Genomic DNA, 143,433 nt, shown 5'->3' on the forward strand with positions numbered 1-143,433 from the left:
GAGAAGTACAAAATAGCCATGAAGATGTAAAGTATAGCATAGCATAAGGAATATACTCAGTAATATTGTAATAACTATGTATGGTGTCAGATAGGTACTAGATTTATTGGGGTGATCACTTTATAAGTTATATATGATGTCTAATCACTATGTTGCACATCTGAAACAAATACAATATTATATGCCAACTATAATTGAAAAATAAAAAAATATTTTAAAAAATGATGAGGCTTATGATCTGATCATATGGTTTGACTGTATATTTCACTCTACTTCCTGTAAGATCTTTTTCATAATAGTCTTAAGGCTTGTCATGTCAATATATACCTTAAAAACAGTTGAAAAGGCACAAGTTTTAGTGAATGGGCCCAGAAAAAGTGACTCTTTCCTTGTGACCTTCCAGCTATGCTTTTGAAAAGAGGAAATTCTACTGGACCTTGAGAGTAGGCAGGAAAAGGAAAGCCTAGCTTAGGAATATTTTGAGGACAGAGTTCTGAACAGCACATATGGAAGGCTTCTTTTATTTTATTTTAATTGTACACTTAGTATAATGTATCTAGTCTTGAACAGTCTGGTCTTAAGCTACCCTCCCTGCCTTATTTCGGCCTCCCTTCCCACACCTCAGTCACATGGTGCAAGGCCTTTTCCCAGCTCTCATACGACTATCTCCTAGTTAACCCTCAAGACCCAGCGTGGCCTCTTCCAATCCTCCCGAGTAGGGATAGCTGCTCTGATTCCAGGGATCTTACAGCCCCTCATTTCTGCTTCTCTGATAGCAACTTGCCCAGTTGCCTCATGTGCCAGGATTAGGTCTTTCCCATCTTTTTGCCAATAATGTTCCCTGGGTTTGTAGAATGAATAATGATGGTCATAGCTAACATTTACTGAAATTCACTTCACGCCAGGCACAGTTCTAAGTGTTTTACGTATATTGACTCATTTACTCTTCCCAATAACCTTGAGGTAGGTATTACTGATAACCCCATTTTTACAGATGAGGAAATTAAGACATGGGAGAGGGGAGCTAAGTGTCTTGCCTGAGGTCATCCAGCTGGTGGATGTCAGAGACAGCGTTCACATTCTGCTCTCTTAATCACTCCATTATATTTTCCCTTGCTAATGCATTTATGTTGAGATGTAACTTAAAAATGTTCAATTGGTGGCTTTAACCAATTCTGCTGATATTTACTAAGCCACAACTGTGTGCTGGTGCTATCTTGGGTACAAGGGATATAGTATTGAACATGACAGGAAGGGTCCTTGTCCTCATGGATTTGACAGTCTGGTCCCAGGGAGGGTAAAGTGAACAAAGAAGTAAATAAATCGATGAACCAATATTTACAGAAATTTGGCAGGTCTGACACATCAGAAAGGAACTTTCCATGTCTGGGGAGTGAGAAATGGACAGGTCCTACCACAGGGTGCTACTATTAAAATACTGCAGATGAGGAAGGCTGAAGATGAAAGAATCATAGCAGGAAATTTCACAAAATCTACTAGGCAGAGATCAATCTTAACCATGAAAGGAAGGAAGAATGAAAGAAGGGAGAGCAAAGCAGAAAAGAGCGACAGGGGTCTGAGGACCATGCATCCAAGCTGCAGGGAGAGAAAAGGGTGGTAAAAGAAAAGCCTTAAAACACTGTTAGGGCAGAAAGAGAGCTGGTAGTAATGAAAGGGATTCTTCCAAGTGCCTGGAAATAGGCTGGCGGTGATTGTACAGGCTAAGGTTTAAAAAGATTTTGTTCTTTTGTTGGGTAAGGAAGTCATTGTAGTCCACAGGAAATAAGGAGCTCTCGAGTGTGTGTGTGTGCGGGGGGCGGAGAGAGAGAGAGAGAGAGAGAGAGAGAGAGAGAGAGAGAGAGAGAGAGAGAGAGAGAGAGAGAGAGATATTTATTGAGGGGCATTCTCTAATCCCAAATGCAGAATGATTGTCAGTGTCCATTCTGTACCTTGCACCTGCCTGAGTGGAGGAGCTGGAACTGCCCCCATGGGATGTCCATGATGAAGCTAGACCTAGGGGTAGGAAGGTAAGGATGTCATTATGTGCCTGAATCACATGTGGCACATGACTTTCTGTGAACCAGCATAAGAGCAGGGCATCGAGTCCCTACTTTGGAGTCCCAGAGCCCACCAGTGGGGATGTGAATGCAAAAGGGAGACACTGAGACTGACTGTAGCCAAGAGAACCTGCCCCAAGGGTCTCTGGGTAAGACAGAAAACAAGTGAACATGGGACCGCAGCTGCCCTGAGGGAGGCCCTTGTGACCCCCAAGACCCTGTGGGTCCTACTTCTGCCTCAAGTGAAGCCTGGGGAGTAACCTGAGGACTGTAGAGAACACCAGGCTAGGATCTTCTGCCTTTCTTGTCATCCCTGCTATTAGAGGGGTGGTGTAATAAGGTGCTAAAGAATGTGGGCCCTGGAGTCACATTCAAATCTAGCCTCCCTCCCTTTCCACAGGGTGGCTTTGAGCAAATTTTAACCTCTATTTCTGTGTCTACAAAATGGACACACTAGTGTCTCCCTCATCTAGTGGGGAGCGAAAAGCTTAAAAGGTATGTAGAACATAGTAAGCACTTAATAAATACAAAATAATAGTTATTATTATTATTATTGCCTTTGGGAGTCATTTGGCAAGGAAAGGACACACATTTTTTAGAATATACCATTTCCCCTTGTTCCTTAATTTCAAGGGCAACCAGTTTTTCAGTACAGGATGAAGTCTAAGGATGAACTTTGAAATGAAGGTTTGTCACTTCCTTCCTCCTTTGTCCTGGGTAGTAGCAGCTAGTCTCCCAGAGTGGTATAACCCTGGGTTAATAAGTGCCAGGAGGTGTGCCTGGAAACAAACAAACCTAATTTGTCAGTCTTCTCCAGAATTCTTATAGCTAAGTTACATTAATTGGGTGAGGTGGGCTTCAGCTGTTTTCCCCACCAAGGTTGTACTTTATTATGAGGAGACACTGTAATAGTTCCCCAAACTCCTGCCACAATGACATGCTGCCTTCTAGGCTCTGCCCAGGCCAGTGGAGCCCTCCTGTTTCTCTGCTCACTCCTCAGTTTCTCCCTGGTCTTGCAGAAGAGGCATAGGTAGGGGGGTTGATTTGCATAATGTTCAAAAACAGAATTTTGCCGGCTTTTGTTAAATGCACAGGCTAAAGAGGAAAAAACAAAAGGAAATATTCTGGGAATTCCCAGTTCATTCTTGGCACCAGCAGGAATCCTAATGCCCTAGGAAGTTTCTCTCTGCACCCTCATCCCCTCCACCCACCTGCCCCCTTCCTCCTCACACTTCCTGAACTTCGTGAGTGCTTGGGGGCTGATTTTAGCCTGAAGCAAGCCCTAAGAAGTCTCAATGGTTCCCTTGGGTCCACTTTAGGAGATAGCATTTATAGAGCAGGTGAGCTCAGATGGGGAGCTCAGCGTGTATCTGAATCTCTCTGGAGTGGGTTGGCAGTCAGAGCCCTTTAGGGATGAGGGATTCATTCCACTGTGGGCCTTGGCCTTGGACTTATTCTCATTGACATTCCTTGGCTTTGCCTGCTACTTCCTAAAAATGTTAAATGGAGCAATAACAGTAGCTACATCTTTAAAACATTGTGAGGATCAATGAGTATATATATAAAACAGGCTTAGAACCAGTGCCCGGTACATATAAGCACTTAATAAATATTAGTTATTTTCTGTAGCATATTATTTGTTAAAAGTAAACTGCTTCTTTTAAAAAAAACACATTCTTTCCAGTGTCCCAGGGATCGCTTTTGGAAGAACAAATCTTTCCATTTTGTCCTTTTTCAAGAATGCCTTAGTTGTTCTTGATCTTTTGCATTTCTTTATAAAATTATATTATATTAGGAATCAAAAGAAAGGGAGAAGGACAGGAAGAAGGAGAGTGGGAGGGAGCAAGGAAGAAATTACCTGTAGAAGTTTTTAACTTGAATTGTTCTGAATCTATAAATCAATTTGGGTGGAACTGATACCTTTATACTATCGAGTCTTATGATCAATAAACATACTATATCTTTGTTTTCGATCTTTTTAAGTAGCTCTAACGATGAAGTTCTTTATTTTTTCTGTACAAGCTTTGTTTTATTTGCTGCTAGGAATTTGATTTTTAGTATTCTTTTATAAGTAGTATAATTCAAAAAATAATTTTCTGCCTATTTGTTGCTAGTATATACAAGTATAATTGACTTTTAATTATAATTGACTAAAAATTTTAATTAAAAATTTTTTTATTAATAAACTTTATTTTGGATTAATTTTAGATTTACAGAAAAGCTGCAAAGGAAATACAGATAGCCGTATACTCCTCGTCCAGTTTTCCCTAATGTTAACATCTTGTATAACCATGACACATCTATCAAAACTAAGAAATAACATTGATACATTATTAATAAACAAATTCCAGATTTTATTTGGAAAATTATTTTATTATACAGTACAATATAAAAATTGTATTTATTACCACCACCATTCTCATCAGAAATGTCTTTAAGTCTTGGGAAACTATCAGGCTTGTGGTGGCAGGTACAAGTTTTCAAAAATTCTAATTTTTTATTTGAAAGCTTAAATTTTATCATTGGCTACATATATTATTATTTTTTTGTCAACTATCATTTGTCACTAGTTTTTCCTTAAGTGATAAACTTACTTTGTCCACTTTCAAGACATTACTTGCCAATGACCCACAGTTTGTAAAATCCAGCCTCATAATGAAGTAAAAGTGGTGTTTCATGAAAAAAGTGGCTGCCAGTGCAGCTTTTAACTCAATTGCACAAGTGTTCTTCTTCAAGACAATCATCATATTTCAGTTGCAGCAGAAGTGCTTCTGTATTCTTTTCATCACACAGAATATTTTAAAAATGTATTCCAGGGTTGTGGCTTAATAAAATTAATTATTTGTACAGCTTCATTAAAAACATACTTAAGTAAAACTGGATTTTATGTTTTCTGAGTTCCTGGCAGAGAAGAATACAATGATAGCTAGTACAATCACTGGTGTCACTGCCTTGATTTGGGCTACAACATCAATAACTTACCACCTCTTTTTAGAAAATATAATTAATTAATTAATTTTTAATTGAAGAAATGATTTAAATTTTTTCTGCCCTATCTCTCCCATTCCCGCTCCCCTCTACCTTCTGGTAACCACTAGTCTATTGTCCATGTCCATGAGTCTCTGGTTGTTGGTCCTGTTCATTTGTTGCTTTTAGGTTTATATCCCACATATAAGTGATAGCATGTGATTTTCAACTTTTTCTGTCTTGCTTATTTCGCTTAGCATTATTATCTCGAGGTCCATCCATGTCGTTGCAAATGGCAGTATTTCATCTCTTCTTATGGCTGAGTAATATTCCATTGTATATATGTACCACAGCTTCTTTAGCCAATCATCTATCATAGGACACCTTGGTTGCTTCCATGTCCTGGCCACTGTGAATAATGCTGCTATGAACATTGGTGTGCAAATACATTTTTTGATATGCGTTTTCAAGTCTCTGGGGTAAATACCCAGTAGAGGGATTGCTGGATCACATGGTAGATCAATTCTTAGTTTTTTGAAGAACCTCTACACTGTTTTCTTTAGTGGCTGTACCAATTTGCATTCCCACCAGCGGTGTATGAGGGTTCCCATTTCTACACATCTTCTCCAGCATTTGTTATTACTTGTCCTGTTGATTATAGCTATTCTAACAGGTGTGAGATGGTATCGCATTGTGGTTCTGATTTGCATTTCCCTAATAGCTAGTGATGTCAAGCATCTTTTCATATATTTGTTGGCCATTTGTATGTCCTCTAGGGAAAAGTGTCTGATCCTCTGCCTATTTTTTTGACTGGATCATCTGGCTTTTTGTTGTTACTGAGTCATATGAGTTCTTTGTATATTTTGGATATTAGGCCCTTATTGGAGGCATTGCTTGCAAATATGTTTTCCCATTCAGATGATTGTCAGATGTTTACCTTGTTGAAGATTTCTTTTGCTGTGCAGAAACTTTTAAGTTTGATGTAGTCCCATTCATTTATTTTAGCTTTTACTTCCCTTGCCTTAGAGGTCAAATTCATAAAATCCTCTTTAAGTCCAAGGTCCTTAGTTTAGTTCCTATGTTTTCTTCTGTGCATTTTATTGTTTCAGGTCTTATATTCATTTTGAGTTAATTTTGGCGTGTGGTGATAGATAAAGTCTAGTTTCATTCTTTTGCAGGTGGCTTTCCAGTTTTCCCAGCACCATTTATTGAAGAGGTTTTCCTTTCTCCATTGTATGTTTTTGGCTTTTTTTTGTTGAAAATTATTAGCCCAAATAAATATGGGTTTACTTCTGGACTCTCGATTCTGTTCCACTGGTCTGTGTGTCTGTTTTTCTGCCAATATCATGCTGTTTTGATTACTGTCACTTTGTAGTATAATTTGAAGTCAGGCAGAGTGATGCTTCCAGCCTCATTCTTTTCCCTCAGGATGGCTTTGGCAATTTGGGGTCTTTTGTGCTTCCATATAAATCTGATGATTTTTTGTTCAATTTCTTTAAAAAATGCTGATCGGATTTTGATGGGGATTGTATTAAATCTGTATAATGCTTCAGGTAATAAGGTCATTTTAACTCTGTTGATTTTGCCAATCCAAGAACAAGGAATATCTTTCCATTTCTTTGTATATTCTTCGATTTCTTTTAACAGGGTCTTGTAGTTTTCATTATGTAGGTCCTTCGCATGTTTCAGTAGATTTACATCTAGGTATTTTATTCTTTTTGTTGCAATTGCAAAAGGAATTATTTGTTCCATTTCTTTTTCTGTCATTTCGTTATTAGAGTCTAGAAATGCTATGGATTTTTGAACGTTGATTTCATATCCAGAGACTTTACTGTATTTGCTTATAGTAGTGTTCTTGTGCAGTCTTTATGATTTTCTATATAGAGAATCATGTCATCAGCAAATAGTGATAGTTCGACTTCTTCTTTTCCTATTTAGATGCCTTTTATATTTTTCTCTTGCCTGATTGCACTCATTAGGACCTCCAATGTTATATTCAATAACAGTGGCATTAGTGGACAGCCTTGCCTTATTCCTGATCTTAGAAAGAAGGTTTTTAATTTTTTGCCATTAAGTATAATGTTGGCTGAGAGCTTCTCATACATGGCCTTTGTTATATTAAGATATTTTCTTTCTATACCGATTTTGTTAAGTGTTTTGATCATAAATGGGTGCTGTATCTTGCTAAGGCTTTTTCTGCATCTATTGATATGATCATATGACTCTTAGTTTTTAATTTGTTTATGTGGTGTATCACATTAATAGATTTGTGTATGTTGAACTGTCCCTATGCCCCTGAGATGAAGCCCACTTGATCGTTGCATATAATATTTTTGATATGTTGCTGTATTCGCTTCGCTAGTATCTTATTTAGGATTTTTACATCTGTGTTCATGAGAGATATTGGTCTGTAGTTTTCTTTTTTTGTGTTATCTTTACCAGGTTTTGGTATCAGGATGACATTGGCCTCATAAAATGAGTTGGGAAGTATTGCCTCCTCTTCATTTTTTAGAAGAGTTTGAGGGGAATAGGTATTAAATCTTCTTTGAATATTTGGTAGCATTCACTACTGAAGTCATCTGGTCCTAGACTTTTACTTTCCAGTAGGTTTTTGATGACTGTTTCGATTTCCATACTGCTGATCGGTCTATTTAGATTTTCCAGTTCTTCTTGATTCAGTCTAGGAAGGTTGTTCTAAGTAGTTGTCCATTTCTTCTAGGTTATTAAATTTTGTGTTATATACTATTTCATAGTATTCTTGTATGAGCCTTTGTATTTCAACGGCGTCAGTCATAATTTCCCTTCTTGCATCCCTGATTTTGTTTTTTTGTGTCCTTTATCTTTTTTTCTTTAGTGAGTCTAACCAGGGGTTTGTCAATTTTATTAACCTTCTCAAAGAACCAGCTCTTTGTTGCATTTATTTTTTCTATTTTTTTTCCCCCAATTTCATTTATGTCTGCCCAATTTTGACTTCTGCTGACTTTAGGCTTCATTTGTTCTTCCTTTTCTAGTTTTTTTAAAGATGAAATGTTAGGTTGTTTATTTGGGCTCATTCTTGTTTTTGGAGATAGGCCTGTAATGATATGAACTTTCCTCTTATGACTGCTTTTGCCATGTCTCAAAAGTTTTGATATGTTGTACTATCATTATCATTCATTTCTATGTATCTCTTGATTTCTCTTTTTATTTCTTCTTTGACCCAGTTATTCTTCAGTTGTTTAACCTCCATGTATTTGTGGTTCTTCCTGATTTCTTTTTGCAGTTGATCTCCAGTTTCAAAGTATTATGACCAGAGAATATGGTTGGTATGATTTCAACCCTCTTATATTTATTGAGGCTATTGCTGTGTCCCAGTATGTGGTCAATTCTTGAGAATGTTCCATATGCACTAGAGACGAATGTATAAGCAGCTGTTTTGGGATAGAAGGCTCTGTAAATGTCAATTATGTCCAGTTGGTCTAATGTGTCTTTTAAGGATGTTATTTCCTTATTGATTTTCTGTTTGGATGATCTGTCCATATCCAACAGTGGGGTATTTAGATCCCCTGCTACGATAGTGTTTTGGTCTGTTTCTCCCTTTAGTTCTGTGTGTAACTGCTTTCCATATTTCGAGGCTCCCTGATTGGAAGCATAGATATTAGTAAGGGTTATGTCTTCTTTATCATGATGAAGTGTCCCTCAGTATCCTTCTTTACCTTTTAGATTTTGAAGTCCATTTCATCTGATATTAGTACCCCTACTCCCGCTTTTCTCTGAATGCCATTTGCTTGAAATATCATTTTCCACCCTTTCACTTTGAGACTATATTTGTCTTTGGAACTGAGATTTGTCTTCTGGAGGTAGCATACGGTTGCGTTTTGTTTTTTTTGATCCAATCTGCAACCCTGTGCCTTTTTATTGGTGAGGTCAGTCCATTTACATTTAGGGTGATTATTGAAATATGAAGTCTTCTTATAGGCATTTTATCTTTTGCTTTCTGGTAGCTCAGTGTTTCCATTGCTTTCTTGTCCTTGTGTTTCTATTTCCTTTATTTTGGTTGGCTTCGGTGGGTTTTCTCTCTGGTCCTTCTTATTTTATGTTGTATACTTTGGTTCTGAATATTTGGCATGTGGTTACCATTACGAATATGCAAAGAATAGTTATTATATATATAACTATTTATATATATATATAGTTATATATATATATATATGGATAGTTTTATATAGATATATGGATAGTTATATATATATGGATAGTTATATATATATGTGTGTGTATATATATATAAATATATATATATTTGTGTATATATATGTATATATGTGTGTGTGTATATATATATAAATATATATATATTTGTGTATATATGTATATATGTGTGTGTATATATATATAAATATATATATTTGTATATATATATAAATATATATATTTGTGTATATATATTTGTATATATATGTTATATATGTTTATATATGTGTGTGTGTATATATATACATGTATATATATGTGTATATATATACATGTATATATATGTGTGTATATATATATATTATATATATATACACACACACACACACAGTTGTCTCTTTTCTTCTGTGTGTGCCTTATCTCCATTCCTCTTTATGAATTTAGATCTTTGAATCCTCCCCTTTTCAGTCATTGTTGTCTCAATTTGTCCCTATGTATGCTGAACGTTCATTACTATCTTGCTATAGCAAATCTCTTCTTATTTTTAAGCTTATAATGCCCTGTTCTTAGTAAAGGTTGCACTCCTCTGCTTCTATCTGCCTGCTAGTCACTTTACTCTTTTTTATTTATTTATTTATTTATTTATTTATTTATTTATTTAGTTTTTTGGTCATTTTGTTTTAGGTGAGCTGACCCCTTTCAGTATTTCCTGTAGTACGGGCCTCTTAGTGGAGAATTCTCTCAATTTTTTTATGTCTGAAAAGGTCTTTATTTCTCCTTTGTACCTAAAGCAGAGCTTAGCTGTATACGTTATTCTTGGCTGGTAGTTCCTTTCATTTAATAGTTTCACTATTTGTTTCCACTTCTTTCTGGCTTGCAAGGTTTGTGCTGAGAAGTCTGAAGATAATCTAATGGGCTTTCCTTTATAGGTTAGTGTCTTCTTTTCCCTGACTGCCCTGAGAATTCTGTCTTTATTGTTGATTTTTGATAATTTTAATATAATGTGTCTTGGTGAAGGCCTTTTTGGGTTAAGATAATTGGGTGTTCTATTGACTTCTTGAATTCCCAGCTCCAGCTCATTCCTTAGATTTGGGAAATTTTTTCAACTATTTGTCTGAAAATGCTTTCTAATCCCTGCTCCTTTTCTTCCCCTTTGAGAATGCCCATTATTCTTATGTTTCCTCTCCTGATGGTATCAGCTAGTTTTGCATTTCTCTTTCATTATTTTTCATTCTTCAGTTTCTCTCTTCTTTCTTCTGATTTATTTCTAGATTTCTGTCTTTGATATCACTGATCTTTTCCTCCATTTGGTCGACTCTATTTTCCAAGCTTGCTATTTCATTTTTCAACTCTTGCAGTGTGTTTTTAATCTCTAGAAGCTCTATTCTGTTTTTTTTTTTTGAGAGTTTCAGTCTCCTTGCTAAAGAACTCATTCTGCTCATCAAGTTGTTTTTTAAATTCCTGAAATTGTTGATATGATTCATTTCAGATCTCATTGAGTTTTTTCAGAAGTACCATTCTGAATTCTCTGTCATTTAAGTCGCATATTTCTATGTCTGTAAGCTTATTTTCTGGAAATTTTTTTCTTTCTTTCTGAGATGTCTCATCACCTTGGTTGTTCGTGGTGTTTAATGGACTATTTCTCCTCCTGGGCACTAATAGAAGTGTATTCTGATTTTTTTCCAGAAAGAAAATTTATTATATTATGGTCCCTAGCCTATTGCAAAGAAGGTGTTTTTCTTTTGGTTTCCAGTAGGTGGCGTTTAAGCCTCTTGGCTCTCTGCTTTATATAAAGTCTTAATAAAGTCTTTTTTTTTTCTTCTAGATGTTTAATCATGCTTGCTACCCTCAGTCTCAGTTCCTGTCAGTGTTAGCAACAGTTCTGGTAGCATTTGCTTAGATTCCCCTTGGGCTCCATGGCTTTCTGTCTTGGAAGGTTCAGGGAGAGGTGTAGTCTGGGTTGGGGAATGGGGGCTGCAGCTCAGCCTCGATTTTGCAACCATGGTTGGTAAAAATCAACTGTTTTTCTCTGCCGACCCCACTTTCCTGCCGTCCCTGTTTCTCTGCCTTCTGCCCTGATGACTGGGTACTGCCACTGGCCACATGCAGCTTATAGCATTTCCAGGTAGGGCTGTTCAGAGAACTTGCTGCTCCTTCTCACCTCCCCCTCCTCCTATAGGGAGCTCCAGCAGCTGCAGGAGGAAGCTTTGTTTCTCCCAGTCCACCACCTGACATCCGGGTTTCTGACTTGTGGTAACTCTTATGTGCAGATCCCACACTCAGACGTGTTGGTGTGCAGTTTGGGTGTTTTTTTTAAATTGAGTTTTAGATATTCAGGGTTTTGTTGTTTCAAGGGGAGAGATTCGGGGATGTCTCTCACTCTGCCATGTTTCTGATGTCACTCTCTCTCTTTACATATGTAACTTCCTGTAGACAAATTTTTATATATCACTCGGTTCCTTGTATTCTAGTTTCTTTTTAATTTCAGTGTGAAAGGCCAAAATTGTATCTGTAATACCTGACCTGTCTTTGCCCCTAAAGTCCCACAGAAATGAGGTGGAGGAGGCTCAAGTGGAAACAGTCTCCAATAGACTAATCAAGCCATAGACAGAGGCATCAGAGCAGAGATTCACCAGCAGAAACCACTGAAGAAACTAATACTCTACCACTGCTTTTGTACCCTCAGTGTCAATATGAACACAGTGAGAAATGGAAACGACATATCGGAATTATAATGGAAATGGTTTTGACCTCACAGACCCCCTGAAAGGGACTTCGGGACTTCTAGAGGGCCATAGACCACACTTTGAGAACTGATGCACTACGACATTGACTCAACTGGGCCCAGAAATATTTGATAACTCCCAAAGGACAATAAGCCTTCAAGATGATGACGATGGTGGTGATGATAATGATGATGATAGCTGCCATTTATTGAGTGCTGGCTGTGTGTCCGGTCTTGTTTAATCATTTCATATGAACTGTCTCTTTTAATTCTCACAACAATCTATGAGATGGACTTTACTATTTTCATCTCACAGATAGGAAAACAGGTTTGCTATGCCCAAGACCATATAACTAGTAAGGTGGGGACCTGTAACCTCTGTCTTCTTGGTTCTTCTGAACAACCTGTGGGGAAATGAAGGCAGCAGGATTGGTCATAAGAGAAGCGAATTGAGTTGCAGTTGCAACTGTTCTCAGATTGATTCTGTGGAAATTGAATGATAGGGTTGGTACTTTGGAGTTGGTATGGCTTTTCAGCTTTGGGCAAGGAGAATTGTCCTTTATCCTCTTTCTGCCTGGTCATTGGAGGTAGACTTCCTGGAGCAAGAGGGCATGATCCTGGATGAGGTGGTTTTCTTGGGTTTAGGGCAATTCTTGGAGAGGGACTTAGCTGAGAGCTATCAGCTACCAATAGTCCCAATAATGGTAGTAATGAGTGGCTAGGTATCTGAAGAGGGGTCTGGGAGGAGCACCACAGCACCTTCTACAGGGTCTGAGGTTCAAGACCGTTGAAAGCCACAGGCTGGCTTTCAAAGAAGGGAGAGCTTCACCTCTGGGGAAGGAAGAGTAACTAGGATGATAGATCTCATGAGCTCTAGTGAAGCCAGCTGGTTGGAATTCATGGAAGACAAGACTCCAGTTTCTTCTAGATAGGAGGGGGTCTTAAAACCATCAGACCCAGACTCCACCCAATGCTAGAATCCCTTCAGCATCACCTGAAGGAAAGCCCCTCAGGTTCCATCTGAACCACCAGGCCATGTGGACATGTTTTGCTGTTTAACGTTGGGCAAATCAATTTCCTTGTCTTTAAAATAGAAATAGGGAATGGGGAGCACAGGAAGCATAGGGAATGCAGTTAGCGTCAATATATTGGCTAGTGGAAAACCAGAGGAGAGAAAGAGTAATTAGGGGGATGGTTTTATGAACTATATAAACATCTAACCAATGTACTGTATACTTGAAACTAATTAAAATAAAAAAATAAGATAGAAATAATAATATAACGACTTACCTCACAGGACTATTAGGAGGTCGAAGGGAGATAGGGAGAGTGAGAACATTTTGTAAATAGTGAGCTTACCTGCTTCTGTGTTAGACAGTGTTAGAACATTCTTATTTATATTAAGCAGGAATCTGGGTTCTGTAACTCTTACCCATTGGTCTGGATCCATTGGTCTTCTACTTTATAGCAGTTATTCTCATTATGTGGTCCCACGACCAGCAGCATCCACATCATCTGGGAGCTTGTTAGAGATGCAGATTCTCAGGCTCCTCCCCAAAACTAGTGAATCAGAAAATCTGGAGGTGGAGCTCAGCAGTCTGCACTTTAACAAGCCTTTCTGTTGATCCTGAGATATGCTAAAGTTTGAGAACTGCTGATCTGGAACACAGTTTTTCAAACTGTAAAGAAAGATTTTCTGCCCCCAAACCTATGTAGACTTACAAGGCAGGACTAGTACCCACTGCATGGCATAAGCCAGACTCTTGACACCAGTTCTGCAACACTGAAGATGTGTCCTGTTTAGTGGTATGGGTCCACTGACCATGAACTTGGATTCACAGCAGTGTCAAATTGTTTTAAAAGCTTCTAAACACTCTTAATTTCTGTACTTACCTATGGGAGACCATTAATAAACAGCTCAGAGGTGGGCACTGGTTCCTGGACCACAGTGTAAGTAGAATCGCTCCAGATCTGTGCTACTCAAGTGTAATATGCTGACTAATCACCTGGAGATCTTGATAAGGTGCACATTTGGATTCATAGCATCTGGGAGGGACTGACCCAGGAGTTTCTGCTGCTGTTGCCCAAGTAGAATAGAAAGGCTCTAGATTAGAGTAGTGCATAGCACGTTTTATCTCTTATCTCTTGTGCATTTACCTAAATATTCGAAGTTAGCAATGGTACTCTCATTCCCAGGCTTCTTCTCAAGGCTAAATATGACCAGTTCCATCACGTGTTCTTCAGGCAGCAATTTTACCACACTGCTACCGCCTAATCCAGCTTGCCCTTATGCATACTATCCACTCCCTGCCCCTCAGCTCACACAGTCTCTTCTCTTCATCTCTTTCACCTCCTCTTGCCATTTGGATCTATTTTTCAGTATTTCCTGGGCTGGCTCCAGTCCTTAGGGGATTTTCAGATAACTCATGCTTCTGGGAAGCTTTTCAGGCTGGAGGAAGGAAATCATGCCGGAGATGGACAGTGCCATGTCATCTGAATTCAACACCAGTAACCTGGGCTTTCCCATCTCCATCACCCCTTAAAGATGGGTCAGTTGAAGGGCTGGGAGGACAGAGAAAAGAGAAGTCCTTCCTTGGCTGGGGAGAAGGGTTTTTCTAAGCAGGCCAAGACAAAGTAGACTTTGTGACAAAGCTGACACTTTTGTGACACTCTTCACAAGGATCCCCTGTTCCTGCCACCCCAAACTCTCTCCTCTTCCATCTCTTAGGATTTCCCCAAGCCCATCCTACTCCCTCAAAGCTAGCCTTCAGCCAAGGCTTTGTTTCAGAAGATCCCTGCAAGATGTATTTGCTGGGAAGGACCAGAACTGAGCTAGTCTCACATCTTAACATCTCAGCAAGGATTCATTTATGAAATTAGAGAAAAGTTTGCCTAGGCAAAAAGGCATAAAACTCAGGGGTAGATAACTTTAAGATTATATAGAGATTTACAGGGAAATAAAGATTCAAAGAGATTAGAAATTCCATTTCATTACCCGGATCGTGGGCTTGTCTGACACATCCAAACATTTTTACATGGCTATGATCAGTGTGTATATATTAACTTAGGCATCTTTCCTTTAACTTCTTTTAGTAAACATCAATATATACATCTCGATATAGCCAACTGTCATTTATGCTTTTGCTTTTAAAGTATATATACATAACTCTCTAAATATATAAACCCTCCAAGTAATCCTAGACTAGTGAGGTGATTGCAAGCTCAAGCCCCACCACTTACTAGCTATGTGACATTAGACAAATTCTTACCCTCTCTGAGCCACACCTGTAAAATGAGGATAAAGTAAGACCTTACAGTATAGAAGTTTTGTGAGAATTAAATGAAATGATTTTGTAAAGTTCTTAAAACAGCACCTAGCACATAAGAAGTGCTCAGTTAATGTTAGCTGCTATTATCATAGTTATTACCATAAGGTATTCAGGCAGTCCTCTATTACAAAGCATTTTTGGTTATTTAAAATTATTTTATTATTACCATCAAAATGCTGTTATAAATGTTTATTCTTTCCAGAAACCTTCAGAGACTACCTCTTCTATGCTAGAGGATTCTAAGATGAAGAGTGTGTGGCCCTTGATGGAGTCGGCAGTTTAGTGGTAAAGAGAAACCAGGAAACGAGTGATATACAATGATCAAAGAACCAGCATAGGAAGTGTTGTGTGACTGCAGATGGTTAGGAGAGAGCAAGTGAGCCAGATGTGAATCAGGAACCACTCGGAGGAGCTGAAGTTTGAGATGAATTTGGAATGTCTTTAAGAGGAGGATACCACCATTTGTTGTGTATTTCACCACTGTGTTCCCAGTGCTTAGAACTGCTCCTGGTACGTCATAGGTCTTCGGTCAATTCACTGTTCAATGGATGAGTTGTCTGCTTGCTCTCCAAAAGGAGCAACACCTCAGCAGTGCCACCAGACAGCTGTGAGCCAGCCTTGGGTTTGAATCCCAGCCATGTTCTGATTTGGGCCCAGATGTTTTGTCTGGCCCCACCCAGATCTCTTCTTCCTGACTCATGGGACAGGAAACTCCTGACTGTGGAGTATGCCTCTGAGCAATGATCTTTCCCTGCTCCTGTCAGCAATGAGAGGCCCTACACCGAATCTGGGTCATTGGTAGGGGAGGAAGTGATGTTATATTATGAGACATTAGACTCTTAGGGAGTGGTGAAGGATGAGAGGTATTTGCAGGGTCTGAGTGCCAACTGATTCAACAGTGAGTGAAGAAAGATATCCCATACATATCTTGTATCTTAGAATCTTTTATTGGTAGTGGTGTTTCTTTTATGGGAAAGAGATCAAGTGAGGATAAGTATGGAAGAAAAGAAAATGCCCATTGGCATTCTAGCCCGCTTTGTGCCAGGGGGTTACAGACGTTGTATGGCTTTGTCCACACGATGACTGTGAGAAGGCATGGCCAGCCCAGTTCCAAAAGTGAAAAGTCGACTCAGCAAGCCCACATCAATGAGTTAGTGAGCCCTCACAACGAACAGTTGGTGCTCCCCAACCCCCAAGTGCCTCATCTGGAGATAGAAACTTGACGTGAGGGGAGGAAGTAGAAACACCCCTCTTAATTCTCGGCACCTGAGGTTTGGGTGGAGTTGGTCTCCTGTGACCCAGACCTGACCTATCAAAGCTCCAAACCCTCCTACTATCTCCTGACCAGGAGCTCAACCATCCTGAGGAATCAGAGCCAATGAAAGCTAGCCCGGGGCTTTTGCTGGAACTCCTACGAAAGAGAAGCTTTTTGTTTAGGCTGCTTAGGCTGCTAGCATAAGACTTTAAGATATAGGATATAAGTTGGCCATTTTATAATCCTAAAGTGGCAGGCTTTGTGGGAATAAAGTTAATTTAGAGAAAGCAGAACCGAGCTGAGGAAAGAAAGAGAGTAAAAAAGAAATCATCTGAAAACGTAGATCCAACCATGTATTTGTGAATTCAGTCAGTCTGAAGATTGACTACCTTTGGAATTTTCGTTTGAGTGAACCAATAAATCGTCTTTTATTCCTAGACACTTGAAAGTGACTTTCTGTCACGGCTAAATGAGTTCTTATGACCAGGGTATAGCAGTGGAATTGGGACTTGGACGGCATTTTCCTTCCTGTCCTTCCCACTTCCCCACACTCTGCAGGATGTAAATACCCAGTCCTGAGAAGTTCTCTCAACTTGTTGCCTTCAGTAAGTTGATCTAGCAGGACTGGTGGGAGGTTGGGGGATGGGCTGGGCCCTGCATGTCTCAATATCTTTATGTACAGAATTGCAGATTTGTTTTTACTTGAATTTCTTTGGTTCTACTTAGCGGTATGCTGGTAAATGTTTAACAAGCAAACAAATGAAGAGCCCTGTTTCACAGTGTTTGTCAATTTCTGCAGTGTGAATATTTTCACCATGGCCTATTTCAAGCTACCAATAGATTATCACTGGATGCACAAATGAGATGAGATGTGAGCAGCACACTATTAGATGGTATTTCCACCATGCAGATTTATTAGCTGTAAATAACCTCAAGAGCAGAGATAATAATAAAATGTAGTACATAATTAGGAAGTTATAGTATTGAATTATTATTACCTTGGTTTTTTAACATAATTTATCTCATTGTAAGTTCATATAATTTGACTTTTTAAAATTCTTTTTTTTTCTTTTTGTTGTTCTGATTGGGTGTTTTCTGCTACCTTGTCTTCCAGTTCGCTGATTTGATCTTCTGCTTTGTTCAATCTACTGTTGAATCCTTCTAGTGTATTCTTCGTTTCCATTATTGTATTCTTCATTTCTGTCTGGTTCTTTTTTATGGTTTCTATGTCCTTTTTTATGCTTACTATCTCTTTGTTGAGGTTCTCATTGTGCTCACCATTCTCCCCCTACGTTTGCTGAGCATTCCTATAACCATTATTTTGAACTGTCTCTGGTTGGTTGCTTGTCTCCATTTCATTTAGCTTATTATCAGGAGTTTTCTCTTGTTCTTTCATTTGTGGCATGTTTCATTGTTTTCTCATTTTATTAGTCTCTCTGTATTCATTTCTATGTGCTAGGAATATTTGTTTCATCTCTTAGCCTTGGCCACATGGCCTTATGTGTGGCCCAGTGGTGCACTCTCCCTGATCCCCTTTTCGGGGGGCCCTGGATGTGATCTTTGTGTGGGTTGTGTGTGATCTTCTGTTGTAGCCAAGCCTTTATTGATGTTAGTACATCAGGGATGGGATTAACACTTGGGCTGACTAACTATGAGAACTGGCTGTGCCCACAGGGTATGAGTTGCTGTGTAGGGGCCGACCCTACTGAGTGGGATTTGCCCTAGCAGGCTTGTGTACTTGTTGAGACCACCCTTTGTGTGTACCACTTATGGGACTAGTCAGGAGTTGCTTTGCTGTGGTTTAGCGCCAGCCTCTGGGTGCATTGGTTTTGTGGCCCCTTGGGAGGGGCTCCCCAGTAGGTCAAGGTCAGCTGTTGCCTTTGATTGCTCAGGGCTACCTGGTGGGAGCTATGAAGCGATCTGCAGATGATTGTTGCCCATGTTGGATTTATAGGTAAGTGGAAGAGACAACGCTGTAGGCCATGGTCAAGTTATTCCTTATATCTGGCCTAGGGCTGTTTAGCAGAAGGACCAGTGCTCCTCAAAGCCTGATACTGCCTGTCAGTTGCCCGTAAATCTCTGAAACTTGAAGAGTCTCTGGGTGATATGTGTGTTGAGTGGCTCAGGGATCCCGGGAGTCTCCTGGACCTATTGAGCAAATTTCCCCCTGCCACTGCAGTGTCAGTTTACATGCCAGTGCTGTCTCAGTGGCTCCCTGTACAAGTTTCCAATTGTAGCAAGGCCAGCTGCTGCCCACCTCAGGCTTGCAAACACCCGAGCTTTGTTTAAAAATTGTTGAAGCTCAAGGGCATGCGTTTGTAGCCTACCACCAAAAGCTTCCCCAATGAATGGAGTGCTGATGTTTGCTGTTGAATTTGTATCCCAAGGAATGCACAGGAGCGGACTAGGTTGCCTGGGAGCAGGCTTGTCACAGGTGATTTGTGGGTTAGGTAGGGTGTCATCTCAGTGAGGCATGGGGCTGTCAGGCTTACACAGCACCAGATTTGCTGCCAGCTCTGGGACTGCAGGCTCCCACCAAAGTCACATATCACTGTATGACCTACGGCCATCTGTGATGGGCTCACAAGACTCCTGAGATCTGCCTAAGTGATATTGTATCTCGTACTGGCAGCAGTGATCTTCCTGTCACTGTATTCCCTGAACTTTGCTCACTTTGCTGGTTGAGGTCTGCTGACTATGCGGAATGCACCACCCCAGAGAAGGGCAGGGCAGGGGAGGCTACCTGTCAATGGGCTGCAGACACTTTGTGGCTTGAGTGAAGCTGGATCTTAGAGAGACAAGGGCCATCAGGCCAATACTGTCTCAGTTTTGCTGCAACTTCTGTGCCCGCATGTTCCCGCTGTAGTCATAGATCATAGTGAGACCAGCTGCCGTCTGGGATGGTCCCACAGACCCCTGTGATTCCCTGACATGATATTGCAGACCTCTGCCTGCAACTGATTTCTCTGCAATGCCAGCACTGTGCTAGCCAAAGTTTGTTGCCTGTGAAGATTGTGAGACGCGGGCAAGGGGCAGGATGGTGGCTGCTATCTATCAACAAGCAGCCTGAGTCAATTTGTGGATTGGGTGGGGTGGGCCTCAGGGAGATAATGGCCATCATATCGATACAGTCTCAGTCTTACTTCAACTTCAGTAACTGTTCACGCATTCCCACAAAAGTCACAGATCATAGCAAGACTGACTGCTATCTGGGATTGGCTCACAGATCCCAGAGATCAGCCCAATTTCATGCTGGCAGTGGTGATCTGCCTGAAACTGTTTCCAAAATGCGGACTCAGAATGCTGGCTGCCAGCTGCGAATGTTTGGTCCTGAAAGGGTGCAGAGCAGGGCAGCCACCCAGCAACTAAAGCCCCAGGCAATCTGCAGTTTGCGGGAGGTGTGCTGATCTCCTCTGACCAGTGCTTCCTAATGACTCTGTGGGAGGGGTCTGCACAGTCAAGCTAGGGTCTATGGATTGCTCCCTACGGAGCCTGACTAAAGCACAATGGTGGCTGTCTGGCTAGTCCTCGTTCTGGAACCAGGTAATGCAGTCTTTCCCTGTATGAATCTTGTGTGAGCCTCTGACTCACCACTGGTGCCCTGGGTGAGTGTCCATGGTGAAAGAGCCTGTGCGTGGGCTGTTTAAAGGGGCGTGCAGGGTTTCAGTCTCTTTCTGTCTTACCCAGATGGCCAGAATCCCCTCTGATTTTTATAGTCAGAGTTTTTGGGAACTCCTCTTCCCTGGGCAGAGACCCTGGGCTGGGGACCCCCTGAATGAGGCTAGGACCCCTCTCTCCTTTAGGGGGCCACTGCAGCCTTGCTATCCCTCCCAGTGTTCCTCTACCACCCATGGGTGCAGGACGAGCCCAATTCATGACTTTGCCCCTCTTACCGGCTTTGATGTGGCTACTTCTTTATATTATCAGAGGTATGTGTTATGATCAGCTGGACTTCAGGTGATTCTCCACGTTGATTATTTTACAGTTTGGTTTAATTTTAATGTGAACCTGAGAGGAGGTGAACCCTGTTTTTACCCAGTCCATCTTCCTTTCCATTCTCTAATTTGGCTTTTAATAATGTCTGTGCATAACAACTGGCTCAAAGAATTTCTTAAAAGTTATAATTAGCACTTGTGAACTGATATGAGCTGCTTCTAGTATACCACTGATGCCACTTAGATCTCAGAGGAAATAACTGCTTCTTTATGGGTTCAAGAGCTATAAGTCTGAGCTCTGGTTTAAATAAAATAAGGGACCTGGAAGCAATCCTAAAAGTTTGATTTTGGTGAAGGTCTATGCCAAATTGAAATGTGCAATGAAACTGAATGCATCATTAACTATCTGAATGGGATTTATGATCTGTAGATGTTCACACTCTGCAGGGAGGTAGCAATATTACTTTGCATGGTCAGCTGGTCCTGCTCCATAGGAGGGGACATGGAACAGTGAAATAAATGTGCCAGACAGGGGTTCTGTATAAGTTAAAACTCCAGCAGGAAATAGATGGCACACCCAGATTAGCATAATGTAAGAAGTATTTGAAGAAGAAACTCTTTACAAAGGTGTGGGCAGAGTATAAAGGGATCAGTTACTGGAGATGGAGACAGAGAGGGCTGGGGAGGTGGGATAGGAAATAGGACCTTTGACCGAAGGGAGGGACACAAGGAATAAATACCCTTTACCTCATTCTCCTTCTCTCCGGTCTTCTCAACCAAAAGCTAGAGAGCAAGTAGGGAGGCCCATTGTTGTCAATTTCTTGGGGCACTGGAAAAAGGTGGACTGAAAGGTACAATGGCACAGGCCCTGACCTTGGGTATCTTGCTGTGGGGTAGACACCCTAATCCTTTGTCTTGGGTCTTTTGTCTTGAGCCTATTGGAACTGCCATGGGCTATCTTCACCTCAGAGACATTCAGGTCTGGTCACCTGCCCTTGCTAGAGGTAGGGGGCTGTTTGTGGGGGTGCACTGCCTTCTCTTCTATCCTGGCAGAAGTCCCTGGGACCAGGAGAAAGAGGTCTGGGGAACAGACTCTTGGCCATGGTCCCACACTCCACTGCCAGGGCCATCACCAGGACCGCTCTCTTCCTGACCGGTCAATTCTAGCCCTCCATCTCAAGATTCTGCAGAGTCCTCTTCAATGGACACTCAGTTAGGCAAGCCATGGTCTAGGAGCCAGGAGACCTGGGTGTCTTGTTCTGACACTGTATCCTGAGGGGTTACCCAATCTTATCACTAATCTGAATTTTTAAAGTAACTTTTTAATTTTTTAATTATAGTTGCATACAATATTATATTAGTTTTAGGTATACAATATAGTGATTGGACATTTATATAGCTTGCGAGTGATTACCCTCATAAATCTAATACCCATCTGGCATCATTCATAGTTATTATAATATTATTGACTATATTCCCTATGCAGTGCTTTATATCCCCATGACTATTGTGTAACTACTAATTTGTACCCTATTTTAATCCCTTCCCCTTTTTCATTCAGCCCTCAATTCCCCTCCTATCCGGAAACCATAAAAATGTTCTCTGTATCTGAGTTTGCTTCTGTTTTGTTTGTTAGTTTGTTCTTTTAGATTCCACATGTAAGTGATATCATTTGGTATTTATCTTTCTCCGTCTAACTTATTTCACTTAGCATAATACTCTCTAGGTTCATCCATTATTGTAAATAATGTTGCAATGAACACATAGATACATATGTCCCTTCGAAGTAATGCTCTGGGTTTGTTTGAATAAATACCCAGAAGTGGGATTAATGGCTATTTCTTTTCTCTTGTTGTAGGCTTTGTTTAAAGTCTATTTTGTTTGGTATAAGTATCGCTACCCCAAATTTTTGTTTGTTTGTTTCTATTTTCATGAAATATCTTTTTCCATCCCTTTACTCTCAGTCTGTGTGAGTCTTTTGATCTGAAGAGAGTTTCTTATAGGCAGCATATGTAAAGGTCTTATTTTCTTATCCATTCAGCCACCCTATCTTTTGACTGGAGCATTTAATCCATTTACATTTACATTTATTGTTGATAGATATGTAGTTAGTGCCTTTTTATAACTCATATTTTTAATCCTTTTTGCCCTTCTTAAAGAAGTCCCTCTAACATTTCTTGTAATACTGGTTTAATATTGATGAACTCCTTTAGCTTTTTTTTTTTTTTCTAGAAAGCTCTCTATCTGTCCTTCAATTCTAAGTGATAAGCTTTGCTGGGTAGAGTAATCTTAGTTGTAGGTTCTTATTTTTCATTACTTTGAATATTTCTTGCCAGTCTCATCTGGCTTGCAAAGTTTCTGTAGAAGAATTAGCTGACAGTCTTATGGGATCCCTCTCGTAGGTAATTAATTGCTTTTTTCTCGCTGCTTTGAAGATCCTCTCTTTGTCTTCAACCTTTGGCATTTTACTTATGTGTCTTGGTGTGGGCCTCTTTGGGTTCATCTTGTTTGGAACTCTCTGTGCTTCCTGGGCTTGTATGTCTATTTCTTTTGCCAGGTTAGGGAAATTTTTGTCATTATTTCTTCAAATAGGTTTTCGATTTCTTGCTCTCTCTCTTCTCCTTCTGGTACCATTAACTAGCATCATCCTAGTGAACTCATCCCTGGTTATCATATTCCATGACACATATTATGAAGTAGAACATTTTCACTATGTTCTATCAATAGGAGCAATATTCGCTATTATAGGTGGATTCATACACTGATTTCTATATTCTCAGGCTACATATTAAACATGACATGGGCAAAAATCCACATCCTGATTATACTTGTAAATGTCAATATGACTTTTTTTTTTCTCAGAACATTTCCTTGGTCTATTGGGTATGCCACAATGCTATTCCAACTATCTAGATGCTTATACAATATGAAACACAGTATCATCTATAGGTTCATTTATCTCGATAACAACAGTCATCTTAATAGTCTTTAAAATCTGAGAAGCATTCATGTCTAAACGAGGAGTTTCAACAGTGGAACTGCCAACCACCAACCTATAATAACTGCACCAATGCCCTCCACTATATCATACATTTGAGGAGCCTACCTACGTAAAATCAAAATAAGAAAAGAATCAAACCCCCTTTGATTGATTTCAAGCCAATATAAGAACCATTATGTCTTTCTCCATGAGCGAGGTATTAGTAAAATTTACATAACATTGTCATAGTTAAATTATAGGTTACAATCCTTTATATCTCTATGGCATATCCCTTCTAACCAGGCTTTCAAGATGCAACATCACCTAAAATGGAAGAACTTCTACACTGTCCCAACCACACACTAATAATTATTTTCCTAATCAGCTCTCTCCTACTTCACATTATTTCACCTACATTAATGATAAGCCTAACCTATACAAACACAATAGATATACAAGAAGTGGAAACAACCTGAAATATCCTACTGTTATTATTTTAATCATAATTGCCTTATCATCACTACAAATCCTTTACATAATAGATGAGATTAACAATCCATCTCTGATTGTCAAAACTATAGGCCACCATTGATACTGAAATTATGAGTATATAGACTACAAAGACTTAAATTTCAATTCCTATATAATTCCCACATCAGACCTGAAACCAGGAGAATTACATCTCCTAGAAGTCGACAACTAAGTGGTATTGCCCATAGAAATAACATTCTGAATACTAATCTCATTCAAAAATGTCCTACACTCATCAGCTATACTTTCTCTAGGCTTAAAAACAGATGCTATTCCAGGATAGGGATTGTTGCTTGCCCAGTCTGACATTTGTGGATGTCATCCTCAGATGCGGCCCTGGGTGGTGCTCCGGCTAGGTCTGAAGCTGGCCATCAGGTGTGCCAGCACTGGGGGCTCCTGAGAGGGGCCCGCTGTAGGCCAAGTTTAGCCTCAGCCTGTGACCTGCTCCAGGCCACATGGCATGAGCCACCAAGCAATCTGCAGATGGTCACCACATGTGTTGGGCTTGGAGGTGCCTCAAGAGGCCAGGCTGTGAACTGATACCAGCTGCTGCTAGTGCCCAGCTTTGGGCTGCTCAGCAAGAAGTATGGGGTATGCTGAGGCTGGATGCTGCTTGTTTGGGTTTTGTGAACCTTCGAGAGATTTTAAGAAAGTTTGCAGCATGAGCCAAGATAGACCATTTGTATGGAAAAGCCACTGGAAGTGGCTTGGATGAGTTCACAAGTTGGGTGGGGTGGGGTCTCAGAGAATCTTCAGGGCAGTGTTAGCCAGGTTGACGAAGACTCAGATATGTTGGCTACCTGAGTGTGCACTTGGGAGGCACAAAGAAAGAATGGATTCTGCCAGCACTTCTGTCTGGGAGAAAACGGCCACTCCAGCCCTTGCCCTGAAGCCAGACAACTCAGTTCCTCCCCTGCCAAGATGTCCCTGGCATCTTTCAAGGTACCACCCCAGTACTGGAGCTCAGAGCAAGTGAGTCTTTCAGCCAATGGTTAAGTCCATGTGTGCTGGCTCCTAAAGAGGAATGCCTGGTATTTTAACCACCCTCCGTCTAACTCAGTCACAATCTCCTCTGGTTTTCAGAGCCAGAAGTTGTGGGGACTTCTCTTTCTGGCACTGGAATCCTGGGCTGGGGAGCCTGGTGTGGAGCTGGGACCCGTTACTTCTCTGGGGGGACCTCCACAGCCGAGATATCCCTCTTGAGTTTTAACAACCCCATGTGGGTATGGGGACCAGCCCATTCTGCATCTTTGCCCCTCCTACCAGTCTCAAGGTGGCTTCTTCTATATGTCTTTAGTTGTATGACTTCTATTCAACTAGACTTCAGGTGACTCACAATGATGGTTGTTCTGTAGTTTAGTTGAAATTTTGATGTGGTCATGAGAGGAGGCAAACACAATGTTTACATACTCTGCCATCTTGACTGAAAACTTAATCTGAGTTTTCTCACCTGCAAAACCAGGGGCCTAGACCAGATTCCCCAAGGACTCTTCTGTCTAATTGCAAGACTTTAGTAGTGTAATCTTTAGGTCATTTGCATAATGAAAAATGTATCTTTCCACAGCCAGGAGGTGGCAGCAAAGCTCTGTTTTGAAGGGGCCTGGAGGCTCGGGTAGGCTCTGCTCTCCAAGGCCTCAGAACTCATCCAGGCTTAGTGGCTAGGTTTTGCTGTTGAATAATAATAATAATAATAATAATAATAATAATAATAATAACGACGACGACGACATAATCATCATCTTTCTTATTATCACTATTGTTAGTAAAACAACCACAATGCCATCTCCAATTTGAGCAGTACTGCATAGTTGAGGAAACCTTCTATACAATATCACATAGAAATCTTTCAATAACCCAATAGTGTAGATAGGTGGTGCTCAGACTTTCAGCCCCATGTTGAGGCTCAGAGACATTCTTTGACTTACACAAGGTTTCCTGGAAAGTATGATGTGCCAAGATAGGAACTCCAGCTCTGGTCCTGTGCACTCTCTGTCTCACAGTGTGAGAGACCCAAAGCAAGGTTCCCTATATCTCCTTCTTCATTTTAAAAGGGACAGGGGTGCCCAACCAAAAAGCTCAAGAGCTTGAATTTGGTTTCCTGCTGCGAGCTAGAATTTGACATGCAGATACCGGGGAAGAACACTCAGTATAGGAACCTCATCTTCACTCCCATCTCTTTTTCCGGTCCTCAGACACAAATCTTTATTTTATTCTCATCAGAGCATACTTGGTATCTAGGTATGAAAGATTCTCATTCATTCATTCATTCATTCATTCATTCATCTCTCCATTCAATAATTGGGATTCTGATGTGGTATAAGAATTTGAGCAGTACTGCATAGTTGAGGAAACCTTCTATACAATATCACATAGAAATCTTTCAATAACCCAATTGTGTAGATAGGTGGTGCTATGCACTGTGAAGGATACAGGAATGTTCTTTCCCTTCTAACTCAGAGATCTGGGGACTCAGGGCTGGGATGTGGGGGACCAGGCAAGTACAGAGATACTTGGGGATAGCTTCTTTCTAAGGATCCCCAAATTAACTGGGGAGTACTTGAAAAGATGGAATTCAGATCTGCTTTTGTTGGGATGTCAGAGAGGACTGATATCACAGGAATTTTATTTTATGACCTCCAACTGCATGGTTTATTATCTCCTTAAACCAGAGGAAGCCCCTTAGAGACACAGCTAAAGCTCTAGACAGTTCTCTATCTGGACTCCTGTCTTACACTCTACCCTATGTCCTGAGGTCATGTCTCCTTCTCCCAATGATGATAACAGGTTACCAGAGTGCTAACTATATGTCAGGCTCTAGATCAAAGGCACTTCTTGCATATTCTTATTTACTTCCCAAAATGTTTCTATAAAGTACTTTGTTATACTCCATTTTACATACGAGAAAGCTGAGACTTAAAGTCATGAAGTAATTTGCCCAAATCATAAAGTTTGTGAGTGGTGGGCAGGACTGGGACCCAGGCGGGTTCCACCCAGGGCTTTTACCACTTAAGCACATGCCAGGCAGAGGGAAATCTCACCTTTATGAGACTCTGTGCTATATGGCAAGTCTAAAGAGCAGTCCTCTCATTTCCTTCTCAACATTGGGCAAGCTTTACCTTGTCTGCAACACCTCTAGAAAATGAGGGCATTAATATCTGCTTGATCTCCTGATGAGTTTGTTGGGAGACTGGAATGAAAAGGAGAAAAACAGGCATGTGAACACTTAGCACGACGCCAAATTGTTCTGTATATTTGAAATGGTATTATCATTCTTATTGGGGAGGCAATGTGATGAGGTTGCAGGAGGGCTGGACTAAGGACTAGTATCTGAGGACTTTGAGAATGACCTCAAAGTTTCCTTGTCTGCAGAATTGAGGGGAATGAACATTGTTAATAGACTCCTTCATCTTAAAGTTTAACAATGCTGCTGCTGATGGTGGTGGTGAACATGGTGATGATGGTGAGGACGAAGGTGATGATAGTGATAGTGGTGATGATGATAATGGTGATGGTAATGACAGTAGTGAGGATGGTGATGATTGTAATGATGACAGTGATGATGGTGATAATGGTGATGTCAGATATCTGAGATCACCTGACCTCAGCATCATTTCTTGCCAGCCTTCCTCAACTTACGGCCCCACTGTGTCAAAGGCACGTGAGGTGGGCTGGTGATGAGATGGAGGAGAAGACCTAAAAGGCTAGAGAGAAGGAATGATTCAAGATGTTAGAGGATAGTGCACTTGTTGCAACCAGTTAATGGTCTTATTAAGATATAATTCACATATCATACAATTAGATGGCTTTTAGTTTATTAACAGAGTTATACATTGATCACCTCCATAAATTTTAGAACATTTTTATTACCCTCCCCCCCCAAAAAAAACCCTGCACTCTGTTACCCAATGCCCCATCTGTCCCTGTGAAGCTATAATTTTTAGTTACCTCTGCCTTACAGAATGAGAAAGTTGGGGTTTGGAGAGGAGACTAACTTGCCCAAGGCCATGCAGTTGGTATGTGACAATATCAGAATTTTATCCAGGTGTGTTGGAACCCGAAGCCTATCTCCTGAACATACTGGTCAGTTTGCCAGTGAGGTACCTCAGGTTCAGAGAATACATGTAAGCACTCCAAGGCCAAACAGCTATGGCTCTTAAGTGGTCAGGCTTGGACTCAAATTTAGAATCAGCTCCTAATCCTGTTCTGTTCTACCCTGCTACATTCCCACCCACTCAGGGTAAGTAAAGCAACATAATTAGTATCAGTGGCATCCCTAGGGTTTGAGAGAGAGCCCTAAAACTAGCTGTGGCTTTTCTATTGGTGCCTGGTCTGAGGCTCAGCCTGGACTTTGGAAGTCAATGGCACCTGCCACCTACTCTCTTTACCTTTTGGCCCTGGGCACCATACAGCTGGAGAGGAGCGACTCCAACCAGAAGGAAGAGCAAGGCTTGCAAGATAGGAAAGCCTCTATCTAGTCTTTTCTAAAGCATCTATCTTCCCAGGAATGCATGCATTTGAGAACACCTACTACCTGCTCAGATGTTTGGAAGCTGTGGGTGGGTCTGAGAGGAGTGTAGACATGCTCCCTAAGAGGGACGGGATGGAAAAGCAGAGCTGCTTGATGGAAAAGCCTTGCCTGGGAATCTGGATTTTGGGGTCTAGTCTCCACCCTGCCCTGGACAACTACAGGCAAAGTGCTTAATCTATCTGAGCCCAGTTTCCCTATCTGCAAATTTAGGGAGAAAATGGGGAACTAAATTTGAAAGAATCATGAGTTCCTAGGAAGAAAATGTGCTATAGTTACTTGACAGGGTTTTTATTTTTAAATGCCAAGGAAGTCGGTGATTTATTTGACAATGGGTTGGATTTCTACCTTTCTAACTGGGGCAAGGAGGACTCACTTGCATATTTCTTACTTTCTATATGAACAAGAGATCAGGCAAGGATCTGAAAAACACTCCATGGAAGAGGAATGGACCGTGATAATAAACACAGTAGAGCCAAGTATCTGAGTAGTTAGGAGAATTTATTTCTCACAACATCTTCTCTCCACTCTCCCGGAGGTGCCCATGGCAACGGGCACCAGAAGGACCTCATTCTTCCATCTTCTGTGGAAGAAAAAAATCATACACAGGATATGAGTCACACCTAAGGCAAGGCTGAGTATCATCTTCAAGTGGGGCAGCTAGAAAGGCTGGAACTTCAGACAAATATTAAGGAATGGTATTGTAAAAACAAAGCAAGTCAAGCCCCTGTAGAAGAGATGCATCTCCTGGTAAGCAGGAGTTTATTGGATAGGGCCTCCTGCAACAGGAAGGAACTGGGATGATAAGATGTATGGCTCTCGATCCCTCTCTACTCATTCTCCTGAGAGCCTGAAACCATGGGAATCTGGCTAAAGTAGTGGCATCTGTGAGCGCATGACCAACAGCAAAGAAGAGGAACCCACAGTCACCTTCCAAATTCTCCCTGGTGCTCCCTTGGTCCTGGGGCTCAGAATCTCTGGGGAAGAAATCTGCTCTCACCTGGCCCCCCATATCTCTCCTCTTGGCCCTCAGCTTGTTGACCTGGGACTCGGCGATGTCAGCTCGCTCCTCGGCCTCCTCCAGTTCGTGCTGGACCCTCCGGCACCTGGACAGCTGTGTGTTGGCCTGCTCTTCCTGAATGGAAGACAGAGGGGTAGGAGGCTGAGGAAGACCCCCACTCAGGCTCTGAGGCCCCCAGTCCTTGCAGGCCTCTGGGGAATTGGGGAACTAGGAGAGCTTGGGCTCCAGATTCCCTGTCTACAGAGGACAGAAAGCTGAGCTCTCCAGGGGTGATGATCCACCTGTACCCCTCTTCCCCCACACCCCTCCTCTATGCCATCTATCCCACTGAAGCATTTTGAATAATACCCAAGTCCAGAGTCCTCCCAAGGCATCTAGAGGTATCAGAGACCAATGGCCTAAGTCCCTTTTGCCCTGTTCCTGCACCCAGCACAATCTGCCTGTGACCAGGCCATTGTATGGGCCTATTTCAGAATGAGCCAAGGGTTCCTGACAAAGGTGACCTCCTGGGCACCCTCCAGGCTGGCCAGTCCTGCTGCGACTGTACTAATGTGATGGGCATGAAACTCTCCCCCCATGTAACCAGTTCAGATCTACTTCCCTGAGGTCGGGATGGAACTGACCAGCCTCATGGGCAGGGAAGAAAAGGGACAAGGAAAGAAACCACATGTCCCTTATTAATCTAGGGCAGGGTCTTCCAAATTTTGTTTCTCAGAATGCTAGTCCTGTGGGATGGGATGCTCTGCACATAATAAGAAGGTTCCTAGGTCCATTAGGGTGAGAAATGTTGCATTCTAGAAGGTCTCTTCCACTTTGAAGAGTCAATTACATATAATCTGCAAAATCTGAGAAATCCTTGAAGTAAAGCAACCAGTTCAACTTTTTTAACCCAGCGTTTCCCAGACTATTTCTTTTCTGTAAAAGAACCCCACATCCCCCACAACCCCCAGCCCTGGCTTCCTGCTATTAACATCCCTCAGACCTAGTGTCTCCAGAAGATACTTTGGGAATTTTTGGTTTCAGCCCATTCCACTTCCTCCCTTTTGGTTTCCCCTATTTGATCAAGGGCAGATGAATAAGGATGGACTGGAGCGGTGGGAGTTAGGGAGGGCTGGGTCAGGACTGGGTGGTGGGACTAGGGGTAGGGTGGGTGGGACGTGACGTGAACTAGGGTGAGGTGTCTAAGGTCAGCCATGGGCAAAGAGGGCTGGTGGTCGTGATGAGGTGGTTAGGGAGTCACGATGAAGCAAGTCTTGCAGGTGGACTAAGATGCTCTGAGGTCTTGGGGTGGGGTTGTGTGGGGTGGGCTGAGGCAGAGTGAAGGGAGGGACAGGGCTGGGCCATGTGAGGTGAGGCAAGAGGCACAGAGGAAGTGGAGGTGGAGTGGGATTGTGTAACACGGACCAAGGGAGGGAGGAGGGCAAGAGTCCCTGTGTTTATAGCCCATGAAAACTCAGGCCTCAGGCTCTGCAGACTCTAAGAAACAGCAACACACTCCCTCTCAGGGCTGGGGGACACCCAGGCTGTCATGAGCTCCCTGGACCTCCAATACTCACGGCCTCCTCAGCCTGCCTCTTGTAAGTCTTCACTTTGGCCTGCAGCTTGTCCACTAGGTCCTGGAGCCTGAGGATATTCTTGCGGTCTTCCTCAGCCTGCAAAAGAGCATCTATGTTAGGGGGCCCCAAAGGCACTGCTGTTCTGATGGGATCTGATCGATAAAACATTCACTGAGGTTTTGAGACCTCTACCTGGTAAGTCATTTCCTTGACTTTTCGCTCATATTTGTGGGCCCCCTTCAGAGCTTCAGCTCCCCTCTTCTGTTCAGCATCAAGTTCATTTTCCAACTCCCGCACCTAGGTGTGGTGAAGAGAACGCAGAATTCAAGTTAGATCTCCCGGGCTTCTCTCCTGGACTCATGTGTCCATCATTTTAGAGTGAACTTAATATCCTCTAATTATATTTTGCAAAAATGTCTCCTCTTAGGGTTCAGAAACCACATTTTATTCACAAGGCTGCCACTACTGCATGCAGTGGCTTTGTGCAAATGAAAACAAGATGCTCTCTTTGGGCAGGGGCAACCCAGGTGCATACAGCTTAGCTATTGGGTTGGGCTTTGCAAAAGACATCCCTTCTTCTCGGGCCATGCAGCTTGGTGAGGCTGTGCTTCAGCTCTGACTTGTCCTTGCAGGTGAAACCTGCTTGACTGTTCATGGTGGCCCTGATTCCAGATCAAGTAAGACAGCAGGGGGCATGGAGAGAACTTGCACCAGGAATAGCCCAAGGTGTGCTCAAGTTCCAGGTCCAGCTGAATGATCCAAAGCAAGACAGCTGCCCTCACTGGGAATGAGGTTTTTTTTTTTTGTATTTAGGATGGAGATTACAATTCCCATGCAAGCTAACTCCAATGTTGGGATCAAATTAGACAAAGGATATGGAAATATTTTTTAAATGATAAAGTGCTACATGGGTGTTCATTTCATAGCTGCTTCCACCTTTCCTGAAGTCTTGAGGGGAGAGGACAGCCATCAACAACTCAGGTCACCAACTGTGGCCCCAAATCTATAATCCAGAGAGAGCCAAGAAGTGGGGGTGGCGGCCAGCCACTGAGAATCCCAGCCACCACAGATGGAACGCAGCTCTGGGCTTGCAGACTCACTAGATCAACTGTGAAATTTACTAGTAGAACTGGCTAACTCTGGGCACTGTTCCAAAAGAGACCTCCAACCTCCACCCTCTACCCTACTGGTCCTGTGAAACTGTCTCCCATCAGGTTCTACAAAACATTTATTTCCCTAGGAGTGCTCTCTGGGTCTCTGTAAAGTTTATGAGACCAAGATAACTGAGGAGCTGGAAACTGGAGGACTTTCAAGGCTCCTCATCATGCAAGGGAAAGGCTGGCTGAGGGCTCCCTGCCAACCTAGGCATCAAAGAATTCTGGAGGGTGGCATGGGTTCTGGTCCCTCCCTTGGGGGAGGGATCCATGAGAAGGACAAGCCTAAGCTCATTTTAATAGATAGAATAAGGAAAAATAAGCATTTAAAGAATTTTTTAAGCATTTAAAGAGAATAAGGAAATATAAGCATTTAAAGAATTTTTTTGGAAGCTCTAACTTTCATGGTGTTTACTTTTGTTACTCATGCCTTGTAGTTTTTAGCCAAAAAAAAAAAAAAATCTTTTCACATTTAAAGTGTATAAGTGCTGGTGACCACTTCCTTGGGAGGCTGACATAAAGAATGACTTCATTTGAGTCTTTCCTGCTGGGAGAAGTAGTTCCCTTCTTTTTGCCTCCTCCTCCTCTTCTTTCCCTCCCACTCTCATTTCCTTTCTCCCGGTGACAACAGAGACATTTTGACAACCTCCCCCACAGAGTCCTTCTCCAAAATGTTAGCTGGTAGTGGAGTCCATTTTAAAAACAAATGAAATAAACCATTATGGGACTAAAGGGGGGAAAAACCCAAGAGAAACAGAAAACAAAGGGAACAATCAACAAAGAAACTAAACAACTATAAAATATGTTCCCAGATGGAGAAAAAGCAGACTGTCCTATGTGGGGCATTGGCGTTCCTGGTGCATTAGCCTGGAGGAAGTGCCCATCATCTTTCATTTAGGATGCAGTGAAAAATATACCAGAACTGCAGATTGTGTTTAGAGGTTAGGAAATCTGGGAAAGGACTGAGACCCAGAAGTGGAACATGGAGGGAGACTACAGATATTATATAGGATAGGCCATCATTTATCAAAGAGGAGCTTGGTTCAAAATTTAAATTCCACTAAAATGTGTAATTTTATGATTGTAAAGTACACCCCTCCCCATTTATGTATATCTGAAACTATGTAATACCAGAACATTTAAAAATGTCATTACACTATATTATTGAGGCATAAACATTCTAAAGTAGATTCGTGTGTATTGGGCTGTAGGGGCTGATGAAAGAGCAATAGGTAGGAAATTTTGCAAGTAGTCCTCAAACTAAGTCTGCAGTCTACTCAATCAGTGGCCACTTTCCCAACACCTAAATTTCTGACTTGTGATTCTGCCTGGGGCTGCAGAACTGGATATCACTTTGAGAGTGAGAGCCCTCTCAAGTCACTCTACCCGGTTCTCCAGTTTCTGGATCTGCTTCTTCCCGCCCTTCAGGGCCAGCTGCTCAGCTTCATCCAGACGGTGCTGCAGGTCCTTCACCGTCTGCTCCAGGTTCTTCTTCATCCGCTCCAGGTGGGCGCTGGTGTCCTGCTCCTTCTTCAGTTCCTCAGCCATCATGGCCGCCTGGTTAAATTCACAGAAAACATAGGTGGGCTATTTGCCCATCCCTACCCAGAGCACACAGAAGATACTGTTAAGGTTGGTATTGTGCATGCCGATAAGCGCTTCCCTCACTCAGCCATCACTGAGTACGCATAGCACTTCTCCTCATTTTCCCTCTGCTCAGTTCATCTCCCCAGGAAGTCACCACTGACTGCTTGTAGGTCTTAAAAAATAAAACCTACTTGTCATGCCCTGGTTTAGAAGCACCTTTCATATATCTCCCAATGGCATCTTTGAAGAGAAAGAATGGAGCTCACATCCGTGATGGCTTTCTTGGCCTTCTCCTCTGCATTTCTGGATTCCTGGATAGAGTTCTCCACCTCCACCTGACACTGAGCTATGTCAGCTTCTAGTTTTTTCTTGATATTTATCAGGCTTGTGTTCTACAAGAAAAGTTAGATTCCAGAGGTATAGGTTGTATTTGGACAGTTAAAACAATTGGAAGGGAGAGAGTAAGTGGTGAAGGAAATAAATCATGATTATGTTCCATTTCTTATTTTTCACATGGGGATTTGCTAGATATTGCTTCATTCTTGACAAAACAGAAGGTCCTGAGACAGACTCAAGAATTGCATATAAAATAATTGAATAAATGATAAAGGTAAACTTTCAAATATTTGAGGAAGAATAGATTATTCAATAAAAGGTATTGGAATAAGGAAATGATGGATAGACATAACAATATAAAATGAAAAATAATTCTAATGATCAAAATATACCACAAATGGAATTGTAAGAGTGAAGACAAACTGAAATACATTTGCAATGTATATTATTGAAAAAATATTCCCTTCCTTAACATATAAGACAAATCAATAAAAAAAGGGGCAAAAAATACAAATAGGTAAGATACACCAGAAGAAATACAAGCGGCAAAAAAATATGATGAAATGTTCTGCTTCATTAGTAATCAAATAAATAAGAATTTTGAAAAAGATGTATTTTCAACAATAAAATTGGTGATGATTAAAAAATAATAGCTAGGGTTTTTGAGAATTTATAGGAAGGAGCTCTCACATATTTTCCAAATGGGGTTAAAAAATGAGGACAATCTAATTAAAGATTAATTTACAATATATTATAAATGTCTTTAGTATTTGGACTGTGAAGTTTTACTTCTGGGAATTTATTTAATTCTAGGAATTTAAGGAAATAATAATAATGGATATATGTGAAAACTTAGTTATAAAGAAGTTCATTATAGCAATCTTTCTAATAGCAAAGTTTTTTTTTTTTTGCAGAACAGTGTAAAACATCCAACCATAGAGGATTGATTAAATAAATATCATAATACACAACTATAATGGTCTACTTTTCTGCCATTAAAAATAGTCATAGAAGACTAAAGATGTAGAAATATGTTCATGACACATAATTAAATGAAAATAAGTTGCAAAACCAGTTTGATCACATTTTTACAAAAAATATATTTATGTATATAGACAAGGGCTTAGAATGAAAGATCTCAAATGCTAACAATATGGTTGGTATTTTTCTTCTATTCGTTTGCTTGTATTCCCTATTTTTTATAATATGGAATTAAAAAAAAACTTTTATAAAAATAATTATTTCGAAGACGATTTTAATTTTCTATGATTGTGGCTTAAATGTTTTTTCCTCTGTGAAGACTTCTCTAGCCCTTTTATGCAATAATCCACGCTTCCGTGCTCTAATTTCCCCACAACAGGAATGCACTTTTGCCTTTAGATAAAAGAAGGCTAAGAAATTCGTCCATCTAGAGTCAAAGTTATTTCAAGAACTAAACTAAATGAAACTTTGTCTTGATTGCTAGTCTGGGAGGAGAGGTGGGGGCTCCTGTCCATGGTGCTGGTCTCCGGCCTGCCTCCAGGGGGAACCTCAATTGGAGGGAGGAGGACGCACCTGGGAGTGCAGGAGCTGCACGCGGTCGCTGGCGTCCAGCAGCTCCTGCTCTGACAGCCTTCGGGTCCGCTCTGTCTGGTCCAGGGCCACCTTTATCTCCTCCAGCTCTTCCAGCAAGAGACCATTCCTTCGCTCTGTGATGGCCAGCTGCTCCTTGAGGTCCTCATTGTTCCTCAGGGCGTCATCCAGGTGCAGCTGGGAGTCCTTCAGGGAAAACCAGGAGTGAGGCCAGAGCCCAGGGCAGGCCCAGGGCCAGCCAGACCTGCCAGAGGCCACACCCTCACCTTGAGCTGGCCTTGGACTGAGCGCAGGTGTTTCTGGGTCTCTGCCAACTGGCGGCTGGAGTGGCCCAGCTGAATCTCCATCTCATTGAGATCACCCTCCATCTTCTTCTTCAGCCTCAGGGCGTCGTTCCGGCTCCTGATCTCAGCATCCAGCATGCTTTGCATGGCCTCTGCTGCCCGCTGGCTGTTTCTTTTTAGCTGCTCTATTTCTTCATCCTTCTCAGTGACCTTGCGGTCAAGTTCGGATTTTACCTGGCTCAGCTCTAGTTGCACACGCAAAATCTTGCTCTCTTCATGTTCCAAGGAACCCTAATAAAAGCAAAGGAGAGAATGGAAGTGCTGTGGGTAGCCATCTTCTTGAATGGGTATTTTCATCCCCTTTATGATAAAATGAGTATGATAAAAATACCCATTTTACAAGTAAGTAGAACAATACTCAGAGGTCAAACAATTTTGCTCCCAAATGTCCCTACTAGTAATGAAATTGGATCTAAAATTTTGTTATTAACAGTAACGTCTTGAGAGGTACAGAGCATCTTTTTGAATTAGCGAAAATTTTATTGAGTGTGTCTATTTTAATAGGGCCATAAGTCAGGAGCCAATCTGTTCTCTAAAATGACAGGGCAATTGCTCTCCCATTACCCTGCCTTATGCAAATTTCCCTAGCAACATTTCAATCACCCACCCTACGCTAGCTATAGCTGATTATGACATCAGGACACTGCACTGTTTTGACTGCAGAATTCTCAGGAGTTAAAGAGGTTCGTGTGCAAATCCCTGTTAAAACTGAGGGATTCGGAGCCAGCTCTTGGGATGTTTGGTGAGTGATTTCTTGCTTCCTGACAGGAAGACATTGGGGACACAAAGAACAAATTTATTTATTTTCAAAAGAGGGAAATACAATGGACTAGACTGAACACCCAGGAGATGAAGCAGCAGAGCACAGCTGTCTGCCCCAGGGCAGCTGGATGTTCTTCCTGGTGGAGCCTCAGTGCCTCCTAGCAGGAAGGGGCTCCTCTCCTTTAGTGCCCTGCCTTCTTGAGCTTCTGCGTGTCACATCCAAGACACTTGCCTCCACCTCTTCTAGAGAAGCTTGGAGGTCTGACTTTTCTTGCTCCACTTGCTTCTTGTTCTTTTCCACTTCCTGAAGATTCTTTCCAGTTTCTGCAATCTGCTCCGTTAGGTCAGAAATCTCTTCTGCAAAGAACAAACTTGGTTTAGCCTGTTGCAACAGGCTCCATTTGACAGCACGAGCATTTGCCAAGCAATTTAGGGATGGGTGATTTATCCACGACGTTTATAGAGGAGAGAATACAGTGAAGTCCTTTGGGTGAGGTGTCGGCATGACACAGGTTCATTGCCTCATCTGAACCGTGCAGAGAGAGGAGTGACAAGAGCACTATACAGCTAGCCCTAAAACTTCACGAAGTATACGAAATGGTCCAGAAAGAACCGGAGGAGAGAATTGTGGAGAAAATGCACAGAATTATAGTCTTTCGGAACTAGGGGCATCAGTGCATGGCTTAATTTTGAAGGTCAGGAGTCAGAGGTCCTAAGGACTTAGTGACATGCCCATGGACACAAAGCCACATGAAGACAGAATCTTTGGAAATTTTATTCTCTAACAGTGAACTTAGAAGCCCACTGTGTCCTCCGTTCTCGAGGTTGGGACTTTGCTGCTACTATGCCTTATGTTAGGAAGGTTCAGGCCTTGGGATGGGCTGAGTAGATGTGAGGATTTTGTGGGGCAGTGGGAAGGAGGCATTTGGAGGTGGCTGTGGCCACATGGGGGAGGGGTGGCCAGAAGAGAAGGGGAATATTACACACCTGTGGTGGGGAGCGAGCTCACCTTGCAGATTTTTATTCTCCCGCCTCAGCGTCTCTAACTGATCCACCACCTCCTCGTAGGCGTTTCGCATCTTGAAGATTTCAGTACTAAGTGACCTGGACTCTTTCTGAGCTGCTTCCAACTCAGCTTGACTCTCATCTAGCTTTTGCTTCCACTCTGCAAGGACCTAAGAGTAACAAAGGCATGTGTGAGAAGCAGCAAGGGCCTAGGGACTGTTTGCAATGCCAGGGTTTTATCCTTCCATCCTTAGGGACCAGAGAAACAGGGTATATGTGTGGGGGGTAGCATTCTGGATCAGGGGCTCTAAACTGATATCTGTACAGCGATCTACTGTATTCTTGAAGATGTTTTGATCTCAAAGTAAGCCGAATTAGCTTTAACGAAAAATAAATTTCCCTTTGGAGGGACCGTCACAAAAGTAAAGAGACACTGCAAAGCCCCAAACCTCCCAAACTGGGACGTGATGCTCTGACTGAGGGCCTCCCATAATATATGTGCATCTCACACATGTGGACGCAAAAGGCTGTCACTTTCATCACCACTCTTATAAATTTGTAGGGAAGGACCTTATCGAAGTTCCTCTGCTTCTTGTCCAAGGTGGCACAAGCTGTGTTGGCCCGCTCCAAATCCAGCATCAGGTCATCCACTTCTCCCTGAAGCCTCTGCTTGGTTTTTTCCAAGGAAGCACACTTGGAGCTCACCGCCTCTGTGTTTTCTTCTGCTTCCTGGAGCCTCTGGGCCAGTTTTTTTCTAAGAGAATCAGATTTTTCTTTTCTTAGCAAAAGTAGACTGTTTCAGAAGTGTCAGATCAGAAGAAAAACAGTCTGTAAGGGATTGGAATTTGATAAGACCAACACCTAGAGTTGATGAATGGAGAGGGTTTAAGAAACATTTAAAGAATCCCAAAGCACTTGGTGGCAAAGCAGGTCACCAAGGAGGCCCCAGGGAATCAGGTGGAATAGATTATGCCACACAGGAAGGACAGGGAGACCCTATCTGAATTCTTAAGAAAACCTGAAGGCCTGGGCAGAGAGATGCTCCAGGAAGAAATCTCTGTTCTTTCACTTGTGTCCCAGGGTCATCTCTCTTACAGTAACCTAGGAGCCCATACTTGGCCTCCTCCAGCTCCTCTGTGCGCTGGATGGCGTCTGTCTCATATTTGGTCCTCCACTGGGCGACCTCGCTGTTGGCCTTGGACAGCGCCCTCTGCAGCTCAGCTTTGCCTTCCTGCTCCTCCTCATACTGTTCCCGCAGCAGGTCGCAGTCGTGGCGGGAGGACTGCAGGGCGTGGGCCAGGGCGTTCTTGGCCTGCGGAATTACGGTGGTGACATATTGTGAAAATATTTGGCTATTTTACAAGTTAAGATATTTTTATTTAAACCAGCATTTCTCAAGTTCAATCATTCCCATGCTGCCTTCACGAGAAGGAAAACTTAGCTGCTACTGTATCCTGGCTGGAGGACAGCCCCCTGCTCCTGTAATGGACCTTCTCATTACTCAGTCAGGCTCTGGTTCTCACCACTCCCCTCCCACCGACCCTGGTCCACCAAAGACCCTTACCACATGATAGAAAGATGGGAGACAAATATAGCACTTGCTCTTTTTTAGCTGGAGCATGGGAGAATTCCAAAAGATTGCTCTGTAAGTCTGAGCTGGTACATGGCAACCTCAGAATTATAATTATACACTTTCTGTGGACTCCTGGATTCTCATTCCAACACTTGAACACGTTGCCAGCATTACTAAGCACCTATGGTGAGCATGGTTCTATTGTGCACTGTACCACCTTCTACAAGTACAGTAGGGAAAAATTATTCTTGCCCTATAGGAGTTTACAGATCAGTCGGGAGACATGCACTATAAACATAAGTATCTAGATATTCACATAAGAGCATGAAGATGATATTCATGTTTATGCAGATGTCCCCAGGGTACTCCTAAACTCATACAGTCTTTTGGGAGAAAGGGAGTTTAAAATTGAGTGTTGTAGCAGATGATACACAAAGTGTGATGAAAAAAAAGAAAAGGAGGACGTTTCATGGGGCTGGGATGAATTGCTGGACAGAGTGAAAGAATTTACAGAGGCCCAGATGATCAAGCTGGCGCAGTGATGGGGAAGGGGTTCTGGAGAGGGAAGTTTACTAGACGACCCTGTGGGAGACCGAGGAGCCCAGAGGATAGAGCACCTTGAAAGAGTTTTCCAGCTCTGAGGCAGGAGATCAATGCCACGGCCCTCTAGCCTCAAACACTAGGTTCCTACCACACTCCAAGGCAGAGAGGAGAAGCATCAGATTTTGTGATGTAGCACTGCCTCCAACCAGCTTCCTGGCTCATCAGGTTGTGTCTGACTCTGCCATACCAAGAAGTATCCTTACCTTGGTTTCTTCTTCCAGTTGCCTCTTAAGCTCTTCTAGCTGCTGGGTGAGGGTCTGCTTGCCTTTCGTTAGCTGTAAAACCAGAGCCTCCTTTTCTTCCACTTGGTGGCTCAGCTCCCCTACCAAACAGACATGGTTCCCATGTCAGCCTTGCTGCCCACCCTCTCCCATGGCCCAGCTGGACCCCAGCGCCCTGCTCGTCCTCACCATTTTGGGTCTGCAGTCTTGCCTTCTGCATGTTCAGATCATGGATTAATTGTGTCTGTTGTTCGTCCTTGGCTTTGATTTCATTAAATTGGTCTTCCGCAGTCCGGCACATTCTTTCCATGTTACCCTTTAAAAAGAAAAATTCAGTGTGAATGAGAAAAATAAGTTCCTGGTGTCCAATATTGAACTGGACGATTCAATAATTTAGTTTCTTGTCAGGTAAAATAAAAATGCAGAATACATAAAGATCATTTTAAAAATGATCGTTTCAGGTTTGCTTTATTTTTACTTGTGATTGCTGCTTCATTGCCAAAAGCTTGGAACACCAGCTTTTGGTTGATAAGTATTTAATGATTTGCGGACAAACCTTTGAGAAAATTCTACCCAAAAGAGCCCTGGGATCTTTTTGTAATATAAATAATTCTATTGCCATGTCAATAGTATTACCTTCTGATGTACCTGTTTGCAAACAACATACTCAGGTGACAGCGTTGAACATTTCATTTAGTTATACAAAAGGCTCCCTGTGGTGGAGATGGCATGGAGAGATCCTCCCTCCTCCACCACCGTAGCCTCTAGTTGGCCTGTGCTTTTTAGTGAAGTTTGTTCAAAAACCTTGTATATGTTGTAGATCTCTTTCCTCCTCCACCCACCTCATATAACATAAAAAAAATATAATGAGCATATATTGGTCCTTAGACTGCAAAGTGTGAGATGGCAGCAAAAGAGGCAGGGTTATTGGGTTCCAAGAAAGTCCTCAAGGAGCTTAGGATCTCTTTGAGAAAATGACCTAGGGACATGAAACAATTAAATCAGGTGTAGCTGAAAAGGAATGGGGACTCACAAAGAGAAATATCAAATGGAACAACAACTTAAAAAGTATAAGGCAATAGAAAGCACTTCTTCCATGGGATTTAAAAAATGTGAACTGAGAGCATGAAGCAATGATGGAGCTAGGGATGTGGAAGGGAGGCTCTGGTTATAGACACAGCATGTGGGTGATGCTAGAGTCTCTTGTAACTCAGCCAACCCTACAACCTGGTTTGGCTTGTCTCACTACAGGGGAGAGAGAAGTGAGGGGCAGAGAGGGAAGAAAGGAAGGAGGGAGGGAGGGAGGGAGAGGGAGACTACATACAGACACACTTCTTAGGGGGAAGGGAAAAATAGGACAGGCAGAACAATGGGTAAACTAGAAAGAGAGAGAGAGAAGTTTTAGTTAGGGAGTAAGGATGAAATCAAAATAATGAACGAGCAGTGTAAACTCAGACGTTAAATAAAGACAGCAAGTGACACCATGTGGAGTCGCCTTAATTCTCTGACCTGTTTCTACTGCTCCTTTTCTCCACAGACACCCTGACTCCTGGGCAACCCTCTGTAGGAGGCCCGTGGCACCACATCTGGGGTCACCACTTCTACAGTCCAGCCCAGCAGTCCAAAGCACAGCTCTGAGCTCCCCAGCGGAAGGATAACACTTGAATCTAGGAGCACACAGTGCTTTGAAGTCACACACAGAGGTCAATTTACGATGAAACTGGCAAAATTTAAGCTTCTGTGCCCTCATTTGCATGGGCCCCTGATTGTGCCGGGAGCTGTAGGTTCCAAGTGGGGAGGGGAAGCCAATCATAAATGAGAATTCATATCAAGGTAGGCATTTCTGACAAATGGCCTAAAGAGATCTCCAAAAACAGGGACCACATTCTCCAAGGTGCCAGTAATTTGTGACTTATTTTTCTCAAACTAAATAAATGTTTATTTATATGCTTAATTTTGTATTCATATTTTATGTATATTTTCTTAAAGAGCCCTCTGAGCTTTGTATGCTTCAGGTGCCATAAAACCTGGATCTGCCCCCACTTTCATGCATAACTTTACATTGGCTATGCCTCGTGGGGACCAATATTGTGGGCGAAGGAGATGGCTTGTAGATAACTATACCCAGCAAGGTCTTTTAGTGTAATCCATCCACAGGTTTAGTTCTAGAAAATGCCAGATGGGTCGGAAGCTTTCTGCAAAACTCTAGAAGGATGATGAGATCTCGAGTCATAGCAGATCATTGTACCGAGCTTGACTGACTTGAAAGAATTTGAGGAATTGAGAACAGGCAGAAGTGGGGACAGAGCTTCAGGTTAGAACAAGCAGTGAGTTTGGGCATTGAATGACACATGACCCTGTCAGGCAGACGTGGTGGCCTTGCATTCACCAAGCACAGAGGGTCAGGTACCTTCGACTTGGAGATGGTCTCAATGTTGCTGGCCATGTCATCGATCTCCATCTTCAGCTCACTCTTCTCCTTCTCCAGCTTCTGCTTGACCCTCTGCAGGTTGTCTATCTGCTCCCCAAGCTCAGCCACACTGTCCGCGTGCTTCTTCCTCAGGGTGGCCGCAGTGGCTTCATGCTGCAGGGTGGCCTCCTCCAGATCCCTGCGCATTTTCTGGAACTCAGCCTCCCTCTTCTTGTTCATCTCGATCTGGGCTGAAGTCGCCCCACTTGCTTCTTCCAGCCGCTCGCTGATCTCCTCCAGTTCCCTGGCCAGATCCGAGCGCTGCTTCTCAATCTTGCCTCTGAACGTGCGTTCTGCTTCAATCTCTTCCTCCAGCTCTTCTGTGCGGGCCTGAAAGGGTCACTGTATCAGGAATATTGTGGGGCCAACATGCCGCCTGAGGTGGGCAGGGTGGCGAGGGATGGGGAATAGGCATTATAAAGTAAAGAATACATTGCGACATTAAGTTGGTGAAAAAAACTTGGCAACAATCTAAACGTCCACCAATAGGGGAATGGTCAAACCACTGCGGTGAAGCCATGCTCTCTAGGAGTCTGAGAAGCAGTTAGTCAACCCACGTCTACTGTGGACAGCTCTGCAGGATGTGTTGCTACATGAAAGGAGAAAGCTGCAGAACAGTAGTCTCATTGTGACGATATTTTAATGCATATATGTCATACATATTTTATGTATCTATACACATAGTTTTACGTACATGCTTATATATTTATATCCTTGTTCCTTTATATTTTTATGTACACATACAAACATACCTGTATGTGTATTTTATGTATATGTATTTTATGCATATATACGCCTTATATATTTTGGGCTCCTAACTGTGTACATAAATCCATAACAAAACATCCAGAAGAATGCGCATCCAACTGAAACTGGTAGCGACTTCTGAGAAGAGAGTGCGGGTGCTGGGCTTACGGGCGGTGATCAGAACACCCTTATCGATAGTATTTGGCCTTATTGGTAATATTTTAATTATTTCTAAGGAAATCTATTAATGTGTTACTTAGAAAATTAAAATATCGATTTGAAAAAAAGGGAAGAACAGGACATTATCTCCCGCCCCAGGGGAAGGGAAGAAAGAAGAAGTGAAGGCAGAGGGGCAAGGAGGTGCTGGCGAGGGGTCCCCAGGTCCGGGAGGTGCTGGCGAGGGGTCCCCAGGGGAGGAAGTTGGCTTAGGGTCCCTAGGTCCTGGGAGGTTAGTTTAGGGTCCTAGGTCCACAGTGGGAGGTGCTGGCGAGGGGGTCCCCCTAGGGTCTGGGAGGTGCTGGCGAGGGGTCCCCAGGTCCGGGAGGTGCTGGCGAGGGGGTCCCCGGGGCGGGGAGGTTCCATACTCTCACCTGCAGTTCCTTAATCGTCTTTTGTAACTGCAGACTGTGAACTTGTTCATCGTCAATTTTGGTTTGTAACTGACTGATTTCAAACTCCTTCCTGAAAATAGATATGCGTGTATTTAAGATAACATGAAATACAAGCCTTTTAAAGGGGAAAGTTGGTTTCTCGGGCTCAGACACAGAGGCGAAAATGAAAATGAAATATCTACTTCTCCAACTTCTCCTCTACTTGCTGCTTGTCATTTTCTAGATCCATAATGGATTCCTGAGACATTTTCAGGTCTCCTTCCAGCTTCCTCTTCATTCTCTCCAGGTCGGCCCGCAGTTTCTTCTCCTGCTCCAAGCAGCCCTCAAGCTGGGAAGACATGGATGGCAAGGTTGAGACCTTGCTGGAGAAACGAGCTTGCCGCTTCAGCCAGTGCAGCCACACATATGCCCGGGGCTTTCATGGGCTCCCCTAGGGTGTGACCGCATGCCTCTGGACCCAGGATGGAGCAAGTTTTCCCCCTGCCTCCTCGCTCTTCTCTCTTCCAGAAAAGGCTGCCCCAGGTTGCTGGAGCCCACAGAGGCTTCGTGGCGCCTCTTTCAGCCAGTTCCCACTTGACCTGTCCTGGGCCATGTTCCCTGTGGAAACATGGTGCCCATAGGTGCATGCTCTTGCCCAGACAGAAAAAAATGGGCTACAGCTGTGCTCATGAAGGTGCAGATGGCACACTATCACTCCTCCCCCACTCACACCATGCAGCCCTGGGGACTCCTAGGCAAAGAATGTGTGTGTGTGTGTGTGTGTGTGTATGTGTGTGTGCCCGCGCGCACGCACATGCATGGGCACACATAGGGGAGGGACCGGGGTGGAGGGGTGGAGCACACATGCTCTGGCCTCAGGAAAATTAAGGCGATCTGCTAAAGTTCTAGCCACAACTGAGAGTGAAACCTGAAAACTTTGAAACTGACTCTTACATGAAGGACGAAATGTAACGTGATGGCGGGGGGTGGGGAGGGTAATTTTCATGGTCACAAAGGGAACCCATTTTTAACAATGTTGGAACAGGATTGAAGCTTTTGGAACTGAAAAGAACCTAGAAATGGATGGTGCTGCTGCCGCAGCCGCCGAGGACATGAGCGGCTAATGGTTTTGCTAACACTTTGCATATGCTTAGCCTTCCACAGAAACCTTCCCAGGTAGAGCTCGTTGTACCCCTATTTCACAAGGTGGAAACTGAGGTTCCAGAGTTTAAGTGGCTCAGTCAGCATTCCAGATGTATTTGGAGTGGGCTGAGATCTCCACTCAGCGATTCCGATTCGAGTCCGAACACTCAGCCCCTGTGTCCTATTTGGACCCTGTCTTGCCTGAGCTTCTGCAAGCAATAAACGTTAGAGCACAGCCGTAAAATATCCTCACGTCATCTGCTTGCTGCTCCAGCTTGACATTTATTTTGATGAGACCATTGACTTTGTCCTCTTCAACCTGAAGATCATCCAGTGTTTGCTGATGGGCTTCCTGCAGAGATTTCTTCTCCTGGGTCAATTTGGAGATGTTTTCTTCAAGGGCTGTCATTTCTTCAGAAAGATTCTTTACCTAGGAAAACATCAACACAAATCGAATTTTGAAACAATTAAACCAGAAGCTTCCAGCCAAGGCTATAGATTATTTTATTGAAGGACCCTGTTAAGTGTTGTCCTTTCATTGAAGGATACTGTTAAATGCAAACATGCTGCCTCTGAAGGGTAACACATCAATCTATATTCATCATAACACCTCCACGGGAATTTGTGTGTTAGGTTGGTCGATTGGGGTTTAGAATGAGGCAGGAACGGGAAGGAGAAACATAAGGTGCTCTCCAGAAAATCCACAATGGGAATCCTGTGTTGTCAGGAAGCAGGATGAGGGCACCTAACATGGAGCTTTAAAGCATTAAACTTTTTCCCACATACAACGTCCTTCCAAATCTGAGATCGCTAACTCCTGACCCCTAGGCTAAATCCATCCACAGGCATCTTTCCCTTAGTCCTCATAGTGATTTACAACCTTCGAATAAGATATTAACATTGAAAAATATGAGATTTTACACGAAGTTGGATTTCTGGCTTCTTACAGAAAGCTGGAATCTCTGGCAATGCTGGATTCTCGTTCCCACCTGGTAGCAGTTGACTGGAACTGAGTCGTGACTGCCACTTGTGGACAGGGTAAATGCTCTCCAGTGTGCCACAGTCTCCACCCCTCCCTATTGTCTATTTCCACTACTCCCAATTGTCCATCCAACACTGTCTGAGTCATCTCACACCTAGCCAACCTCATTTCTTGCTCCACCTCACTGGCAACTATTATGAGACGAATCATGCATCATTCTTTCATGGGTAGGAAATTTTAGTCTATGTATGGTATCATGCTGTGTATTTCATTATCTTGCTTTCCTCACACTCAGCACTAGGTCTTTCATATCTATCTTGTTGCTCTGTGTGCACAAGCCTGTTGCTCTGGATGGCTGCGTAGTACTCCCTGGTGTGCGTCCTCCACATCTCACCTCTCCACTCCCCAGTGTGGATCCCGCTACTGCCTCCAGCTCTCCCCCACCACAAGCAATACTGCCACGAACATCCTTGTACATGTATGTCCCCTTATGGACAGGTGGGAAAATTCTCTGGTTTATACACCCAGGAGCAGAAACTCTGGGTCAAAGGATATGTGGATTCTTAATTTGACTAAATATTGCAGATAGCTTTCCTGTAGGCTACTTCCATCTATACCAATAATGCATGAGGCTCCATGTACCCCCACCTTCCTGCCAAGCCTTGCCATTATCTAGCTTTCTGCCTCCTTCACCACCTGCCTCCCTCATCTGCCTGGCCCCAGTAGGCATTTCTGTTTGCTCTTCCTGTGTCAAGTGTGGTGAGAAGCAACACTGCATAGGACCCAAGGGTTCCTGCTCTGTGGAGGAGGGTTGGGGCTGGAAGGTTGTGGTGCCATCAGGCAGGTTGTGGGAGGGCTGAGAAAACCTGCAGTGTAGAGAGCAAGGCAGAGGACAGAAGTCGTTGGAACTTAACCGCCCATCTGCGTGCTCTTGCCTCTCACTTCCAGGCAATGTTGGGTTAGTGGGGGTCCTGCCTTGCCTGTCTCCTCCTTACAGTGAGGGAGTCAGGATAGTTCAAGAAACCGTGAAGTCCCTGGGTTTGCCCACCTTGTTCTCAGTGGCGTGCTTCTCCTTTTCCACTTTCGTCAGCGTCAGCTCCAGGTCATCAATGTCTCTTTTGAGAGAGGAGCATTTATCTTCCAGGTTCCTCTTCTTGGCAACCAGCTCAGAATTTATTTCTTCCTCCTCTTCTAATCTCTCATTCAGCTCCTTGACTTTTGCTTCCAGTTGAATCTTGCATTTGATGAGCCCCTCACACCGTTCCTCAGCGTCCATCAGGTTTTCTGTTTCCTGAAAGATCCAGAGCATTATGTTTGATCAGCCTCTTGACAAACCTTTCCCTCCAAAAGCCCATTAATTAGACCTAAGGTATGCGTCACACGCACTTGCACTTGTATATCATCCACATAATTTTTTAACCACTAAGCACATCATCCACTTAATAAAAATTTACCTAAAATAATTTCAATCAAAGGCATTCATGAAGTTTATAAAGCCTCTGCAAATTTGCCAATTTTGGATGCCCGGCCATCTCTCTCTTCCTATTACCACCATCTGAAAAGTGACTCATCTCCTTTGTTATCGCAAACTAAATAATAGTTTCAAAACATTTCTACTTTTTAACTTTCAACAGAAGAGTGCTGCCCACATGTCCTTAGCCTGCCTCCTCCAGAAAATTCAAAGTAGACAGGAATAAGTGATTAAGTAAATGCTCGTCCCAGAACACTTTGCAATGAGTGTCTAGTTGTTAAACTTAGTCAGGCTTCTCATACAAGAGTGTCATAAGAACTGGGCACACATTGAAAGGTTATGGATGAAAAGAGACTGTCAAGAATAAGCACCTGTGTTTACTGAACATGTGCTATGTGTTAAGTATTTTACATGCATGGACTCATCTGACCCTCCAGCAACCCTATGGGTGGGTACAATTACTGTGCCTATCTTACAGGTGAGAAAAGTGAGGCACAAAGCAGGTGAGTAGCTTGCCCAAGGTTACACAGCTATCAAATGGAGGATTTGGGATCTACACTCAGTGATCTGATTCTAAAACTTGTTCTCTTGCCCACTATGCTTGGGAAAATGCTCCTAATAACCACACTTTACTGACTGGGAAAGAGAAAAGGGGAGGAAAAATGCTTTGCACACCAAGCCAAAGGTAAAGGTATTTGGAAGTTTATCGATAAAGGGCAAATGGTAAACACTTTAACTGTGAAATGGTACTATTACATGGCCAGTGTGTTACACACTGTATATATGACTTTGTTTCCCCTATAGCCTTGTTGAGAAGTGCGAATCTTCAAAGCATTTTGGACTATAAACATATTATCAAAAATCATGAATAGAAAATTACTCTTTCTACTTTGAATTATTTAATTTTAGTGGTTTATTTTTATTTACATGATTTAAAAAATATCTGGCACATTCATGGCAGCTTTTATTATGACATATACTGCTCATATCCACAGCAATATAGGTCTAACTCTGCTATGAAAGACAGGGAGAAATCAGGGCGAGCAGAATTTCACTTTTCGGACACATTTTTCAGCACGCGGGGTGGTGCTGCAATACTCTGTATGACCACTGGGTGGCACCAACATCCCTCGAATAGACACCTGATGGGCCCTCAAGGATGCTCTTCTCTTTTCTCTAGAAGAAGGTACTTACAGTTTGGACCTGCAACTGGAGGTCATTCTTTTCCTGCAGCAGGGACACCATTTTCTTCTCCAGCTCCTTTCGGCGAGCCTCAGACCTGGCCAGTTCTTCCTTGGCCTTTTCGAAGTCTTCCTTCATGGTGGCCATCTCTTTTTCAGCCTCTGCACTCTTCAGCAGGGGCTTGATTTTGAAGAACAGGTTCATCCAGGGCCAGTGCTTGACGCTCATGAAGGATCGGATGTTGTACTGGATGCAGAAGATGGAGTCCCTGTGCACCCGTTAGGGCTGAGATTAGTGACCCACAGCCGAGTCTCGTCTCCACCCCATCCATCCTGCTTGCCCCAGGACCTGCACCCTTCCGGGCTAGGTGGCAGGGAGCTATAGCCAAGCTGTGCAAATCTCAGGGACTCCAGAGTAGGTTCTACCAACGAGGGCAAAGGAAACAGCTCTTGCAAAGGTTGGAAGACGAGAGAGCACATGGGCTCTGTGTGGGTCTCCCACTCACCTGGCTTCCACTTCCACCGCCCCATTGAAAGTACTCCGCCTAAGTGCCAGTGCCTCCTAGTTACCAATGCAATGAACATCTTTCATTCCTGTTTTATTGGGTCTTTTTCTCACATTTGAATTGTTAACGCTCACTTTTTTGAAACTCTCTTCTGCCTTTGATTCTCTGACAAAGCAGTTTTTATGTTTCATGATATTTTGCCACCTGGGCTCCCTCTTCTGCGTAAGTGTTAGTGTATAGCAGGATCTGTCTTCAGTCCACTGGTCATCTCCCAGACTCTTGCCCTAGTAGAACTGATCCATTTTTCTAATTTTGACTGTTGCCTATGCCCCAGTACCAACTACGCTATTTCCTACTCGTCGTCATCCACAGCTTCATGTCACATAACTCACATGTACCTGGAAACTTACTTTTCTTTCTTTTAAACAGGCCCCTTCTTTGAGATATTTTTCATTTCTGCACTAGCTTCCATTCACTTCATCAAGCTAGATGCCTGGGAGATGTTCTTCTATTTTTTTAAATTAATTAATTAATTAATTTTATTATAGAGACATTGGTTAACAAAATCCAGTAAGTCTCAGGTATACAATTCAACAGTACTGAGAAATGTTCCTGACTAATGCATATCGGTGGCCCATTATGGCAACGACGATTTTAGAGCTATACAGCTTATGAGGGAGAATGCGTTTCCGCCCAAATTCTCTCTCCCCGAAATTCCCACACATGACCAGCCGTCAATGCTACCATTCCGTCTGCTGAATTATTGAAGGAATAAGACTCTTAAATATTTCTTCAATCCATCCCCTCCTCGCTCATCCATCGACTATTTCCTAATTCAGGTTTTTCTCATCTTTTGTTTGGACTTCCGCCACACCTGGTCTTGGCCTCTCCTGTCCTTTCAGTTCTGCTCTCCTTGTAGTTGCTAGAGTGACCTCTCTTATGCTGCAAACCTGATCCCCTCATTCATCTCCTTCCACACCTTCCACAGCTCCCCATCAAACAGATGATTCAATATAGGTTCATTAACAGGGCACATAGGGACCTTCACTGCCTGCCTCTCAATCCTTGTTCCAAATACTGTGACCTGCTTGTCGACCTCCCTCCCAGGCCACTGTATCTTAGGTCATGCAAAGTTTATTTCAGAAAGTTCTTTTTTCTTGCTGGCCCTTTCATGTCAACCCCAACCCCCGACCAGGTTGGAGACTTAAGACTTAACAGTCTCTCATTGCCTGGAATATAACTCTGACATTGTACTGGTCACAGGCATTAAAATTAGCCATGCACATGTCCAACTTATAGTGAGATCCTGGAGAGGGTAGGGTTTTTTTTTTTGGTATCCCCAGTTCCAAGCAGAGTCTCCGGCACAGAATTCCTGCTCAGTAGATGTTGGTTAAATAGATGAATGAGTATATTAATATCCCAGGACTAAAAGCAAGAAGAGATAATCGTCTCCTAAGTAGGAAGAGCAGGGTAAGGTGGAGGCAAGGGTCTGGTCACCTTCTTTCCATCATCTTCTTGAATTCCACCCGCATCAGGTATCCCCGGCACAGGGCCTGTGTGCATGTCATAAGGGTCACCAGCTTCTCATCCCTCATCTCCTCCAAAAGTCCCAGGAGTCCAGCTTTGAAAAACACCTGTGTTAAAGGAGAGACAGCCCTGCTTTGTTCTCAGCAGGTGTTCAACTCTGAGCCCTAGTGAAAGCCTGTTTCTGCCCAACATCAAACCTTGATCTTCGGGGCCTGGGGCAGGACCAGCAGCCATCTGGCTCCCAGGACCCACACAGCAGCCCCTCCTGTATTTTCTTCCAAAGCATGCTACAGGCCTTACCAGCCCGCATGGGCAGCTTCTGACAGAGCTCACATACAGGAAGCAAAGATGAGTCCAGAAAGTGACCTCAGAGCTCAACTGTGCCCAGATTAGGGGAGATCCACAGACTCCTATCTCCCCTTTCTCCTCTCCCTCTGCCCATCTGAGAAGGCTGGTCCCACCTAAGGCCCATTCACCCTCTGCCTACACCGGCAGAGCTTCCTTTGCACCCACAATGCTGCAAGGAAGCAGAAACCCTTCGTGGCAGCAGCCTCCCCTCTGGTGGGGTAAACACTTTCAGAGACGTGGAGCTTTGGGATCGGCTTTTGCCACTCACCATCCTCGTGACCACGAGCAATCTAATGAGGTCAGTGCCACCCATGTCACGTCAGGTTATTGGGAAGATCAATGCAATGAGCGCAGGGGGCATGTCACAGGGCTCCATGCACATGTGCTCAGTAAACGGTAGTTGTTTTTATGGGTTATAATCATTCTTCTCAAGTCCTCACTGTCCTTGGAATTCTGTGTTCTCCTCTCTCTTTGGCTCTTTTATCACATTTAGAGTGTCCTTCCTTTGCTCCCTCCAGGATGTTAGGGTTCCCATTGCTTTCTTCTATGGTAGGTGGGGCTCCAGCTTTCAGTTAAGCCTCTAGACTCTTAAAAACCAACATGGAGACAGAGCTCTTTGTATCCAAACATAGGCTCCCTCTACCTGGGCCACTGGGCAGGGGGTGGTCAGGTTGACCAGAGGGGGAAAGAGAAAGACCCTGTTCCTCCAGTCAGCTATCAAGCAGCCTAGGGCTGCGGTTGCACAGAGTGTGGGGTGTCCCAGCTTCACCCCGTCTCACCTTGGTGTGGCCAAACCTATATTGCTCCCGGTCCACATCGATGGAGCTCAGAAGCTTCTCAGAAGCATTTTTACTATCAATGAACTGCCCTTCTGGGATGGCGCTGGCATTGAGGATCCGGTACCTGAGGAGGGAGCATGGCGAGTCAGCTCTGGGGCCTGCTGGCACCCGGGGGCGAGGGGAACAAGGGCCTCTGGCTGCACAGCCTTTTCCCGAGGGGCGCATCCTGCTCCTTGCTGCTCAGGCCGAGGGTCTCACAGGCCTGCGAAAGCCCAGCCCCGTCATCCTGCAGTGACCCAGGGAGGAAGACCGCACCCTCCTCTTTCCCATGGGTAAGGCCTGGACAGGAGGAAGTGGTGTCACTTGTGCCTATTCCAGAGACTTCACAGACTGCAGAGAGCCAATGTGGCTTAGGTGACAAGAGTCTGCCAGCAGCTGGCACAGCACACAGGAAGCTGAGGAGACGCCTCATCCCACGAGAGCCCTGCACTGGGAGGCTGCATCGGGCCTCACATCTACTTACATTCCCCTCATCAGCCTGGCAATGTGGGATAGGGTGGTAGTTTCAGTTAAAGGAAAAGCTCCCTGAATAGATTCACCCCCCAATGAAAGACCTTGTACCTGAGACCAGGCCTTCGAGAACTTTCTCTTGCTCCAGACTTAGGAGGAAACGGAATATGTACAGCTAGTCTGGCAGAAGGGGAATTCTAGGGATCGATTCCAGACAAGCAGGTTATGGTATGAGAGGGAAAAACATAATGGAAAGAAGCCCAGCTGAGTGCACCGCTGGAATTTTGCTTTTAGAGGTAATGGTTCCTATATAACTTGGCAGAGCCTTGAAATCAGCTGTAACCTGCGGACCTCTGGCCCTCCTGCCTCTGGAGGGTCCTCTCCCCTCTTCCACTCCAGACAAGGCCTGGAATTGTGGGCCCAGATGGTAGATGGGAGGAAATTTGTTTCAATAGGGGAATAAGGGTGATTTGTTTCCCTCAGGGACATTTGACAATGTCTGAAGACATTTTTGATTTTTGCAGCTTTTAGGGGGTGTGGTTTGCTACTGAGATCTGTGGATAGAGGACAGGGATGCTGCCCAAATCCTACCATGCACAGGACAGCCCCACAATAAAGGATTATCTAGCTCCCACAGTGCCAAAATTGAGAACCTTGGTCTAGAGTCTTGGTCAGGTTAGAGGGTCTGAGCTCTGACCTTGGAGCCACTTTGGGCTGGTCCAGCACTTACTCTGGGCAGGGGATCATCTCCTGTCCCCAGCATGACACCCTGGGGGGCTTGTGAGCCCACCACACAACCAATCCAAGGAGCACCTTTGGGGAATGCAAAAGGTGTTCTCCAAAGGAGAAAGATGCAAAGATAGGTGACCTACCGCTGTTTGAAGTCAGCATAGAGGATCCGGCTGGGGAATCCTTTCCTGCAAATCCGGATGCCCTCAAGAACCCCGTTACAGCGCAGCTGGTGCATGACCAAGGAGTGGTCCATCACGCCTGGGGAGATAGTGTTTTAGGATGTGTCAGTGGCTTTTTCATTGTTCTCTTTGGTAGTCTGAGCACCATGAGACACTCTGACACACCTAGACTTGAGTGGAAAGGGTTAGTGCCAGCTCTAAGGTTGGGAGTGGCTGGAGCCTGCCTGTAGTTTCACAGTATAAATAATCACAACCTCTTAGGAAGACTCTAGTACCCCATCACCATGGGAATGAAAGCCAAAGTATTGATCTTTACTCTGTTCATGGCTTTTGACTCTGTAGCTAGACTCCAAGGGAGGCAGAATGAGTGTGGAGTACCCTTTGGGCTTCTCAGGAGATAACTTGAGATGCCCTCTGCATCTCAAAGGACAGAGATGTAAAATCTAAAGGCTGTGCCTTTAGTAGTAGAAGAGAAATGGAGAGAATGAGGAGGGCTGCAGTAGGGATAGAGGGGGTTGAATGCAGGGCAGTCATCTGCTGACTATTGAACCCCTGCTCTAGAAAGCAAGGAGGGAGCCCCAAAGCTGGGGCAGAAGAAGAGGAGCCAGAGGGACAAGCCTCCATGGAGGAGGTAACATGGTCGCTCTTGGTAACCAGTCTGGATCAGGCACACATCAAAAGGCGCCTGAGAAGGGTGAATTGGGGAGGGGATTAAGAGGTACGAACTGGTGGTTACAAAATAGTCATGGGGATATAGAGTGCAGCATGGTGAATACAGTCAGTAGTATTGTAACGATTGTGTATAGTGTCAGATGGGTACTGGATTTATCAGAGTGATCACTTCGTAAGTTACATAAATGTCTAATTACTGTGTTGTGTACACTTGAAACTAATTTAGTATTGTATGTCAACTATAATTGAAAAAAAGAGGGGATGGAGAAAATTCTGTCTTGAGGCTGGGTGAGGGGTTACAGGAGAGGTCTAAGGCTACATAATGACTTTTCATAGTGGGCTTCCTAACTTGCTAGAAGGCGCTAAAGCTGGCTTTGACTTAACCTCGTGGAAACCTCTAGAATGCTCACAAGTTCCCCCTGGCTACTGTGAGGAGAGATGATTATACATTTATGCATTTTTCAAGGTTCTGCTAGAGTTGCCCTACTGTCTGATTCAGTAGTTTTTGGCTGCGTGTTGCTATTTAAATTTAAATTCACTAAAACAAAAGGTTCACTTTCTCAGTTGCACTGGCCACGTGTCACGTAACTAGTGGCCACCATACTGGACAGTGCAGATAAGAGCATTTTCATCACTCCTGGAAGTCCTAGGAGACAGTGATTCTCTGGCGAAAGAGGTGGCTAAGAGCAAGGAGAAAATGTTTTGGAAATTCAGAGAATCTCTGATGTGAGAGAACCTAAAACCATCTAGTCCAGCCTCATTATTTCTTGAATGAGGATTCTGAGGGGTGCAGATCCCAGTTGTGCCATTTACTAGCTATGTGAACTTATACTTTCTATGCCTTAATTGCCTCATTTGTAAAGTTAGGATAATGACAGCATCTACTTCATAAGGCTGTGTGAGGATTAACTGAGTTAATATGAATGAAGAACTTAAAATAGCCCCTGACAACAGTAAGCCATGCATTAGATACTCATACTGTTTTCTCTGTTTGATATATCCGGCCTGGTTAAAGACATGGCAGAGGTTTCCATTTCCACAAAGACCAGGAGCAGAGAGAAAAAGTGTAATTAGAGAACAATTGACCCTTTTAGAGACAGAAGAAAACTTAAAGACTATCATTTTATAATGAGAAGACAAGAGCTGTCATTCTGCTTGTCAAATATGTACGCTCAGAGGGGAGATGTTTTCTAGTTCCCACAAAGCCGTCCTACAAGATGGAAGGGCGCCCAAGGAGACTGAGTCTGGAGAGGTGAAGCGCGTTGCAAGGAGTAGCAGAGCTGAGACTGGACTCCCTTCTCTCCCAGCGCCCTCCTGTTTGTGCAGGCTCAGAATTTTGGGTCGAGTTCTCTTTACAACAAAACACCTCCGTACAAGCCAACGAATTCATGTGGTGCTTAACCAAAGAAACAGCTCTGTTCCTACACTAGACGAGAAATTGGCTGTGCTGCTCACCCCCATCCCCCCGCCCCACGCCGCCTCCACCCCGGGTGGGGATGGTGCAGCCTGCCCCAGACATTGGGTGTCAAAACAGTACAGCTGGTTTTTGCCTTTAACTTAGACTTTAGAATCTAACTTCCATGGAAAATAAATTCACTAAATATAGTAAACCAGGTGGTTTAGGAAATTAAAGTTTTTGGTTTTAAGTAATAGTAATAATAATTTTCACATTATTATTATACATAATATTATTCTTATTATTAATAATATAATAATAATTATTATTATAATAACTGACAGCCGACATTTACTGAGTGTTCACAATGTGCTCGGCCCTGTTTTAAATGCTTGATATGTACTTGGTTCATTTAATTTTCACAACCCTCTATGGCAGGTTAAATGAGTTAATATTTACAAAGTGAGAAAACACTTTATAAGCACTCCTTAAGTAAATAGATGAATGAATAACTAACTTAATGAATGAATGAATGAGTACAAGTGTTCTGCTTGCTTTTGTAGAGCTGAAAGCTAAGGTACTTGGCTTAGGGACCCATGGGTAGTAATAAGTGGAGCTGGGATTTCTTCCCCGACCATCTAATTTCTCTGCTCACTAGTAATGTCGCTGAGGCAGAAGGTTTATTTACGGGCCAGAAACCCATGTCTGGGATAGAACAGTTTGGCTGAGGAGTAAGCTACCTGTAGCCACAGCTCTGTGTGGCAGTCGGTTCTTCTCTTTATGACAAATGACCCTGAAATACAGCTCTACTCTAAGAATATTTGTGAATCCAGGACTGGGTGATGGTTGAAGGTCTACTGTACTGCACAGCGTTCTCTCTGCATATGGTCTCATTCTCAGTTTTCTCTTCTATGAAGTGGAGATTATTACTCTTACCTTGCAGAGAACTGTTGTAAGCAGTAGAGATAATGTTATAAAGTGACCAATATGCAGTATAGACTCAGAAAACAGTTATTATTCATGCAGTTTTTCTTATGGAATACCTAAGATAATTATTTGCCAAATCTAGTGGGTCTTGAATTTGGGGGAAAAGAAACCACAGAGGCCTTTAAGAACCTAATGAAAGTTATGGATCTCATGTATCTATACATACTTCAGATATGATTTCATAGTAGGAGTGTGGAATAAAATATATAAGATGCACCACTGAATCTGAATTTTAGATAAATGGTGAAAAATTTTTTAGTAATAAGTTTATTCAATATATTTCATAAGTTATACTTATACTAAGAGATTTTTCATTGTTTGTTGATTTTGAATTTAATGGGGCATCCAATATTTCTATTTGCTAAATCTGGCAGCCCTATTTCACAGACTACTTAGCGAAATGATAAAGCCTATAATGCTTTCTTTGGGGAAACACATGTGCATTTCTACACACATACACACACACCTGTGTGTACGCACACCTACAGAATTTTGCATACATTTCAGGGAGTCCTGTTTGAATGGATTCTTACTCACCAGGAGTCTTGGTTTCATTGGGAATCAGACATCGTACAAAGTGAGGGTGAGTGCTCCTTAAGTTGGTCATCAATTTGTTTAAATTTTCCTGGGACAGAAATCAGGACAAGCACATTTACCTTAGCAAATGCTATTTTGTTGTGGGAGGAACTCCCCCACTCAAAAACAAACAATTTCCCCCCACCCCCAAAACAAAACTGAATGTGGAAGCTGCCAAAATACGAACCCTGAACACAGCAGACACCGTCTGGAAAGAGGAACCCTTCTTCTTCCCACCCTTCTTGCTTCCCCCGGAGTCACCTGGAGACAGACAGATGTGTCAGATGCAGCCCCAAGGACACGGTGGTGGCCTTCTTAAATCACTTCCTCCTAGCCCTGAAAGTTTTGGTTTTCTTTTGATGTAAGACACCTGAATTGATGTTGTTGTTGCTGTTGCTGTTGTTTATGTGCCTCCAAACTACTCAGATTTGGGAACACTCATGTTTGTCACTGTGGGAATGGGGTGGGGTGGGCTGTGGGTGGAATTTAATTGGGGGTATAACTTAGACTCCCAGTATCCAAGGAGACATTTTTCCTTTGGAGATCAGACATGAAGCCCAGCTGAGTAGTTGGCAAGATGGAGATATTCCTCTTGATGACTAGTTTCTCTTGAGAGATTACCTCCTTTTATGCTTGAGTCCCTATTGATCTTCTAATGAGGAAGTAACTGAAAATAATACAACTAAAGTTTCTCAAGAATATTCTACAAGTTTTTTTTTTCTCTTCTAAAAGAAACAACTCAATTTGACAACTTAATTTGGAGTCAGTGATATTGTGTCTACTTTTTCTGAATGGCTCGATTTCAGATTTGGCCACTGATATGTAATCGAGATTCAGTCCTGGGGGAAAAGTAGTGCCTCAGTTTCCCCCAATTCCTCCCACCCCACCTTCTTATCCCCAGGGTCTAGCCTGATGTGTGTTTGGATGGAGAGAAGAAAGGCAGGAAAGCCACTTCCCCAGATCCACACTGACATAGGACTTTATATTTAAAGTCGTGGTATTATATCTGAGTGAAGTTATGCAAAACAGTTACAGAGATACCTTGATTAGATTCAAAGAAGATAGTATTTACCATTTAAGGTTAAACTCGTGCCCAGTTTTCATATTCCACTGCTCAGAGTACACTAGACATTAATTTTTAAAAATTATCAAATTTAGAATGAATGATTATACTACATATATTTAAAAATTAAAGACGTAAATTTGTTAAACTTATGCATTTAAGATAGTTCACGATTTTAAACCTAATTTTGGCAATTTAAAAAATATATAGGTGAATAACCTTAAAGAGTGATACTGGCTTGTAGAGTCATCTAGGAAAACGATCTAGAAGGTCCTCAAAAAGTTAAACATAGAGTTACCATATGACTCCTAGGTATATATCCGGGAAAACTGATGACATATTTCCATATAGAAACTTGTATAAAAATGGTCACAGCTGCATTATTCACAATAGCCAAGAAGTAAAGACAACTCAAATTTTAATCAACTAATGAGTAGATGGACAAAATGTGTGCTATCCACACAATGGAATATTACTTCTCTATAAAAAGAAGTGAAGTATTGATACATACTACATACATACTATAATATGGACAAACCTTGAAAACATTAGGCTAAGTATAAGAAGCCAGACACGAAAGACCATATAGTGTATGATTTCATTTATATGAAAGTTGAAAACAGACAAATCCATAGAGACAGAAAGTAGATTGATTAGTCATTGTCAGGGGCTGGGGAAGAGAGGAGTGAGGAGTGACTGCTAATGGATTATAGGGGTGATGAAAATGTTTCTGAATTAGATAATGATGATGGTTGTACAACCCTATAAATATATTAAAAACAATTGAATTTTTAAAAGATGAATTTTATGGTATATGAATTATATCTCAATAAAAAACTATTAAAGAATGTGGTACTGGCTATCATGTCTACTGAGAAGTCTTGTTTAGCTCCAAAGAACTCAGTCTCTCAAGAAAGTGGAAGGATAGGAGAAAGAAAAATGGAGATCAGAGATAGACAAATAAATAAACTGAATCTAAAGCTCGTGTTTGACTACTGGTTCTTTATAAGCAGCATTGGAATATGAATAATTACACAGATTTCCGCAGATTAAAGGAAAAAAGAATTTCACCTGCTTCTGCACCAGCATAATTGGAAAAAAGGAAGGACAGCAGCTTCAGTGAAGACTTCTGGTATAGCCCGACCACAGTCTCATTCAGGGGGTCCTTGTTCTTGTCAAGCCAGCCAGCAATGTTGTAGTCCACGGTGCCTGCGTAGTGCACCAGCGAGAAGTGAGCCTCAGCCTTGCCTTTGGCAGGCTTGGGCTTCTGGAAGTTGTTGGACTTGCCCAGGTGCTGGTCATACAGCTTGTTCTTGAAGGAGGTGTCTGTGGCCTTGGGGAACATGCACTCCTCTTCTAGGATGGAGAAGATGCCCATAGGCTAGAAGGAAGATAATGGATTATGCCTCAGCATTTAATACTAGCACATTCCAATGACTCTATTGCAGGAACCAGAGACAACTTCCTTGGTGCTATTGCTGTTACTAGGAACATTGGAATGTAAGTGCTGTGAAGGCAAGGCTCTTAGTCTGCTTGGTGCAATGACAGGACAGTGCTAGACATGTAGCATATGCTTAATTAATATTTATTGAACAAAAGAACATGGAATGAAATTATGTATATGTGAAGGTAGCTCAGCTCACTTTTGCAATAGGTTTACAAAAAATGCAAAGTTATGCACATAGACATAAAGTAATATAAGTAATATTTTAAACAGTAATATCTGGATTTCTCAGTAGCCACCTTAGGAAGATATACTTATTCCAATATGACCAGTGCTCAAAACATTACGGGGATTCCTTTTTTAAAAGTTAGTATCATCTGCTATCTTCACAGTAACATTTCCCCAAGAACCCCACGGCTCCATGGCCCCTCCTCTCTGGATCTTTAGACAAGTCAGAAAAGTATGAAATGCCATAGTCCCTCCTGTGCTCCCATAGCATTCTTGGGGATAACTGAGCCCTGGGATCTTAACCACCTATGCATCTCTTTAGGTGTCTGAACAGATTTTGGGCACTTTCCAAACAGTTACCTTTTATGCACAAGGGGATTCAGCTATCTGAAAGCTCACAGCCTGGGGGAGTGGGGTTAGGGGCAGCAATGTATTAACAGGGAAGAGTTAAAGCAAAGAGGTGATGGTGAGATGTAGCATTATTTCTCTACCTTCTCGATGAGCTCAATGCAAGCGGCCAGATCCATCCCGAAATCAATGAACTCCCACTCGATGCCTTCCTTCTTGTACTCCTCCTGCTCCAGCACAAACATGTGGTGATTGAAAAACTGTTGCAGTTTCTCATTGGTGAAGTTGATGCACAGCTGCTCCAGGCTGTTGAACTGGTGTTTCAAATATCAAACAGTTTGAATGAGTTTGGAAAACCCAGTGGGGATTCAGCAAAGCAGAAACAAAACAGAAAGGTCTTTTTAGACTAGCCATTTCCTCAAACAACTCACGTCAAAGATCTCAAAGCCAGCGATATCCAAGACCCCGATGAAGTACTGCCTGGGCTGCTTGGTGTCCAGCTGCTGGTTGATGCGAGTGACCATCCACAGGAACATTTTCTCGTAGACGGCTTTGGCCAGCGCACCCACTGAGTTGGTCACCTGGAGGATCACCCATTCAATCCTCAAATTAGTGTTTTGATAGTTGTATTACATTGAAACATATGAAATTGATGTCCTGAAAGTTAGAAGCACTTGAAAGTTGACAATTTCATATATATTTCATATATTTTGACCTATTATGAAGTATTTCTTGAGGCTTCTGCCCAGTTCATGATGTTCCTCTTTCTCTGAGAACTATCCCATTTACAGATAGATTTCTAACAACCATGGTTTTAATGTGTGACTCTAGCCCCGGCCACACTTAATTGAACTGGTGGTGGACATTTGATCCAAGTTGAGTTAAAGTGTCTCTCCTGAGAATTTGGAATTGAGATCAAAAGTCACTGGTTTCATTCTCAGGGTGAGGCTGGAACCAAGGAGATACAACCTTGGAAACTACGGGGTGGCTGTGGGCAGGAGAGGTGGAGAAAGCTTATCTGCCTAGTGAAGATGCAACAGAGAAGAGCAATGGCATCCTATGAAACCCCAGAGAAGGAGCTGGAAAGAGGCTGGCTCCAGAGGACTCTCCAATTCCTGGCTCTAGGTCATCATGACACCCAATGGGTACTCCTTGATTTGCACCCCTTGAGTTACCCCTGAGGTTTAAGAATGAATTCCACCCTAATGCAGAAGCGAGTTTCATATGTATTTCAGATATCTGCAACCAAAAGAACTTTAAGGTAATGGGTAAAATAGCAAAATACCTGAGTCAACTGGATTCAGAGCATCCCATTACCTGCTGGACATTTTGCCCTTTAGTGACATATTCATTCCCGACCTTCACCCTCGGACAACACAGGCCTTTGAGCATTTCTGCAGAATTCAGACCCATCAGGTATCCAGCTTTGTCAGCCACTAAAGGAAGGGAAGAATGGCATCACACAAAAATAGCAGCTGCTAAAGTGTCCAGTCGGGCCTGGGTCCTCCCAGAAATGTTTTCTATAATCTTTTTGATGTTTTTATGACCTCCTATGTGCACCAGGCCTGGACTTGTCCAATGAAGCTTCAATATCATAGTCCAGGGTTTCAGATTTTCAGAAACTTTTATTTATCTTCTAGATGTAATCTTTAATCATAGGTTGATCTTGATCTACTGATATTTAAATTTTATTAAAAATACACTTAGTAATATTGTAGTCTGATTATACAACAAAATGGTGTATAAGTAAAAGAGGCATCATTTGGACAATTAGCATACGTTTAGCACCTTCCTAATTTATGTGAGACTAATTTATGCAAGTGCTAATAGCTGAGAGAGAAGTACAAAACCTTGACCCAGCCTTTGAGTATTTGGAAATGGTCAAAAGTAGTTGAATATTGGCAATTCGTGGTTCATTGGGAGTTCAGTTGACTTTGGGATGGACCTGGCTCCCTGCATTGAGCTCATTAAGAAGGTAGAGAAATGCTGCTCCCCAGGGACAGCTCCTCCTTGGTTGGGACCATCACCTCATTGCTGGTTAGGTGGACAACTTAATAAAAACCCAGGGCAGGGTTTGTTAAGTACTTAATAAGAGGGCAAATGTGCACTTTGCTCCTTGCTCAAACTATTCCTTTTTCTTGCTATGTCCATTTTGGTGGATGGTCTTCTAGTCACTGAAAGCTTGGGGTGATTACATGCTTCCTTCTCACTTCTGACCTGCCTGAATTCAGACAGGCATCAAATGCTGCTCATTCCACCTTCAAAATAGCTGGCATCATCATTGTTTCAAAGAGTTGTGGAATAATATAGTGGCAGAGAGCCTAGGCTCTAGAGTCAGACTGCCTGGATTCAAATTTTTTGGTTTCGCCTCAGTTTTGACATTTGTAAACTGGGGAATAGAGATAGTATCCCATTGGTGGGTTGTTGAGAAGTGGGTCTGGTGCACAGTGGGCACTCAGTGAATGTGGATTGGTATTATTTAGAGGAACTCAGGCCTGGATCACAGCCCTCCATTTCCCCCTTTTCCAGGCTCTTCCTGTTTCTAAACACTGAGCACAGGGACCCCACTGTGATTATATATCAATATGGTCTGCTGTTGCTGAGGAGGCTGGTACATCATTTTTCAAGGTTCCACACTCTTGGTGAGCCTTATTGCTTGCAGATCAATTCTAGATTGCTGCTCGTACTTCTCCTGCTACTTAAAGGATCTATGGTTTCTGGTGGCTACTACAGACATTTTATTTTTTATTATTTTTTTTTAATGCCTACAGCACCTGGTCTTCCTAGGTGGTCTTCCATCCAAGTACTAACCAGGCCCGACCCTGCTTAGCTTCCGAGATCAGACGAGATTGGGCACGTTCAGGGTGGCATGGCCGTAGACTTACTACAGACATTTTAAACCATTTACCTTGGCACTCAATGCCTTCTCAAACTGATGCCAAAATGATCACTTTTTATTCTCATCTCTTATAAATCCACTACACATATCCTCTTCTATAGCTAAAGTGGACCATTCTGCTCCTCAGTCCTCATCACATTTTTTCCCCTTTGCTCATGACGTTTCTTTTGACTAAACTACCTTCTTACCCACGCCTTTCAGAATCCTACCCATACATCAAAGTCTATATCAGTGCCTGCTTCCCCCAGGAAGCCTTCTCTAATTACCCCAATAAGAAGTGCTTCCTGCTCTGACACTCTGAGTTTCTCTCCTATTATGTAGGATGTACCACTGTGATAGGCAAGATTCCAAGATGGTCCCTGAGACTTGTGCCCCTCTGGTATTCCTTCCCTGCATAATCCCCTCTACTTGTGTATGTGTGCATATGTGTGTGTAACCTGTGAATGTGATAGGATATTACTCCCGTGATGAGGTCACTAATCAGTTGACTTTGAGTTAATAAAAAGAGAGATTATCCTAGGCAAAGTTAACCTAATCAGGTGAAACTTTATGGACAGTGAGAAAGTCATACATATTTTCCTGGCCTTAAATTCCTTCTATCATACGGATTTCAAGATACACTGCTTCACACAATGCGAGATGGTACAAAAAGTAAAATTATTAGGGACAAACTAATCTTTTACTCATGGAGCTGGTAAAATGCAGTGCGAAAGACATGAGGCCTGATGAACAGGGCATATGGTGGATGGATCTCGCCACTGTTAGCTCCTCCCACTGCCCTCTGCTCTATTCCCAGGCCTCTTGGGGATGAGGCAGAAGGGGATGGTGAGGTCATTCAGATGAGAGTTATGAGGAGGAAGATTTTCACACCAGTCCTTGGTTCAGGGTTAAGTTCAACAGATATCAGAGTGAAAGAGAAAGCAATGGTGAGAAGAAACTTTGCTGCTACCTTACCAAAGGCTTTGTCTTAGGTCCAGGTGATTAGAACAATATTCTGGATATTAAAATGACATGCACAGAGAGAAAGTGAGGTTTGCTTAACCATATCTTCTCATAAATGTCTATCTTAAAATAACAAGTAAACTGTGATGGTGATTATTCATTTATGAGAAATATGCTTTTTTATTTTTTAAGGATTTGCCAATATAGGATTTCTTGACTGAGTGAATAAACTTCCCCAGAGCATGTACAATGAGCTTTGGACAATCCAAATTCAGTTTGTACAATTTTCAAAGAACGGCTCTTGAGATGAATACCAGTTTATCTCACACGTGAACACAGGTGGAAAGTCAAATCCCAGTGCCCTTCCCAGATGTGGTTACCTTCAGTGCCGTCTGGCTCTGCCTGCTCCTCTCGCTGCTTCTGCTTGAACTTCATGTTCCCATAGTGCATCACGGCTCCTGTGAGCTTATAGATCCCAACTTTCTCCTCTGAACTGAAGCCCAGGATGTCAATGGCATTCTAGGAATTTAAAAAGGACAGGCATCACAGTAGGGATCCAAATATAGCTTTTTACTGGCAAAGACCACACCCTTTTTGTATAGCATGTGAGACAGCATTTACCCAAATAAGTGGATGACTGGTGGAGTATGGTAAGCTAGGGGTTAAAAATTATGTCTTTAATTTAACATGTTTGTGTGGGTGGGTAGAGATTATGAGAAAAAATGTGAATAGTCTGTTTTCTTCCACCCAATAAGAACTGATTTTAATCCTTTCCCATTGTATGTAGATTTGGGGGCTGTTTTCTGGACGAGGCCATTGGGAGCCATTGTGTGATACTGGGAGAAGGCAGTCTCATGGATAGTGTCTGAGAAATTGTGTCTAACAGCTTAAGAGCTTGGCATTGCAATCCGGAAATGTCAGTGTTGTTCAGAATTGAGACAATATGGTATCATTGAATATTAGAACTGGAAGAGAAGATTGTTGAAGAGAACACCATCATTTTTCAAATGAAAAAGGAGCAAACTTCCCTCCCCCCAGTTTTATTGAGATATAATTGCCATATAACACCGTATTCATTTTAGATGTGTAACATAACGATCTGATATATTTACATACTGTGAAGTGAGTACCATAGTAAATTTAGTTAACATCCATCATCATATGTAATTATAATATTTTCTTGTGATGAAGGCTTTTAAGATTTTACTTATGAGCTTCCTTTTTAAAAAATAATTTAAAAAATTTTCAGTTACATACAATATTATATTAGTTTCAGGTATACAACATAGTGATTAGACATTTATATAACTTATAAAGTGATCACCTTGATAGGTCTCGTACTTATCTTACACCATATATAGTTATCACAAAATTATTGACAATATTCTCTATGTTGTACTTTGCATCCCCGTGACTGTATTTATAACTGCCAATTTGTACATCTTAATCCCTTCCCCCTTTTCACCTATCTGTCTGTCTGGCAACCATCAAAATATTCTCTGTATCTATGAATTTGTTTCTGTTTTGTTTGTTTGTTTACTTTGTTTTTTAGATTCCATACATAAGTGAAATCATATTGTATTTGTCTTCTCTGTCTGATTTATTTTACTTAATATGATACCCTCTAGGTCTATCCATGTTGCAAATGGCAAGATTTTATTCTTTTTTATGGCTGAGTAATATTCTATCATATATATGTACCACATCTTCTTTATCCATTTATCTATTGATGGGCACTTAGGTTGCTTTCATATCTTAGCTATTGTAAATAATGTTGCAATGAACATAGGGGCGCATATGTCTTTTTGAATTAGCATTTTGGTTTTCTTTGCCTGGGTCATATGGTAGTTCTATTTTTAATTTTTTGAAGAATCTAAAAAGGAGCAAACTTCTGCAGAGCCCCTCTATGGTTAGGCATGGGGTAAGGCACCATCCACATGTTCTTTCATTAAATCCTTATGAAACCTTATAGGTGCATAGATTTTTCCAAATTTCCAGGTGAAGAACTTGAGATTCTAAGAGAGCACATAACCTGCCCCAAATCATATAGGCAGGATGTGACAGGACTGGGACTGGAACTAGCACCGAGTGAGTTCAAAGCTTTCAGCAGCAGTAGCTGATTTAGTTTTATAACCACTTGGCTCATCTTCTACCACAAAGATTTAAACTAGCTGGGAGAATGGGGCAAAGAGTTAAAGAAGTACAAATTAGTAGTTGATAGTTGGGCATGGGGAGCATGGCAGAGGGAATGCAGTTAGCATTAATATGATGGCTATAGGTGGAGGGCCAGGGGAGGGAGGGAGCAATTGCGGGGATTGTTTTATGAACTATATAGATGTCTAACCAATGTGCTGTATACTTGAAACTAATTTAAATAAATAAATTAAAAAAAATTATATAAACTAGAAAATCCTCATCTGGGGTATACATGTTGATTAGGTACCAAGGTTTGCAGCCTGAGCCTAAGCAATGCCCATTGGTGGAGTTGAAACATGTCTGGACAAGTCTGGTGAGCTGTTGGGAGACCCCGTAGTTCAGTGTCAGTGGGATGGTATTGAAGAGTGAAGCACTCATGGTGTGGTGCCCTCTTTTTGGGGAGGGAGAGTTCATTCCAGGAAGTGACTGAGGGCAGGAGAGATTCTGAGGCCATGATGACCTCCCTTGAATCCATATCCCACCCTAGCAGATGCATATATGTGTCCAAAGGAGGGGTTGTTGTCGGTTAAAATAGAAATAACTTTCACGAAACTGGAAAGAACCAGGCGAAAGTGTTACTACCTGGGGAGTCTTAGAGAATGCAGTCCCTTGGAGGGAGCAATCCCCTCTACTTGACCATAAGCCATTGCTCAGCAGAAACCCCATGGGAGGGAGGGAAAACAGCAGCTCCTGACAGCTGGGGATCTACCGGGAGGACCTGAGACACCTCTGAGACTTTTAGAATTACGTAGGAGGGCCTTTCGCAGGGGCTGTGGGCCTTAATCCACCCTTTCTGTACTCGTAAGCTGGTAAAGGCTGGGGAAACCTGGTTAAAATATATAATAGTTAGACTAGTGTTAACTGAAGTTTATTTGATTGTGAACATGCTCTACGTGCTTCAAAACAATTAGCATTACCTGGGAATATAACAAAGAGAAGGCCAAGAAGCTGGGTACTGGACAAGGCCAGTTTTTGTGAGGGCAGAGACAGCAGGGGTAGAGGTTAATTGCTCAGAGATGGTGTATTTTAGTTAAAAGTGCAGATTCTTGGGTTGGGCAAACATTCTCTCTGTCATTTATAAATTCTGTGTCTTCTAGCAAATTATGTACTTTTTTCTAAGATTCCATTTCCACGTTCATGAAATGAGGGCCCTGGTGGTACCTATCCTAGAAAGAGCTAAAATGAGACAACACAGTCGAAGGTGCTTATCTCAGTTCCTAGCACATGTAAGTGCTCAATGAATTGAGTTATTGTTATTATTATAGTTATAGCATTGTAGATACTATATTATTATAGTATTATAGATACTTCCCAAAGCTAAAAGCTAGAGGCCTGACAAGAGGCAGGTAGCAGGAAGAATGGAGTGGCTCCTACAGAGTGTTGTTTTTTGCTGTGTTACACTTTTCCGCATTTTCTAAATTTTCTTAAAGAATCATGCGGATGGTTTTGTAACCTGAAAACATCCAGCAAAATCTTTAAAAACCTTATACATGCAAAAACTTACTCTCAAATGCTAGAGAATGAAACTGAAAGCTTGTTTTGGATAACTTTCTGTACTCTCACTTTGGAGTCTTCTGAAGTGGAGTTGAGGGTGAAGGTACATCCTATGCCGATTTTTGAGATCTTGGGTCTAATTGCTTAGCAGCCCTGGACACCATTTTTCTTATTAGGTAGCTAAGGTGCCACTAAGTTCATAAACACAATAATTCTATGCTTATATAAATAAATAAACACTATGCTTACATCAGTTGCCAACAGTTCTTCACTGTCATCAATGCTGGCCACGGTGACCTCTCCTTGGCTTACAAATGGGAAGTCAAAGGGATTGGTTGAAATCAGAAGCAAGTCTATGAAACATAAAGATCCATTTATCATCTTATGCATAGTGTGCTCTGCTGTTTTTTTCCAATGTGACTGATTTGGAAGATGAGAACAATGTTCTAAGAACTTACCAATTAGTTCAGGCTTCTTGTTTGACATGATTTGGTAAAAAATATGATAGCTTCTCTCACTGGATAACTGAAACGTCACTCTGGATTTTTCTAAGAGATCTAAGGTAACAAAAAATAATGTGACTTCAGGTTCCCAAGAGATGCCTTTGTGACTAAATACCAAAGTGCCAAATAGAGCATTCGGACTCACAGGTTTCAATGTCTGCTGATGCCAGTTTTCCTGTAGCCCCAAAATGAATTCGAATGAACTTCCCCTGTCCAATGGCAGATTTTAAAACACCATGATTATTTTATTTACATGGTACTGTGGGTGGCCTCTGCCAGGTGCTACCACAGATAGGTGGGAAATATAGGGTTAGGGAGGAAGTAATGCTAGAAACCTGAGGACTTCCTTCCTCTCTGTTTGCTTGGCACCTAGAGTCCCCAGGCTGGGTCAGTCAAGACTCAGGAAGCTCTACCCAAAGCGCTTGGCCCTACAGCTCTGGGGAGGCATGCATGCTCCCTCTCCAGCTCTCTGCTTCGGACCACCTCATTCCAGAATCTCTCCTTGGTTTTTATTTTGCTCTCATGTGCCTATATTCTCAAACTCTTCATAACATCCTTGATAGCCTAGTTGGACCATCTGTCTGACTTTTTTTTTTAAACCTCTGAGTGTTATTTCTGAGATTTCTTGCTTCAGTTTCCTTTACTGCTTACTATAGGCAAACCTAGCTCCCAGGCTCAGGCTAGGCTCTCTAGTTCCCAAAAGACCCAATCAGAGTCTGAGTTCACCCCTTTATGGGAAGCGAAAGGTAAAATTTTATGTGTGTATGTGTGCGTGTATGTGCGTGTATGTACCTTATCTGTTTAAGTGATCTCTACCACACTGTGAGCAAATCTGAGGGCAAAAATTTTGCCTTGCTTATTCACTCACAGTCTGGCATGTAGTTGGTATTCAAAGATATACTCAATGTTTTCTGAATGAAGCTTACAAAGAGTTAGTGAAGAGTCAGTGGAGGTATATGTGCATTGTAAGTGTTGCATCTTCAGTATTTTTATCTGCTTAATGGAAGACAATGGAAATTTCAGCCTGCACATGTTTGTTTGGTGGGTGGAAAGTGGACAGAATAACCAGAACAATTGGGTCAAGGCCAAGAGGAGAGGTCTATGGACTAAATAAATGGGAGTGAAACTAGAGAGTGCCTGAAGGCTTTAAGTTGGTTTAAGATTAGTGCAATAACTAACTTGGTCCAAATATGTGTAACACATTTCTGCTGTGTGACATGCACTGAGATCTCCTACAAGGAAGAGTAGTTGTGCACTGGGAAGATAGATGTGTAATGCACAGAAGACCAAGGAAAAGAAAGAAAAATCAGGGCTTGGAGACACGGTCTTCAAATAATACATCTATTTTCTAATCAATGACTGTTTTATCTTTGAGATTACAATAAAATGTAAGCTTGAGATCATCCAGCTACTAAGATATGTGAAATTTTGATGTAATTTTGCAACTATAGGTATAAATGAAGGCTTTACCTTGGGGTTCTTGTTCACTCCACTGGACAGTGAATTAGGCAGAGGGCTGGATGTATGTTTACTTGCCAATGTGGAAGTAAATACCTCTTTGATAGAGATAATCCTAAGTGAAATGTTGAAGGATGGAACATATCCTCCAATACCTTCAATGTCAACTTTTCCCCCCAATTTTTTGAGCTTTTCTGCCTTCATCAGGTTTTTCCTACTCCCACTGCCTCTTGACTTGGAGGAGTTCAAATCTGCTAACTTAATTCACTCTAAAGTTTCCATGGCTAGTAAGTCAATAGATATTGCTTGATGGACTCTTACATTTTAAAATGTTTCCTCCTAGAGAGACCAATTTTAGCATAAAGGAATTGCTCTCTACTTATAGAATTTGAATCACTGTGACATCGGGATACTCTGAGGTGATGTTGAGTAGTTAGAGAAGGACAGCTAGATCCTCCTACTGCAAGGAACAAGCCAACACAGTCTTCAAAGTATATTGGAATATCCCCATTGGGTAGATTGATCTGAATCACTTGGATAGAATAAGGTCAAGTATATTCTAGTTTGTGTGGTAATTTTTCATAGCCAGCATTGGAGGAGAAGGTTTGGTTTTGGGGGACACTTGAATATTGGACTGGGTCTTACAAATCTTGAGGAGTTGTCATTCCTCACAGTCTTGGCATTTCCAAAGGCCTCCAGCAGGGGGTTGGCCTGGATAATCTGATCCTCCAGGGTCCCCTAATAATAAACAAGAAGAAAAAAAAAAGAGGGCATTGGATGTTTTCCTAAATAGTCCCTTGGTGACTCAAAAGTGTGAATGCTCTGTGCATGGTCCAGGGAGATATGTCATGCAGCCCAGGCTTGTGGCCAGTGCAGATGCTCAGATACCCACAGCCCCACCCCATCCTGGAAGAGTCTTCAAAGTCCCATCCTAGAGAGGGTCTTTTAGCACAGCATCAAAGTGATTTCTGCTACATCAGAGTCCAAGCTCCATCTTGACCTCTCAGACTGCCTTTCTTTAATAACATTTTATTATAAATCATAAATTTTTAGACTATATACCTTTGTTACTGCATGCTTCATAACACATCTAATATAGGTTCAGAAGTATAACTAGAACATGAGCAATGAAAGTGACCTAAGAGATTATATGATAGAAACAGTGATTCTTAAAAAATTTTTTAAGTAGCAATAATAAATATTTTAGGAGCCTGATTGCTCAGAAGTTCACTTATAGAAAAGCAGAATTTCACCCTCACTCCCCTGCATGATTCCTTATCTTGGCTTCAGAGTAGTTTGGAAACTACTGTTCAGCCCAGTGGTTCTCAAAGTGTGACTCTTGAACCAACAACATGAATAGTGGGAACATATTAGAGATGCAAAGTGTCACAATTGTGAATGTGAAATAGAAATTTCAATCAGAAATCCTAGGCCGCAGACATGGGTTGTTAATGAGCCCTCCTGGTGATTCTGACGTACACTTCAGTTTGAGAACCACTGGCCTAAACTATTCCTTCTTCAGAGGAAAATATGCAGCTGCTCAAGGCCAGTTGGCTGTTACTGATGGAGCAGGTGGTAGAGCCTGAGTTCACTAGGTGGAACCCCATAAGCACCCCTGGGGCAGGACCCTGTGCTATGCATCTCTGCTGAGAACAAAGCCTGTGTATACTTGGCACTCACCCAGCAAGCCTCTGGGTGCAGGGAGCTGCTCACCTGCATTTTGCCTAGCTGCTGCTCCTTCTTCTTGTCTCCAGTAACTGCAATTGTTGCAAAGTACTGGATGACACGCTTGGTGTTCACTGTCTTCCCAGCCCCAGATTCTCCGCTGTTGATTTAAAAGTAAGTGATATAAAGGAGATTGGAAGGGGTGGCACTGGCTTCCAAATCAACATGGTGCAAATATGAATTACTCACGTGATGAGGATAGACTGGTTGTCTCGATCTAGAAATGAAGAGGGAGCAAAACAAAATAGACAAACAATAAAAACAGAGAATATGAAAATTGGGCAATGTTGAGGTTGGTTAGGGTCCATGAATTCTAGTTCTGGCTGTGCCATTAACTAGCAGTGTGATGATTTGGGCATGTCTAATCTTTGAGACAGTTTGTTCATTTCCCATGCTGTTCATATTACACATCCTACATTTGAGAAGCATGGGAAGTGAACAGTAAATCCCACAGTGTGAAAGTTATTTGTGTTCAGAGATCTTTAACTTCTCAGTTACACTTTCTCATCTCCTTTTTTAACAAAGAAAGTAAGTCTCAGACTCAAGAGTTTGTGAGAAGCCACACCTTCTAATTAGAATTTGTAAACACTGATTCGTTGTCATTGCATTTTTCTTTTACCTTTATATTATACTTGTGGAAAGTGATGATTTTCCATTTACAATAGTGTTATGGGTTCAGTTGTGTCTCTCCCTTTCTCTCCAACTCGTATGTGGAAGTTCTAAACCTCAGTACCACAGAATGTGACCTTATTTGGAAATAAGGTCATTGTAGATGTATTTAGTTAAGATGAAGTCAGACTGTAGTAGGTAGACTCCCTAATCCAATATGACAGGTGTCCTTATAAAAGGCGGTAATTTGGAGACAGACGCATACAGGGACAACACCATGTGGAGGTGGAGGTAGAGATAAGGATGATGCTTCTACAAGTCAAGAAACACCAAAGATTGCCAGAAAACCACCAGAAGCTAAGAGAGAGTCATGGAACAGATTCTCCCTGTCAGCCTTCAGCAGGAATCTTGATCTTGGACTTCCAGCCTCCAGAACTGTGAGACAATAAATTTCTGTTGTTTTAGAAACTTGCGGTCCTTTGTTACAGCAGCCCTAGGAAATTATTATAGTGATACTAATATTCCTTTAAAAATTGATGTTAATTTTAGTCAATTTGAAGAAAAATATTAAGTATGCAGAAATGGATAGGATTATGAATGTGAGATGAGAATGATTGAAGTTTGAACAACATTATACTAGATGACTTTTAAGTGTCGTCAGATCTCAGATGCTTGTTTCTACTTATATTTGCACCAAGACATGTCAGGTGAAAGTTGAACAGACACTAGGCGTAATGGTGTGACACTATTATCACATTTGTATTTCCCGTGCCATTCTGGAAACTTAGTGAGAAGAACGAGAAGCCTGAATTTGAGGAGGAAGACAGGTATAGGGACACTGCTTTGCCCCTTTCTCCAACTTTGCATTTCTAAGTGGCTACTAACATAGTCTCCCTTCCAAGTGTGCCTGTGTTGGGGGGTTCTTTGGATCTCTTTGTGTTCCACATTCTCCTACATAAACATGTGCTTAGTGTGGCTTTAGTCATGAGTACTGGCCTATGCACCATGACTAGTAATGGAAGATATTACACCCCTGGCTTTCAATCATGAAATTTTCTGAATCTCCTAAAGTTACTTTGATCATTGCATCATTCAGATGACCAAGGCCTGTGAAAGGCTCGAACAATTAACTAAGAACCAGTCCAGTGGAACTGAATAAGTAACTGAAAACTATTTTAAAAATATGGATTGAAGAAATTACTCACCAGTCAGCATGAACTGATAGGCGTTGTCAGAGATGGAGAAGATGTGGGGCGGGGCCTCCTGGCGCTTTTTGCCTCGGTAGGCAGCCACCACCTCGGGGTTGTACACCGGCAGCCACTTGTAGGGGTTGACGGTGACACAGAAGAGGCCTGAATAGGTCTGAGAAAATCAGAAAATGTTAGCATATGGATTTTGTTTTTACTCAGAGGGGTAAATGGAATAAACAGATGTAGAAATGCACTCACATAGATCATCCAGGCTGCATAACGCTCTTTGAGGTTGTATAGCACAGCGGGCTCATGCAGGTGAGTCATCATGGCCATGTCCTCAATCTTGTCGAATTTGGGAGGGTTCATGGGGAACACCTGGTCACTGTTCAGGGTGAGTGTCTGGATTTTGAGAAGATGAGCATGTGATGAGTGGGAGAGCCCATGATCCGTACCCCACTCTACTGGTGTGGTGGAAACAGTGAGAGATTAGGTACATTTAACCCATTACTGTGGATAACGTCACGAATAATTTCCATGTCCAGAGATGATCCACAAATGACTGTCCTTGCTTAACCTAATTTTGGTCAAACTGTGTAACTAATTTGGGTCTGATGCTCCCAGTCAGCATGGCATTCTGTGTGCCAAGAGTGAATTACAGGTGTGTAGAGTGATAGAGCCCTTCAGCTCTCAGGGGGGCCAAATGTGGCTTAGGATCATCAAAGCCAGGGCAGTTTGCCTCTGCCCCATTTTCTATGAGTGCTGGGATGAGACAGGGGTTGGAAAGTTGGAAAGAACTACTCTAATGTATTCTATGTGTCTCTACCTCAGTACCTCTGCTTACGTGGGTTCCTTTGTCTAGGATATGTTCATTGAAATGATATCTAGAAATCCTCAAAGTTCAGCTCAAGCACCATCTCTTACATAACCTGTTTCCCCTCTCCCCCATCTCTTCAAGGCTTCCATAATTTTTTGCACTTCTGCTTTAGTAGTTAAAACACTTGGGCTTGCATCATAGTCTATGGTTGAAAAATATTTTGGGACTATTACTTAATTTACCCCTGTCTGTATTTTCCCCACCTTTCTCCCCACTGGCTCTGTACTCTGTTACTCAGGAGAGGTAGAAAATAGGGCAGAAAAGAGAAAGAGCCTATAGGCTTTCTGGCTTTTGTTTTCCAAAGTTAAGTCCTTAAAAATACTTTGAGTGTTTTACTGAAAAAATAAAAGGGGCTTGTTGGTACATATCAAATCTCCTAAGGGAAGGAGACTCTTCCACCCCACTGCCCTATACTGGAAAGAAATACTGAAGGTAGCACAGGGGAGGTGGAAAGCCTGTGAATCCTGATGCTTCAGTCACTGGGACTTGTTTCTTAGCAGATCCTTCAGGGAGGCAGTGAGATCCCAATGTGGTTTTGTATAAGGTTATAAAAATGTGGCACAACCATGCAAGGATGATTGAAGAAAATTCATTTTTTAAATTTGTAATTTTCTAGTGAAAAGAGGCTGAAATTATAGATTAAGTTCAATAATTAAAAAAAAAAGAGATCTGTCTTGCATGCCTGAGTTTGTGAACTGAGATTTATACCTGCCATGTGCATCTTGATTCCTACACTAGATGGTAAACGTTAGGAAAGCAAGTGCTGAGATTTGCTTATATTTGGAAAGTGGCAGACACTGTGACCTAGACGTGGTTCATGTCCAGTAAATATTGAATTGAATGGTGCACTGTAATTCTCTACATTAAACTAGGCATTGCCCCCGGAGTTTCCTCTGTAAATCGCTCTGCAGCCCAGAGAGCTATATTCACTCAGCCCACCCAATCACAATCAGCATCAAGCCCTCCCTTAAATAGTCCAAGCTCTTCTACCCTGACCTTCCCCTTTCTCCAAGGCACACATCACAAAAATCCTCAAAGCCCGAGTCCTTAGAGAAGGAAAGAAGCAGGAGCAAGGTGTGTGCAATGGTAGTTTTCACCTGCGACTTCACTACAGAATAGATAAATGTTAGTTTTGTGGTGTCTTCAGATTTCTATGGACCAGCATGCAATTTTTAATATTCTGCTCTAAAGGAAAATGAGGATGCCCTTATTATCAAGGGCATCTGAGATCAACACTTACGCGGTCATCGAGGGTCTTGACTGTGACTTTGTCATCTTCTCTGCTCTGAATCATACCTTTCACATATAATTCCTTATCATCCACTGCAAAGCAGGATCTCTTAGAATCAAATGGGCGATTTTGAGCTTCAATTCTCTCCTTCTCTGGTTTCCGCAGGTAGGGAGCTGCTTCTCCAAAAATGGCCATCTCTGCGTCAGAGCTCATGACTGCAGGGGCTGGAAAGACCAGAAGGGGACTACTGAGTCCGGGGCCTGGGTTTGTGAACTGAGATTGTGAATCTGAAGGGCGCAACTCTGTTATTTCCATTCAGACAGAGGGCCGGATTCAAAAGGTCTTGGAATTAAGCTAGAGAATCTAGGACCAGGTCTAGGAGATTAGAGTAAGCAAAGGGAATGAGCTCAAGGAGATAGTTTACTCTAAGAAAAAAGTATAAGAGGTTTTTTTTTTTTTTGATCTCTGATGTTGATTTTGGGAACGACTCTTAGTTCACCCTCATGCATGGAAATCTGAACCAATTAGAAGAAGTCAAGTTAAGTTCAATAAAGGAGGCCTTCCTTAATTACACATCATGTTTGGTGTCTTCACCAATACTTAAGGGTGTCTGAAAAGAATTACAGGAATGTTGATAATTCCTAGTAGAAATTTCAAACAGCTTTGTGAACAGTAATGAGTTGCAGATAAAGTATTGCCACATTTATTTAGCTAATTACAGGTAACAAGGTGATGGGAGGCATTATGGCCTAGTGCAGTGGTTAACATGCACCAGAATTACTTGGAGGGCTTTATGTTAAAACACAGATTACTAGGCCCCAATCTCCAAGTTTCTGATTCAGCAGGTCTGGGTTGGGGCCTGAGAATTTGCATTTCCAATAAATTCCTAGGCAATGCTGATGCTGCTGGTCCAGGGACCATACTCTGAGAACTGCAGGCATAGAGCCTTCCTACTGCAAGTGTGTGGTCTTTGAACCTGTTGTACCAGCATCATCCAGAAGTTTGTTAGAAATTCAGAATCTCAGACCCACCCAGATTACAGAGTATGAGCCTAATTCAGTGGTCTCCAAACTTTAGTTGTGTGTAGCATTGTCAGGGTGTGACAAACAGTGTTTAATAGATTAATACCTGCCTTAGAACTCATTGCTTGATGTGTGTGTGTGTGTGTGTGTGTGTGTGGTGTGTATAAGTGTCTTTCTGCCTCTCTCTCCCTTTTCTCCTGCCCTCCTTCTTATCCTTCCTGTCACTCTCTCCCCAAACCATTCCCTTTTTGTTGGTTCTTCTCTCTATATATTTTCTCTGCTTAGAAGACAGAAAATCTGGCTTAAAATCAGAGCACTGAACTTGTCAAACCAGTTAACTTCTTTGGGCCCCTATTTCCTCTTAAAAGGAAGAAGCAAACCTAGCTCATTTCTAAGGCCCCTGCAGGCTGTATGGTTTTACGATACCTTTTCCTCATCTGCATTTGTTTCTCCTGCGCATTTGGATCTCTTTTTCCACCCTTCCCGACTCCTCTATTTTTTTCCTGTCATCTCTTCTCCTCTCTCTCTCTCTCTCTCTCTCTCTTTTTTCTTTTCCATTTATTCTCCTGTAACTGACCATAAAATGAAGTTAAATTTTACACACACATATTCTCATATCTCTCTTAAGAAAAGTTTATATTTTTTGAATAAGGCTTTTTATGTTCCCTATTAAAAGTGGGAAAGTTGAACATTTTATATTTCTCCCTTGGAAGTCACCCTCTCCATCTTACCCTTTATGAAATAGCCCTTCATTCATAATTACCACTTCAATATCCCTTCCTGTGATTCTATGGGGTTCTATTCTTACAGAAAGAGAAACATCTGCTTCTTGCTGGGCTTTATTCTGGAAAGTTGTATTTTAGTTTTACTTTGGCTAGTGGCTCTGCTGAACTATCTGTGGCTCATGGTTAACTTTTCATAGTAAGAGGCTGGAATTCAATATGATACCCACAAAGAAGACCCCTGGCCTGCAACCTTCATGCAGTTTTAAATTTTCTCAGTTACTACCTGAGTGATGAGGAAGAATTCATGCATATTACTTTCCCTTTCTATGAAGTGGGTACCTAGTATTGTGGTTTAAGTGAGTTTTACTACAGTAGTGGTTCTAAAACTTGTGTTCTCAGAACCCCTTACACTCTTAAAAATGAGAATCCAACAAGCTTTGTTTTATGTTAGTCACACGTACTGATATTTACTATGTTATAAACTAAAATGGAAAAAATTTAAAAATATTTATTAATTCATTTAAAATTACTACCTAATCCATTATTTTTAACATAAATAACATGTATTTATGAAAATTACTGTATTTTCCAAAACCAAAAGAAATTAATAGTATTGTTTTTCATTTTTGACTTTCTTTAACGTCTGCTATATTAAATACAGCTGGATTTTCACGCCTGCTTCTGTATTCAGTCTGGTGCTTTAAGTTTCCTTTGTCGTTGTTAAAGCAAATCTAGAAAATCGGCCTTACACAGTTATGTCACGTGGAAAAGGAAAGAGTATTTTTATCACTTTTTCAAATAATTGTGGATATTCTTCTTAGCTATTATACCAACACTTGACAAGCTGTAGTTTCTTAAAGACAAGTTGCAATGTGGAATCTGAAACTATAATCATGAATATTTTGTATTCTATTACATTAAAATCCATTGATCTGTATTTGAACTTTGAATAAATCTTTTTCTCATGTATGAACATCATATATTAGTTATTTGGAAAATATTGGGTCACTGAGTTATATAGAACTTCCAAATGTTGACACATTTCATTATAGAATATAGAACAATCACAATCATTAATATCACCACTGATCTCATCAGAAAATTCTTTAAGTTTTATGAAGTTGTTAAGATGGTAGTGGTAGATACAAGTTTTCCAAAATTCAAATTTTTGCTTGAAATTGAAGATAACAAATATTGTTAGATTGTTTTCCTTGAAATGACAAGCATACTTCATTCTATTTTGAGAAAATATGTGCCAAATAGCCAAGCCTGAATAACCATTGTTTGTCCACTAGTCCTTATTTCAAGTAAAAATGATGCTTCATGAATACAGTGGCTAGTTCATTTTGCAACTCAAATGACTCTGCATGTGCTTTTCCTTAAGACAACCATCTAACTCTAGTGTGCAATTGGAGTGCCTTATGTGGACTTCCCATTTCATCACATAGAATATTATAAAGATGTGTATATAAGAGTTGAAACATAAAGTTGATCCTTGAACAATGAGGGGGTCAAGGGTGCAGTAAAAAATCTGCATATAACTTTTGACTCCTCCAGAACTTAACTACTAATAGACTACTATTGACCAGAAGCCTTACTGATGACATAATCAGTCTATTAACACATATTTTATATATTATGCACTGTATTCTTATAATAAAGCAAGCTCAAGAAAAGAAAATATTAAGGAAATCATAAGGAGGGGAAAATACATTTACAATATTTATTGAAAAAAATCTGCATGTAAGTGTACCTGTGCAGTTCAAACCCATTGTTGTTCAAAGGTCAACTGTAATAAAATGAATAACTTCTATTGCTTGTTGCAAACTTTAAGCCATTTTTAAATGGAGCTGTCTTTTTAAGTTAAAAAACATTTTTTTTCAGTGCTGGTATACGGCATGAAGTATACAATGGCTACTAGTACAATTTTGTGCCATGCCTTAATTTGTAATAAAGCACCAGAAGTTTTATTCATCCTTGCTTTTGACTTATGAGATCAACACAGTGGAAAAGGTGATTAGCTTCTGGGTATCATTATGAAAATTGTTTTGATTTTATGTACTTCCTGAAAAATTCTTAAGGCTTTCCAGGATCCACAGGCCACATTTTGAGAATGGTTGCACTCTAGCATGAGGGAATCTTGTCAGGTTACAGGTTTATGACATTATATTATTTATCTTGGCTTAGTGCTAAGTATGGTACCCAAAGTGTTGGAAGATAATCCACATCAAAATCATCTGCAACAGAATCTCTGTGGTTGAGACTGGGGAATCTGAATTTTTCCCAAGGGCTTTAAACACAGTGATATTTGGGAACCACTGGTTTAAAGCATTATTCTGCTTTCCTAAAGTCACTCTTTCCCAAACCATGACATAGTACCATTGGTCATACATAAAATGACTTTAGGCAAATATTTCTTAATTTTAATAATAATATGCTTATTTCAAAGTCTATTTATTTTATCAAAATCTAAGATGCTATCAATTGTAACATAGACTATTTTATATTCTAGCAATAAAAAGTACAGTTAATTACAATACTCCTTACATTGATTGCAAGATGTATCTCAAATTCAGAAATAATATTTAGTGAAAAATGTGAAGAAAATTAAAATAGATAAACTAGGGTAACATATGCTTCCCATTTAGAACTATATTTGTTTACACTAATGATATAAGGCAGTGTTTCTCAAATTTTAGTGTGCATATTCATCCAACTGGAAGTCTTGTTGAAATACATACTCTGATTGAGCAGGTCTGGGGTGAGGTTTGAGATTCTGAATATCTAACAAATGTCTCAGCAGATGCTGATGGTCCACACTTTCATGGAAAGCATAGAGAGCAACTTAAAAAAATCTAAGGGAAAAAAGGAATCAATATAAGTAAAAATATTAAATGAATTAATAGTGCTGATATTAAATGGATATTGCAAAATTTGTGATGGTAGCATAAGAATAAAACCTAAAATTAGGGAAAGACTACAGTAGTTCATGGTCAAACTAGATTTTTAGGCATTTTATAAAAGGATATAGGCAGACTTTCCATCTGGGTTTCAAGTCACTGCCAGTTTTGAAGTGGGGGTTTTTCTCTCTTTACCCACTACTTTGTAACTCAGAATCCTGCATCTCCTAATTTTACTACTTAGATGATGCAAAAGTTGTCTCAGCTACATTTTTTCAAAGCTGTTGTCCAGATTACTTGACACCTACAAGGACAATTCTTTTCATTTTGGTGCAGATTTCACAGGCCAAATATTCTTGCTTTAAACTAAAATCTGGCTTTCTGTAACTTCAAGATGACTGGTTCTCATTCCAGTTCTTGGTAACAACAGGAAGAGTTCAAACCTTCTTCCCAGAAGACACCTCTTCACCCATTCAATGACTGCTCTGTGTTCTCCTTCGCTTTATGTCCTCCATGCTAAATAGCCGCAGCCCCATCTTCATCTGCTTCCTTTGTTATGTGCTCCTGAATCCTTTTTACCATAAAGGTGAACCCACTCCTGTTAATCTCTTAAAGTGTGACACCCAAACCACATGTCATCTTCCATCAGCGTTTGCCCTCACCTCTCTTGACCTAGGTGTAATGCCCGAGGTGGTGACTGCCTTTTGGCAGCCTCATCACACTGCTGACTCACCACACTCAGTGTTGAGCAAAGCCCCTCAATCCTCTGTATGCGTGCAGTTGCTAAGTCGGAACTTCTCATATTTATGCAACTACATTGTGGAACCCAAGGGTAAACCATTTATTCTTGGCTGATAAACTTCACCTTGTCAGGTTTGATTCAACTCTCTAGGCATGATTCGTGGTGGTCCTGTATCCTACTCCAAGATAGTCCCCTAATTAGCCTCTTCTCTGTTCTGAGAGCGTTATCTACTGTTTCCAACTCTAAATAACTGTGTCCCTTCAACCATCAACTCTGCTCCTGTCTTTAGGGGTCTTCTAATTGAGAAGTCTATAACAATCCACTTATCTCTATCATCACCTTCCGAGGGCTCCCCCTTCTCTCTGCTTGCTATCAGTGCACCATGACACTGCTCTTGACTTTCATCTCTCTCCTGGGAATTTGTCAAACACTGTATCTTTTCAACAATGGTGTGGTCATGACTCCATTATACTTTGATTTTCTTGGTCCTAATTCATCAAAATTGCCTCTAATAAACACAGATTTTGCAGGGGTACAGGAGGTAGGAAGAAAGGGTTTTTATTACCACACTGGGAATAAATTTAAATAGATTTTTCTTTTTTCTCTCAGCATTACTTGTGAGTGAAGATACAGCTGGTCTGGTTCAGGGGTGCAGATTTTGCTTGAGAACAGCAAAGTTAGCCTGTGTGTGAAGATTGAATCTTGACCTTATGTTCATTGTGTTCTGGGCCAACTAACTATACTGACTTGCAGCTTGCATGTCAAAGTTCTACACTGTGTTTTATATTTATGAGAATAATGAACAAAGTTGGGGAACCATTCTTCTTTTGGTTAAATCTGAATATTTTATAATCTTCCCTTAAGAATACTTAAGTAATTGGTTTTCATTTAATCAATTTCAGCTTTTTATGAGTGCAGTAAGAATGAGAATGTATAAAACATTGGTTGCTAATTTCAATTATTTCATTCCTAGTCAAGCTGAAAGTAATTCTTACCTTCTTACTTCCCAAAGTAATGGTTAACGTTCTTCAGGAATAAAGTGTCTTCTTGGGGGTTATTTCAGAAATCAAACAAACAAAAACAAAGAACAAGTGAACTACAAAGAGTTTAAATAAATACAGAAACTGTTTCTTCCAAGTTTAGCTACATTTAAATAGGTACACAGTAGATGGTGTGGGATTAAAATAAATTTGCCATTTTCCTCTCTTGTTAATTCATCATTCTTTAAATAATTGGTGAATTACAACACTTGATTAATTTTTTTATTATCTTCTGTGTGTGCAAAGTACCATGTCAGCTCTTTAAGAGGGTAGAAAGTAGAAAAAAGACGGTCTCTACCTTACAGGAATGCAAAATTTAGTAAAGGTTGAGATAATGCTCAAATAAATCTTTGAACAAAGAAGAATAAGATAAGTTCTGTAAGAGTCTAAATGAAGTGCTGTGGGGACTTAGATGATATTTCTGGCAGAGAGTAGGGGGCTGTGAGGGATCAGAAGAAAAAGAAAGGAGGGAGGGGAATGATCCAGATTGTAACCTGGATGCTCAGAGCCAATAGTTGAATTCTTTTGAGAAAAGAAGAAAAGTTGTGAATGGTAGGCAATACTTTCTTTAAGAGGTCTAGGAAGAGTACACTCTTAAATTCTCCTAGAGAAGATGAAGATAAGTAGGGCAGCTGAAAATTCTTCTAGGACTAAGGAATCTTAGGTCTAGGAGTTTATAATCTCTGTTACGATCTCAAAAAGCCATGAGACTGTGAAAATTTTCAATATCAAGTTTAATTTAAGCAAACTTCTCATTTACTATGCAGTACTTTTACAGAACCAGGGGAACATGTCATGAAATATCATTTAAGCAGGAGGATATATTTCAACATTTGGTTTATTATTTTGGTTGCCTCCGTCTCTCTCTTTCTTTAATAAATCTCTTATAGTCCCTAGCTTTACCCTAAAATTCTCACAAATTTCTCAGGAAAGAGTGAAATGATTACATATTATATTCTAAATCCTTAGTTCAAAAGAAGTAAGACTTTGAGGCAGACCCTCAGTTTTCTAAAACCAGTTTTGTTAAGTAGCTGTTGTGATTTCTTGGGCTTTGGTTTCTTTCTGTAAACAAGACAGATGAACCAGAAAAAAATCTCCAAGATTCCTTTTAGGTCAGTTAATCTATGATGGAAAGTACTCTGGTCAATGAGGCCTGAAATCAAAGTGTCACAAGTCTTCCAAAGCTGGAGTCCCTCTGAGGGATGTTACTGCAGTGTCAGACATGACCAACCAAAATCTACAAGGCATGCCATGCAAGACCAATTTGGAAATCAGTCAATATTAATCAGACTATGATGGATAGGATGGATAACCTACTTGGGAGATGTCTTCCTGCAGTCATCTCCCAGAAATTCTGACATGGGAAAAAAATTTAAATAACCATAAAAATTTCAAATAATAGTTAAAGGCAATTACAGAAGAGATATCACAAATTAACATGTTTATTGCTAACTGCATGGTTTAACACCCACCTAAACAATTAGAGAGAGGATTATGTATCATATTCAGTTTTATTCTGCAAATTATTATTTTTTATCTCATAATTGCTTTTAGTCTTGTCTTTTCACTCCTTATAAAAGCTTCTTGAAAGGCAATTACTTGTCTTGCTGTCTTATCCCCACATTCCCCTTAACACAGGACCGTACGCTTAATAGGCCTTCAGTAAAGTCTACTGTGTTGCCTTCCCTCCTTAACTAATAACTTGACCAGGTTTAATCACAACTACGTAGAACAAAAAAGTGGACGCTTGTGAGCACTTACCTTGAGATGCTACAGTCAAAGCAGTTTCAAGAGTGTGCCCCCCCAGTGCTCTTTATATTCCCAAATCTGCTAGCCCAGCACTCTAACTTGGCAATATTTGGGGGATCACCATTTACTCATTAGATGTAGATGCGTCTTTGCCCTGATCTCTCACTCTTGTTAAGTTACTTGGATAAATGACCAGCGGAGGCTGCATAATGCCAAGTCAGCTGCGTAGGGATTTTGACGTTGGACACAGATCTTTGAGACTTAGAGAGTCCTAGGGGCTGAGTGGAACTGGGGCACAGCATGCTAAGAAGGTCATCAAAGGGCAGAACCACAGGAAGAATTGTCAAGTAATGGGCGATCAATCGCACTAACAGTAGCTTCATCTCATCTATCTAGCATTGAAATTTCTGTCCATCTCTTCTCAGAAATTTCTGGAAAATTAAAGGTTGACCATTTAACACAACCAGTGTTATTGACTGACTGATTGATTGTCAAAAAATCTATCAATGAAGGAAAGCTTTCTGAAATGTATTACATATTATCTTGTTTAATCTCATATCTTGAATAGAATTTAATTTTTTTCTTGATTACTCAGGGGTGTGGGAGGTGATGTAATGAAGTCAACAGGAATATTAGTTTTTTAATGGGCTTTGCCCTGCCCTAATTGTTCTTAGATTGCTATGAATTTTTGTGTCTACTATTTAGTTGTTATATCTTCACCTTAATGTCTAGTCCCTCAGGTATGATTTGCCTCTAGTAGATAATTTTGCTCTTTCTAATCTTATGTAGGCTGGGAAACAGATTACAAAATTAAGATCAGGCTAAAGTAAGAGTTAATGAGTTCCAAGTGAAGTTCTAGAGGGTTCTAATGAAAATTCATTGTCTTTGTGACAATTCTTATGGTTGCTCAGAGGATTTTTTTTGGTAAAACATAAATGATGTTTGATGTGGGAACAACCATACATATAGAAGTTAGAGCCACTTACAGCAATATAGTCTGACCTGTTTAAATTATATAAGATCAATGTTTGCTGAATCAAGTTCCTCTATCCAGTCCTCCAGGGGATAGTCTCATGTAGGTGAGGACATTTCCAAAAGACAGTTTGCATTGGTCAAAATGAAATGTGGGCAGAGGAGAAATAGATAGGAATAAAACGTAGAGCATTTTCCAAAGTAGATTTGCTGATTCTGAGAGAAACTGTGAAACAAATAGTCCTGCGTTTAAATGAGTTTAGGAAAGTGGTAAACTCTATTCCCTGTTGTTAGACATTTACAGTAAACATTAGCATATTAAGCAATCTGAGAAAATGTCCTTCTTTCAATAAAGAAACATGATGAAATTTTTCTACCTGGGTATTTGATGTTAGAACACCATCTTATTCAGTGCTCCAGGAAATGAGGCCTCCATATAGATGTTGTTTCTGTTTCTGGGCACCATTTGGCCTGGAAGAAAGCAACAGAGTGATATCAGGCATAAACATGACTGCTTTTATTTAAAAGCTTTTTGTATGTGGCAGGTACTCAGTAAATGTTTGTTCAGCAAATAAATGAATCAAGATGATTTATGGGAAATCTGTGTTGAAAGAGGCCTGAAGTGAGAGAAAAGAATGGAATCAGACTACGTCTCACTTAATAGTAATAGTTTATATTTATTAAGGACTCACTACAAGCCAGGCTTTATCCATACAGGCTAAATGAAGTTTTATAATAGTTCTATGAGGTAGGTGCTAATATCATTCCCATTTTAAAGTCAAAGAAATTGGGTCATTGAGAGTTTATGTAATCTGCCCAAGGCCATACAACTAGTAAGTGGAAGAAGTGGCAAACCATCTCTGGCTCTAGAGCCTATGCCTATAAGCTTTCACTTTTACAAGCACATCACTTTTGAGTGCCTACTAGGTACAGGGCTCTGTGCTGAAAATGAGGAATGGGAATATAAAATAGGGTCACTACCCCAAAGGAGCTGATAATAGATTTGTGAAGAGAGTACATAGATAAGAAAAGGATAAATCACTTTTCCAAGGCCAAGTTAAGTGCCAACATGAATGAGTGGGATACACAGTGGATTAGATATATGAACAAGATATTTGAATCTCATAAAGTATACTGTATAGAATATAGAATATTATCAGAATTTTTATTAATGATAATTATATTGCTTTGGATGAAAGAAGAGATCTGGAGATGATAATGACCATTTGTAATACTTTTCAATTTACACAGCATTTTTGCATATTTTATTATGTTTATACAAGCCTGAAGGTTTTATATTATTTATATTATTATTATTTCCATTGTCCAAAGGGGAAAACTGAGGCCTAAGTGGGTTAAGTGATTGGCCAAAGGTCTCACAGCTAGTAGGTGATAGAGCCAGAATTAAAACCTGGGGTTTCTGATTCCAAAGCCTCCCTTTTTCTTCTATCCACCACTCTCAAAGGAAGCAGACTTTTATATGGGTGAGAGGAACAGGGAGGAGTTTCTAGACTTAGGGAACTGAGGGATTGTGACTTGGAAAGAAAACTTCAGGGTGTGTTTTAGAAAGGTGGAATAGGAAAGCCTGGAGCAAAGTGTTGGGGTGGGGTAGGGGCTAATATAGAGGTGAAGGCTGAATAAATGAGCCAGGCTTGTTTGCGAGAGGCTTCCAGTGCTCAGTGAAGGAGACAGGACATTATTCTAAGATCATTGGGAAGCTTTGAGATTTTTGAGCAGAAAAGTAATATGTGTGTGTGTGTGTGTGTGTGTGTGTGTGTGTATCTAGAACTGATGACAGAGTATAATGGAGAAGGAAGAATCTGGGTGCTTAGAACCATTTATCAACTATTTAAAAAATCTTGGTGTGAAAGTTTCCAAGATGATTACACAAGCTCTGACAATGTATGGGCAGTTAGACAGTTAAAACTAATCCCTGGATACTCCTATGAATACAGATCTGTGTTAAAACTCTGCATAGCACCACAAGCTGGCTTTCACAGTGGTTGTGCCCTGGTATCTCTGAGTCTACCCTGCAGATTCAAAGAGAAGAGTGTTGTATTGTCTCAAAGTTGTCTTCCTCACTGTTCCATTTAGGCACATCAAGAAAAGAAAACTTTTAGATCTTAAGCAGTGAAAAGATCTCTGGGAGCTCTAGCCTTATTTTTTGAGGCCCTAACTCACATTATATTAATATATTAAAATCTACTCAATATATATATTAAAATCTACTTGAATTTAATATAAAAAATAATCATGGCATAAGACAAAGGAAGTCTTGATTAAGCAGGATAGAAATGAGATTTAAAAGGAATGAGAAACCCCAGTGTATAACCTGAAGGCAGGGATCCATAGGACTTTGATGCCTGCTGGGTTTGATGGGGGCAGGAACCAGAAAATTCTACCTTTATTCCAGCCCTCGTTTCAGTCTGGAAATCTATGGTCCATGAAACCAGCCCAGAGGAAATACCGAAGGAGGGAAAGACGAGTTCATATTTTAGACATGTTGAGGTTGAAAGAATGATAATATCAAACTAGGAGGGAGAGATGAGAGTTCAAAATTTAAAGCAAAAGTCAAGGCTTGACAGTTAGAATGCAGGACAGTTAGATACAAATCTGTGTTGGGGGTGGCAGTGTTGCCCATATGGAAGTAACACTTGAAATCACTAAAGAGGTAGAATTTTCAGAGGAAGGATGCATTTTTAGGAAGTGGAGGAGAAATGAAGACACAGAGTGAAAAAAAGAGGTCATTCTCTAGGTAAGTAAATACCTGCATGAGATCTTGTTAGATCCAGAAGACCCAAATAGGTCCATATTTTGCTTCTGCCATTTATTGACTATGGCAAGTCACTTGACCTCTCTCAGCAACTGAGATATTTTCTGCCTAAGCCATGAGAATGCTGTGGGAATCAAATGAGATACTATCTACACCATCTAGATGTTGCAGTTTCTGTATGCAGTCTGTTTCCAGCCCATGCCAAACAATATGTTTTGATCTTTCTCAACCTTGACACAAACCTCAGCAAATAACCCATTAGCACCAAAACATAAGTGAGCAATGTAGACTTTACTGAAGATTTTGTAGGGGAGATGTAGAAGAGGATTATATTACATACCTTAAAGTATGCAAAGTTTCCATCAGAAATGTTAGTCCCACGAAGTTTATTTTCTTTTATATGCTTTTGGTGGCTTATTTCCTTTCTTCCCCTGAGTTGTCTTACCCACTCCTACTGGTACTCAGTTGTTCCTCTTTTATGGGGAACCTTTTAGCTCTGCCATAGACCTGCATCCCTACTCATCTGGTTACACAATAAAATAAAAGTCCTCAAGTAAAGAAGACCACTTTCATCCTTAGAAAGCTTGGTAATCACCTATTTTTACTCACTTATGCCCTTTTGGGGGCTTCATCTTTATCTTACCACTATGCCCCATATTCTATACATCACAGCCTACCTACATTGTCATCCCATCTTTCTCAAACCTGAAAAGAGCTCTTTGAATGAAGATTTTCTCCATTCTTATTACAAAATAATTTTGCGAACTCTAAAGCAAAGGGAACTTTATTATTAGTGTTAAAAGAAGTCGAGGGAGGTGATATTTTCAAAAGAGAAGATATAATGAACAGCATTATGTAGAAGATAACCAAAAAGATCATGAACAAACAGGGCATTGATTGGTCAGGGAAGTGATCCTGACCTTAATGTCAGCAGGATGGTGGGGTGGAAAATTTGAAGGTGAGGAATTAAGGAGTATGCAGGTGTTAAAAAAATCAAAAAAGTTTTCCTGATTTTCCTAGGAGTGAATTTCTCCACCGATCACTCAAGCAGGTGCACTCAGAGGAAATGTAAATTGGGAAGGTACAGGAAAGAGAAGGCTGTAGCAGGTCCAAACAGAGGATTAGGAAACAAGTGTGATCAAGGTCATTCCTCAGAAGGCTACTTGAGAAGAAAGGGCAATTAATTGTGCTGATGGTGAATCATACCTTATCCCTCACAACTATCTAAAAGCTTATGTAACGGATGAAATTTCAAAGAGCAGCAGGAAGTTCCTTAGCCAGAAACAGAGATTTCTGGGTGAAAGTCATAAGACAGATGCATTAGTCAATTACATTAATTTGTATTTGAATTGAAGATTTAAGATTTAAGTGAGAATATTAGTTTCTGGAACTAGAGGAGGCCTTGAATTTTATCTAATCTAACTGTAATCTTATAGAATCAGAAACTGAGGTTCTGGAAAGGTTACCTAATTGATGCTAAAGGTAGAAATAGACCCATTCCCATTCTTTTCTCAAAGCCAAAGGAGCTAGTTCAGAACCCTTTCAAATGTAGTGCATAACTTTCTTCACTGCTGACGCTTATACACGGAAATTTGCAAAGCAAAAAGTTGATAAGAGATTATCAAGATAATTATTTAAATTGATTCTCCTTAAAACTCAATGAGGAGATAGATTTATCAGTTTTACATGTGGGAAACTGAGGCTTGGCAAGGTTCAGTGACTAGTCATACAGCTACTAAGTGGCAGAGTGAGAACTAGAACAAACACCCTTGACTCCAAGTCTGGTTTCTTTTCACTACAAGACAGCTGCTTCTGGCTTTGCAAGATCCTGTGAGACACTAATGCTCTCAGAATTATATACGCTTCTCAAAGTTACACATAAACCAGGCACCCTTCTCCAAAACAACACAGAGAAATTGTGTGGATGGCCTGGGAACATTGTGTTCGGAGAATAAATCCCATCAACTAGGTCTGCTTAGTAAACTGGATACTTCCCTGCCTGGCCTCATAACCTTGACCGATGCCTATGAAAGTTAGGGTCTTTGTCATTTGTCTTTTTCTGTCTATTAGCTGTGTTTTGGTTACTTTGGTCACTTAAAGCCCCATTAGAACTAAGAAAAACATGACCGATTACTTTTAATTACTACCATTGGAGTCTTAAATAATGTATCCAAAATATACATATATGTCCTTTACTGGATATAGCTAAAATATGCATTTATATTGTTAAAATTTGTATGATAATGTAGTAATTAAGAATGGATCTTGAGACTCAGAATGCTGAGATTCAGCTCCTGACTTCACCGTTAAAACTATGTGAATTTGGGCACGTTATTTAACTTTTCTGAGCCTCAGTTGCTTCATTGGTAAAATGGGGATCATAACAATACCTAACTCATGGGTCCTGTGGCAAATGAGTTAATGAATGCATGACAGGGTTCTGTTTGGAAGTGCCATCATAGTTTGGGAGAAGGGAGAGTAGGTGGGGCCATGTCGACAGAAAAGCCTGAGATTTAGATACCACAAACTTTCTCTAGAGAAAGCATTAATCACTGCCCTCAAAGCGTCAGAGGGCCCTCAAGGCCAGGGCAACATTTTCTATGTTGTTCTTTCATGTGTTTTATGTTGCTATTTGGTGAGGCCTGCCAGGTGACCACAGCCTGACAATTGTCCATCCAGTCTTCCCATCCTTCCAACTGCATATAACCAATATCCTGTTCAGATGGCTCAGAACACTCTTAAATCAACTCCCCCACCCCACACACAACAGTAAAACTAAACAAGGAATATGGAGCCTGGATATCTGAAAGTAGAGTGACTAACTATCTTAGTTTGCCTGGGGTTGAAGAGTTTTCTGTGGCTTTCTGTTTTAAAATCAAGAGAGTCCTGGACAAACCTAGATAAGTTCATCACTCTATCTGAAAGGTTGTTGGGAGTATGATGGCAAAATCCTCAAATCTGACCAAGATGAGGCTAGAAGGAACCAGCTTGGGATCTCTCACCAAGCCAGGATGGTGACAAAATTCGCACCTATGCCAATTTTGAAGCTGTGATGCACAGAGCCAGCAACATAGTGAGCATGCACTCATTCAATCGTTTATTCATCACACATTCATTGAGCACCTACTATGTTCTGGGAAGATTTTTAAGTGCTGGGGAACAAAAGAGGCCGTCTCTGTCTTTGTGGAAATTCTATTCTAGTGCGTGTATTTGGGACAGACAACAAATTGATATATAATGTCAATTAGTGATAAATGCTCTGAAGGAAAGGAAAAGCAGAGCAAGGACATATTGGCTATGTGGTGTCTAAATAGATTAATCAGGGAAAATTTCTCCGAAGCGGTGATATTTGAACAGACACTCCATGAAGTGAGTGAGCATGTCAATAAGAATATCAACAAGAGACAGTGTTCCAGATAGAAGAAACAAATACAAAGGTTTTGAGAGGTGAGCGTGCTTGCAAGGGAACAGAAAAAGGCCAGTAGGGCAGAGGTGAAGGGAAGTGAGGGAAACAGTAGTAGAGAATGAGGTGGCAGAGGTGGCCAGGGGCCAGGTAGCTAGAGCCTCGTGAACTAAGGTAAGGATTTCAGGTTTTAAATGTCAGCTGTTGTTATAAAGGCATCATTATTCTTTCTCGTGTGCCGTGTTAGCCTTATTAACCGCTCTTCTTCTACTCAGCTTTGATGCACTCTGCCAAAAAAAAGAAAAAAAATATTCAGTGTCTGTTCTCCATTTAACAAATGGCTTATAAAAGACAGTGTTCCAGGCATAGGGGATAAAAAGTTGGTTCTCTCAAACAGCTCAGGATTTAGTTGGGAGTGGATGGGTGGGTGGAGTACAGTGCTGACCACGCAGAAAAGACAGCAGCAGGGGGCTTTGACTACTGGAAGGAAACGAAGTTTCCATTTCCCAGAGATGGCGGGGGGAGTCACTTCGGTGCTGCCCAGGACATCATGGGAGGAGTGAGACCATAGGAAGGAAAGGCAGGAAGTGAAGCGGCTTGGTTGGGACCAGTCTGGAGGCCATGGTGGGCCTTGGCCGGTGATTGTGCTTTTCCAGTTTCTAAGTGAGGAAGGCCTTGCTCATCCTTAAGATTTTTTTCCGGCTCCGCGATTCCAGAGAGTAACTGTGTGAGGCTGTGGTGGGGAGGGTGAAATTAGACATGGAGAGGGAATTTGGATGCAGGACTATTGACGTGAGCGGGCCAGAGGAAATTTTTGAAAAATTCTTAAATTGTCAATTCCATTTCAAGTTTTTCTATGCACATATAGGCATGTTATTATATTACATATACATGTACCTATATATCATGCTAAATCCATTTTGAGTACTAAAATCTATGGGTATCAATTGAATTATTTTTTAGAATGCCAGAAAAATGTAGGATTCTTTTGCTCAAATGGTACTATCTTTCCTATCCATGCTCTTAAAAAAATTTCTCATAATTTGAGCCCTCACACTGTGTAGTACCTCAGTTTCCCCAAAAGAGAGACACGAGCCATAGCTTCTGTGAGGAGCTGAGAAAATAGTTCGCCCTCTTGCGAAGGTCAGGCTGCTTTAAGAAAAGCCCCATTTTGGGTGCTTTCCTGAAGGGGAACGTTTTTCTTCATCACTGGAGAAAGGCTTTCTTTTTCCCTGTGGGCTCTGGAAGTAGTATCTTGGTTGCCCTTGGAACCAGGAAGGAGGAATCAGGCTGGTAAATTTCAACCTTACGTAAGGTTCTTTCCATCTGCCCACAGTTGATTTTTCTGCTTCCCACTTAGGAAAATGTGACCTATAAAGTGTGCAGTGAAGATGCCTGGGGACACTAGTATGTGTAACATGCCACAGCCAAGAGGCAGAATGTAAGTTTGCTCACTGACAGCTGCTGTGTTAGCCCTGGAATGTTAATGCTTACTGAAAACTTGGATGAAAGGCAACAGCTTTTAGCAGCTGTGCTAATGGTCTCATTCATCAAATGACTCTCTCATCTTCACCTTTCTGTTGCCAGTTACATCTATGTCTTTGATGAAAAGTGGATATGAAATCTTAAGACGCAATTTACTTTTATTTATTTATTGAAAAAACATGAGCCTTAAAAAATTCCAAAACTAAAATATACATTGCAGAAAGATTAAAAAATATAATCAAACATACTGAAGGAAAAATTTAAATCACTTTAAAAATTTCAGTATAGAGGTAATCTCTACCAAAATTTTGGTTTAAGTCTTTTTACATCTTTCCCCCCAAATTTCCATAAACACATACTCAATTTTTAAAAAATCATGGTTTTAAACACATACATAATTAGGACATCAGCCTGTAAGCAAAATTTAGTGCTCTGCCTTTAAAACTTAACAAATTATGAAAAATTTCCCATGGTATTAACTCTTCTCTATTATGATTTTTAATAGTTATGTAGTGTTTCATCCTATGAATACCATCATTTATTTAACCAGGTTTCTATTGTTAGGTATTTAGGGTGCTCTAATTTTTTGTTCTTTTAAATAGTCTAGTAAACATGTGCATGTAAGTGTTAATGTATATCATTAATTATGAAATTTATAGAATAGACTTTCTGGGCAAAGTCTATGGATGTTTTAAGGTTTGCAATAGTGGAGTCCCTGTTATTGGAGTCCCATAGTAATGATATTGCATAGGAAAATATAAAGCATTCTAATAGTCAGATGTTGTAAATATAAAGTAATCTATGCAACATAAGTGCAAAATAAAATGACAAATCTTGCATTAGTTGAAAATTTAATGAAGCTGATGAAAGTAGTATTAGAAATCTGCTTGAATTTTGCAAAGCCATTGACCATTGTGGATGCAGCAGTATTGAGCTAGTAGTTAATAATTAAAGAACTGAAAATGGACAAAGGTGATGATGCAGTTTCAAGAGAATGAGTTCAGGATCAAAGGATTAGGAAAGCCCTTAAAAATATTGATGAAGCCATTATACGTATTTATTTTTTTCAAAAAGGGGCATTCTTTATGATTGCATTGCAAAAATTAAACATAAAGGATACTGTATCTTATAAGATTATGGGAGCTATGTCCCTTTCCTCCCAACTTCAATATTGATTCATTCTTTGTTCTAAGAATTAGCAGTTAGTTGCAATTATAACCTAAATCTTGTACTACATAACTGAAAATAAACTTATTTCAATACTTTGGGCTTTATTATTATCATTATCATTATCATTATTATTATTTTTATTATGGTGACATTGATTAACAAAATCCAGTATATTTCAGGTGTACGATTCAACAGTAAGGCTTATATATATATAGTGTGTTCACCGCCCATAGATTTCTTTCTGTCACCACATATTTGACCCCTTTTACCCCATCTACCCACCCTCTGGTAACCACTAGTCCATTGTCCACGTCCATGAGTATCTGTTTGTTTGTCTTGTTCATTTGTTGCTTTTAGGTTTATATCTCACATATAAGTGATATCATGTAGTTTTTGACTTTTCCTTTCTGGCTTATTTCATTTAGCATGATTATCTCAGGGTCAATCCATGTTGTCGCAAATGGCAGTATTTCATCTCTTCTTATGGCTGAGTAATATTCCATTGTATATATGTAACACGGCTTCTTTAGCCAATCATCTATCGTAGGACACTTCAGTTGCTTCCATGTCCTGGCCACCATGAATAATGCTGCTATGAACATTGGTGTGCAAATATATTTTTGGATATGGGTTTTCAAGTGTTTGAAGTGAATACCCAGTAGAGGGATTGCTGGATCATATGGTAGATCAATTCTTAGTTTTTTGAGGAACCTCCATACTGTTTTCCATAGTGGCTATACCAATTTGCAGTCCCACCAGCAGTGTATGAGGGTTCCTTTTTCTTCGCATCCTCTCTAGCATTTGTTATTTCTTGTCTTGTTGATTATAGCCATTCTAATAGGTGTGAGATGATATCTCATTATGGTTTTGATTTGCATTTCCCTAATAGCTAGCAATAATGAGCATCTTTTCATATGTTGGCCATTTGTATGTCTTCTTGGGAGAAGTGTCTGTTCGGGTCCTCTGCCCATTTTTTAATTGCATCGTTGTTGTTGTTATCGAGTTGTATGAATTTTTTGTATATTTTGGATATTAGGCCCTTATCGGAGATATTGCTTGCAAATACATTTTCCCATTCAGATGATTGTCAGATGTTTACCTTGTTGAAGATTTCTTTTGCTGTGCAGAAACTTTTAAGTTTGATGTAGTCCCATTCATTTATTTTAGCTTTTACTTCCCTTGCCTTAGAGGTCAAATTCATAAAATCCTCTTTAAGTCCAAGGTCCTTAGTTTAGTTCCTATGTTTTCTTCTATGCATTTCATTGTTTCAGGTCTTATATTCATTTTGAGTTAATTTTGGTGTGTGGTGATAGACAACAGTCTAGTTTTATTCTTTGCAGGTGGCTTTCTAGTTTTCCCAGCACTATTTATTGAAGAGGCTTTCCTTTCTCCACTGTATGTTTTTTGGCTTTTTTGTCGAAAATTATTTGCCCAAATAAATAAGGGTTTACTTCTGGACTCTTGATTCTGTTCCACTGGTTTGTGTGTCTGTTTTCTGCCAATACTATGCCGTTTTGAATATTGTTGCTTTGTAGTATAATTTGAAGTCGGGCAGAGTGATGCCTCCAGCCTCGTTCTTTTCTCTTAGGATGGCTTTGGCAATTCAACGTCTTTTATGCTTTCATATGAATTTGATGATTTTTTGTTCCCTTTCTTTAAAAAATGCTGATGGGATTTTGATGGGGATTGTATTAAATCTGTATAATGCTTCAGGTAGTAAGGTCATTTTAACTAGGTTGATTCTTCTAATCCAAGAACATGGAATATCTTTCCATTTCTTTGTATCTTCTTCGATTTCTTTTAATAGGGTCTTATAGTTTTCATTATATAGGTCCTTCACGTGTTTCGTTAAATTTATTCCTTGGTATTTTATTCTTTTTGTTGCAATTGCAAAAGGAATTATTTATTTTTTCTACTTCTTTTTCTGACATTTCATTATTAGAGTATAAGAACACTATGGATTTTTGACAATTGATTTTGTATCCAGAAACTTTACTGTATTTGCTTAGTGTTTCTAGTAGTGTTGTTGTAAAGTCTTTAGGGTTTTTCATATAGAGAATCATTGCATCAGCAAATAGTGACAGTTTGGTTCCTTCATTTTCTATTTGGATGCCTTTTATATCTTTCGCTTGCCTGACTGCACTAGCTAGGACTTCCTGTGTTATATTGAATAACACTGGCAATAGTGGACAGCCTTGCCTTGTTCTTATTTTTAGAGGAAAGGTTTTTAGTTTTTCACCATTAAGTGTAATGTTCACTAAGGGTTTGTTGTAAATGGCCTTTATTATGTTAAGATACTTTCTTTCTATGCCTATTTTGTTTAGTGTTTTGATCATAGATGGATGCTATATCTTGTTGAAGGCTTTTTCTGCATCTGTTGATATGATCATACGATTCTTATTTTTTAATTTGTTTATGTGGTGTATCACCTTAATAGATTTGTGTATGTTGAACTATCCCTGTGCCCCTGGGATGAAGCCCACTTGATTGTAGTGTATAATCTTTTTAATATGTTACTGTATTCGATTTGCTAGTATCTTATTTAGGACGTTTACAACTGTGTTCATGAGAGATATTGGTCTGTAGTTTTGTTTTTTGGTATTATCTTTACCAGGTTTTGATATCAGGATAATATTGGCCTCATAAAATGAGTTGGGAGGTATTGCTTCCTCTTTGATTTTTTGGAAGCGTTTGAGGAGAATAGGTATTAAGTCTTCTTTGAATGTTAGGTAGAATTCACTGATTAAGCCATCTGGTCTTGGACTTTTACTTTTTGGTAGGGTTTTGATGACTGTTTCAATTTTCATACTGCTGATCAGTCTACTTAGATTTTCCAGTTCTTGATTCAGTCTAGGAAGGTTGTATCTTTCTAAGTACTTGTCCATTTCTTCTAGGTTATTAAATTTGGTGTTATATACTTTTTCATAGTATTCTTGTATGATCCCTTGTATTTCAGCGACGTCAGTCATAATTTCCCCTCTTGCATCCCTGATTTTGTTTATTTGTGTCTTTTCTCTTTTTTCTTTAGTGAGTCTAGCCAGGGGTTTGTCAATTTTATTAACCTTCTCAAAGAACCAGCTCTTTGTTCCATTTATTTTTTATATATTTGTTTTGTTTTGTTTTCAATTTCATGTATTTCTGCTTTAATTTTGATTATTTCTTTCCTTCTGCTGATTTTAGGCTTCATTTGTTCTTTCTTTTCTAGTTTTTTAAGATGATGTGTTAGATAGTTTATTTGTTCTTGTTTTTGGAAGTAGGCCTGTGATGATATGAACTTTCCTCTTATGACCACTTTTGCCATGTCCCAAAAGTTTTGATATGTTGTACTATCATCATTCATTTCTATGTATCTCTTAATCTCTCTTTTTATTTCTTTTCTGACCTAGTCATTCTTCAGTAGTATGTTGCTTAATCTCCTTGTATTTTTGTTTTTTCCTGCTTTCTTTTTACAGTTGACCTCCAGCTTCAAAGCATTATGATCAGAGAACTCAGTTGGTATGATTTCAGCTCTCTTATATTTGTTGAGGCTATCTTTGTATCTCAGTATGTGGCTAATCCTTGAGATGTTCCATGTGCACTAGAGAAAAATATATATAAAAAGCTGTTTTGGGATGAAAGGCTCTGTAAATGTCAACTATGTCCAGTTGGTCTAATGTGTCATTTAAGGATGTTATTTTCTTATTGATTTTCTGTTTGTATCATCTGTCCATATCCGACGGTGGGTATATAGGTCCCCGATTATAATAGTGTTTTGGTCTATTTCTCCCTTTAGTTCTGTTAGTAATTGCTTTACTTATTTTGGGGCTCCCTGATTGGAAGCATAGATATTAATAAGTGTTATGTATTTTTGGTGCATGATTCCCGTTATCATGATGAAGTGTCTCTCGGTATCTTTCTTTACCTTTTTTATTTTGAAGTCTATTTCTTCCGATATTAGTACCACTACTCCTGCTTTTCTCTGAGTGTCATTTGCTTGAAATATCATTTTCCACCTTTTCGCTTTGAGTCTATATTTGTCTTTGGAGCTGAGATGTGTCTCCTGGAGGCAGCATATGTTTGTGTTTTGTTTTTTAATCCAATCTTCAACTCTGTGCCTTTTTATTGGTGAGTTCAGTCCATTTACATTTAGGGTGATTATTGAAATATGAGTTCTTCTTATAGCCCTTTTGTCTTTTGCTTTCCGGTAGCTCAGTGTTTCCATTGCTTCCTTGTGTTTGTGTTTCTGTTTTCTTTATTTTGGTTGACTTTTGTGGGATTTCCCTCTGGTCCTTCTTGTTTTATGTTATATACTTCAGTTCTGAATCTTTGGCATCTGGTTACCATTATGATTATATAAAGGATAGCTATGTATATACAATTGTTCTTTTTCTTCTGCACATGCCTTATCTCCATTTCCCGTTGCGAATTTGGATCTTTGAATCCTCCCCTATTCAGTCATTGTTGTCTCAATTTGTTCCTATGTGTGCTGAACATTCATTACTCCCTTGGTATGGCAAATCTCTTCTTGTCGTTTAAGCTTATAATGCCCTGTTCTTCGTAAAGATTGCACCCCTCTACTTCTATTTGCCTGATAGTCACCTTACTCCTAATTATGTTTTTTTTTTTTGTCACTTTGTTTTAGGTGAGCTGACCCCTTTCAATATTTCCTATAATGCAGGCCTTGTAGTGGAGAATTCTCTCAATTTTTGTATGTCTGAAAAGTTCTTTATTTCTCCTTCATATCTAAAGGAGAGCTTTGTTGGATACATTATTCTTGGCTGTTATTTCTTTTCACTTAATAGTTTTCATATTTGTTTCTACTCCTTTCTGGCTGTAAGGTTTGTGCTGAGAAGTCCAACGATAATCTAATGGGTTTTCCTTTATAGGTTAGTGTCTTCTTTTCCCTGGCTGCCCTGAGAATGAATTCTGTCTTTGTCTTGGATTTTTGATAATTTTAATACAATGTGTCTTGGTGAAGGCCTTTTTGGGTTGAGATAATTGGGTGTTTTGTTGATTTCTTGAATTCCAAGCTCCAGCTCATTCCTTAGATTTGGGAAATTCTTGTCAACTATTTATCTGAAAATTGCTTTCTAATCCCTGCTCCTTTTCTTCCCCTTCGATAATGCTCATTATTCTTATGTTTCCTCTTTTGATGGTATCAGCTAGTTCTTGCATTTCTCTTTCATTATTTTTCATTCTTGGTTTCTCTCTTCCTCCTTCTGATTTATTTCTAGATTTCTGTCTTCAATATCACTGATCCTTTCCTCCATTTGGTCGACTTTACTTCCCAAGCTTGCGATTTCATTTTTCAACTCTTTCAGTGTGTTTTTAACCTCCAGAAGTTCTATTCTTTTCTTTTTGAGGGTTTCAGTCTCCTTGCTAAAGAACTCATTCTGCTCATCAAGTTGTTTTTTTCAGTTTCTGAAATCGTTAATATGAATCATTTCAGATCTCACTGAGTTTTGTCAGAAGTACCATCCTGAATTCTCTGTCATTTAAGCCGCATATTTCTATGTCTTTAAGCTTATTTTCTGGAGATTTTTTTCTTTCTTTCTGAGATGCCTTGTCACGTTGGTTGTTCATGGTTGTTAATGGACTATTTCTCCATCTGGGCATTAATGGAAATGTATTCAATTTTTTTCCAGAAAGATTTATTATATAAAGGTCTCTCTTTAGCCTGTTGCTAAAAAAGTGTTTTTCTTTTGGTTTCCAGTAGGTGGTGTCTATGCCTCTTTGATCCCTGCTTTGTATAAAGTATTAATAATGCCTTTTTTTCTTTATAGATGTTTAATCATGCTCACTACTTTCAGTTTCAGTCCCTGTCAGTGTTAGTGACAGTTTTGGTAGTATTTGCTCAGATTACCCTGGGTCTCCGTGATGTTTTTCTTGGAGGTTATGGGTGGGGAGGGGCCCTCTGGGTTGGGAGACGGGGACTGCGGCTCAGCCTTGGTTTTGCAACCGCGGCTGGTAAAAATTAACTATTGTTTCTCTGCCATCCCTGCTTCTCTGCTTTCTGCCCTGATGACTTGGCCCTACTGTTGGATACATGGACCTCATAGCTTTCCCGGGCAGGGCTGTTCACGGAACTCGCTGCACCTTCTCCCCTCTCCCTTCTCCTATAGAGAGCTCTGGCTGCAAAAGGCAGCTTCTTTGTTTCTCTCATTCTACTGCCTGACACCTGGGGTTCTGACTTGTGGTAGTTCTTATGCTCAGAGCCTACACTCAGACATGCCATTGTGTAGGTTGGGTGTTTTTTTGTTGAGTTTTACATGTTCAGCTTATTGTTGTTCCAAGGGGAGAGATCTGGGGACGTCTCTCACTCCACCATGTTTCTCCAAACTCCGCAATAGTGGCAGCCAAAGCCTGATCTGGACAGCCCTGAGCCAGGTGCGAGCCAGTGTTCCTGTGCACGCCACGCTGGGGGGCTGCTCTCTTCATTTTTTAATTACAGTTGACATACAATATCATATTAATTTCAGATGCAAAACATAGTGATTAGACATTTGTTATAACTTACGAAGTGATTACTCTGATAAATCTAGTACCCATCTGACACTGTACATAGTTATTACAATATTATTAACTATATTCCCTGTGCTATACTTTACATCTCCATGACTATTTTTAACTACCAATTTGTATTTCTTAATCCCTTCCCCTTTTTCACCCATCCCTCCAACCCCTCTCCCATCTCAAAACCACCAAAATGTTCTTTGTATCTATAAATTTGTTTCTGTTTTATTTGTTTTGTTTTTTAGATTTCACATATAAGTGAAATCATATGGTATTTATCTTTCTCTGTCTGACTTATTTCACTTAGTATAATACTCTCTAGATTCATCCATGTTGTTGTGGATGGCAAGATTTTATTCTTTTTTATGGGTGAGTAATAGTCCATTGTATATATGTACTACTTCTTCTTTATCCATTCATCTATTGTTGGACACTTAGGTTGCTTCCATATCTTGGCTATTGTAAATCATGCTACTAGGAACATACGGATGCATATGTCTTTTTTGAATTAGTGTTTTGAGTTTCTTCAGATAAATACCCAGAAGTGGGATGACTGGGTCCCCCTTTGTCTCTTGTTATAGCCTTTGTTTTAAAGTCTATTTTGTTTGGTATAACTATTGTTACCCCAGGTTTTCTGTTTGTTTGTTTCCATTTTCATGAAGTATCTTTTTTCATTTCTTTACTTTCAGTCTCTGTGTTTTTCAAACTGAAGTGAGTGTCTTGTAGGCAGTATATATAAGGGTCTTGTCCATTCAGTATCCCTCTGTCTTTTGATTGGAGCATTTAATTCATTTACATTTAAAGTAATTGTTGATGGATATATAGTTATTGCCATTTTATTATTTATATTTTCGGTCTCTTTTTCCTTCCTCTTAAAGAATTCCCTTTAACATTGCTTATAATATTGGTTTGGTGGTGATGAACTTCTTTAGTTTTATCTAGTCTGGGAAGCTCTTTATCTGTCCTTTGATTCTGAATGCTAGCTTCACTGGATAGAGTAATCTTGGCTGTAAGTCCTTGCTTTTCATCACTTTGAATATTTTATTCTAATACCTTCTTGTCTTACAAGTCACAGAGACATGGAGCAGGCTGGCCCCATACCCGTGTGTGGCAGTTAAAAAATCAGGTTGGATGTCTCGGCTGTGGAGATCACTCCTGAGGAGTGAGGGGTCCTAGACCCACACCAGGCTTTCCAGCCCAGGGTTCCAGTGCCAGGAATAAAAATTTCCATAACTTCTGGCTGTGAAAACCAGCAGAGGTTATGGTGGTAGAGGTAAAAAATATTAAATGCTCTGCAAAACCATATATAATATTTTAAAAAATAGCCATGTTAGAACTATATTAGAGAATAAATAATTTTGAAAATAAAAATGTGACAGTTTGGTTTAATTTTTAAGTTTACTGTAATTTCTATTTAATGAATGGTAAGAGAAAAATAAACATCTTAAAGCAGGTGACCAAAAACAGCACATTTTGTGCATTTCTTCAGTCACTTGGCAGCATCAGACAGATGTGTTCACTCTGCACTGAATTTTGTGTGAACCTCCCGGCTCTTCACCCGCAGCTTGTTGACCTGGGACTCGGCGATGTCAGCTCGCTCCTCGGCCTCCTCCAGCTCATGCTGGATCTTGCGAAATTTAGTAAGATTAGCATTGGATTGTTCCTCCTAAGAATAGAGATAAAAATGTGAGAATTAGACTTTATGGTTCTCATTGCACTTGTCACCAAACAGGATTATTTCTTCAACTCAAATATTTCTTTCTTATAGTCAGTTTGCCACATCTGACTTCAAATCTGGACAAAACTTGTAACTTCAATTACATTTTTTATTTTAAAGAATGAGAGAAGAAACTGTTTTGTACTGGAAAGGACAATCTTATTGTGTCAAAACCATGCATGTGAAATCCATTTATGACGTATGGACTGGGTGGAAAGGAGAAAGAGACCCAGATACCTTCCTTTACAGAGTTTAAAAAGCAAATGTAAGGTCAAATTATAAGTCTGAGAAAATCCCACTTAAAAACTTTTTGCCATATATTTTGACTGGCATACAGAGAAAGGGAAAAAGTGGGCCTAGGAAGAAAGTATGCCTGTCTTGGTTGGACTTATTACCATTTGTGCCTCTCCCTTTCTTCTTTCCTTTTTTTTTACTTCCTACCTACTTCCTGCCTACTACATTGTGTCTGGAAGAATGGGAAAAAAACTAGGAAAAGTGAAGCTGGAGAATCTTCCAACATGTTCTTATTTACTATAGCAAATGAGCATCTGATGATGATACTGGTAGTGAGTGAATAAATCAATTGGGGTAAAAGATTTATGTTTGAAAATGCTTAAGTTTGTGCATTTCTAGAGTGAGAAAAATATTTATCATGGTGTTAATTAGAGTTTCTACTGTATATTCTTTGCAGCTATCAAGTAAGACATGTTATTTAGAACTTTCTTTTTTCCCTCTAAACCTAACAAATTGTTTAATAATAAAAATATCTCCTCTTGAAATCTTATTCTGTAGTTAAGATTTGGGGGTAAATTTCTATTTATAAAATCATCTTTCTTAAAATATGAGTTCTATATTTTTACTTGTGTCTCCTTCTTTCTTATTAACACATTCTCTGTATATACTTTCTACCCACAAAGAAGTTTTCTTCTTCTCCAAAAGCTTAAAGATACTTACAGCCTCCTCAGCTTGTCTCTTGTATGATTTCACCTTCGCCTGTAATTTATCTACCAAGTCCTGCAGCCTGAGAACATTCTTGCGGTCCTCCTCAGTCTGGAAGTTTGAAAAAAAAAGATCTGTACTAACCCAATGAAATAAGCCTACTCTGGGTGGTAAAATAGGTCACTTTGGTATGATGGTGGGCCTGGGGTAAACTCGGTCAACTCTGAGGCTTCTCTCCTAGTAAATACAGTTACTACTTTTGTTAAATGTCCACTATGTGGAGGCACTGTATTAGGTAATTGTACATGTCTTCTCTCGCCCTTACCTTCTTATCCTGGAGAGATGTTGTTATTCTATTTTATAGGTGATGAAACTAAGGTGTAGAGTATTAAGTAATCTACCCAAGTTTAAAAAATAAGAGAGGCCAAATTAGGGCTAATATCCAGTTTATCTGGCTTTAAAACTTGTATTCTTTTCTCTCTTATGCTGTTTTTTAAAGGACTTCCTGATTTTCTAAGCTTTGTATAGGTCTGTGATAAGCAACTGTGTCATTTGCTCCTTTTATGTACCAAATTAATGTGTATTGGTATCACATAAATTGTTCAATTTCCCATTGGGCAAGATTCTGGATAGTCTAGAAAGGCTATTTCCTTACCTGGTAGGTGAGTTCCTTTACTCTTCTCTCATGTTTCCGCAAACCTTTAACAGCCTCAACATTGCGTTTTTGTTCATTTTCAACCTCTCCTTCAAGCTCACGTACCTGCAACCAAAAAAGATGCTTATGGAATTAATCTTGGAGGATATCAATTAGCCCAGAATCTACTGAAGATAGTGGGTGATGTCTCCAGCCCCAGGACAAAGATGGGAGTCACTATGTAGGAAAAAAGAGGGATAGAAGGAGTGCCGTTTTCTCCTTCCCAGATGTGGAGAGCTTGAGATACACACTCTGGCCTCCAGTTTCTGAATCTGCTTCTTCCCGCCCTTCAGGGCCAGCTGCTCAGCCTCATCCAGACGGTGCTGCAGGTCCTTCACTGTCTGCTCCAGGTTCTTCTTCATCCGCTCCAGGTGGGCGCTGGTGTCCTGCTCCTTCTTCAGCTCCTCGGCCATCATGGCTGCCTAATTAGCAAATAAATCAAGAAAATAAGGAAACCTGGTAGTGGTGGGTGGCACACACATATCAGTAAAACAAAGGCTCATCTTGCTCACATCAGTAATGGCCTTCTTGGCTTTCTCTTCTGCATTGCGTGACTCTTGAACTACTTCTTCCACTTCACTCTGGAGTTGTGAAACATCGTTTTCCAATTTCTTTTTGGTGTTGATCAAGCTTGTATTCTGTTAAAAAAAGTCAGTGGAAATTTGCAAGATTTGCAGTTTGCTCTCTTTGGACTTTACAGATATCTTGTTGGTTCATACAAGGGACTAATGGGAACATTTCACTAAACTTTAAATATTTGTTCAGTGCAAAATAATTATTTGCAAGATTGGAACCCCCCACCATTGCCCCAAGTCCCATCTCATTTATGAATAAGGACTTCTGAGGTTTAAGAATACCTATATCAATTAATTGATGTCTCAATTATATTTCAACTGAACATCACTAATATTCTATCTTTAAAAAGGTTGGAAACATTAGGAAAGAATAGATACTTTTTGTGAAAAGGCACTAGGAGTTTTTCAATTAGAAGGAATCTATTCTCTGTGAACTTTTATGCTTTGGTTCCTTGGGGAATGCTGAATTAGTCTTATGAAAACATTTTCTTAAAATTTCAACCCAGTGATTCTTAAAGGGAATCACTACTATCTCTATGGGTATTTGGAAATGTTTGGTTGTCAAAATGACTAAGGGTTGCTCCTGCTTTTAATGTCTGGGCAAATCAGGAATGCTAACTGTCTTGCAAGGACAGTAAGCAAAACAAGGCCAAATGCTGAAGTGCCCCTGATGGGAAACACTGCATGGAACGTTTTCAGATTTTGGAGTCAACAGATAATCTTTGTTTAGGTATGGTCCAAATCATGGTTTTCAAAATAAAAAACCAATTTAATTTAAAAACCAATTTGATTTTTAAATAAAAAAGTAATACCCTCTTTTTTTGGTAGAAAAATCTAAAAAAGACAAATAGGAACACACACATAAAAACACTTATAACCCCAGATCCCAAGATAACCACAATTAATATTTTAGAGCATATCCCCTATCCTTTTTAATATACTTGTAAAAATGGAGTACTTTTATATTATAATTCTGATTCACTACTTAACAATACACAAGCATTTGTTTGATGCGAGGGTCCCACCTGGGTGTGCAGGAGCTGGACACGCTCGCTGGCATCTAGGAGCTCTTGTTCTGCGATTTTCCTGCTCCTCTCAGTTTGCTCCAGAGATGCCCGTAGCTCCTCCACCTCAGCCTGCAGCAGGTTGGCTCTGCGCTCCACCATCATCAGCTGCTCCTTCAGGTCCTCCTGGCCCCGGAGAGCATCATCCAGGTGTAGCTGGGTATCCTGTTAAGTAAAAAAAAAAGTCCTTAGACACTCTGAAAAGGATATGAACATCTCTGGAAATGAACTGGAAGAAAAGACTGGTGCCAGGAACAGGAAATGACAGGTCTGTCATTTGAAGGATCATGAAAATGGTGATGGCACCAGTTCAGGTGAGCTATATAATTTGCTAAAAGAAAAAAAATGGGTGGTTTAACAAAGAAGGTGTTTCGAGGAACGGAAAACAGGTAACTTGCCTGAATTATCTGAATGGTTAAATGTGGACTCATTTACCTTCAGGATCCCTTGGGTATTTCTGTAGTTCCTCAGGGCCTCAGCAGCCACACGGTTGGCGTGGTTCAGCTGGATTTCCATTTCATTCAGATCTCCCTCCATCTTTTTCTTGATTCTGATGGCATCATTCCTGCTCCTGATCTCAGCGTCCAGCATGGTCTGCATCGACTCCACGACTCTAATGTGGTTTCTCTTTAGCTGGTCAATTTCCTCATCCTTTTCAGCAATTTTCCTGTCAATTTCAGACTTGACTTGGTTCAGCTCCAGCTGGATGCGTAGGATCTTTCCCTCTTGATGTTCAAGTGATGCCTCAACAAAACAGTGATCAATTAATAATGGAAAATAAGTTGAATATTAGGAGTATATTCCTTGTGAGTCAAACTTTCATTATATCAGTTTATGTAATATTACAAAGCACAATACAATAGTTTTAGGAGCCTGCTAGGTAAATCATTCTTTTGTTTATTTAGTGATGGATTCTATGGGTCAGCTGTATAATAAAGGTGCTTTGTAAAGTATAAAGTGCTATACAAATATTATTCATGATTAATTATATGATTAAACTTTAGTAAACATGAACTATTAATCTGTTTTATAAATTCAAATGTTCATGTGTGATATTCAAATTCCTGCTGTAGAAACTCTGTTTTAAAACATATACGTAATCAAAACATTTTTTGATTACATAATACATGTATAAAATCTCTAAAAAATCGCATCATATGGATGTTCCATAATTTTCTTAATCTCGTTCTTACAGCTTTGCTTCCATTTAATATTATTTTCTTGGGATATTTTTTTAGAATTGATGGGTTATAGTATTTACATGTTTAAGGCTTTTGATTACTATTGCCAAATTGCTCTTCATAAACATGATAGGATCAGCTTCTCACCAGCTATGTACTAATGTGTCCACTTTACAGTATCATTGCTCACTTTGAGTGTTTCACTGGTTTGTCTTTTATCCCCCAACCTCCCACTACCTGAAAACATATACCTCTGCTTCCTCTAAGGCAGCCTGAATGTCACATTTCTCTTGTTCCACTTGCTTCTTTATTTTCTCCAATTCATGGATTTGCTTCCCACCCTCAGCAATCTGCTCAGTAAGGTCAGAAATCTCCTCTGTGGGTGAACAGGTAAGGGAGAAGTGGTTAGCCGATGGCAACATGGGAAGGTCCATGCAAGGCTGTGTGTGGTAGGGAGGTTCAAGAGGACTCACGCTGCAAGTTCTTATTTTCTCTCCTTAGTGTTTCAAGTTGATCCAGAGATTCCTCATAGGCATTCTTCACCTTGAACAACTCAGTGCTGAGAGAACGGGACTCCTTCTGGGAAGCCTCAAGTTCAGCCTGAGTTTCCTCATACTTCTGTTTCCATTCTGATAAGACCTGAAAAGCAGTAAATCATCAGCAGATACAAGGAGAAAGGGAGACCAAGTAAAACACTGAGAATGTAAGCAGGCTGGGCCACCTTGTCAAAGTTCCTTTGCTTCTTATCAAGAGCTGCGCAGGCAGCATTTGTTCTTTCCACATCAAGCATGAGATCCTCCACTTCATTCTGGAGCCGCTGCTTGGTCTTCTCAAGGGAGGCACATTTGGCATTCACGGCTTCTACGTGTTCCTCAGCTTCCTGCAGACGCTGGGCCAACTTCTTCCTGAAAAGTTAGCCAGGTTGCTAAGGAGAGTCGCGGTCAAGAACAGGGGGAAGTGATAACCTTCTTGGACCCCTTCCACAGTCCATTTTCCATAATGGCAAATAACGTGGTTTTCAAAACTGGTTGCCAGAACTGCTTTCTAGATTGATGAACTGTACGAAAAGGTCCAAAGTGGTAAACAATTGGATTCAAGTCCTTGGTATGTTATTGAATTCTTAGTGGCTACTGCTAGTGCTCCATTGTATGTGTCTTACCATACAGGTAAATCAGAATTTTCAGGACTTCTGATTGAATATGCTTGTGGAGAATGTGTGGCCAGGACAATTTTATTGATTGATTTATATATCTCATCTCATTTGAAAAAGGATTCAAAGCTAACTACTTTATTGGACAAAAGTATATTGAGCATATTAATTTGCTTTCTCAGACTTTCCATTTTATTTTATGTACTTTTTCTCTAGAGAAAAATAGCCAATTTCTTCTAATTGTACATATTTAGACTATCTCTCTGGAGAAAGAAATTAATGGATAAGTTAGGATAATTCATACAGTTTAAGCAAAGACAAGTTTTTTTCACTTCTGAATTACCTATATTCTTCATTCCCAATTGTGTGCCAACTATACATCCTTAAGATAAAGAAAAATCTCAGTTTTAAAACATATATTTTTTTCTGATTACATAATACATGTTCACTGTAGAACATGGGGGTGATATATAAAAACAAAGAAAAAAAACCTTGTGTTGTGCCCCCACTCAGAGATAACCATTTTAATGTGGTGCATTTTCTCCTAGTCTTATTTGTATTTATACATATTTATACATAATAAAATTATATGGTATATGCTAATGTGTACATTGCTTAAAAATTATTGTCTATCATAAATATTTCCCCATATTAATTATATTTAATTTCTGTATAAAATTGTATCAAATGGATGTTCCACAATTTTCTTCATCTTGTTCTGAGATTGGACATTGTGCTGAAAGCTTTACTTCTTTTTAAGATGTCCAAAAAAAATCTACTTGGAGGTCCCCTTTGGTGTGTACACAGACTAAGGCTTTACTTGATTTAGAACAATCCTGGACATTCTGTATTGTTTGATGACCTCTAACATGAGTTTTAAGAGCCATCTCTTTCTACTGCAATGTATAAAGTGGGCTCTGGATTCACAATATCTGGTTCTAATCCCAGCTGTACCATTTTTTAATCATATGTTGTTCGTTAGTTGATTAACCTCTCACAGCTTCAATTTCCTCATCTGTAAATAGGGATATGAATAATAATACCAACATAATGTTGCTACAAAGGCTAAACAAGCTAATGTATATGTAGTACTTGACACACAGTGTGTACTCTGTAAATGTTAACTTCTGCTATTATTATATCACCATCATCAATGCCATCACAGCTGCTTCTGGAAGTTGCTGAGTTGGACAGCTAAGAAACCATGTCATTTTCTTCCCCCAGAGTATATAGTACATACTTGGCCTCCTCCAGCTCCTCTGTGCGCTGGATGGCGTCTGTCTCATATTTGGTCCTCCACTGGGCGACCTCGCTGTTGGCCTTGGACAGCGCCCTCTGCAGCTCAGCTTTGCCTTCCTGCTCCTCCTCATACTGTTCCCGCAGCAGGTCACAGTCGTGGCGGGAGGACTGCAGGGCATGGGCCAGGGCGTTCTTGGCCTGCGGAAGTATGGGTTCAGTGATTTAAGTTCATTTATTCAGTGATATTTAATGTACACATCCAAAGTAGAACCTAACTGGACATGTTTAGATTTGATTAGCCGAGAAGATATTTGGAAAAACTCACTTTAGTTTCTTCTTCTAGCTGACGTTTCAGCTCCTCAATCTGCTGAGTAAATGCTTGTTTACTTCTTGAAAGCTGAGAGACTAAAGCATCTTTCTCATCTAATTGTCGACAATATTCACCTAAAAATAGTAGAAGTAAAGGAATTTGTTAATGGCATTAAAAAGTTAGCCTAAACCTTTTATATTTATGTATATGTATATATTCATATATATTTATGTATATATGTATATATTTATATATATATATGCCAAATATATACTTTAAATATTATAGAACTGGTTAGAACTGGAAATTAAAGAGCAAAATTGCCATAGGAGTGTAACAAGTAAATTCGTTTGCTGATTCTTGCTTATTTTTTTTCTTTCTGACCTGCTCAGCAAATTCTGATAGTTTGTTTATATTCCTCTAAAATGAGAGTATTTGCTATTTATTAAGAACCCCTAGAATCGCTTTTATCTAGTACAAAGTTTCAGGACTCAGAGAAAGGCTGTTACCTGCTTCTGTCTGCAGGCGTGCTTTCTGAGCCGTCAGGTCACTGAGCAGCCGCTGCTGTTCTTCTTCCTTTGTCTTAAGTTCACTCACTTGATCTTCTAGAGTACGGCACATCTTTTCAAGGTTTCCCTATGGGACATGTGGCAGTGAAGGATAAGATATTGTATGAAGTGAAAAAAGATAAAACTTGATTCTTAAAATATTTTTCGAGTGAATAAATTTATGTTGTGTGAGTAGAAAGTTATGGCATCAACTCTGGAACCTGCTGCGTGGGATTCAAGTGCGGTGAGTGTGTAACGTCTCTAGAGAGGTCATTGTTGGAGCCCATCTATTTATCCCAATAAAACTGACATTTGCTTAAAGTAGATTTTGAAATAATCTTACTGGGTCATATCTAGCATTTAAAACAATGAGATAGAATGGAATATATTAGAAAATACTAGATTAGTTCTATGAACTGCCTACAAGCAATGTTTAATGACAGGGGACAATGGGTGTTCTTAAAGGTTAATAATTAACCTCATTTAGAGACAGTAATGGGTACCTTGGCTTTGGAAATGGCTTCTGCGTTACTGCTAAGGTCATCGATCTCCATCTTCATTTCACTCTTTTCCTTCTCCAGTTTCTGCTTGACCCTCTGCAGGTTGTCTATCTGCTCCCCGAGCTCAGCCACACTGTCCGCGTGCTTTTTCCGAAGAGTGGCCACCATGGCTTCATGCTGCAGAGTGGCTTCCTCCAGATCCCTGCGCATTTTCTGGAACTCAGCCTCCCTCTTCTTGTTCATCTCAATCTGGGCTGAAGTTGCCCCACCAGCTTCTTCCAGCCGCTCACTTATCTCCTCCAGTTCCCGAGAGAGGTCAGAGCGCTGCTTCTCTGCTTTGGCCCGAGAGGCCCGCTCTGCCTCGATTTCCTCCTCCAGCTCCTCAATGCGGGCCTGGGAGTGACACAAGCACAACATAACCTCATCTTAATTTCATTTTTGGGGGGGTTGGTGCAGAAAAAATGGCACAGAGGTGACTCACTTGTAACTCCTTGATCTTCTTCTGTAGTTGAATTTCTACTGCTTGCTCATCTTCAATTTTGCTTAGCAGGTTGCTGATTTCAAATTCTTTTCTTTAGACAGAAGAACAAGAAGTATTAGCACTGCTATGAATTGAAAGATGGTATGACATAAATTTTTTTCTGGAGTTCCTACTTCTTAAGCTTTTCATCAATTTGCTGTCTGTCATTTTCTATATCCATTATAGATTCTTGGGCCAATTTTAGGTCACCCTCCAGTTTCCTCTTTGCTCTCTCTAGATCCATTCGAAGTTTCTTTTCTTGTTCCAGAGACCCTTCAAGCTAATTAGAAAGTAAAATTTGTTAAACACTGAAAATATATTAAAAATATCTTTTAAATGGTTATTAAAAAATACACTTACATCATCCACTTGCTGCTCTAGCTTGATCTTTGCTTTGGTCAGGGTGTTGACTTTGTCTTCTTCTGCCTGCAGGTCATCCAGGGTCTGCTGGTGGGCCTCTTGGAGGGCCTTCTTCTCCTTGGTCAGCTTAGCTATGGTTTCATCCAGGCCTGCCATCTCTTCTGTGAGGTTTTTCACCTAGAAGGTCAAGAAAGAGATTGTTTCTACTATAAAGCAGCTTATTGGATGCTAGAACCTTTAAATAGTGGAGGAGAATATGATTCATACTTTATTTTCTGTAGCGTGTTTCTCCTTTTCAACCTTGGCCAGTGTCAGCTCAAGGTCATCAATGTCTTTCTTGAGCTCTGAACATTCATCCTCCAGTTTCCTCTTCTTGGCTGTCAGCTCAGCATTGATCTCTTCCTCATCCTCAGCTCTCTCAGTAACCTCTTTGATTTTGGCCTCCAGCTGGATTTTGTTTTTAATCAGTTGCTCACACCTTTCCTCTGCATCAGCCAAGGCATCAGCTTCCTGTACGGAGATTCAGTGAGATATTTAGAGAATATGTTACTTATTTTGAACTTGTTCTTTGCATAAAATAGTAGTGTTCACTGAATTCTGATGAATTTTTCAGTACGAATATAAATTAAATTGAATATTATTACATGGCCTGGAGAAATGTAGCTAATTAGAAGTGAGACTATAGAGTTAGAAGCAAATTAGTCTGAAAAATAATTAGATTGAAGCAATTAACTTTTAAAATAGTGTGTAGAAGAGTGGAAGGACCAGAGGAAACCTGGGTTCTTGTCCCAAATTTGCCTCCATGTATATGACCTTTATTGCTTTATTCCTCTTATGTTCAATTATCTCATATGTAATTAAGGGAGTTGGAATAAATGATTGCTAAGAGCATTTCAGCTGTAATATTCAAAGATTTCTACTTAATCAAATTGGTTAGTTTTGGTTTTGAGCATTCTCTACTCAGCTCAAACAACTGGTTACTAGATTGAATTTAAAAAAGAAAAGACAAAGAAAAAATTTATTTTATGCCTATGAATACATTTTTATGTAGCATTTTTACACACTCAAAAGCTTCCTGATTGTCTATAACAGTGCTTTAATTGTCCAAAATTTTTACTTCCATTTTAGAAATTACCTATTAGTCTATAAATGAATTTTAGAATATATAAGAACATGTAATTTTGAGAAACCATATAGTTCAATAACTTTTTAATAAGTGACTAAAGGACTCACACAAAAATCAGTTCAGCCACTAACTTATTATTCTGGCCTGGGGAATTTCTTTAATTCAGTGTATGTTTTGTTCATATCTTAAGTTTTTTAAATGCTTAAATGGATGATAATGGGGAATTCCCAGGGTTCCTTTGCATCTATTTTTAACAGTGATATACTCAATAAATATTTACTCACTGACTGATGATAATACCTATGAAAGGTTAAGATGAAAAATCTGTGATCCTATGATTTTCAAGTTATAAGTTATCAGAAGAAAAAGTTGAAAATAGCTTCAAACTTTTAGGAAAAGTATCCTTTTCACAGGTTTCTTGATGACATTTTTGGGGTTGTTGGACCAAGGAAATGGGAAGTTGTGTTTGGCCAGAGTGCAGGTGCCAAACCTACCTCCACCCCCACTCTGATTAAAACTCCTTCCTGAACCAATAAACACAGGCATTAAGCACTCTGGATCTGTGTCAAAGGAAGAACTACAGAGGGCACCTAGCTCTACCTTATGCCCTGGTAGTTCAAGTACCGCAAATAAATGTATTGAGCTAAATCTTGGTCCTGGGGAAAGGAGAAAGAGAACCAAAAATAATTGTCTTTCTTGAATTAGAATACAAGCTCATACACTTGCATTCAGAAAATAGGACTATATTTTAAGACTGAGATGAAGCAGGCAAAGCACATGGATTAAGTGAGATTTGGGAGCTTGCCTTAAAACTGCTTCCTTCATGTTAAATTTGTGATATTGTTAAATACATTCTTCAATCTCTCCTTTTCCATTTTGTAATTAGAAAGTAATTGTGCCTTCCTCATAGGAATATTGAAAGTTAAGTGAAATCCTAAACACAAAACAAAACAAAATCTTGAGATTTTCTTTTTCAAGAAAAGGCCATTTATAAATCCAAAGTATGTGTAAATTCCAGAATATCTTCAGGATTATAGTACATTCAGAATACAGAGTACTCACAGATTGAACCTGGAGTTGCAGGTCATTTTTCTCTTTCAAGAGAGTGACCATTTTTTCCTCCAATTCCTTCCTTTTTGCCTCCGACTTGGCAAGTTCATCTTTGATTTTCTGAAACTCTTCTTTCATGGTGGCCATCTCCTTCTCTGTCTCTGCACTCTTGAGGAGGGGTTTGATCTTGAAGAAGAGTTTCATCCAGGGCCAGTGCTTCACATTCATGAATGCACGGACATTATACTGGATGCAGAAAAGGGCTTCTCTGAAATGATGTAAAAATATCAGTGTCAATTGATCTATTAGAGATAATGTTATTGTCACTTTTTTTACATACAAAATCCCCTCTTAACGACCTCCCACGTATAAATGATATGTGAAATTCTGTATGTGTTATATACAGGTTTTGTGTACACACACTCCCATTCACAGTAGTCCTCATTATAACCACTTTGCTAATGTGTGCTGCTCCTATCGGACAATTCCTGGTTCTTAAGTTCCCATCAAATTAGCAAAGAAGCTGACTTTAGAAGGAGAAACACTTTACATGTATGAGCATCATGTGCCATTTTAAGATCATTTGAGATATTACACCATTAGTGATTTGGGAATGGAGGGAGGAGAGTAGTTTTGGAGGGAATCCAGCTCAGAACTCATTGGCTCGGCTGTCAGCATGTGGATGTGAACTGTGAAATGGGGTTACTTTCTGACTTGCTCCACATAAATTGAACTTATGATTTATCATGTCTTCCTTGAAGCCTCTCCTCTCATTTTACTCACCACTGAATTATGCATTCTAAAAATTTCTTGTTAGCTTCTTCAGATAATATACTGGCTTTTCTCAAATTCTTTCAGATGCCTCATTCTTACCTGCTAAATTAGATTTTTAATATCTTCTGGGCATTTAGCATGGACTGAGCCCCCAAATTTGTTTTATTTAAACAAAATTGTAAAATAGTAATAAAAGATAACCCTTCTGCAAACTGTAGCAACAGATTGTCGAGGTTCGACTACCTTGTAGCAACATGTATGCCACTTCAAGCTTGCTAAAATGGAAATTTTATTTTTATTGGTCCAATATCTAAGAACCATAACTCTGAGAAGGCAGATACCATGACACAAATCATAATGTAGACACATGTAAAAGACTTGGGAATGCAGATCTAAGTAAGTACTTAATGAACAAAATGAATGTAAAATGTGTAAGGACAGGGAATGCAGTAATGCTGTGTAGACAGAGCTGGATGAGGTTAATCAGAGAAAGGAGGAATGGAAGTTTTGAATATGTAAATAGGTAAATTAGGATGAGGGGAGAGGGCTTGTACAAACTTGAAAATAGGAGATAAGCAAATTGCTTAGTCAGGCTGGAAAAGGCTGTGTAGATGGAAATGATAGATGAGGTAGGGAATAGAGAGGGCTTTGACAGCCATGCTTGACATCCAAAGTAACTTGGATTTGACATGGGAGACCATGGGGAACCACAAACTGAGATATGGCATATGAAAATAGTGCTTACTGCACATTATTCCTGCAGCTGTATGTGAGATGGATGGGAAAGGAGAAACTGGAGGGAGGAGAGTAGTTTTGGAGGGAATCCAAGTGTAAGGGGGAAAGCAAAAGCAATGTGTTGTAGGAATGAGTTCTGAGCTGGATGAAAAGCACATATTAGCCACAAAATGAAAACGTTAATGAATGAGAAAGGCTGATTGATAGTTCCTAAGGGACCTTACAATCTTGATATTCTGTAAGGCTGTTACCTCCTTTGCAACATCTTCTGATATTCTACCCTCATTAGGAATCCCCTACAGACAGCTTGAGTTCTTGTTATTATCTGGGCCAATTTGTCATCTCTCATTTCTTCCAGAAGACCCAGAAGGCCAGCTTTAAAGAAAACCTGGAGAAAGAGAGAGTCACAAATCATCCCCATACCACAGGAGACACAGATGGCAGAAGGTACTTGGATCAGGTGTAAACAAATAACAGTTTTACCTTTGTATGTCCGAATTTATATTGGGTATGATCAATATCAATAGAGGCCAGGAGTTTCTCAGAAGCCTTCTTGCTGTCGATGAACTGTCCCTCTGGAATAGCACTTGCATTTAAAACTTTGTATCTGTTCAGTCGAAGAAAGAAAGGTTAGGAAGGCATGATCATATATGAAAAACAGAGGACACCAAAAAGAAACGTCAATAAAAATCTTAGAGAAAAAGTAAAATTAAGAAAATCCAACAATTTTTTAAGTTCATGTAGTAAAGCGATGTGATTTCCTCATTATCTAATGCATCCCTCCTTCTTATTTTTAAGAATTGTCACCTCTTTTACCCTGTTATTCTGTCCTACTACCACAACACTATATTATTTGGCTTTTAAGTATGTAATATTCACTATGCAGGATACATGAAATAGTATGAATAGGGGGACAACAATTAAGATGATTAAACATTCATGGCATTCAGTGAAAGACAACAAAGAGAGACTGGCCTTTGTTTAAAATCCCCATATAAGATTCTGCTTGGGAATCCCTTCCTGCAGATGCGGATGCCTTCCAGCACACCATTACACCTCAGCTGGTGCAGGACAAGTTCGTGCTCCATGGCCCCTAAAAATATATTAGAATACTTACTATTGGGCACTGAGTTTTTAAATTTGTGCCTGTTATTATTTCATGCTCTTACATCTTACCAGGAGTTTTGGTTTCATTGGGAATGATACACCGTACAAAGTGAGGGTGTGTGCTCCTCAGATTGGTCATCAGTTTATTTAAATTTTCCTAGAAAACCAGATAAAAGAGACTTGATGAGGCAATTCTATTTCAGCTTTCTTTACTGTAATTATGTAGAAAGAACCTATGTATGCTCTTAACTATTAAGTGTAAGTCTGTGAGGCTTCAACTGCTTTGTACTTTTAAGGTCTTAAGAGTTCTAGCCTCTCAAATAAACAAAAGGCCAAAATATTGGAAAGAAATACAGCCCTCCAAGGTATTACTTTATAGCACTTAGGATCTATCCTACAAACAAACTGAGAATTCAGTAGCCTTGATGCGCAGAAGTATTCTCAAGACTATGTTCAAAAGACTATGGCCTTGCTCTGCCACTAATGATTTGCTTGACTATAAAATTTCTTTTGGTTCTCTGTGCCTCATCTGAAAATAATTATGATTACCTCTAAGGTCTCTTTCATCTCTCTTAGTGATAATAATTTTCACAGTAACCTAGGATAGCAATTGTTCCAACTTTTGCTATTCTTTCCTTGAGTTTATTATTCCCTGGAACTTCTAACCTCTTCTTTTGTATTGTTTATTATTATTTTTAAGAGTCTAAAATTATAAGATAAATGTAACCTCGTGTGGGTGAATCTAGGGTAACTGAGAATGATCAACAGTCTGAAGCATATACGGAGGAGTTATTCCAGAAATAGAGTAATTGGTTATGACAGATGACAATGTTTTGCTCAACCACAGAAAATTCATATGTAAATATTTCTCACCATTTCTTAGGTGTACTCTTTAGAAGGCAGAGTTGCTTCCCCCACCTCCCCACATCTTAGATAACCATTATGAAATAAACAAAATAAGTAATGCATTTTAAATCTTGAAAACATGTACAAGGATGTTGATGAAACAAGAGTTGGCTGTTTCAATGAGATAATGCAGATTGCCAGTGAGAAGGAAAAGAACAGGAAAGTTTTTCTGTTTAAGTCATAAGTTATATCTGCATTTTGGTTTTAAAAGGAATGAGACATAGCCATACAAATATTGACAAAGTAGCCAATTAAACCAGACATTTTGTACATCCCCCATTAGAACAGCCAGTTTTTAAGCCATTTAAAAAAATCTCATTATTTGCAGTCAAATTATTATTATTCTTTTAATTTCAAGAGACATTTTCTAGCAATCATCCATCTGAATCATTAGGGTTGGATTTAGGTGTTTTTCAGCTATTACAAAAAGTTAAATCCACCTCAGAAGACAAAGATGTGTTTTGGTGGAAGGATATCCTAAAGAGTGTATCTCAGGGGCATTCTCAAAGAGGAATTCAGGAACATTCTCAAAGGGCGACATTAGCAGAATAAAGATATGGCCTTCCACAGGGATAGCTTTGAAGTTCAACTATATTTCCTTAAAAATAAGTCTTATTATATAATAAGAAAGCTTCTAAGGACATTTTGGGATTCCTGGATACATTAAATGATCATAATAAGGAATAACAGATAAAGTGTCTGACTCTATAGGACAAGCATTGCTTTGGCTGTACCCTGATAAGAGTGAATATTTAAAGTGATTCCTATTAACATTCCATTCCCTTCTAATTTATTCTGAATACTATAATTATGAGAACTCATGGAAACTGAATAGGTTTTTCGAATTAAATTTGTACTTTACCCTGAAAAGAGCTGACACAGTCTGGAAAGAAGAGCCCTTCTTCTTAGCACCTTTTTTTGCACCACTGTCTGAGGTAAAAAGAAAACCCAACAGTTAAAGTAGGACCCCAGAGGCTGGAATGGTATGTGATCATTCTGTGGTAATAGGTTTCAATTAGATTAAGAGTACAGAAAGTACCTGCTTCAGCACTAGCATATGTGGAAAAGAGACTGGCCAGAGTCTTCATTGAAGACTTCTGGTACAGCCCGACCACAGTCTCATTCAGGGGGTCCTTGTTCTTGTCAAGCCAGCCGGCAATGTTGTAGTCCACAGTGCCTGCGTAGTGCACCAGTGAGAAGTGGGCCTCAGCCTTGCCTTTGACAACCTTGGGCTTTTGGAAGTTGGCAGACTTGCCCAAGTGCTGGTCATACAGCTTGTTCTTGAAGGAGGTGTCTGTGGCCTTGGGAAACATGCACTCCTCTTCCAGAATGGAAAAGATGCCCAATGGCTGAATTCAGAAAATTAGACATTGGTGTCAACCTATCTTCTCTCAAAAGATATAGACATAGTGACTGTCATTTGATCAAATTATGATCTTTCCCCAATTAAATATATTTATAAAGTATAACGGTCACAGCTCAAAGAAGTCCTTTTGTTAGAATGACTTTTCCATCATCTTTTCTCCAGTTCAATCCACAGGATCATTTTCGTTAAAAGAATAGCTGGATATAAACTCCAAATATCAGCATAGCATGTGAGGGTGACCCATTAAAAGGGTCTATATTTATCACACATTTTTTCCTATTGAGTGAATTAATCTGTTGTCAAAGTATTATTTTGCTATGAAAAGGAGTTAACTGATATAGAATGTTTACTTTATATACAATAAACAGTATAAATAACCCATGTCTTATTTAAGACATTTTATCTCCTTAAAGATAGATTATAAAGAAGTATAAACAATTTGACTTCTTGACTTCGAAACAGATAACCTTTCATATAAGCCCTGGATGTGTTACCTATGCATTAGTTTTTATTTAGAAAGAAGACTAATTTCTATTGCCAACATCTTGGTTCATAACGGAGACAGATTTAGAACTAATGAGGTAGTTCTTTTAGTGAAGCAGATCATCCCAATAGAGGCTTCATTGGTGCTTTAAAATTGGATTTGAGTCAGTGTTAGAACAAACCTGATTAGAACAAAATGAAACTAAACATTCTGATCCTTTGGTAAAGAAAAAGTTATTTTTAAATAGTAACTTTCTAATTTTTTTCTGAAATCAATGTAATTAAGATTGAAGTAACACTTTCTCGACTTGCTTAAGACACTTGAAAAAGTTCAACCTTTTGTTAGATGTCAAACAGACCTTCTCAATAAGCTCAATGCAGGCAGCCAGGTCCATGCCAAAGTCAATGAATGTCCACTCAATGCCTTCCTTCTTGTACTCCTCCTGCTCCAGCACAAACATGTGGTGGTTGAAAAACTGTTGCAGTTTTTCATTGGTGAAGTTGATGCACAGCTGCTCCAGGCTGTTAAACTGCACAAAACGAAATTTTCAACATTAAATAGGTTTTTATAGCAGTAACATTCACTACCGAAAAAAACATTTTATTGAAAAAATGTGGAAGATAGTAATGAAATAAAATTTAAACTAATTGTCCCTTCAAAAATCCTAGGGGAAAAAATGATTATTTTTGACATGAACCCTTTTCATGAATTCTGGACATTAAAGGCATAGATGTCAATCACACAGCAAGAGTTCTGGTAGAATCTACGTCTTACCAACTCTAAGATTGCATGGACAATAATATATGTTAAAAGTACAATCATGATCCTATGAGTTATGGTTCAGATTTAAGGGTGAAAGTAATTTATTGAAAAACTTCACTTCTTTTTACCACTTCTATAGAAGATCAGACATTTTCACTTTTGGCTGTCACATTATTAAGGAAAGCTTATCCAGTTTCTTTTCTGTTCATATCAAAAATTTGGCAAATCCTCTTTGTCAGGTCTGTGGAAGCAGGGACCTGATGTGGTTTAGCAATTGAGGATCTGAAAGAGTCTTTGTAACAGTTTACATCCTCATTTTATATATGATGATACTATAAATGCCCCAGAGGGGAAGTGGTATGTGTCACATGAACCTGGAAAAGAAAAGATTATGAACTGTCCATGTGCTTCTACCTTTAGGCCCATTCTCCTCCATGGGAGATGCTTTGTGTATAGATCAAATGCTACATATCTGGGTTCCTGTTTTGGCTTTGCCTTATATGGCCGTAGGATCTTTGGCAAGTGTTTTGATTTTGCTGATCTCAGTTTCTCCACATGTGTAATTAGCAGTAATATTGATTATTCCTTTGTAAGCTGATTTAAAGATTAAATGAGGTAACATTTTGAAGTGCTTAGTATAGTGCCAGAAATATGCTGCCTTCTCAATAAATCTTGGCTGTTATTATTATTACATTCTGTTACCTTCCAGATACTTTGGAGGTAACTCTAGGTGCAGTGTTGGAGAAGACAATGTGGACTACAAATGTAAATGAATAATGATAGTCCCTTAGTATATCAAAGTCCAAACTACCTCCCTCCCACTTTTTATTAATATGAAGATAACTCACATCAAAGATCTCAAAACCAGCGATGTCCAAGACCCCGATGAAGTACTGTCTGGGCTGCTTGGTGTCCAGCTGCTGGTTGATGCGGGTGACCATCCACAGGAACATCTTCTCGTAGACAGCTTTGCCCAGGGCACCCACTGCATTGTATACCTTCATGGGCAAAGTAATGTTTTTGGTGTTATTAGAGGCATTATTAAAGGAGTAATGTTTGTTGACATTATTAAAGGCCTGGGATGTGTGTAATTCATTGAGGCCTTGAACTTACCTGCTGCACAGTCTGGCCTTTAGTGACATACTCATTGCCGACCTTGACCCTGGGGTAGCAGAGTGCTTTGAGCAGGTCAGCAGAGTTCAGATTCTGGAGGTAGGCTGCTTTGTCAGCAACTGCAGAGATACAATTCAAGAAACGTTGTTTAATGGTGGATATCTTTTTTAACATAATCTTTCCATTTTCCTCCCATCAATTTTCTTTATTATTTAAATAAAACTTTAAATAATTCTATAGAATATCAGATGAAAGTCTCTGTACCTTGAGGATGTACTTGCTAATAAATGGCCAATCAGTTACACTGGCCTTTGGTGATTTATTGCAGGCAGCCTTAGAGAAATTCTTTAACAATAAACATGTTCAGTGTTTATGGAAATACTCTATAAGTGAGGCACAAGCCATAGTCCCTGCTCTTAAGACATATTAGGTATAATTGGAAGGATAAGATAAAAACATCTTAATATTCACTGTTAGGAATAGTTAAAAGTCAGAATATTTGGATCCTTATCTCAGTTTGGCTCCTCCCAATTTTACCTCATTGGATCAGTTTCTTTATCCACAAATGTGGGAATTAAATTTCACTACAGAGTTCCTTTCAAAATTCTATCAATGACTATAATACAAATACCACATGTCAGAACAAGTAACTGCTGAAAAATTTAGGGGAAAGAGAAAGAATGTCAAGCTGGGAGGTCAGAAAGGGCTTCAAGGAATGGGTAACTTTAGCTAGCGTGGTAGGTCCTCTATATTCCATGTTCTTTCCATACATAGAGTATGTGGATTTTCTTTTTCAGTTCCTTTTTCATCTTATTTGCTGCCTAGACTGTCAACAGGTTTATATACAGACAACACAAACATGTACACAGATGTCTAGGGACATCCTTCAACCCCAGCTATGTTTGGGCAGATCCTGTATTACCAGCCACTAGGTTTACCTTGGGAGTGCTGAACTAGACCACTAGGCCAAGTTATCCTATATGCCTACCCACAATTGCCAAGATAAAGCAAGAGCACTATTCCATCTCATTCTCTCTCTAATGATCTGGCCTCAGGTTGTGCTTTTTTAAATATCTCCTTATACATGGCTATTAGGGCTCATTTTAACTTATTTGGGCTGGATAGAAATGATGGATATATAGAGATATGAAGAAAAGGGGTGAGGAAAACATGCAATGTGTATAAGTGTGTATATGTCTTTCAGAAGTCTAACTACAAAGGAGATGTGAATTTAGAATAGGCTTTTTTCTTCCCATATTTTCTAAATCAAACCCAAATGGAGCTTCATTCAGTACCTTCAGTGCCGTCTGGCTCGGCTTGCTCCTCACGCTGCTTTTGCTTAAATTTCATGTTCCCATAATGCATTACTGCTCCTGTGAGCTTATAGATGGATACTTTCTCTTCAGGAGTAAAGCCCAGGATGTCAATGGCACTCTGCCAGGAGAAGTGACAGGACAAAAGTTAGGACAGAAGAGGTTAACTTATTTAGGAGGACATCCCAAAGTAACCACACCTACAGTAGGTTGCTACTGTCATTCCCATACATAATGGGATTAAAAAAATTTTTGTGTGTATGAGAGAGAGAGACTTACATCAGTGGCCATCAGCTCTTCTTGGTCATCAATGCTGGGGACTGTGATCTCCCCTTGACTGATGAAGGCATAGTCGTATGGGTTGGTGGTTATCAGGAGCATTTCTGGATACATAGAATTCAGGGGATATGTTTTACATTAGAAGTTGTTCATAAAAATATTAACTTTCATCTATGAATTTAAGATCTTTCTTACCAATAAGATCTGGTTTCTTATTGGAAGTAATCTGATAAAAAATATGGTAACTTCTTTCTGCCTTTAGCTGGAAAGTAACTCTAGACTTTTCTAAAAGATCTAGACAGAAAGAGAAATAGATATTGAATTAGGAAAAAAATCAGTGGTGATGAGATATTAAATGAACCTCAGTGTTTTTGCTACAATCAGGGGGATTACACAGGCTCCACTGAGATTTTAATTTGGTGGTTGATCCTCTTGGTACTACATATATGAATTCAAATACACATGGCAAATGCTAAAGGTCCTCACCATCTAAGAGCAAAGACTGAAGCATACCTGCTCTAGGAAAAATAAACTTTTCCTATGGGAGACCTGTGGCCTCTGTATTATAATTGATCCTTAACATCCTTTCCTTCCTCATATCACCTCAGATTGTGGTCAAGGGCTTCTTGTTTCCTTGGAAACACCTACCAAATCTCAGACCAAGAACAAATCACAGAGATGTACTGTAAACCTGTAAGTAACTTGTAAGAACCCATAAATAGCCCTAGTGTTTGTCCTGGAAAAAAATTTCTCAATTGCTTCTAAGGCAGGAATTCCAGAATGTGCTACAGAACAATCAGACTAAGATTGAGGTAAATGGAGTACACAGTAGAGTATGGATAAGTCTGGCATTGGCTCATAGGCAACACTGGCAGCAGATTCAATGCATATCAACTATTGCAAAATATCCCTGCAAATAAAATCACTTGTCTCTCTGTTTTGATTTTCAATGATTCTTTTACTCACATGTTTCAATATCTGCAGAAGCCAGCTTCCCTGTAGTACCGAAGTGGATTCTAATGAATTTACCCTTGGAAAGAGAAAGATTATTTATTATGAAAGAGTTGAAGCACACAGTGATGCAATTGAAATGATAACTCAAACGTGGCTGCTCTGGCACTTAAGGGCAGAGAAGAGCTCTCTGTGACCAAGAGACTTACAAAGCGAGAGGAGTTGTCATTCCTCACGGTCTTGGCGTTGCCAAAAGCCTCCAGCAGGGGGTTAGCACTGATGATCTGATCTTCCAGAGTCCCCTGCAAAGGCAAGAGCGGTCCTCACATCTGGGGCTGTAGACTTCTTGAGAGCCCTGATAGTCTTTATTCTGACTGCGGCTTTCACTCTCACCTGCATTTTGCCAGTTTCTTCCTTCTTCTTCTCTCCAGTGACTGCAATCGTTGCAAAGTACTGGATGACACGCTTGGTGTTCACAGTCTTCCCTGCACCAGATTCTCCCCTGTCAAACAGAAACCGGAGAAGAGATCAGAACAATAGCTTACACTGTCAACATCTAAGACAATCATCACAAAGCAGAGAAGAAGTAAAAGAAATCACGTACGTGATCAGGATGGACTGGTTCTCGCGATCTGTGAAAAAGAAATCAAGACTGTCAGTTTAAAAAAACCACACACACCGACAGTCGACATGAAGACTTTTGAATCAATTATGATCAAACACAGCTTGTCCTTTTTAACATTTTGAAGATGTCGCCTATGATTTTGGTTTTATGTTTTGCCTTTTGGGGTAAAATTTGTGAAAATGGGAGGCAAAGAATCATATATTTCTTTTTGTATTTTATTAAATTGAAAACTTTTTTATGGGAAATTTCAAACATATATAAAAGAAGAGAAAAAAGTATAAAGAACCCCCATGTGCTTATCATACAGCTTCAATAGTTATAATTTTGTCAATTTATACACGTTTAAATCTCATAAGATTATTTTAGAGAAAATCCTAGGCATCATATAATTTCATCTGTAAAAGAATCATAGAATTTTGAAGTTTTGATAGATAAAGAAGCTGAGACCCAGAGAGGAATAAGTGACTTTTCTAATAATTACATAGCTCGTTAAGGTCAAAGATATTCAGGTCTTTTGACTTCCAATTTATATATTTTTCTCCTACCTGGACTCCTCCCAGTTCTTGATATCATTAATTTGACTGCTGGTAATACTAAATAAGGAAGGGATTTGTAATTGTAAATGTTTGTGTTTATTTACTTTCTTTTGAAGGCATTCCTCCACCCCATCCCCCCGATTTACTTCACTTTTATTATGAACAATCATGGTCTCAGATCAGTTCAACTAGCTTTAGGGCTGATATTAGTAGAAATTATTCCAAAATTATTCTTCGGTCACAAAAACCTACTATCCCACATAAAAAAGGAAAAATCCCACCCAGTCAAGGAAAAGATATCCTGTGTGTATTTCCAGGGAAGTGAGTTTATACATTCTCAAATTTCTTCTGGGTAGTTATCCATCACTTATCTAATGGATTCATTCATTCTCTTGGAGAGAACCACGTAGAGTAATGATAGTATCCAGGACTTTGGGGCATATCAAGTTCATGATGGATACTGCTACTATAAAAATACTCAGTACTTAAGAGAATTCCTCTGCTGAAGGATCCTGAAATGCTTTATAAAAAGCATTGTTTATTTTTATTTCTATTTTTATTTTATATACATATTTAAATAATAAAGCAAAAATCATTACTAGTTATATGACTGATGTGTTGGATTTATACCAACTTTCCAATTTGTTAAAGCTGTAATTTTTTTACTGAGAGATTAGAGATTTTTGAGAATTCTTAAATGTAAAAATACATTTAGAGAAATTGATACAAATCTGGATGTTATTTAGGTGTTATAGATTTTAGAGAACTTTAAAGTTCTATTCAGGGAAGTTGATACAGATTTTGGGACATATTCAAATTGATTTCTTTATCCGATAGAAGAAAAATCATGAAAGATCATATTGCATCTAATGGGAGCACAGATAAGAAAACAATGTGCTAGTCTCTTTTGACAATGCAAAAATAACACCAACCAGGTCCAATACCACAGTTTTGCATGGTTTTATATGAAAATCATGTTTGGGGAGTCATAAGTAATCTTGAATTTGAAGCAGTTCCAAAGCTTGGGAGTAGGGACCTTTGTAGATGTGGTAGCAGTGTAAATGCAGCTGCTGAGTATTAAAACCCCTGAAATGAGCCAGCATTTGGATAATTTATGGAAGGAAGTTAGCTTCTGTTGACAACCAAAGAACAGTTTACTGGCATGGAATCCTTATAGAACTGCTGGCCAATTTGTAATAGAAGATTCCTATTTTATTCCTTTCTCTTCTCTCTTCTCCTTTAAAGGACAATTTCAAAACAAGGGCAACAAAACAAACACAAAAAACTAAGGAACAAAACCCTCTCAGTTTCTAAAATCCCATGGACTAACAGGAAACTCAGGAATTTAGAATATTTCCAAAGGCAATACATTTGGTGTGTGAAGATAAAAGGTTTTAATGCTGTATTTTGGCCTATAACGTGTATCGAAGCTTTTTGTTTATATTTCAATAAGGCAGGAATAACAGACTTTGAAATAATTTAAAAAATATTTTCGGAGAAAGAGAGATTTTTATTTTCTTTTATTCTAATAGGAAAATACTTCAAAATCTTTGGAAGCTAAGTCATAGCTCTTTCTTTACTCTTGTCTACCCCAAAGGTTGACAATATTAGTTATGTCATTTGACGATAAAGATGGAATTCACAAAGCTTTCGAGCTACAGCTGGTACTTATTTTCCTTGATTGCTGTGAATGTGAACATTTAAAAAGAATAAATTTGAACTGCTTTTTATTCAAATCAGAAAGTGAAAAATATGGGAAAGCAACAGATATGTTTACAGAGTTGTGTTCATTGTTTTAACTAGGCTTCCAATTACTAGCTGGGTTAGCATGAGCAGGTCAGTGGACTCAGTGAACTTTACTTCATTTGTCTGTAAAATGGAGATGGCTGCTGGCAAGAATATATGACATTACAGCTCTGAAAGTTCTTTGAAAACAGTGAAGCCCGATGTGGCTGCAATGTATAATTATAATCAAGGCCCAGACAAAGTCTGTTTGTTCATTGAAGATTCTATTGCCACATTTCTGTAAATAGATGTATCACTCACCAGTCAGCATGAACTGATAGGCATTGTCAGAGATGGAGAAGATGTGGGGCGGAGCCTCCTGGCGCTTTTTGCCTCGGTAGGCAGCCACCACCTCGGGGTTGTACACCGGCAGCCACTTGTAGGGGTTGACGGTGACACAGAAGAGGCCTGAATAGGTCTGAGAAAAGTGGAAAATGCAACATGTGAACCTTGTTTTTACTCAGAGACAAATGGAATACAGAGAGGTTGAAGAGTGCTCACGTAGATCATCCAGGCTGCATAGCGCTCTTTGAGGTTGTACAGCACTCCAGGCTCGTGTAGATGAGTCATCATGGCCATGTCCTCGATTTTGTCATATTTTGGAGGGTTCATAGGAAAGACTTGGTCTTCCTTGACAGTTAGAGTCTGTCAAGTAAAGTAAGAGACCAGTGTGTATTAATCGTTGGAGGTAGGGTTTATAGTTTATCTGATTGTTTTGGTTATAAAACGACACTTGCAGACACTATCCTTTAAAATAAAGTCATGAAAATGTATTTATTTCAGACTTTGGTGCTAAGAAAATCTGTTTCCTACGATGAGCTAGGATACTACCTTTTTACAAAGATGTTTTTCCTCCCACATTCCCCTGTCCCAGGTTTATCAGGTTATGTCCTTTCATTCTTATTTTAATAGGTTAATTTTTTTTCCCTTGCCATTCATTACAAGAAATTCCATTTGAGGATAAGTAATAGGAATATTAATATATTATTTAACTTAGTGAATAATACTTCTGATAGGAGAAGTTAGTTTTTACTTCTCCCGAGTATTGGGGTTGAGACGGGGAAGTGAGGAATTGACTTTAATCCTAGTGGGTTAAAGTCCTGTGAGTACTTGGGAAGATAAGAAAAGGGATTATGGCTGAGAATTTCTTTTACCTTCTAAATCTGATGTCCATAAGCGAACTAGAAGGGTGCTTGTATAGGCTTAGGGATTCCTAGCAAGTAAGGCTTCATCTCAAAGTGAGGAGAGAGAAAAAAATGAGGAGTATTTTCTCCTTATGTTTTTACTTACTGCTCCGCTTTCTGTCTTTACAGTTATCTTTCCTCCTTCCTTGCTTTGTATAGTGCTCTTCACGTAGGATTCTTTGGCTTCCACGACAAAGACCGATGTTTTAGCATCAAAGGGCTTGTTTTGAGCTTCGATCCGCTCCTTTTCCGATTTTCGAAGATAGGGAGCGGCTACGCCAAAAATAGCCATCTCTGCGTCAGAACTCGCACTCATGGCTGCGATTTATTTAGCAGAGGATTCTATCTTGGAAACGAAAAGAGAGCAGGAGAAATAGAAACCAGCAGTCATACATGTGAGTTAGGATTTGAAATCAAAGAAATGTTGAGCCTCTAGTGCCTGGGCTGTAACTATTTTCCCCAGCTGTTGGTACCAGTGTTTTAACACAGTAACACTAACACAGAGCTGGTTTGGAATGAGATTATCATTTGAGTCTTCATTTTTAGAACTTTGAAAATTCCCTTCCCAGATTGCATATGTCTTGATCCTTAGGGATAGGGTACCTACGATTGAATGAGAATGGAATCTTTCTTTGCATGTTTAATCTCTAAACTGTAACAATATCCATAGCTAAAACTGTTGGGGGATTGTTTTGTAGCAACTGCCATTCTTTAATGGTCACTTTTCCTTCTGTGTAATGTTTGCATCTGCTATATGCTAGGTCAATCACAGAATTAGGGAAGAAAGTTTGTCTTGTGCAAATGAAGGTTGATATTTTCAAAGCTGTCAAAAACATCCTTGTCTTTTAGATGGCCATTTTTTAAAACTCATAAGCCAAATAATTATTTTTAACATCTACTTTATCTTAATATTTGGTGTTATGTCTCTCAGTGGGTTGTTAAAAGAACCTCATAATAAATTCTCTGTACTCTGGATTTGTGGTCATTTGGCTTTCTGCCAAGAGACTTAATACTTCCTTAATTCTAAAATATCTTTTGACACTCTCCTTTTGGCATGAGAGATTTCAAACTGTTTGTTAACAGATCTAACCACAGAGAAATGAGAGCTTCAGCATGAAGAAGGCCCCTTCTTCCCACATAAATTCCACAGGCTTCTCTTCTTTCCATTCAGAAAAAGAAAAGAAACTAAAATTTAAGGGTTCATCACATGCAGGTAAGCTATTGTCCTCTGATAGATAGATATGCCCCTGCAACATTAGTATGTTAGTTTGATTCTTTCCTTTACTTTTAGGTATACATTACTTGGGGAAGAGCCAGGATCTCTTCCAATTTAGGTACTATATTTAGCATTCTGTGGGTATAATATTTGTGACTTTTTAAATGAACAATAATAAACTTTTCTGAAAGCAAATAACTGAATCATAAAAAAGTAGCTGAAATATTATGGTTATAACAAGATGTGTTTATGTTTTTAGATAAAAATTATTGGTAAAATGTTTGAGTATTCAACACTTTGCAGTAGAGAGAGGTTAGCATGGAATAGTCTCTTGCCCCTGGACAGGTCTAAGTACAGCTGAGACCTCACTGTCAAAATTCATTCTGTCCTAAATGGTCCTTTAATCCTGGAACTCAAATGAGGATAGTCTCAGGGAATAAGATGTTCTGAAAAAAATGATGTGCTAGCATTTATAAGACTATTTGGAAGCACCATCTACTTACATAATTGCAAAAAACAAAGAAATGGGGTATAATTAAGAATTGTTGCCAGCTTCGTTAGGTCAATACATGAAAAAAGCTGAGTCTTACCTCTGGAGTTCCAGATGAAAATGTAGGTTCGGAAGTGTCTAACACTATAAAATAACAAGTTTTTCATTAGTGAAGCTCATGAAATTCTAGTAAGGCCGAGAATTAAAATTTCCCTGCTCTAAAGCTTGGCTCTATGAAACTAAAAGTCAAAATTGGGAGGAAGAGTTTCATGATCAGAAATGGGTCATGGGATAAGTAAGCTCTTTCTGTCCCCTGTGGTCATGTCCCAAGGCTCCCATCACTTACCTCTTGGGTTCTTGGTGGAGATGAGGCAGGAGGGATGTGTCAAGCTTATATAGGGACCAACATGCTGATGCTGCAACTATCTTCTCTTTGTTAGGGCAAGACATTTGGCAACACGAACCCTCAGCATAATTTGTACTGACATTTGGCATGTTTGGATATAATTAGAAGTATTCATATCATTTTGAGTATGTGAACCAATCTCCTATAAATAATTTTACAGGGGCCAATCTGCCGGCAGAGAATGCTTTCTAGTATGCTGGGAAGGTAATCTTTGACAGTGCCTGGTGGGGCCTCAAAGTAAGTTCCTAAGAGCTATATTCGTTTTGGCAAACTCTTTCATGCATGCCTTTGGTAACTCAATGATCAGATACTCAGCGACACATTGCTGTCAGGGCCCTAACCTCTTTTCCTTTTTTGATACCACAGGAACCCCCAAATTCATTCCCTTGGGTCACTGCCAAGTCTTACCCTTGGAGTCTGGGTTTGGGCAGCAAAGTGTGAGAGGAGCTTCTGCACTGAGTTTCCAACACTGGGCCAGTGTCCACACACTTAATGTTGAAAAGAATTATTAGAAAATAATACGTATTCGTTGTAGAAAAAAACAAGCAAAGAGAAAAATGTCTGTAATCCCAATATGCAGCAATAAGTAACAGACATATAAGTAGGGTTATACTATAATATAAAAGACATTTAATATATATATGTGTCTTGTAATCTACTTTTGAAATTAATATACCACTAATGTTATTTAGAGGGTTTTTTTTGGCTTCTATTTAAAAAAGTGTTAAACTTTACAATAAAATTCACTTCTTTTGTTGTATGGTTCTATGAGTTTTTACAAGTGTGTTGATTCTTGTAACCACCACCACAGATGGGATGCAGAACAATCACATTTCTATGAATTTTGATAAATATATGCAGTTGCGTAGCCTCTTACATTTTAACTATGTGAAAAATTAACGACTTATAGAGTGGGCTAAAATTTCCCTTTGATGAACACTCACAATGCACCTCCCTGCACTCTAGAGGTAACCACTGATTTCAGTTTGGTTTGTAATATTTCAGACCTTTTTTGTGCATTTACTAATTTATATTTGGGAAAATGTAAGTTAGTGAAACTGGCTTAAGAAAATTGGTCCATAGAAAAGATATAATATAGATATTTAAAATATATAATAGTTTGCATATTTACCAACTTGCTTTTATAATTCCATACTCTTGAATCATTTTCTATGTTAGTGTATAAATAAAAATGTGGAAAATTTTCAAAATTATATAGAAGTAGAGAGAATGGTATAATGAACCCGTTGTGCACATCACCCAACATTGATAAGTATCAGTTCATGGTCTTGTTTCACAGACACCTCGCCCATTCCCTTCCTCCCTGGAGTATTTTGATATTACTCATTTAAATATTTCTGTGTAGAATTCTGTATATTCTAAATTTAATCTTTTTTTTAAACAAGTTGTAAAAGGTTTTTCTTGGTCTAATAATGATCTTAACTTTACATCTTGGTCTTATAGAAGTTTTAAATTTTTATCTAGTCAAAGTTATAAAAACTTTTCTTTATATTTTTCTTTTTTGTGTGTGTGTATTGTAAAAGGAGGCTTTCCCTAACTCAAAGGATTTGTGTGTGTGTGTGTGTGTGTGTGTGTGTGAGAGAGAGAGAGAGAGAGAGAGAGAGAGAGAGAGAGTCTGTTCCGGATTTCATATTTTGTACCATATGTCTGTACTAATCACACATATTTTGATATCTGATACAGCAGATTTTCCCTCATTATTCATTTATTTCAAACTTGTCTTACACAATGCAATATATATATGTGTATATATATGTATATACACCATACCTTACTGCTAAATCGCACACTTGAAACTTACTGGATTTCATTAACCAATGTCACCATAATAAAAAATAAATAAATAAAAAGAAGAAAAAAAACTTGTCTTAACAATTATTGCAGTCTATAGTATGAATTTTTAGAATCAGATTATATGGAAAATCCTGTTGGGATTTTGATTAAGATTAAATTGAATTAATAGATTAATTTGATAAGAGTTGATACTTCTACAATAGTGAGTCTTTCAGTCCACAAGTATGACATATTTTTCTGTTTATTCCAAGTCTTTTTAAAAATGTTCTTCAGTTAATTTTCTTAGTTTTTTTAAAAAAATTATTATACTTATTGGGATGACATTGGTAATAGCATTATATAAATTTCAGATGTACAACTTTATAATATAACATCTGTATATTCTATGGTGTGCTTACCTCCTGAAGCCAAGTCTCCTTCTGTCACCTTGTATTTGACACCTTTTACCCTCTTCATCCTCCTCCCACCCCCTTCCTTTCTGGTAACCACCATTTTGTTATCTGTATCTGTGAGGTTTCTTTTATTGTAATTGTTTGTTTGTTGCATTTTGATCCCACATATCCTTCTTGTCCTTTTCTGTCTGACTTATTTCACTTAGCACAATACTCTCAAGATCCTTTTTTTTAAAATGAAGGGTCTTATATGTTTCTTATTAGGTTTAGTCCTAAGAATTTTGTAGGTTTTTGTTGCTATGATGCATGAGATTATTTTTCCTATTATACTTTCTACTTGTTATTACTGGCATGTGGCAGACAGATTCACCTACTCAGAAGCTTAGTTTTGTTTGTGGCAGCAGTATGCCTACTAAATAGACACCTTTGCATAGTGTAATCATGTGATACTGTTTTGGCTAATGAAATGCAAGTAGGAGTTGCTGGGTGGGGCTTTTAGAAAAGCTGTTTTTTAAAAGAGAGCAGCCTTAGCTAGTACTACTTTCTCCTTTCCCCTCTCATCCTTTTACCTTTGTAGAACACAGAAGCAATGGCTGGAGCTATAGCCTCGAATTAAAAATCAAGAGAATTTCAGACCTTTGTTTTGACATCAGTGAGCTAAATTTTATTATGCGAAGAAAAATAAACCACTAATATTATAAGGCACCGTTTACTCAGATTTTTCTGTTACATACAAACACAGTCTCTGACAGATATGTGTTGATTTTTCTGTGTTATCTTTATCCGGTCCCCTTGCTGAACATTCTTATCATTTAATAATTTATTTGATTCTAATAATTTATTTGATTCTCTTGAGTTTTTGATATATAATACACGAATAATCACAATTCTGCATCTTCTTTTTTTAATTTATACATTATTCTTTCCTTCTCTTATTGCATTGTTTAAGGCATTTAGGACAATATTGAATAGTATTAATATACTATTAACCCTAGGATACTTGTATACATCTCCTATACAAGATAAGGGATTCTTATCTTGTTCCTGACTTTAGACTGCATCTAATGCTTCTGATATCAAGTATGATATTTACTATATACTTTAGAACTAGTTTGCCAATAATTTTGAACATAAAAATGAATTAAACTGTTTCATTCCTAGGTATATGCCCAAGAAAATTGAAAACATATGCTTATATAAAGACCTGTATACACATGTTTATAATAGTGTTATGCATAATAGCCCAAAGTGGAAACAACCCAAATGTCCATCAACTGACAAGTGGATAAACAAAATGTGATACATTCATACAATGGAATACTATTTAGCCATGAAAAGGAGTTAAGTACTGATACATGATACACCATGGATGAACCTCGAAAATGCTATGCTAAGTGAAAGAAGCCAGACATAATGTGCCCATATTTGATGATTTCATTTATATAAAATGTTAAGGATAGTCAAATCTATAGAGACATAAAGTAGTTTAGTGGTAGAGGACAGGGAGAGGGGAGAATGGATAGTGACTGCTCATGAGATTTCTTTTTGAGGTAATGAAAATGTTCCAGAATTAAAAATAGTGGTTATGGTTGCATAACTCTGTGAATCTACTAAAACCACTGAGTTGTACATTTAAATGGTGAATTTTATTGTATGTGAATTATATCTAAAAATATACTGGATTTTATCAGTGATTTTTCTGCAACTATTGAGATTATTTTTTCTCCTCTAACTTGTTAATATAGTAAATTTTATGGTAAGTTTCCTCACTTTTACTGTTCTAGAATTCATGAAATAAAACCTATTGATATAATTTTGTTTAATTCTGCTTTAAGTTTCCTAATTTTTATATGGGATTTCTGGATTTGAGTTGATATATGACTAGGCCATAGTTTTCTTTCTTCTGTTATCCTTTTCTGGTTTTGATATCAGGATCATGCTAGTCTTGTAAAATGAGTAGCTTTGTATTTGTTTCTATTTTCTGCAACAGTGTGTTTAGGATGTGAATAATCTATTCCATGACGGTCTGGTAGAGTTCTTTCATGAACTTTTATTGCCTGTTTGGAAAATAAATATTTTACTCTTAAGTTTTTCCATGACTATTGATTAGTCTATTAAGAGCTCCTACTTGTTTTTTTTTTTTTTTTGGCTCATTTGGAAAATTTCTATTTTCCTATATAATTGTCTATTTTGTGTGAGTTTCTAGATTTTTTTGACTTTTTTTGTGTATGTCTTTTAGAATTAAAAACTCCTATGTAGTCATCTATTCCTTTTTTATTCTTTACATAATTTAATATTTTTATTTTAAATCATATTTGCTGAAGTTTTGTCTTTTATGTTGGTCTTTTAAATTCAGTTTTACCCAATAATTATTTTTCTATTTTATTTTATTCTGCCTTCAATCTTATTCATTCCTTTTTAAAATTTCTTAAGTTTATTTTATTGGTCTATATCTAGCATCTTGAATTGAAAACTTATTTATTTTCATTTTTTTATGGTCTTACAAGGTTATTTATGGTTATATATTTTTCTTTGGTTACTACTTTGGCTGAATCCATAGGTTGATATGTAATACTTTGAGAATCCTTCAATTATTTTTATTTTCAAACTTCCATTTTCATTTCAACCCCAAAATTACCTAGAGTATGTTTGTTTTTTAAATTTCCAGATGTATAAATTTGGGCATTGGGGTGAGGGCTCTGTTTTAGCCGTTAATTTTTTTTTTAGCGCGCGCACGCATGTGTGTGTGTGTGTGTGTGTGTGTGTGTGTGCAGTCTGTTTCCTAGCAGACCCAATAGGAACGAGGGGTGTGGTTCATGTATCTGTGTTTGTATGTGTGCATGTAAGTAATTAGATAGCATCCAGATATGAAAAATTATTATTTTTACAATAATTTCTATTATTGTTTTTATAGTTTTATTATTTGTATATATATCTATAAACAATGCATATCATTTTTGCTTGTTTTTGAGCTTAACATGAATGCAACTTTATTCTTCAGTCTCTCACTTCATTTGCTGAATATTATTATTGTGAGATTTTTCATGAATTGTATATAACTATTTTCATTACCATAGAGTATGACATTATATGGTACTATGACTATTTATTCTACTGTAGACAAAATTTGGGGTTGTTCTCATTTTTTTTTGCTATAATTTTTAATTTTATCTTGTTCTAAAAATAGTTGATATTTCTTTTGTGGCTTTGTTACATGGGTCAGTTGTTATTGTTCTTCCTTCCCCCCTTTCTTCTTATTTTAATAGCTGTATTCAGTCGAATTTTACATACCTGAAATGTTATCCATTTTAAGTACACTGTTCAATGAGTTTTAGTAAATTTAGGTGGTTGTGCAACCATCACAATCCCGTTTTAAAACACTTCCATCAACCTAAAAAGTTTCCTTGTGCCCATTTGCAGTCAATTTCAAATCAACTCCAAACTCCAGGCAACCACTGATCTGCTTTCTGTCTCTACAGTTTTGCCTTTTATAAAAATTGCATATAAATGGAATCCTACAATATGCAATCTTTTGTTTCTGGTTTTTCTCCCTTAGCCTGTTTTGGAGTTCATCAGTGTTGTTGCATGTGTCAGTAGTTCATTCATTTTTATTGCTTAGTAGTAGTCCATTGTATAGATGTGTCACATTTTGTTTATCCATTTACCAGTTAACATCTAAATTGTTTCTAGTTTTTGGCTATTTTGAATAATACTGTTGTTAATATTCCATGTAGGGCATTGTATGGACATTTTTTTTTTGTTCCTCTTGGGTAGGTAACTAGGAATTGAATTGCTAAGTTATGTATGTTTAACTTTCTAAGAAATTGCTGAATTCTTTGCACAGTGGCTGTAACGTTTTACATTTTCACTAATATATGAGGGTTCCAGTTTTGTTACATTCTTACCCACACTTGTCCTTTCTTTTTGATTATAGCCATCTCAGTGAGTATAAAGTGGTATCTCATTGTAGTTTTAATTTGTATTTCATTAATGGATAATGATTTTGATTACTTTTTCATGTGCTTATTTGCCATTTATGTATTTTCTGCAGGTGAAGTATCTCTTAAAATTTTTAGTGTTTTTAAAAATTGGATTATTTTCTTATTATTTACATAGTAGAGTTCTTTGTATGTATATATGTTCTTGATACAAGTCCTTTATCAGATATATGATAAACAAATATTTTCTCCTGGTCTGTGGCTTGTCATTTTGTAAAAAATATTTAAAACTATTTTCAATTACATATGACATAAAATATTATATTACTTTCAGGTATACAGCACAGTGATTAGATATTTACACAACTTGATCACTCTGATTTATTCAGTACTCATCTGATACCATACATAGTTAGTTTATAATACTACTGTCTGTATCCCCTATGCTGTACTCTACATCCCCATGACTGTTTTTTAACTACCAATTTGTACCTCTTAATCCCCTCCCTGCCTTCACCTATCCCTCCCTAGCTCCTGCATCTGGTAACCATCAAAATGCTTTCTGTATCTATGAGCTTATTTCTGTTTTGTTTGTTCCTTTATCTTATTCTCTAGAACTCACATATAAGCAAAATTATCTGACATTTGTCTTTCTTTGTCTGACTTACTCCACTCAGTATAATACCCTCTAGGTCTATCCATGTTGTTGCAGATGACAAGATTTCATTTTTTTTTTTTTTTTATGGCTGAGTAATATTCCAGTGTGTGTGTGTGTGTGTGTGTGTGTGTGTGTGTGTGTGTATACTACTTTATCCATTGATGGACACCCAAGTTGCCTCCATATCTTGGCTATTATAAGTAGTGCTGCAATCATATACATATCCTCTCAAAGTAGTTTTTTGAGTTTCTTTGGATAAATACCCAGAAGTGGGATTACTGGGTCCTTCTTAGTCTTTTGTTGTAGACTTTGTTTTAAAGTCTATTTTGTCTGGTATAAATATTGTTACCCAATCTTTTTGTTTGTTTGTTTCTATTTTCATGAAATATCTTTTTTCACCCATTACTTTTAGTGTCTGTGTGCCTTTCAATCTGAAGTGAGTCTCTTGTAGGTAGTATATGTTAGGGTCTTGCTTTTTTGTCCATTCAGCTACCCTATGTCTTTTGATTAGAGCATTTAATTCATTTATATTCAAAATAATTATTGATAGACATGCAGTTATTGCCATTTAGTTATTTATATTTTTGATTTTATTTTTTCTTCTTCTTAAAGAAGTCCCTTTAACATTTCTTGTAATACTAGTTTGGTGCTGATGAACTCCTTTAGCTTTTTTTTTTTTTTGTCTGAGAAGCTATTTATCTGTCCTTTGATTCTAAATGATAGCTTTGCTGGGTAGAGTAATCCTGATTGTAATACTTGCTTTTCATCACTTTGAATGTCTCATGCCAGTCCCTTCTGGCCTGCAAAGTTTCTGTTCAGAAATCAGCCGGCAGTCTTATGAGAGCTCCTGTCTAGGTAATTAACTTCTTTTATCTTGCTGCTTTTAAAATTCTCTCTTTGTCTTTAACCTTTAGCATTTTAATTTTGATGTATCTTGGTGTGGGCCTCTTCATGTTTGTCTTGTTTGAGACTCTCTGTGCTTCCTGGGCTTGTATGTCTATTTCTTTCACTAGGTTAGGAGTATTTTTCATCATTACTTCTTCAAATAGGTTTTCAATTCCTTGCTCTCTTTCTTTTCCTCTGGTACCCCTATGATGCAAATATTGGTATGTTTGATGTTATCTCCGAGGTCCTTTAAACTGTCCCCACTTTTTTGGATTCATTTTTCTTTTTGCTGATCCAATTTGGGTGTTTTCTGCTACCTTATCTTACAAATTGCTGATTCAATCCTCTGATTAGATCCTTTTCATCTAATGTACTGTTGATTCCCTTAGTTTTAGACTTCTGTTCAGCTAGATTCAGGCAATTCTCAATGATGGTTGTTCTGTAGTTTAGTTGTAATTTTGATATGGTCATGAGAAGAGGCAAACAGCATTTACCTACTCCACCATCTTGACCAGAACTGTCACTTCATTTTCTTTCTTTTCTTAACATTTTTAATTACAATTGACATTCAATATTATATTATATTAGTTTCAGGTGTACAGCATAGTAGATAGACATTTATATAATTTATGAAGTGAGTTTCCATCCCCCCATTAGTCTAGTACCCACCTGGCACTATGCATAGCTATTACAATATTATTGACTTATCGAGTACTTTACATCCCGTCAACTATTTCATAATTGTACTTCTTAATCCCTTCCTCCTTTCACCTACCCTCCCAACTTCTCTCCCATCCAGCAACCATCAGTTTTTCTGTGTACCTATGAGTCTGTTTCTGTTTTGTTCTTTTCTTTTGTTCCTTAGATTCCACATATAAGTGAGATCAAGTAAGATCATATGGTATTTGTCTTTCTCTGTTTGACTTATTTCACTTAGCATACTTTCCAGGCCCATTCATATTGTCACAAACAATAAGATTCATTCATTCTTTTTAATGGCCGAGTAATATTTTATTGTATATATGTACTACATCTTCTTTATCTATTAATGGGCACTGAAGTTGCTTCCATATCTTGCTATTGTAAACAATTCTGCAGTGAACATAGAGATGTGTCATTTCATTTTCTTAATGCTGAAAAGTTGTGTTTTTTTGTTGTTGGTTTTTTTACTTTTATTAACATTTATGCTGGGACACAAGTTTTTATTTCTTCAATTTCTTCCACGATGTCTTTTTCTTCCGTGTAACCTCCCCTTCTGGTTTAGGAACAGTTTGCTCTGTTTCAGTGAGGATCATCACAGTGTGTCAGGGAGAGCTCATGTAGGGGTTAATCTGCCTAGGAGCTCTGTAAGTTCTACACCACATCCTGGGAGCTTTGTTTACCTGGATATGCTCGATGACAGAGAATCTGCATCAAAACCCTTACGTCCAGCATTATTCTCTGCATTTTAAGCATATGCGGCAAGAATTCATCACCCTTTTTGGGCCACTGACCCTGTGTCCAGCCCCACTGTTTGGCCTGACCACATTTACCTACTCTACCATTATTACAATTGAATGGCACTCATTGCTTCTGTAAAGTGACATCTTTCAGATACTTGATGGCTTTTTGAATATGCATATTCTTGATGGCCTGGGAAGTTTCATGAGTGTTTTAAAGTGAACACGAAGATTTAAACCTCTTGATTTGCATGATTTTGTGGGGTTTTCTAGGTCAAGTGAATAACGAATCATTTGCAGAGGTAACCTCAGGCCACTTATGGGAAGAGAGCCCAAAGTTTTAAATTTTGATGAAGTCCAATTTATCATTTTTTTAAATTGATCATCCTTTTGGTGTCATATCTTACTAATATTTCCTAATGCAAAATAACAGATATTTTTCTTCTATGTTTTCTTCTATATATTGTATATTTATATCTGTTACATTTAAGTCTATATTCCATTTCAAGTTAATTTTTATGTATGATGTGAAGTAAGAGTCTAGGTTCATTAGTTTTTAAATATAAATATTCAATTGTTTCAGTGCCATTTGTTGAAAAGACTTATTTCTCTACTAAACATGTTGATACCTATTTGCTGAAAATATTTAATGATTTTTCTTATTTTAAAATTGAAATGGTTTGCTTTTCATGTAGTTTATACATTTACATGCTTCAAAATTCCAGAAGCACCTGTCCCAGAAGTACAGAAAAATATATAATGAAAACCTTTTCTCACACTTCCGTCCCCCAAGTATTTAGTTTTCCTCCTCAGAGTCAACAACACTCATCAGATTCTTGTGTGCCTCTAAGAGGTATTTTATGCATGTATAAGCAAATATACTTATATTCTTTTTCCCAGCATGGCTCAATTTTTGTGAATGTTTTAGATTATTGTTTTTAACTGTTTTATTTAAATTATTATCCACTGAGGAGAAAAAATTATTTAAATTAAATTCATCAGTTAAGTTTAATTTCTCCCTAAGAAATGAAATACTAAGTAATAAGATTTTAATTAAATAAATTCTAATTTAATTTCTCCCTAACAAGAAAAGCAATAAGATTTTTTTTAGCTAGAATTGAGCTGGGTGGGGGAACTATTATAATATCTCAGATCCAATTTTTACTTCTTAAAGAGTGATGCCATCTCCATTGAAAATGCATATATTAGATGTTTGAAAAGCATTTATATTCTCTTCATTTTGACTACAAAATTTCATATTTGTCTTTACAATTGAGCTTGTTATTTGTGTGATTCATCTGTGTTTTTAGTTTCGTCTACTTGATCTGTTATTTTTCTAGTATGTAAGTTAAAATCCTCTGCTATGATTGTTCTCAAATCTTTCAGATTTTTGTTTGTATAATTCAAAGGTGGTTGCTAACTCCATAGAAATTTGTGATCACTATATCATTCTGGTAGATTGTAATGGCTATATGTAGTGCTAGATGGGTGCTAGAGTAATCAAGGGGATTACTTCATAAGTTATATAACTGTATAACCATTGTATTGTATACCTGACACTGATATTAAAAATAAATAAATAAATAATAAAAACTGAGTAAAATATGAACTATCTTTGCTACTTTCATATTATTTTGCATTGAATTTTACTTTTGCTAATATTTTGCTATAGTTGCTTTTACTTTTTTGGTAGCATATATTTGGGTTATCTTTTTACATACTTTTATTTTCAACCTTTCTTGGTTATTTTATTTCACATCAAACTTTTAAAATGCAAGTAGCTACTTTAAAAATCCACTATGAGATCCTCTTTTAGTAGATAAGTTTTAGAGGCAGCAAACTGGTTGTCATGCTTTTTGTGGTGTGCACAATGTTTTAAATATCAGTGTAACTAGCCAGATGTTATTGTGTGTGATTTTAGGCAAGTCAGCTAACCTCTGTAAGCTTCGGTTTGTTTCTCTGTTAAAGGAAAACAATAATAATTTTCAACTATCTCACAGGATTAATGTGAGTATTTTGTGGAGAAGTATATGTAAAGCATCTAGCATGGTTTTCCGGCAATGAAGAAAATATTTGTTAAATATTGGCTATAATTACTCTATTTAAAATTATGTAAAAGATAGGGCTTTATTACTGTGAGTCATGGGCTATCACTGGAATCTTTTAAACAAGGAACTGACATCATAAGATCTGCGTTTTAAATACAATTATGGTAACAGCGTGGAAGATGTATTAGAGGAGTGAGACAGAGGTAAAGAACTCACTTAAGCAGTTGCCGTACTATTTTAGGAAAGAGTTGAGGACCTGAACCAAGCCAACAGCTCTTGGAAAAGAAAAGAAGGAATGAAATCAAGAGGTCTTTATATTGTAGACTTGACTGTGCTTGATGCTGGTGTAATAGACATAATTTTAGATGTTCAAGAATCATTTAAATTTGTTCTATCCCAACACAGCTAAAAATAAACTGAATTTCTTGAGATTGGGGATTTTTTTTTCACAGAAAGGGAACAGACTTGGAAATAACTGAAAAGTAAGAGTGATAACTTGATGAAGAATTGTAATATTAGAATTTGTAGTAAAAGAACACAAGTTTCTGGGAATAATAAGCTTTTACCAGACAATGAAGTAACAAGCTACCCTACCTGACATAAACATATTTTAGATATATGGTGATTAAAACTGTAAAATCAGTGTAGGTGAAGACAAGTAGATCAATAAAAAGTAGATCAATTAATGTAGTTTAAAAACGGGCTCTTGGATGTATGGCAATTTAGTATATAATAAAGGTGGCATTTCAATTACTGGGGGCAGGGAAAGGAAAGACTATTCAATGAATGGGATTGAGACATCATTTAAAAAAATATTAAATTAGGTCCTTGCCTCACACCATTTATAAAAAAGTAAGTTCTAGATGAATTGAAGTCTTAACTATTAAGACAAAACAAGACTTTAAAATAATAAGAATATTTATATCCTCCAAATCAAGAAGAAAGGGAGAGAGATGCAAATAGAAAAAGTAGCCAAAAGACATAAATAGACAATTTGTGGAAGAGTCAGTACAAATGGCCAATAAACTTGAAAACATACTTAAGCTTGGGAGGTGCAAAGAATATTTCACTCGCTCATCAGATTGACCAAAAAATTCTATAATAGTAAAAGGTAATGAAGGAGAGTGGGTGCTCTTAAATGCTTTGGATAAGGATGTAAAATTCCAGGGCAATTTGTTGCATCTTTTGAAATTTAAAACTGCAGTAATTTCACTTCCTGCTCTCTTTCTCCTACAGAAGCACAGGGGAACAAGAAGGCATGCCAAGGCTGTGAATTTAGCATTTAACAGCAAAATTTGGGAAACAATTTAAATGTCTATCTAGTTACTTTGTATTAAGTGGCCACCTGTTAAGTGGTGGTGATCTGATTACTCAGTCAGTGGTGAAACCCAACACTTTAATCTGAGATTTGGATCAACCTAACACATTTTCCACTTGTGTTCTTTAGCTATAACCTTGTGAATGAAAAACCTTCTTTAAAATAACAATAAACAATGAAGTACAGAGTTTTAATGGACAATATATATATAAGGAAACTAAAGTGTGAGATATATTTTGCTAAAGCTGATTCATTGGTATATTCCAACCCTTCCCCAATGTGCAGATATCTCTTACACAATTCTTGAGTGACAACTCATTTCTTTTAACTTAGAGTACAAGCTTTTTCAAGGTCTGGCTTATATCCATCGTCCATGCTCTTTTCACTAGTATCTGCTTACAATTAAGCCCAGGACTAGCATTAAATTACTGTTTCTAATGATCCTTTGGCTTTAAGAGTACTTGCAAAAAAAGTTATTTTACAATTCCTAAAATTCCCTTTGCCCTAACAATTTCTCTATTTTCTCTCTTCAGTGAAGAAAAGCAGAGGAAAAACAGCCACTTAATGCATCCATACCTTTTCTAATATAAAACTCTAATTATCTCATCTTCAGCCACAGAAAATGACTCACTTTTCATAAGACTCACGCCAGAGAGGAATGTTATTTAGATTCATATATGTTATTGAATGTAGTTAATTTCTTCTTATCGTTGAGTAGTATTTCCATGTAAGGCTATAACATGTTCATTTATTCTCTCACAAAAGAGAAGAATTGCTATATCAAAAAGTGTAAAGGTGTGTATTTAATTTATACGAAATGGCCAAACAATTTAAATATAATAGTTGAACCATTTTACATGCTCACTAGTAATATATGTGAGATGTAGCTTCCCAGCATACTCACCAGCATGTCATTGTCAGTCTGTATGATTTTAGCTATTTTTGTGGATGTGTAGTGGCAACTCCTAGTGATTTTAATCTGTATCCTCTAGACCAGTGATATTGAATATCTTTTAATTTTGTTATTGGACCTTCAGATATCTTCTTTTTGAAAGTGTCTGTCAAAGTCTTTTGCTCATTTACGTTGGATTGTTTTCTTTTTTTTATTGTTTTGTATATGTTCTTTATAGACATTAAAGTCATTTGTTGCATATATGTATTGCATATATTTTCTCTTAAAGAGGAATTTTTCACTTAAATGGTTAACTTAGTAAACAGCTCTTTGTTCTGCTTGTGTAGATATGCTTGCCAAATAGGCCAAAGGGCAGGGTGACGTCGAAAATAACTAAAGACTCATCCTCCCTTTTGCTCGTTTTGTCTAGATAACAGATGTATTGCCTGAGTTCCTGTCTGAAAATCTCACGCTTTGTGACCCATGGCAACTCCTGAGGTCTGTAACTGCCTGAGGACAAATTAACCAGTCAGCCCATGCCAATTGTAACTGCTCGGACAAGCCCTATAAAAGCAAGGTTGCATCTGAGCCCAGGGCCCAGATCTTCAGAGTGCTAGCTTATCTGGGACTGCTGGCATAATAAACCTGAGTTCTCCAGCTCTCCGAGTGGTGCTTAGTATCTCGCTGGTCTGATTATTCTGCAACACTCCCAGATTGTAGTTTGCCTTTTTATGTTCTTAAAAGTGTCTTGGTGAGCAGCGGTTTTAATTCTGAACAGGACAGGTTTATTATAAAATTTTCTTGTATTTAGTGCTAGTTATGTTCTGTTTAAGAATTTTTGCCCAGAATCACAAAGATATGATTCTTTGTTTTCTTTTAGATAATTTATAATTTTAGGATTTACATTTAGGTTTGTTAAATCTATTGAGTTAATTATTATATATGGCATGAGTTACTATTTTTTCCATATGGATATGTAATTGACCTAGCATCATTTGTTGAAAAGACTTTCCTTTCCACATTGAATTGCATTGGAAAGTTAGTAAAAAAATCATTTGACACTATATATATATAGTGAATATATTTCCAAATTCTCTATTCCTCTCGATTCTCTTCCATTGATCTATATTTTTTCTACCCTTTTGTTAATATTACACTGTCTTAATTACTGTCACTTTATAATAAGTTTAAAAATCTGTTGAGTAGGTCCTCCAACTTTGTACTTCTTTTTCAGGATTGCTTTGCTATTCTAGGTCTTTTATATTTTATATGCATTTTAATATCAGCTTGCTAATTTCTCAGAAAAATGTGTGATGGAAATATTTAATGTGTTACATTAAATATTTAGATCAATTG

General features: G+C 39.4%; 2 protein-coding genes, 1 non-coding gene and 1 pseudogene across 5 annotated transcripts; all 4 read right to left on the reverse strand.

Moving 5' to 3' along the window:
- Window positions 1-28,962: 28,962 nt before the first annotated feature.
- MYH13 (myosin heavy chain 13) lies at window positions 28,963-81,650 on the reverse strand. The gene is made up of 40 exons (XM_039847353.1): window positions 81,599-81,650; window positions 75,224-75,438; window positions 73,365-73,508; window positions 73,122-73,278; window positions 71,497-71,524; window positions 71,296-71,407; window positions 70,228-70,320; window positions 68,270-68,333; window positions 68,080-68,178; window positions 67,871-67,974; window positions 64,312-64,450; window positions 61,408-61,526; window positions 60,522-60,671; window positions 60,234-60,404; window positions 59,142-59,451; window positions 57,195-57,268; window positions 56,969-57,056; window positions 53,338-53,455; window positions 51,956-52,079; window positions 50,799-50,935; window positions 48,809-49,064; window positions 47,192-47,434; window positions 45,415-45,591; window positions 44,222-44,367; window positions 44,019-44,109; window positions 42,622-43,011; window positions 40,401-40,527; window positions 40,194-40,312; window positions 38,930-39,126; window positions 38,385-38,568; window positions 37,819-37,984; window positions 37,042-37,166; window positions 35,970-36,278; window positions 35,686-35,889; window positions 34,062-34,187; window positions 33,595-33,765; window positions 31,247-31,351; window positions 31,055-31,150; window positions 29,478-29,612; window positions 28,963-29,060 (listed from the first exon to the last, which is right to left on the reverse strand). The coding sequence occupies exons 2-40, from the start codon at window positions 75,425-75,427 to the stop codon at window positions 29,046-29,048; spliced, it is 5,817 nt and encodes a 1,938-aa protein (XP_039703287.1). The 5' UTR covers window positions 75,428-75,438; window positions 81,599-81,650; the 3' UTR covers window positions 28,963-29,045.
- Window positions 62,853-62,971, reverse strand: LOC120589958 (5S ribosomal RNA). The gene has a single exon (XR_005649589.1). It is a non-coding gene; the product is annotated as a 5S ribosomal RNA (ribosomal RNA).
- Window positions 81,651-101,071: 19,421 nt separating the features above from the next.
- Window positions 101,072-128,424, reverse strand: MYH8 (myosin heavy chain 8). 3 transcript variants are annotated; one of them, XM_039847658.1, is made up of 39 exons: window positions 128,387-128,424; window positions 126,687-126,926; window positions 125,898-126,041; window positions 125,658-125,814; window positions 123,055-123,082; window positions 122,844-122,952; window positions 122,660-122,752; window positions 122,466-122,529; window positions 121,695-121,793; window positions 121,500-121,603; window positions 121,203-121,341; window positions 119,908-120,026; window positions 119,643-119,792; window positions 118,391-118,561; window positions 117,222-117,531; window positions 117,045-117,112; window positions 115,346-115,433; window positions 115,145-115,262; window positions 114,653-114,776; window positions 114,421-114,557; window positions 112,673-112,928; window positions 110,752-110,994; window positions 110,485-110,661; window positions 110,259-110,404; window positions 110,086-110,176; window positions 109,608-109,997; window positions 109,066-109,192; window positions 108,572-108,690; window positions 108,248-108,444; window positions 106,579-106,762; window positions 106,331-106,496; window positions 106,109-106,233; window positions 105,112-105,420; window positions 104,638-104,841; window positions 103,550-103,675; window positions 103,289-103,459; window positions 102,999-103,103; window positions 102,359-102,454; window positions 101,072-101,353 (listed from the first exon to the last, which is right to left on the reverse strand). In XM_039847658.1, exons 2-39 carry the CDS (start codon window positions 126,894-126,896, stop codon window positions 101,204-101,206), a joined length of 5,814 nt encoding a protein of 1,937 aa, XP_039703592.1. In that variant the 5' UTR covers window positions 126,897-126,926; window positions 128,387-128,424; the 3' UTR covers window positions 101,072-101,203. The 3 variants fall into 3 exon arrangements, with proteins under 3 accessions (XP_039703592.1, XP_039703594.1, XP_039703593.1); XM_039847660.1 differs by lacking the exon at window positions 128,387-128,424 and having other exon boundaries at window positions 101,204-101,353; window positions 117,045-117,120; window positions 117,227-117,531; window positions 126,687-126,896; XM_039847659.1 differs by lacking the exon at window positions 128,387-128,424 and having other exon boundaries at window positions 101,204-101,353; window positions 117,213-117,531; window positions 126,687-126,896.
- A 9,131-nt stretch (window positions 128,425-137,555) lies between these two features.
- LOC120589773 (60S ribosomal protein L17-like) lies at window positions 137,556-138,113 on the reverse strand (annotated as a pseudogene).
- Window positions 138,114-143,433: the final 5,320 nt, after the last annotated feature.

This window comes from Pteropus medius, unplaced genomic scaffold (genome assembly GCF_902729225.1).
Source record: "Pteropus medius unplaced genomic scaffold, Ma_sr-lr_union100, whole genome shotgun sequence".
NCBI classification, from domain to species: domain Eukaryota; kingdom Metazoa; phylum Chordata; class Mammalia; order Chiroptera; family Pteropodidae; genus Pteropus; species Pteropus medius.

Excerpts from the sequence above, each read along its gene's own strand:
- MYH13 (XM_039847353.1), bottom strand. The coding sequence starts at position 75,427 with ATGAGCTCTGACGCAGAGATGGCCATTTTTGGAGAAGCAGCTCCCTAC. Across the intron at positions 70,321-71,295 it reads AGCAGCTAGGCAAAATGCAG|GGGACCCTGGAGGATCAGAT; the intron begins GTGAGCAGCTCC and ends GTTTATTATTAG. Across the intron at positions 37,167-37,818 it reads GGAGAATAAAAATCTGCAAG|AAGAGATTTCTGACCTAACG; the intron begins GTGAGCTCGCTC and ends TGTTCTTTGCAG.
- MYH8 (XM_039847659.1), bottom strand. The coding sequence starts at position 126,896 with ATGAGTGCGAGTTCTGACGCAGAGATGGCTATTTTTGGCGTAGCCGCT. Across the intron at positions 114,777-115,144 it reads TATGGGGATTTTAAACAAAG|ATACAAAGTTTTAAATGCAA; the intron begins GCCAGTCTCTCT and ends TCGACTGAACAG. Across the intron at positions 101,354-102,358 it reads AGAGACAAGCTGAGGAGGCT|GAGGAACAATCCAATGCTAA; the intron begins GTAAGTATCTTT and ends CTCTATTCTTAG.